This window comes from Leuciscus leuciscus, assembly GCF_965113295.1.
Source record: "Leuciscus leuciscus genome assembly, chromosome: 21".
In the NCBI taxonomy this organism is placed as follows: Eukaryota; Metazoa; Chordata; class Actinopteri; order Cypriniformes; family Leuciscidae; genus Leuciscus; species Leuciscus leuciscus.
The window spans coordinates 18361650-18505828 of record NC_138745.1 but is presented as its reverse complement, the minus strand read 5'-3'; the positions used below and the strand labels follow the sequence as shown (position 1 = coordinate 18505828).

Below are 144179 nucleotides of genomic sequence, written 5' to 3'. Positions count from 1 at the left end.
GGGTGTCCGATTATGTTATCTCCAGCCCTAATTAAACACACCTGAAGCAGCTAATCAAGGTCATTAGGATCAATGAAAACTTCCAGGCAGGTGTGGTGGAGCTAAACAATTCATGAAACATTTTCTGTGAAACTATATAGCATTCAAGTAACAAGTTTATCTTGTAGAATAAAAGAGCTTAGGTTTTTTCAATAAAAATTTCTTTAAAGGGATAGTTCACCACCTAATGAAAATTCTGTCAAAATATACTCACCCTCAAGTTGTTCCAAACCTATAGCGATCTTCGCCCGTGACGTCACGACGCGGTTACGTGCGCTCTGGTTGGCAGAAGAAAAGTAATGGCCGCTTGCTGCGCAGCGCAATCACAGAAGAAAAATGGTTGTATCGTGCTGTGTGATTGGCTATGTTAATAGGTTCGATAAGAGTAACCCCAAGAGCTTCTACCGCGTACCTAAACAGCCTGAATCAAGAAGAAAGCTTTGGATTTCTGCAATTAGGCGTCTAGAACCCAGCGGAAAACAATGGGAGCCAGCGGACCACGATCGCGTCTGCTACCTACATTTTGTCACGGGTATGTGCATTTTGCGTTAAAAATTTAAACTAATTTTGTAAATAAATGTTACTAGTAGGTTCTATCGCATTTGATGGGTTAATTAATGAATGAATAACTGTACAAAATACCTCGGAAGATGTGTCAAAGTCAAAGTCAAAGTCTTTGTTTACATAACTTTTTGTGTGCATGCTAGTGTGACTGAGCAATGGAAGTATAATAACATTGATTATACTTCCATGGTGTGAGCATGTTGTTGACAGTGCAATTGTTGTTGTTGTGTATAAACAAGTTAAGGTATTACAAAAACATTGTTGTGATATGCAGGTGTGAAAAGCAATGATCAGTCATCCCCTGATTATGTGCCATCTGTTAATATGGGATATGACACATATATTAATATATTGTAATTACCAGTTATCCTTAGTTAAAACAAATAATATTCGTAATTATGACTTACTTATAGGCATCTAAAGATTTGTACGCCTTCATCGACTCTCTGGTAAACATAGATGGCGTGTCGATGAGATACAGGTATATGTCGCCGAATGTCAAATCTGGCCATGTGTCCGGGCTTTTGCTCCAATTCTCACTCAGGTGATATGGATCAGGCAGAGAACATGAACCCTGGGCATATAAAAGCTTAACCTTATATCTCCTTTTAGCTTCTTCGGACAAAGAATTAGCATATGCTGACAAAACACAGGTAGACTGCTGCGACATGTTTTGGTTCTTTCTGCCAACCAGTTCGCGCCCACACCCATATCGTGACGTCACATTTGACTCCGGCGAACATCGCTATATTAGTTTCTTTCTTCTGTTGAACACAAAAGAAGAATGTTTTAAAGAATGTTGGTAACCAGAAAGTTGACGGTGGCCATTGATTTCCATAGTAGAAAAAAAATACTATGGCCTTGTCAGTCACTTTCTCAATAAACACAATATGTTTTTGTGATTGTGTTTCAATGGAAACAAGCTAAACCGAATGGAAATCAGTTACATTTCTCAAATTTATTACAGATTCAGGAATATTAATGATTACCTGATTAAGCAGTGATGAGGCACAGGATATCATCAAGTCCCAGGTCAGGTGATTATGCTGTCGACAACAACTGGATAATCAATATCAGCATTATCAGGAGGGTGCTTCTCTTTTTGTTTTTTTATAGTCCATCTTCATCTGCCTTCACTCCAACTAAAGGAGCAATGTGCTCTGCAAGCACTGATGGATGCAAGCATGGGCTATGTTTGCAGTTTAACATTCTTGCTCATGTTCATGTCTCCTGCACTTCAAGAAATATGTTAAATGACGTTAGAATTTATTCAGGAAATTCCTAATAAACTTTATTAAAGAAGGATGCATTTTTAAGAATGTAGAAAATAGATGCTTTATTCAAACACTTTAATAACTTTTTAATGTAATTACAGTCAGTACAGCACAAATCAAATACAAATAAGCACGCAAAACAGAGAAATAAGGTAGATGCACCATTGTTTGAAACTGTGCTAGAGAAGTCATTTAAGTGTGTCAGGTGCTTCAACAACTTCTCAACTTCTGTAAAGGATGCACCTGTGTTTTCTCTCTAATGAGGAAGCATCAATTAGACTACTGAGAAGTGCACATGCAAAACCAAAATGTCCGTTTACCAATAGGGGCCAATTTCAAACCATTTTTCAAACCAATTTTCAAAACCAATTTCAAACCAATTTTCAAACCAATTTCAACCATTTTTCAACAGACTTGCTAAAATCATGAAGGTGGATGGTGGATACTGGATAGCATCATGTCGAGAAGACACTGCTGTACAATGTGAAGCTAAAGACAGTTTTTTTACACTGCCCAAGGACAAGCATGTGAAAAGTCAGTGGTTAAAACTCATCTTTACCACGATACCACAGCAGTATAATAGTATAGTATAGTATAGTATAGTATAGTATAGTATAGTATAGTATAAACTTTAGCTGTGTTCCCTTCATTTTACTGACAACTGCTTCTCAAATCTCGGAGTTCAATGCAGGATTCGCAAAACGCTTGCTCTTGAAAGACGGGTCAGTACCCAGTTTATTTGAACAAACTTGCTCCTCAGAATCACAACCTGTAAATATGACTAATTACTGATGTATATATTTTCTACCGGTGTTCAAAATACTTAGTTTTATATTGTGTAGGTCTCTTGCTAACTGGCTAACTCACGTTACTGTCTATTACTGTCTTACTGAAATACTTCTGCTAATCAGTTGTGGGCCACTATTACTTAAAACTGTCTATTAATGCAGATTGTCTGTCGTTCTTACTACTTTGAGTAAAGATTAAGCATGGAAACGGATTTGTCCACTGTTTATGTTACATCAGTCTTTCACGCTAGAGCTTGGCTAATGTATGCACAGTTATTGATAGGTGATAGGGTGTACAATCCCTGAGCTGACATTCAGTTATGGCAATGGGCGTTTTTGTTTTCGACACGTGCGCTTTACACGGTAGACCAATCACAACAGACTGAACTGTCTGCACGCATAATAAGCAAACTACTGCTGATCCAAAACACAGCAGCTAGAGTTCTTACTAGAACCAGGAAGTATGACCTAGCCCGGTTCTGTCAACACTGCATTGGCTCACTATTAAACATTGTATACATTTTTTAATTATGCTGATTACTTGCATGCAGTAAATGGTTTAGCTCCCCAGTACTTGAGCAAGCTCTTAACACATTATAGTCCTTCACGTCTATTGCGATCTCAAAATTCGGGCCAGTTGATAATACCTAGAATATCAAAATCGACTGCTGGCGGTAGATCCTTTTCCTATTTAGCACCTAAACTCTGGAACAGTCTTTCTAACATTGTCTAAGAAGCAGACACACTCTTGTCAGTTTAAATCTAGACTAAAAACACATCTCTTTAACCTGGCATACACAAAGAAAATTATACATTCCTTTTATTCAAATTGGTCAAATGATTATTAGGCTGCATAAATTAGGTCAGCCGGAACTGGGAACACTTCCTATAACATCCAGGGCCCTATCTTGCACCCAGCGCAATTGACTTACTACACCGACGCATGTATCATTCCTATTTTGCACCCACGCAAAGCGGACTTTTCCCTCCACAGAAGCACGTCGGTTAACTAAGAAATACACTTGCGCTCCCGGGGGCGGTTCAGCGCAAAGAGGAGGCGTGTTCCGGCGCAAACGTTCCCTCATGCTATTTTGCAGGTTTAGAAAACAATTGCGCCACTAACCAGGAAAAAATTGTTTAAAGTCAGTGGCGCGTTGCGCATGTTATTCATATTATGCTATTTTAAGGGCGCATGCTTGGCCATAATCAATGTAGCGTGTGCACAACGCGCACTTTGATTCTCTCATCTGCACAGAAGCAGCAGTTTTCATTTTTGCAAATTATACATTATTACGATAGATAGATAGATAGATAGATAGATAGATAGATAGATAGATAGATAGATAGATAGATAGATGACAGATAGATAGATAGATAGATAGATAGATAGATAGATAGATAGATAGATAGATAGATAGATAGATAGATAGATAGATAGATAGATAGATAGATAGATATGTGACAGGGGTTACAAATTGGCGTATAGTCGGCAGGATTTCATTTTGTGTGTGAAGCAGAGACGTGACTGTTATTTTTGTTTGTGATACCAATTTATTTTTTTATTTTTACTTATTGTTTGGAACAGCAGCTAGCGCATTAGAATATTGTATTGTACTTTCCTCTCCTGTGTTTTTTTGTTTTGTTTTTTGTGTTTGTTTATTATTTAGATCGTCACTATGGAGGAGGAGATGCAACAATTGCGAGATATGGTAGCCCAACTCAAGGCTGATAATGAACACCTGCGACAAGAACGCTTAGTGGTTCAGGCAGGTCCGAGTGTTGCGCCCTCTGAATCTAATCAAAGGGGGGCAGGGTTGGACATGGGCTCAAGATCCTCCTCCAATGGTAATTCAGTGGTGACTGAAAGGTTGATTTATGTTCCTAGGGAGAGGAAATGTCCTGTTTTTAGGGGCCGCACCGGAATTTCTTTGGCTGATTGGCTAGAGGAAGTGAAGGCCAGCATGCGTGTTCGCCATTTATCTAATTTTGATAAAGCACATTTCCTGTATGACCATTTAGAGGGGGAAGCTAGGGAAGAAATCAAATTTAGACCTAGTGATGACCGGGAAGACCCAGATAAAGTTATTGAAATACTTACTGAGCTGTATGGCTGCCCAGATTCATATATTGTTTTGCAGGAGAATTTCTTCTCTCGACGACAGCTAGAGGGGGAGACACTCCAGGAATTTTCACATGCCCTTCTTGGCTTAATGTCAAAAGTAATTAAAAATGCTCCAAATGGTATGCCCAATTCTGAGGTCTTGTTGCGTGACCAATTCGTAGAGTATGTGCTGGATTCTGCCCTTCGCAGGGAATTAAAGCAGTTTGTACGCCAACACTCTAGGGCGACTTTACTTGATGTCAGAGGGGAAGCCATCAGATGGGAAAGGGAGGGTATGTTGAGGGGTACTGGGGTTCGTAGTTTGTCAACCTCTTCTACTTATGGGCAGCAGTATGGGGTTTATGGGGCTGCGCCAGCTTCCACAAACTCTGAATTATCGGAGCTAAAAGAGATGCTCAAAAAGCAACAAGAACAGCTTGATCAGTTAACCCGTAATATGACTTTGCTTCAAAATGCCCCAAGAAGTCTCCCTTTTTCCCCAACGCCCTTTAATAGGGGTTCAGTTATCTGTAGGAAGTGCCAACAGCCTGGGCATTTTGCCCGTGAATGTAGTTCCCAAAGTTTGTCACCGAGGGTTAATCCACCCCTTCACGTCACCCTCAGCCAGTAGTGCCAAGATCCCAGTCCACTGTTACCTTTCAGGAAAACTAGAATCTTCTGTGCTCCCGAGCCACAGTTCAGAAGGTTATGTGTTTGGCTCAGATACTGTTTTTCCCCCTGTAGAGCACATGGCCCCGTTATTATCACCATGCCCCCATGTGACGGTTAGTGTGGGTGGGGTGTTAGTTCCCTGCTTGTTAGACACCGGTTCAATGGTGTCAACGGTGACGGAAAGTTTTTATTTGCAGAACTTTGAACCGTGGGGTGCGGAAAAACTCCACTCATGTCACTGGTTGCAGCTTAAGGCGGCCAACGGTCTAGATATTCCATATATTGGCTATTTAGAGTTGGATGTGGAAGTTTTTGGCAAAGTGATTCCTAAACGTGGGGTGCTCATAGTTAAAGATTCTTCAGGTACTCCTACTAAGGTCTCCGGTATTTTGGGCATGAATGTCATTCGAGAATGTTACCACGAATTGTTTGGGCAGTATGGACCGACTCTTTTTGAAACCGCTTTAGTGCAGCATGCCCCTGACTCTTGGCAACAAGCCTTACAAAAGTGTCATCAAGCTCAAGTTCATGCCCCTTTGGACTCTTCAGCCCGCGTACGGGTTCGAGGGGGCAGGTGTATTTGTGTACCAGGTGGCACCCTGAAGTTTATTCCGGCGACTTGTTCCCAGCAGCATACTGGATCGACTGTAGTATTTGAGCCTTCTGGTGGTGGGCTAGCAGCCGGTCTTTTGACTTCCCCTGCCATTGTTAGGGTAGTTCGTGGACAGGTTTATGTTCCAGTCATTAATGTGGGAGTAGTGGATGTTAACCTTTATGCACGAACGGTTCTTGGTACTATCAGCCCTGTAACTGTGGTGAGTTTACCCCAAGGTGTAGAGGATGTTCCCTTGCGCTTGCAGGCCACCGTATCTTCCCAAATGACTGTAGGTCTTCTACAGGACAAGATAGATTCTCTTGATCTGTCTCCGATGACCCCTGAAGAACAGTGTCAAGTCAGGGCTTTATTGTCCAGGTATTCTTCTGTGTTTTCGACGCATGATAGTGATCTGGGCTGTACTACGTTGATCACACATGAGATTCCCTTGATTGATGAGGTTCCTGTTAGGCAGCGGTATAGACGCATTCCTCCATCAGAATATGAGGCTGTTAAGGCTCATATCAATCAGTTGTTGGAAACTAAGATTATAAGAGAAAGTAGCAGCCCCTATGCTTCTCCCATTGTCCTGGTGAAGAAAAAGGATGGTAGCCTGCGACTGTGTGTTGACTATCGTCAACTTAACAGCAAGACCAGAAAAGATTCGTTTCCTTTACCAAGAATTGAGGAATCCTTGGATGCTCTTGCAGGTGCCAGGTGGTTCACCACAATGGACCTTGCTAGTGGCTACAATCAGGTCCCTGTGGTTGAAAAGGACAGACCGAAGACTGCCTTCTGCACACCTTTTGGGCTATATGAGTGGAATAGGATGGCCTTCGGCCTGTGCAATGCACCTAGCACATTTCAGAGATTGATGGAGCGTATGTTTGGCTCGCAACATTTCCAATCGTTGTTGCTGTATTTGGACGATGTTATTGTCTTCTCCTCCACCGTGTCTGAACATTTGCAACGGCTGGAGGTGGTCCTGAAGCGTCTACAACAAGAGGGATTAAAGGCCAAATTGGAGAAGTGCTCGTTTCTTCAGTCTGAGGTGAACTACCTGGGCCATTTGATTACTGCCCAAGGAGTGGCTACTGATCCAAAGAAAATTGAGGCAGTTGCTAATTGGCAGCCCCCCCAGCAGGTTTCAGAACTTCGGTCATTTCTGGGCTTCGCAAGCTATTACAGGCGATTCGTGAAGTCTTTTGCCAAAATGGCTGCCCCACTTCATCGCCTGGTAGCTGCCCTGACTGGAGCTAACCGGAAGAGCCCAGCCCGTTCTTGCAAGGAGGCCTGGACAGAGGAGTGTCAGCAGAGCTTTGATACGCTGAAGCAACGGTTGGTGAGTGCTCCAGTGCTGGCTTATGCTGACTTCTCCTTGCCATTTATCTTAGAAGTGGATGCCAGTTATAGCGGATTGGGAGCCGTCCTGTCACAGGAACAGGAGGGCAGAGTTCGACCAGTAGCCTATGCTAGTCGCGGCTTAAGGCCTTCGGAGAGGAACATGTCCAATTATAGTTCCATGAAACTTGAATTTCTTGCCCTTAAATGGGCAATGAGCGAGAAGTTCCGTGAGTATTTACTTGGACACAAGTGTGTGGTATATACGGACAATAATCCCCTGAGTTACCTCAATACCGCTAAACTCGGCGCTTTAGAACAGAGATGGGCTGCCCAACTCGCCGCTTTTGACTTCAGCATCAAGTATCGCTCTGGACGGAGTAATCGTAACGCTGATGCCCTCTCGCGACAGCATCCCGCTGGACCTGTGCTTGAGGCTATGATTCCAGGAAGTTCCCTGCCAGAGCCCCTCCAACAAGTCGCTTCTATTAGACCCATGAGAGGGGTACAAGCATCCATTACCGCTTTCCCTGGCTATTCTTCTACGGATTTATACAGGCTACAGGAAGCAGATGCAGCATTGGGAGTATTCCTGAAGTTATGGAAAAGAGGGAAATACCCTTCACCTGAGGAGCGGCGAGAGCTGTGTGCAGATGCGGGTAAACTCCTGAAACAGTGGAAGCGTTTACAGGTGAAGGATGGCGTAGTGTATCGTCAGTGTTACCATTCCCAGGGCGGTGAGGCCTTCCTTCAACTGTTGCTCCCGACATCGTTAAAGACTATGGTGATGCAGCAGCTTCATGATGAGCACGGCCATCAGGGAGTGGAGCGTACAACCGAGCTGGTGCGACAAAGGTGTTTCTGGCCAGGTATGAGTGAGGATGTGAAACGTTGGTGCCAGCAATGTGAACGATGTACTGTTGCTAAGGATGTCTTCCTTCGAGTGCAGACATATATGGGTCATTTGTTGGCTTCAAGGCCTAACCAAATTCTGGCCATCGACTTCACTTTGATTGAGCCATCCCAGAATGGAATGGAGAATGTTCTCGTGCTGACAGATGTGTTTTCCAAGTACACCCAAGCTGTGCCTACCCGTGACCAGAGAGCATCTACGGTGGCAACGGTTTTGGCGAATGAATGGTTCTACAAGTTTGGAGTTCCTGGTCGCATCCACTCGGACCAGGGGAGGAATTTTGAAAGCACTCTTATCCAACAGTTGTGTGCCTTGTATGGCATTGAACGGAGTCGGACCACCCCAGCCCATCCTACTGGAAATGGCCAATGTGAGCGATTCAATCGCACGCTGCACAATCTGCTGCGTACTCTGCCTTCCTGTAAGAAGAAGAACTGGGCAGCCTGTCTCCCTCAAGTGGTTTTTTCGTATAACACTACTCCACACCAGTCTACAGGTGAATCCCCATATTTCTTAATGTTTGGGCAAGACCCACAGTTGCCTGTTGATTTCCTCTTGGGCAGAATTGATGCACCGACTCACGGCAGTGTCCACGATTGGATTAATGATCACCAAGCAAGACTTCAGGTGGCCTTTGATGGAGCTAGAAGTCGCATGAAGGCTGCAGCGGACTGTAGGAAAGAGCGACATGATCGGAGAGTACAGGATGAGCCTTTGAGTCAAGGTCAGCTGGTGTATTTGCGGGACCTTTGTGTGCGAGGCCGGGCAAAGATCCAAGATTGCTGGAGTTCTGTTCCTTATAAAGTGCTGCGAGCCCCGACACCTGGGGGGTCAGTGTATACTATTGCTCCTGTTGAGGATTTGAAGAAAGTTAGACACGTGCACCGTACTCTGCTAAGAGTCCAACCGACCGGCCAGAATGTGGCAGAACCCTTTAATTCTTTCCTTGTCGAGTCTGATCAATCATCGGAGGACTCTGGGGAGGATGATGTACTGGATACCTGGCTGGTGGTGCCGTCAGAGCAAGAAGTCCCTCCCCCGACGACGGTACCCTTCACTGTTCATTCACCCCCACGTGGTGTCCCTCTTCTGCCTCAACCTCTTGAGGGTGCCTCCACATCATCTAGTACAGTTCTTGAGCCTCCTCTGGTCCATGGTCATTTGCCTAGTGATCCCTCTCTGACCTCTGAAGATACCGCCATTATGGTAGGAGCACCATTACGTCGGACCACCGGAACAACTGCAGGCTACCATTCCAATGTCCATCATTTGCCAGAGACAATGGGGGGCGGAGGAGGTCTTGTGAATTCTCAAGTAACTGTTAGTAACAATTTTCCCACTCTTTTTAGGCCCTGGAGCTAATATCGTCGGGTCGCCGGATTTAAAACCAGGGGGTAGAATGTGACAGGTGGATAATCTGGAGTGTTTGTTTTGGTTCAGTGGAATGGGGTAACTCTAAGTGGTTGCGTATATTTTAATTGGCAAGGCACGCCCACTGGCGTTGAACTGCAGCCGGATAGTGAGAACACCGGTGCGGCACAATTATAGATGGTGCGTTAGGTTCTAGGGCATGATAAAAAGCCTGTTTAGGCGGAGCATTGTGATTCCTCTCTGTGTGGTGCCCAGTAATAGGATACCGGTGTATTTTGCTTTGCATCTTCTGGAAGGTGTGTGCGTGAAGTGGCAAGTGCAGGGAGTATAACGTTTGCTTTAACTTAATTCCCCTACGAGGTGCGGCCCAGGAGCGCTAGCTGCTGTTCTCTTTTGATACTACCATTGGTGAAATTGATTCGCTGTCCCGTTCGCCTGACTGACGCGGAGTGCTTTGGACTACGGTTCCGACCGCGCTCGTTGTGAGCTCTGCTCGCATATGAAAGGTCATGCTACTGCGCTCTGGGAGCTGTTATATCCAATTACTATGCTGGTAGCGGAGTCTATTTAGCGTCACTTGAACGATCTTAAATATTAGTTTTAATGAGGAAGTGCAATTTCATTGTGACTGTTTGTCATTTCTTTTCTTTTTGTTTTCTGGTTTGTTTGCTGTTTATAAATCTAATTGCCAGTTGGCCTCTATTTGACCACAGCAAGAACTGCGATAGTGAAGCTTAACCGAAGGGGGGGAGTGTATTTTCCTTCTTTTTGTATTTGTTTTATTTTTGGGTGTCACCGGCTTTAAATATTGTTTTCTCACAGGTTTGCTGTGTGGGTTGTCCTTTCTGTGAAAGTGAGCTAATTGTGGTCTCTTGTTTAATGTGGGTAACTACTTGGTAAACTGTGAATGAGACTTATTAGATGTTTTTAATTAAAAAAATTTCCTGTGAGCAATAAATATTGTACTTTTGTAAGTCACGTATCTGTCTTTGATGCAAACCGAACCAGCAGGGTCCTTCTCATTATGGTAATTCATTTGGTTTAAATTTCCTTTTAGTGGTATTTTTTTATTATTATTTACTTTCCTGGGTTGAGAGGTAACCTAGGTGGCGTAGTCGGAGTTAATAATTTAGCCAAAGGTTACAGATAGATAGATAGATAATTTATTATAAAAGCATACATCTAACTTACACATTTACCCAAATTATCATACGCCTGTTTAACCGAAGTTAATTTGGGTGGGTTTCTCCATCCCCAATGTCCCTGACGAGAACGTCGGTCTCCTCGGCTGTGAACCGCTCCTGGCGCGCGCCTGGCAAATCCGCCGTTATAATAGGAATCCGCTTTAGAACAAGCGCGCCTGCTCTTAAAGGGAATGTGAGATGTCGCTCTGATTGGTTTATTTCACATTACGCCCAAACCACACCTATGAATAATGAAGCTACTTCAGACCAACCCCTTTCAGATTTGCGCCGGGCGCAAGAGGCATTTATCCCGCCGGGAAAATAGCAACAGCGCCGGAGATCCGCCCACAAAGTTACTTGCGCTTTGCGCTTGACACTTGCGTTTCAGATCGTTAAAATAGGGCCCCCAGTGTACTCGTTACATCATAAGAAGAATGGCATCTACGTTAATGACAGTCTTTCTGTTTATTCTGAGGTTTGCTGTAATCAGCTGGATCTGGGCCATATCCAGATCAGATGGAGGACCTGCACCTAGACATGACCACAACGCATGATGTAGTCAGCCGGATCCGGGCCGTATCCAGATCAGATGGTGGACCTGCGCGTAGACACGACCACAACGCATGATGTAGTTTTTTGTCTTTGTCGCCTTTTTCGTCTTTGCCGCCTTTGGCTTTTGGCTTGCTTAGTTGGGGACATTTAATATTATAATAATATCACTGATCTGCCTGCATTGACACCATTGTATGAGAACTGAACTGAGCTGGACGATGACATCACGGTTTTCTCCAGAGCGACTATATAAATTAACTAAATTAGTAACTTTTTTACAACAAAAATGAACCATCACTGAACTTACTTAAGCTGGACTGTGACTCTATTTTCTTCTTGAAACAAACTTTGTTGCATTATTTTCCTGTTATCTCTTTAAAGCTGCAAAAAAATTGTATTGTAAAAAGCGAAATATAAATAAAGGTGACTTGACTTGACTTGACACGGTCCTTGATACGGTTTCAGAAAAGTGTCTGACATTAAAAACAGTTTTCCTTCTAGCCAATTCTTCTCTTAAAAGAGTAGTATATTTTACTACTGAAAAATAATGTAGATGTTTGAATTGGCTTGAATGTACACCTGGTTAATATTTAATCAAATATAATTCTGTATGATTTAATATGTTGTATTTGCACTTGAGCAAGGATGAATGGAGAGGAAGAGAAGGACATTAATGAAGGCACTGGTTTTTGGACAAAGACCTCCATTCTGCAGCACTTTCAGCTGCTTGCACTGTGAGGGCTGAAAACGAGCCAAGACACCATACACGTCTCTCACACACGCACACAATCACACCCAAAACCAAGTGTGTGAAATGTGCCTTTGTGCTGCAACAGTGACTAACAAGTCAAAAAAATGATGCAGTACAGCTAAGAATATATGTTAAAAACGGTATCATAGCTTAGTTTAGAGTGAATAAGAGAAATATCAAACACAGAACTACTGCCATGCTAAATCATCAAAGATGTCAATTGTGATTTTGTCAAAACGTGATTTCTTGTTTTTCTCCCTCAGCCATAACATTGCAACCTTCAGGCTGGCCACTGATAGCTGTCAGGATGTGTCCTTGACAGAAGCCTCCTGCTGGGTTTGGCTCGCTCCACCAGGGTCCAGCATGACTCTGGAATGGCATCCAGCCAGCAGGATACAGATGAAAGTTCAGCGCGGTCATCCATGGTGTGAGATTCCTCATGTGATGCAGTCAATGAGTGAGGCTATCGGTCACTCTCGGGACCCTCGTGACATGCTCATTGTGTCCTATTAATGATGTGTTCACAGGGACCATGTAAAACAGCTGTGATGCATCACGCATGGTGTCAGTATGTCAAGAACACACAGCTAAAGTCCTCTTGTTGTTTCCATCCACATTTGTTCACTTAAACAATGGATCCTAAAGGAAAGGGTATGAGCGTCTCAGAACAGTGAGTTCTGGGGTTAATGAAACTGAGATGACCTCTATGTTCTTTTTCTCACAGTCACATTGATTACTGAAACATATATATGGGAGGTGGTGTAATAGAAGATGTGTTTGAAGATGGCATTTCTGAAACTGATGCTGTCTGGGACAAGTAAATCATCACCTTCTAAACAGTTATGTAGCCTATGTTACATCACAGCAGTGAGTCATACTGTCTACAAACTATAATAAGGTCATTAGAAATTAACAAAATATTCCATATAATGAGAACTAATGTTTCATACTGCCTCAAAAGTTGAAAGAATCTCAGATGGTGAATGAACATTTAAAAATGTACTTTTGTCCTTTTTTGGAATTGATTTTTGTACAATTCTAATAACATATACAAGAGTTTGTGTAATTCAGAGACATTAATCAGAAAAATGGACCAACCTTTGTATTGTGCAGAAAGGGTACTTACTTAAATATTAAAAGACCATCCCTTTTTCAAAATACTGTATTTTAAAGATATTTTTATAAAATCTATAAGCTTTATAGATCATTATTGGAAAGGGTTTAATGCCCTAATTCAGGTGTGCCCAATCCTGCTCCTGCCGATGGACTGTCCTGCACATCTCCAACCCTAATCAAACACACCTGCCTTTAATTTATTTTCAAGTGATTCTAAAGACCTTAATTGGTTGCTTCAGGTGTGTTTGATTAGGGTTGGAGATGAACTGTGTGCAGGCTGGTGCAGGACAGTCGATCGGCAGGAGCAGGATTGGGCACCCCTGCCCTAATTGAACGAAGGCCTGTTCCTGGCTTAGTCTAACCCCTGTCTGTGAAACTGGGCCTTAGAGTTTACTGGTGTTATACAATTAAAGTCACAGTAACAATGGTTTATGAGGTAATTTCCAGAGTCCTCATAATTAAAATGGCTTAAAAACAGACTAAATAATGTTTCAGTAAAAACAAAAACATTTTCACAGTTTTTTTGTGATGGGTAGGTACGGGGAATAGGGTTAGTGTAAGGGGATATATAAAAAGGCTCTGGAGAGAGTCAGAAATTCAGCACAGATCATTATAAGGACACAGCTTCCCTCACTGAAGAGCCAGATGTCTGTGTCGTGCAGCACGCATAATCCAGGACTGTTCTCACCCAGGAAACAGTCTGTTCACACTGCTGTCTTCTGGGAGGCGCTACAGGTCCATTTTTGGCCTGCACCTCTAGACTTATGAACTGTTTTTATCCAAGTGCCATAAAATTACTAAACTCATAATATTCAATGAACCATATGGTAGAATTTCGTTGTACAGCTAAGTGCAATGACAATAAAGGCATTCAATTCAATTTAATACAGTTTGTACAGTATAAAACCATTACGCCTATTGAATGTCCTCATAATGATAGGTTCACTAATGTGTATGTGTGTGTGTGTGTGTGTGTGTGTGTGTGTGTGTGTGTGTGTGTGTGTGTGTGTGTGTGTGTGTGTGTGTGTGTGTGTGTGTGTGTGTGTGTGTGTGTGTGTGTGTGTGTGTGTGCGCGCGTGCGTGCATGCATACATCTCTGATGGCAAACAGCCTGGCTCTCAAAAACAGTGTCAAGGGCATGTTTCCAAATGTTTTTGAATTAACATCTGAGTTTCTTAAGAATACTTAAGGGCTGAATGTGCTTTTTGGTGTCCAAGTCAATTGTGTCCTAAGTGATTAACCACATTAAAATAGGACACTGAAGGAAAGGCAATCACCCAACATGTCTATCCTCAGTCCATATGCTGGATGTATAAATGGAAAGCTTGTACAAACTGTCTTGTTAATTAAGACATTATGATCTGGTTTCAATGTCTGTTTCATCAATAAAGAAGAGCCTTTTCAAACGTGGTAATCTTAAGACATAAACAAACCAAACAGTAAAGCTTGGTGTTATGGCTTAATGTCATGCTGTCAGGATCAGTTGTATGACACAGTGTGTCCAGTTCTAAGAGCTGAGCCATATTTGTCAATACCAACTGCAGAATCCAAGTCGTGTACTCAAATACTCATGTTACTGTACATGAATGTTCGTCTGACTGGCGGGAGACAGTGAAGGCGGATGCCTGACATGGTCACAAGTGCTGGACATATATCACATTTAGAAATCTAGTGATGGTTTAGTGTAAGTTGAAAGCCAGAGATTATTACAAAAGGAATATGCTCTTGTGTGGTCTAAGTAAAAGAAGGACCTTGTTTGTACGTCAAAATACATAATTTTAACTGTTCCATTGAGGAAATAAATGTTGCCATGTTTAAATGCAATTCTGAGATGTTTTATTTAGTTCTATTTAGTTTTATAGGCTATTTGTGTTCTCTGTGGTTCTCCAGCGATGTTTTTTTTTTTTTTTTTGTCTTCAACTGAATCATTTTAATATCCTGTTGAGATTCACTGAAACAAAATAAATCCCTTAACCAGTGTTATGCTGTGTTAGAATTATACTAAGATCCATTTTATTGCAATTGATGTAAACATGTTTCATGTTTTACAAAGACAGATCTCTTCCTCCATCTACTGGCCGAGTGTGTCAGCAACGCAGTGTTGTTATGAGCTTAGATGCAGAGCTAATTATTGATGGTCAATACGACTAGCTGTTTTATCCATCATTATTTTGAATTATAGATTGTCAAATTAAATACAGCCTATATAAAGCATATGTAAAAATTACTTAGATTCTAACTTTAATCTATATTACTTAGATTATGTCTATGTAACACTCATATTCACTGGTTATAAAAGATTGAAAAACAAAGCAGTACTGAAGCAAAATATGTGGTTTGTTCATTCTGACACCTCTCGTCAAGGTCACAATAAGAGAAAGCTGATGCACAAGAACCTTACAATGCTCAGATTACCCACTTGAGACTTGAAGCTCTTTCCATCAATTCACACATGTTTCTCGCATACCATATTTTTGGTTGTGTGGTGAAATGTTCTAAATAATTCACGACTTATGCTGATACAGTAGCATAATTACAATAGGCTACATTATTCGTTAGCCTATTTATTATATTATATTATATTATATTATATTATATTATATTATATTATATTATATTATATTGTATTATATTATATTATATTATATTATATTATATTATATTATATTATATTATATTATATTATATTATATTATCCATATTAATCACGTTTCATCTTTAGGTCATATTTAGCACGTTTGGCCACACCCCCAAAAATATGGTAGCCTATGAGAAAAAATCTTAAAATGTAACATTCAGTTGCACAGTGATATGCATGGTCTCAGATATAACAAAAAAAATTATAAACATATCCACTATAGTGGACAGTATATGTGTTCACTTTTCTGTGGGTTATACATAATCCTTATAGTTCCCTACTTTTTATTCTTCGACCACCAAATTGTGATTGTGGTGTTACATACAAATATAGATTTTCGCTGGGTGTATGTTTACTTCTAGAAAAGATTTTAATTAGAGGTGTGCAATAAATCTGACTCAGCAGCACGTCCCCAGTGTTCCGTCGAGGCAGAGGCCGTATCCAAGTCCGTAACTACAAACCTCATCATCATCATCATCATCCTCAACAACATGGCGCCAGCGTACAGCTGGACTGCACACAGACGCCACGGCACTTCTTCAACAAGTTACTTCACTCACTAAACGCAGCGTCGCGAAGATTTTTGTTGCTTTTCTTTTTACTTTTCTTATTATCCAGTTCATTTGTTCTCTTTGACAAGCAAAGATCAGCCCTTTTGGTCATCGTGGTCTCAAAAACTCACCTGCTTAGCAAAAAGAACAGACAGTAGCCTACTGGACTCACTACTGTATTTCTCAAAGTGAAAGGAAAGTGAGCACTGAGATTACGCAGACGGGGAAAGTACTTTTTTTCCAGAAAAATAAGCCATGTAACTGTGCTCGAAAGGCTTTTCTTCAGAGGACATGCATCTAAACATGAGCGAAAATAACTGTCCACTTGAAGAAAGGGATAGAGACAGACTTCCTCCTATACTAAACCATGTAAGTATTTTTCTGCTTTTCAAATAGGCTATTGCAGACTGGTTGTAATTTACAGATATAACGTTACAATATAAAAAATATATACGTTATCATGAATGCAGCATTTCTTTTTTATCTTATCTTTATCTTATAATTTGTAACAAATTTTTAATGCATCACTGCTTTTGAATTTGACCAATTTAGACTGGATCCTACGTGAAATTAGCCTGCAGCTGAGACAACACATGCACTTTTTGCAGTGTAAAAAGTCAGCAAAACTAAATATTGATGGAATATTTAGCTAAACATACTGCGTGCAGTGTATTTTATCTTAGTGTTAAAAACTAAGCACACAGAATATATCAGACATTAATGTTTCGTTTTTGCAAAACAACACTGATGCTTCTTGTTACGCAGTGAGTGACACAATCTCAATTAAGAAGTTTTTGTTTACCTCCACTATTGTTTAAATCTGTTTTAATATGTATTTTGTATTTTTTAAAACTGATACTTCTTTTTATTCAAATATTTGAATAAGAGGGAGGGGCATATTACTAGTACTATTTATTTTAATTTTTATGTTAATCTGTCAGTTTTGTGTAGTATACATATAGTTTATTGTAGTATCTGTTTTTCAGTGCCAAATGTGCACATATACAGGTGTACTGCAGCAGCGTTTATTTTCTAGAAATATCGGAATATAACGTGGATTGTTTCATCAGCAGAGCTTGGATCGTGGACCGAAGCTCCCTTTCCCATCTTACGGAAGTTTCATCTCCACCCTGAATCACAAAAGAGAGTCAGGCAGCCATAGTTTTTCTTCTCCGTTCCTGCTACCTGCAGTTAAACAAGGTCAGACTCCTTCCAGTGATGCCACTTTTGATTAATTCTTGTTAGATATCTTAATTATCAAATACATCCACAGTCTGTGCTTCAGGTCTACAAGCTGGTAACACAAGCAAAGGTTACTATGGCTTAAAAATTATATGCATGAGTGATTTAAAGGTAGTTCCCTTTGACAACATGGCAAAAAACTCATTGCATTTCAAAGCTGTCGATTCGGCTGCTCTGAATTAATAACCACTTCACTGTTTTAAGCAGATGTTTTCCTTTCTTTGTCTTGGAGATCAAAGATGTTGTCTATGTGATGCATTCATCTTCAAGTCTCTGACAAGGCACAAGTGTGTTCATGTCTAACATGTCTTTAGCACAGATGAGCTGGGAACTCGCTATGAAGACACTACATTGGCTGGAGGCTTGACGCAGTGCTAAAGCTCGTTAAATATCTCACTTTACCTTGTAAATTCACTGGCCGAACCCATGAAAACATCAGTTGTTCCTACTCTAGTCCACAAGTACAAATAGTTTTGTGAATTTTAACTGATCGATCAGCCTTATCCAGTGCATTTGTTGAGAATGAAAGGACTAGGGTGCCTTTAAATAGAATAACAATTTGTGCTGATGGTAATTGCATGTCACCAGGTAGTTATTGGGATGCTGAGAGTCATTGTTTTGATAGTTGTTTCTGATAAGATAATGACAAATAATTGTTAGCTGGAGATTGATTGCAAAAATCCCCTTAGAGGACATGATGAACGGCCCACCTTGCTGATATCGTGAGCTGCCGTGTAATTCATTTTGTGTGTGTTTGTTTTCAGTGAGAGAGCTTCCCCCAATATTTCCAGATGTGAGACATAAGCATCGTATCTCTATTGATGTTCTCCCTCCAGAGGTGAAAGCTCGTTTTGTTTCAGAACCCATTATTCCCATTCGAACCAAAACCGCCAAAGAGTTTCAGTACGTACTTCTCCTTCCCTCAGTAACCCGTAGTATTCACAGATCAGTTATAGTATGTTTAACCATGTCTTTGTCTGGCTGTAGGGATGATGTTGAAAGGGCAACTATCTCAGGGGATTGGAAGCAAGTCCATGATTTCTACTTGACCACATTCGACTCCTTTTTGGAACTCAATGGTGCCTTTAAGGTGTGTTGAAGCTCCCAAGTGTGTTGTTCTGGTTTCAAGTGTTGTTGTTTTTTTGGTCACATACTAGGTGTCTTTAACTACAATGTACTTACATAAAAAATAACTGTACAATGTAATTATTGTGTTTATGTTGCATTGCAAAACACATTTGCTGATACGGGTAAGGTTATGGACAGGTTTCATGGTATGGTTAGGTTTAAGGCTAGGCTAAGATGTAAGGAAAGGGTCACAGTAATTATAGATGTAATTACAGAAATTAATTACAGCTGTTAGTTGTAATTACATGGTATTTTTTAAACAAGTACAATTTAAAAACATATTTACACAATAAGTGCATTGTGTCAAATTATTAATTTAAATGTTTAGTACATAGTAGTTAAAGACCTTTTTAACTAGGTTGCTGTTGATTGTTTTCATATTGCTTGAAATATCTATTGAGCATAAGTTTACTTTGCCAAAGGGCCCAAATTAATCACAGCCCACTGTAAATCATCTGTTAATTTAGTATGTGTAAAATTGAACAACAATCATTTAATATATAAAACTTTTTTACAAATATTTTACTCGTTGCACAATTACTAATAGCATATAATTGACCTATCTAAATGTGTTTTTATTTAGACTTTTGAATAATGGTCATTTTATGAATGAAACATCCTTTTAAGTATTGCCAATGTTTTTAATAAGAACTCTTGGAAATCTGTGGAAAACATAACCGTGAAAGTCAGGAAAGGGGGAAAACATTTGAACATTTTGATCTCCAAATGAATCAATGAGCTCATTGAGGAAGTAAAAAAGAACATCTGCATATGGTTTCATCAGAAAATGTTATTTTTATATGAGGTGAATGTTTTACCAACCATTTTATATGGGAAGTATATATAAAATGCAAGTGGACAAAAAGTGTGCTTAATGTTTTTATGTTGTAATGTTCTCCTTAGAAAGAAGCAAATGCTCCCTTCAACACAATTGAAGACTCAGGAATAAACATCAAATTTGTCAATATTGTTTATGATGCCTTGCTCCACACGGTACGTAAAGAAACTTTCCAAAACACAAACTGACTGAACTTCTCTTATAATTGAATTACACAGTAAGCCAGTGTACAAGGCTCTTTCTGTTGTTTTAAATTTGATGTTAACTAAATTGGTTTAATCTGGCTAATTTTCAGCCTGCGGACACACAGAAATCAGTCCTGAAGGGAATTATTAATAGCTTATTAAGAGAATGGAAAGGGTGAGTAGTGCATTGTGTTCTCTCACTGAAGCACTAAAAGAGGACATGAAGTCTTTGCAGAAAATTGCGATTTAAAAAAGAATCACTGTCAGCTTTGTTTCTGTATTTTTAGGCCCCGCACAAAGGATGACCTTAGAGCGTATTTTGTTCTTGTGCAGGTAATGCCATTGTTTTTTTACACATTTGGGGTTTCTTTTTGTTCATAAAGAAATTCATGATATATATTTGTTTTGTTCTGTTCATCTCTCAAGAAAGCAATGCTTTATTTTACTATAACATCCTGGCTCGATGAGTTGATCTTCAGTTTTAGTGAAAGTACTTTGAAACTACTTTAAAGTTATCAGAATTTAAGTTAGAATAGAGTCAAGATACAGTACTGTTAAAAAAAAAAGTAGCTTCAAAACTAGCTACTAACTTAAATTAGCTAACTACTTTGAGCTAAGTACATTGAAGCTATTTATTAGGACACAATTCTAAATGTATAACAATAAGATAATATTGTTTCTTGTTATGATAAGAGCAGTATTTATTCTCTAATATTAATTGTCATATTACACTGGCAGAAAAATACAACTAATTATATTTCAGCACCAGAATTTATATACATTTTAAAACATTGATATCAGCATGTACAGTAACTAGTGTTGTCAAATGTACTGACTTGGTACTGAAGTCGGTACTTTTGACAGCACTACATGTAATTAAATAATGTGCAACAAAAAAGATCTGGGGATTGCACTTTTAAGTGATTTGTTATTTAATCTGCAAAATGTAGGCTAGTCGATTTATGTATTTATTTGGTTAATTACGTGAACCGAATAAACAAACTGATTTATCATAATAAATCATTCTCCTAACACTAACTAAAATACAAGAGAGAGAAAAGATCATTGAGGAGAGTGTATCTGAATACTGCCTCAACTTGCTTAAAAAGCTTCTTGCACAATAAAATGTGATTAACAAATATAGTGTTGAGTTTTGATGTCACGCTACCGAAAATTTTGTTATGTTAGTGTCTTTTAGTTACTTTTTAGTCTTTTAGATACCCATACACTGCTGGTCTCTTCACTCCTCTTACTAGTGACCAAACCCATGGCATTAATTCAAAATTGCCTTCATTACACAGAACCCACAGACATGTGATACTTTTCTGTAATACCTGTAATTTCCATTTGTGAACCAAAGCAGTTATCTGTGTGCGATCCTATAGATGTGCACTTATACAGCAAAATTGCTCTAATCTGTCTTTGAGTTGCCCTTTGTGTTGTCAGCCATGTTAAACACCCCAGGCTGAGTAAGAGCCGAACCGGAGTTGCAGGAAACTCTTGATCTCCTCTCTCACCACATGGCCCATTGACTCTAGACATAGCTCTGCTCTAGTGCAGACAGATCGTGAGCTAAGTGTTTACTTCACACATGACCAGCGCAGGCTGGCCTGGGACTGTCCAAATAAGGACACAGCAACTGGATTTGAGCCTGGGAAACCGTGGGCAGAGAAAGAGACGATGGCTTGGTTAGCAAGGATTCGGTTTGTTCTGGGGTTCAGCTTTTTTCTCTCCATTTGATGAGGATCAGTTGTGGGAGTTTAGACGTTTTCATAAACAGAAGCATGTACAGATGTCGTCCTTCGCATATAGCGTTATTCATCTCCAGACTGTTGATGGGCTCCCTGACCTACATTTCCATGGAGGACACGGTGAAATTGAAAAGCCGAGGCAATTATTGGGCTGATCTGTCTGCCACCAATGTCAGGCAGCCTCTGTATATTGCGTTCACTGTGCCGAAGGAAGGGATGAGATCATGCTGGAGAGGAAAAGAGCTGGTTTCCGCTGCAATGCCACTTCTTATTAAAAGCCAGACTTCTTTCTCTGCTCCTAAACGAAAAGTTATATTTCCTTTTTGAAGTTTGCTGAAATGCTTCTCTGTGTCGCAGAACCCTCAGTACACCAGCCCTGCCACATATGTCATCTATGCACACTTACTGAGGCAAATAGCGGCCCTGGCTGAAGCGGACCACCATTTCCTGATGCACTGGTTTAAAAAGTGAGTCCAACGCAGCCAGTCTGTACAAGAGAGCAATTAACAATGGAAAAGTCTAGATCTTTTTGTTTTAAATAATTTATTTCTTTTAAATACAATTTGTGCAGTTTGTACAATTTATGTGTGAAACGTCATCATACACTGAAAATAAGAGAGCAATTAACAATGGAAAAGTACAAGAGAGCAATTAACAATGGAAAAGTCTAGATCTTTTTGTTTTAAATAATTTATTTCTTTTAAATACAATTTGTGCAGTTTGTACAATTTATGTGTGAAACGTCATCATACACTGCCATTCAAAAGTTTGTGGTCAGTATGATTTGACCATACTGGAAATCAATGACAGAAATCAATGCTGGAAATCAATGAAAGACATCAATGCTTGACTTCAATTCTTTTAAATAAATGAGCTATTTGCCTTTTTTATCTTAAGTAGTTGTACATTTAATTGTGAAATATATAAAGTCAACAAATAAAGTTGAATTGTGCACTATATAACAGTCAAGGCAGCTGGTGTCAAGGCATTACACAAACTGACAGTAAAAAAAGAAGTGTATGGATTATATCTCTCTGTTTACGATGTTTCATCTTATAGGCTGCCTCAGAAGCGTTTCAAACAGCTGGTGGAGCGCTTGCAGCTCTTCATCACCACCCGCCTATTTCCTGCCAAGCCAGAAGACCTGCCATCCATGGCCAAATGCTCTTGGTGGATTCCCTCAGCCACTAAAGTCCTCTCCCTTCTTAGTGAGTACCATTGTGCTAGCCACTAGAGAGGGCTTGGCGAAAGTCAAGATGCTTTCCCGTAATAATTTACCTGTAATAATTCCGAACAATAAAAAAAATTCTAACATTGATCTTGTTTTAACAGATGCGGCAAACAGCATTTCCTGTCTTCCTATCGTCCCTTTCACTGATTTCTACAACCTAACCCTGGACCATATAGACTTTATGGAGGATTATCACACGTGGCAGGCTCACGGAAATTCAAACAGGTGCGACAGCAAAAATTTTCAAAATAAAATATTTATTGAAACCAAGTCTTATTGTTTATGAAAATTGTGCCTTTTTTTTAAAGGATGTTTTACCAAACAATGATGCAAAAGTAAGATTCATGTGTGAAACATAATTAAAATAAACTACAATTAGGTTAGGTTTTTAAAGAAATCAATTTTATTCAGTATGAATGCATTACATTTATTAAAAAAGACCGTAAAGACATTTATAATGTAATTTTTTTTAAATACATTTTATATAAATCAATCTTTCATCCTGAATTTTTCTTTAATATGGTTTCTATAGAAATATTAGTACTATTTCCAGCATTGATAAAAATGAGACGAAATGTTTCTTCAGCACCAAATTAGCATTTTAAATTGGCTTTTGAAGGATGATGTGACACTGAAGACTGTAGCAATGGCTGCTGAAAATGTAGCTTTTTCAACAGGAATAGATTACTGTCAGGATCACCAGTCACCATGCCTGTTTCCTTTACACACTACATTTCCCATAGTCCTCCCTGGTCATCACCTGCAAACCCTTCTTAATCACCACACCTCTCTGTTATCATGCTCAACAACTCTCCATAAAAGCCAGCACCACAAACACAGTGGTTGTCTGGTCTTGTCCTTGCTAACCTGGACTGTTTTTATTGCTAAACGCTACTTACTTGCATCTACTTACCTGTAGGGATGGGAAAATGAAGCCTCATGAAGCACTGAGGCTTTCCCCTGATTGTTCCGGGAATAGATAGCTTTGAGAGTGTCGAAAACAGCGCCATCTGGTGTTTAGCAAAAAATAAAGCAGCCAAAACCCTGTGAAAGAATCTTCGTCGGACGAAGCAGTCACCACGCATTTCCTAGATAGTTTCATGTTACGTGCACAAATAAAAGCCCAACAGTTCGTGTGTATGTGTGTGTGTTAAATTTCTCTCTGTGATAGATTAATTTAGCCATTAAGCTCTGGCATTTAATGCCAGTATGAATATCAATATGATGTAATAGAAGAATAATGTACACACATATGTGAATTGCATATGGCAAGTCTGAATGAAAACTTACTCGTAAAGTAAGATCTGGGGGTTCGAACATTCCGACACGCAAAATGAATCGCGCACGTGATTGGACAAAGTAAGGCTTCGTTTGTAATTGGTCACGTGATTTCTACGTTAACAACACAAGCCTCGAATCGCAGCTTCATCTGGCACTCCCATTTATGCTCGACACGAGCTCCGACACCTCGGTTCAAATGTCACATCACTACTTATCTGCATCTACTTACCTGTATCGTCTTCCTGTGATTCCATTCATCTGTGTTCCTGCTTCCCTGGATTCCTGTCTCCTCCATTATTGTCTGTTCAGCTCCTACAAAAATAAGAGACATTATGATCATCATCTTCAGCAATCATCAAGGTGTGTGTGGTGCAACTTACCTGTTTGGACTGTTTCATTCCTCATCCACTCTGGTTGTTGTGATTTGTGAGCTCCATTTCCTTTGATCTAGCCACTCTGATTCTCTCCATAATGCAAGATGGCTGCCCAATTGAATTCTATGATGAGGATTTCTTTTGGAGTGGTTTGGACAACCAGCTGTTTCTCCAAGCACCAGCATGTGCTACCCAAGGTACTCTGGCATCATGTGCTGTGGCTCATCCTTCACCGTTGGCGAGGTTGCGGAAGACGCGAGCTCTACTCAGATGCGGTCTCCCCAACCCACTCCAGCCGGAATTCCGTTACAAGCCCAGAGTTCAGTATCAAGCCTGTCCTGGCTCCTGAGTCTGCATTGGAGCTCACTCTAACCCCAAAGCTTGCATCAGAACCTGATCTAACTCCCAAGTCTGCTTCAGAGTCCGTACCCACCTGTGAGTCTACTCTAAACTCCCCTTCGGTCCTTGTTTCTGTACGAGAGTTTTCCCGAGACCAAGAAACCCGCTCCAAGGATCATAGCATTGCCAATTCCAATGGTCACAATGCTTCCAGTGAGTGATCTTCCCGAGTCTGCTCCAGTGAGTGATGTTCCCGAGTCTGCTTCAGTGAGTAATGTTCCCGAGAGAGAAGTTCCCGAGTCCGTTCCCCAGTCTGTTCCAGTGAGAGGAGTTCCCCAGTCCGTTCCAGAGACTGTTCCAGTGAGAGTTCCCGAGTCCGTTCCCGAGTCAGTTCCTGAGTCCGTTCCAGTGAGAGGACTTCCCCAGTCCGTTCCCGAAAGAGAAGTTCCCCAGTCCATTCCCGAGTCCGTTCCCGAGAGAGAAGTTCTCCAGTCCGTTCCCGAGACCATTCCATTGAGAGGATTTCCCCAGTCCGTTCCAGTGAGAGGAGTTCCCCAGTCCGTTCCCAAGGAAGAAGTTCCCGAAGCGTCCGTTTCAGTGAGAGGAGTTCCCCAGTCCATTCCCAATAGAGAAGTTCCCGAGTCCATTATCGAGTCTGTTCTAGTGTGAGAGGAGTTCCCCAGTCCGTTCCGAAAGGGAATTTTCCGAGTCCGTTCCAGTGAGAGGAGTTCCCCAGTCCGTTCCCGAGAGAGAAGTTTCCGAGTCAGTTCCAGTGAGAGTAGTTCCCCAGTCCATTCCCGAGAGAGAGGTTTCTGAGTCTGTTCTATTGAGAGAAGTTCCCCAGTCCGTTCCCGAGTCCGTTCCAGTGAGAGGAGTTCCAGTGAGAGGAGTCCCCCAGTCTGTTCCAATGAGAGAAATTCTCAAGTCCGTTCCAGTGAGTGAAATTCCCCAGTCCATTCCAGTGAATGAAATTCCAGAGCTAAGCCCAGAGAGTGCAGCACTGACCATAATGGCTCTGGTGTGGTGCAACTCACCAGTTTGGTCTGTTTCATTCCTCATTTGCTCTGGTTGTTGTGATTTGCTACATTTGCCATCTCATTTCACCCTGTTGGTTAATAAGCTGTTTCATAATTGTACTCACCGTTCTCCATGAGTCTGTATTCCATGACAATTACGTTTGAAAATATATTCAAATAGACATTTTAAGTTATTTTAAATTGTAATAATATTTTACAATATTACTGTTTTTACTTTATTTTACAAATAAATACAGCCTTAGTAAGCATAAGAGACTTCTTTCAAAAATATTAATACATTTTACCCACCCCAAATATTGAATGGTAGTGTATGCTTACATTTTTTTATAAATAACTATTTTTAATGGGATTATTAAAAGAAATTTACTTCAAAATAAATTATGTGAATCCAAAATAAATTGTGAATCTAAAGTCTTTATTTAATAAAATCATGCAATTTTGTCTCATAAGTAAATTGACCTTGTTTGTAAGGATGCTAAGATAAATTTATTGAAAAACAAAGTACAAATATATATATTTTTTATTTTGCAGTATACACTAGTGGTCAACCAGTATCACTCGATTAATCAACCTCGCCGATGTATTGCTCTATTACTAGTACACACTTTAAACTTACACTTTAAACTCCTCCCCCAGACAAAGTCATTTCTGATCTATATTTTCTCAGGTTCACCTTCTGTCAGTTCCCTTTCATCCTGTCCACAGTGGTGAAGAAGGCCATTATCCAGAGAGACTCTGAGCAGCAGATGATCAGCATGGCCAGGGTGAGAATTCACATGCCTAAAGAGCTCTCACTATAGCCTTAAGATGAAAAAGCTAGTCTCTGTTTAAGAGAACATGTCTTCTAGTCTGAGAGTATTTTCTGATAACAATCCTAGCATGGGTGGGGCAGCGTAATCGCCATTCCTATGGCTCCCTCCCAAACATATGTGTCCAGACTGTAGGATAAACAGACATGTGGCTAGAGAATAATATCATCATACACCGCAAATAGACAGGCATCATTCATATAAGAAATGTTACTCAGAAACAAGACATCTAGAGGCTTGAAATAAAACCTAGATGAAGCCATGTTCTGCAAACTTGTTTCTTTCAGGGGGATGTTTACTGATAAATGCTCTGTATGTCTAATGCAGCAAACCCTGGTGGACAAGGTCTCTCGCAGGCAAAGGGTGGATATGAGTCTGCTGTTTCTCAACATTAAAGTTAGGCGTCTGCAGCTGGTCAGTGACTCACTGGATGAGGTAATACTGCTCGGTCCAGATCTGTAAACGTAGAATTGCGTCTGTTCCTGGAGATGTTACCATGAGTTCCTTTGAACCACTGAAAAGTATTTAGCTCTATAGGGGGAAAGACTTTTGTATGGGCTGCATTACTCTGTATAAAGTAGCACAAATCTACATTTTGTTTTCCTAGGCTGAAAGGACTTTCAGCCAAAAGCATTTACATTATATTCTGGAAAGTTCTGAGTCTGGCTAAGACTTAATTTGGAAAAATGGCCCCTCCATAAATGTGTTCCCTTTTTTAATAGCTTTCGAGAAAGCGAGCAGACCTGAAGAAAAAACTGAAAGTGACGTTTGTTGGGGAAGCAGGGTTGGACATGGGTGGACTCACAAAAGAGTGGTTTCTTCTCCTGATTCGACAGATTTTTCACCCAGACTACGGTAAGATGGTAGTAGGATGGTAGTAGGACAAATAGTGCCGGTCTTGGATGATATACAGCTGGTATATGCTGCAAAAAAGCAGTCTTGTTTTCCCATAAAATAAAAACATCTAAGCTATTTCTACAAATACAGTTCCTTGACAGACAAAATGGCAAAAAATATTAAATGTTTACTCTTATCTTAACAAATATGTCTCCTCACTAACAAACTCCGGAAAGGTATATGTTGAAAAAAAATTCCCAATAGTTGAGAATTTATACCCTAAAGTGAAGTGCTTTTCTAATGGTATGGCAATTTTTATTATTTTAACTCTATTAATATTTTGAAGTCAGTTGTTACTTCATTTGCCTATTTTATATTGACAGTGTGTGTAAATAAATAACACAATCATGCTCATTCTGCTTGTTAATGTTTATTGTTCTATTCTGTGTCTATGTGTCATGTTTCAGGCATGTTCACATATGTGAAGGAGTCCCAGTGTCATTGGTTCAGCAGCTGGAAATGTGACAACTACTCTGAGTTCCGATTGGTTGGAGCCGTATCCTTTCATTTTCCTGCAGTTTATACAGTATAGGTGGTCACGTGTGGGTGTGACAAACTTAAAATAGTGCATAAATATAGAGTCAGCTCCCACTTGGCACACACTTCTGAGGTTCATTCTCGTCCTTCTGTTTTCTGGTGGGAAATGTATTTTCTGCCACCAATCTGTGCTATGATGATGTGAAAATGGAGCATATGCTATTTTTATGCCATATGATTTCTAAATGTTAATTACACAGGGTTATAATGCAATATGACACTAATGAAAGATGCACAGATATAGTTATAGTTATGAAATGGTTTTGTAAATGATGGGGTGCGGGGGCGGGCACGTGTCAGTGTAGAGACCTGGTCCACACGGTGCTCTTGGGAATGTGTAAGGAGAGACACGGTGGCAGCCAAAGCCTGCCATGTCCTGCTTTTACCCCTCTAATTGTCCCCCTGGCTCGGGCTTCTTGATACATCTGGCTGCCGGTCCAGCGCACGACCTAGCCTGCGCCTGAGTTCTCTCTCCTGCAGCACAGAACTGCTGTGTCACATCAGTGAAAAATTATGAAAGAAAGATTCTTTTGTTTTGTCCCGTTAGGAACAGCCAGAGCTCGGTTTGTGTTGTCTCATCGCTGCAGTCCTCATGGAAACTGTCCCGCCTGTCTGCTCTCTCCCCTCTCTCTCTCTCTCTCTCCTGAGCTGAGGACTTTTTTTCCATCGCCCTCACTACACATATGGAGAGCACATGGGGTTGAGTTGTCAACTACAGCTGAAAACACTTACTCACAGGGCTTTTCACTTTTTCCTCTAAATGTATTATACACCTGTTGGGTGTTCTTCCATGCATCTTACTGTGATACTTTAGGGGATGTTGTGATATTAGGAAATATGAAAGAACTTGTGCACCACTTGTGGCACCAAAGCGTTTCAACAGCTTTCTTCATCTTCAATTGGTATTCAGTTGGGACGCTCAAACAGATTACAATTCCATTTGCTGCCACTAGTTGCACAGAAATGATAAGTTGTGCCACAAATGACGTACTAAACATTATGCAATTATACTATGCTCTATGTACTGAACCATCTAGTGTATGTTTTTTTTAAGGTTATTATGTCATCCAACATCGGATAGTCAGTCTGATAGTCCCTCCCCCTCAGCTACATAAGGAAAGTGGTTACAGTTGAGTGCATGAAGAGTCCAACCACACTTTTTCCGGCGAATTAAATGCATTATCTGGGAATTTGTATTCTACTTTTTCGAAAATTTAAAAGGAAAAAAGTGTAAGGCACGGAATACGTCACCAAAGAGAAGTCTGACATGTGAGATTGAGTTATGATATATTAAACATGCATGAATTGTTCACAATAATATCAAAAATGTGCATTTAGAAAACGAATATGGTACATTTTTATTTTATTTTATGGCTGTCAAATTTAAAGGAAAATTAAGTTTTTTTTGTTTTTTTTTGTTCTTGTGTTGACATATTGAAACAGGAAGTTGGGGTGAGACATATCAAAGGGCTCAAACTTTATTTTTTATTTTTTTTTAGGCCAGTAGGCTTTAGTTTCCATTACAGCCATAAATCATAATTTGCTACTTGCTATTGCTAGTCAAATACATGTGGGTTCAGGAGAGGGGCGTTCTTATTCAAATAAGCACTAGTACTTTAGCATATAGAGCAGCTCTGGCCTTCAAGGTCCACTTTCCTGCAGACTTAAGTTACAACCCTAATCAAACACACCTAATCAATCGGCCTTTGATATCCCACAATCCTGTGCATATACACTACTGTTCAAAAGTTTGGAATGGTAAGAATTGCCTTTTGCTCAAAGTCTCTAATGCTCATCAAGGCTGCATTTATTTGATAAAAAAAACAGCAATATTGTGAAATATTATTATGTTTTAAGATAACTTTTTTTTAATACTAAAAATGTAGTTCATTCTTGTGATGGCAAAGCTGAATTTTCAGCAGTGATTACTTCAGTCTTCAGAGACATGATCCTTCAAAAATCAGTATATCAATATATGGATTAAATCAATATGCTGATTTGGTGCTGAAAAACTTTTCTCATTATTATCATCTATGTTGAAAACAATAGGCTCTATGCACAAACCCTGCTAACGTATTTCCGGTAGGATCTCAGCCAGCGTCTTTACTTCCGCATAGAGCGTTCTATAGCGAAGTGTATAGCGGCAAAACTTTAATAAAATTCATTTTCTCAGAAACGGAGACAACGATTTTAGAAACTGATTCGCTAGTCGGATTTTGCGCGATATAAGAGAATTCTCACCCTCAAAGTTGTATCATTTAAAGCCCTTCTCTTTCTTACTCTTATGTGTCACAACTAACTGCCTCACAATATTGTTAACATCATTCACGTTAACCGCTGCAAGTTCTTGTAAACAGCGAGTGTAATTTGCCATTATCTCCACCTAATGCAAAAACGGCTTCCGACGCAGCACCGGATGTAACTGGGCGGGCTGAGACAAAATGCGGAATCGATCGTGCATAGAGCCTATTGTGCTGCTTAAATTTTTGTCAAAACCATGATCTTTTTTTCATTATTCTTAATAAAATATAAAGTTTGAAAGAACAGAAATAGAAATCTTTTGTAACCTTATAAATGTATTCACTGTCACTTTTAATCAATTTAATGTAATCCTTGTGCAAAAAAGTATTAATTTCTTTAAAAAAGTATTACTGACCCCAAACTTTTGAATGGTTGTGTAGTTTGGTAGGCTAATTTAAAGATGTGCATTTTTGTATACATAAAAAAAAAAAAAAACATTTATTTAATTTCTGCTCTTAAAAAAAGCTTTGCAACCGTTAAATATTTGCTTGCAAGCTCACTTGATCTTGATTTAGATCATTAGAAATGAAAATAATGGAAAGCAAACTGTTAAAGGTGCCTTCATACTAACAGACAGCGGTGACTTTGGTTTCGGACGCAGCCATTGTGTAACAGAAGGCTATAGGTGTGTGTCAGGTCTGTGGATCTCTCCAGCTGTGTGCACTTAACTCCATCTGTCAGCTTATGGGCTTGGCTGTGTATAACAGCATCACACTGGACATCCGCTTCCCCCCCTGTGTCTACAAGAAGCTGCTGACCCCGCCCATTGTGCCGTGTGACCTCGACACCCCCGTTGGCATGGCGACCCTCACCCTGGAGGACCTCCAGCAGATTATGCCTGTATGTACACAAGCTGTGACACCCCTCATGGCATAATATTCAATCCAGTCCAATCCTGATGAACACAGAGTTTGTAAGTCACTGATGAGTGAACCACCAGCTGTCATTGTGCAGTGTAACACATTATCATTCCAATATAAAGTAATGATATTCTGCAGCCCATATAGCTTATATGTACTATTTAGGATGTGTTTCTCATTATATGGTTACATTGAGCTCACTCAGCCATGTATAAACAGTGTAGATGGCTGACAGAATAGTCACTGGAAGCAGAAAATAGCTTTTGCGTTATCATTTGCACTTCCAGGGTGTCACCCAGCCATCACAGGCTCACACACTCCTGTTGTCTAGTTTCCTGGATGTGATTAATAAGCCTCAGATGATGCATTGTTTGGTAATAGCACTCTGTTGGCTTACAGCTTTGCTGATTAAGTCATGCCTGTCTTGTGATTCTCACAACACTCTTTCAAGTATAATGTTTTTTTTTTCTTCTTCTTTTGAACTCCTTAATCCTTCACATGTTAGTTTCTCATGTTTTTTGTCTAATATAGCAAAATATAAAGTACAAAATGTTAAATTACAGTTACTTATTACTGTTAATTATGAAACAAACAAGGTAGCAAACAAAATTGTCTGAATGTAAACAAGTCTGATTTTACTTACGAAAGTTTGGGGTCAGTACGTTTTTCAGTAAGGTCAGTAATGCTGTTCTTTTAAAGAATACTGAATCCTGTAAAAAAAAATTTTTATCATGGTTTCTACAAAAATATTAAGCAGCACGGCTGTTTTTAACATTTATATTAATAAGAAATGTTTCTGCCACCACTGAAGAAAACACACATTTGTGCAATTGGACTTGACTCAAAACCCTCTAGTTAATGAGATACAAACATTGTAGCAAGCCACTTCACTGTTTGACAACTAGCCCTGCTCTCCCCTACATCATTACAGTTGTTTTTTTAAATGGTATATTATTAAACTTAGTAAGTTTTAAATACCTTTAATTAGAACCACATGGGGTAATCATGACTGAATGGTTCCAGTGTACTACAAAGCTAATTTATGTTTTCTTTGAGACATAATGATATGCCTGTTCAGATTCAGCCGTTTCCACTCCTGTGTCCAGCAGAGGGCGCCCAATATTAGCTATTTCTTCTGAAACAACACTCTTTGTCATAATACAGACTAGTATGTATACTGAAATATAATGTACAAGAGGTTGATTGTATTTTGAAAAACTAGTTAAGCTCCGCTTTCATATTGATTTCCCTTCACTCTCCTGTTACTGCAAAGTCAGATTTAATTGAGCCAGATGTTCTGTTTTAACGGTCTCTGGCTTCCTCCAAACTTACATAACTGCCTGCGGGCGTTGTTTGCTTCCTTGTTTCAAACTTTTTCCAAAGGTAATGTGGACGTGGAACCTCTAAAGCTACTTTCTTAAAATGAAAAAAAAAAGCATGATTTCCGCCATTTGCCTCAGATAGTACAAACATCTCATTTGCTATTACCGGTATTATTTTATTAGCCACACAGACTTCAAACTAAAATGAATTGCAGTCCTTTAACATAAGATTTAATGATCACACAGTCACAGATACTTCACATAATGTCACATATGTTGAGACATTATCATCTCTACTTTATTTAATTTTCAGTGCAGTTTTTTATGATTTGTATTAAAAAGTGTTACTTCCTCTGCAAAGGAGAAATACACATATACAAAGTTGCAAATTCAGAATATTTGTCTAATGTAAGTGCTTGTGTGTACATTTCAGGATCTTGCTCATGGGCTTGGGGAACTCCTTAGCTATGAAGGAAATGTTGAAGAGGACTTTTACACCACATTTCAGGTGAGTCTTTAAGTGAGTCTCTAAACTTGACCTGTACAATCAGGATGTTTGCTCTCAGACTTTTCTCTCATTCCATGGTATCTAATAGATAAGCATGTTTGTCTGATTGAACTAGATGATCAATTCTACAGATAATGGAAGCAGAGGTCATTTCTGTACATTTCCCTCTAGGTTTTTCAGGAAGAACTTGGAGTGGTCAAGTCATATAATCTGAAACCAGGAGGGGACAAGATCCCTGTTACCAACCTAAACAGAAAAGGTGAGAGAGCCTCCACTCTCTAGTTATGTGCATGACTGTGTTTTGAACTGTTTTCACTTTTCAACATGAATTGCCTTATTGTCTTATTCCCGCTACTGAAGGATTGATCTGTTTGTCCCTGCACAGAATACGTCCAGCTCTACATTGATTTCCTGCTGAATAAGTCCATCTACAGGCAGTTTGCTGCTTTCTATCATGGTTTTCACAGCGTTTGTGCCTCAAATGCCCTGATGGTAAGTTTGCTGTATAGTTTTCGTCAAAATCCTCATTGCATGGTAAATGAATAAGGAATTCTGAAGGGAATACTCTGGAAGCAAGTGAGTAGAAGCCAAGAAACAGCTTGACATTTCATTTCAACTAATCATTTTTAGCAAAGCAAGCTCTGCAATATTCTACTAGTGGCTCTCAGACAGAGAGAGTTTCAGAGGCAGGAGAGAGGGCAGGGTCTGTGGGCCGTTGTGTGTGTGTGTGTGTGTGTGTGTGTGTGTGTGTGTGTGTGTGTGTGTGTGTGTGTGTGTGTGTGTGTGTGTGTGTGTGTGTGTGTGTGTGTGTGTGTGTGTGTGTGTGTGTGTCTGTGTGTCTGTGTGAAGGCTACATCTGTGTATGGTCCATCCCTTCCCCCTCTGTTGGAAGGGTGCCCTGTAACTGGGCCTGCTTTGTTTGTTCAATCTCCATACCATATCCAGGCTCTTCTGCTACTGGCTGGGAGAGACCTCAGGATTCAAGGTCAAATAGAATGAATACATAGAGACCCCCAGAAAAATGCAAGTCTCTAGCTCTGCTTAGCATGTCAATTGGAATCTGAACAAAGGCGCAGTTTCTTGCAGAATTTTCACAGCTCATGAGTATGTCATTTAACATGCTCTCTTCCATTTGTTTAAAAACAGCCAATCCTGACTAAATTAAGGGCTAGTTTATGAGATTTTTTAAATACATTTCATATTATTGAAATAAATATTATTATTGTAATTACTAATAAGTTACTCCAAAGTAGTCTGTAAGAAAAGACCTTTAATAAAATATGAACATTATAAAAAAATATTTTCTAATAAAATATAACAATTAATATATTAATACAAATAATAAATAGTTATTATTATTATTTACTAATTATTAATGTTACATATAAATTCCTTTTGAACAAAACACAATAATAATGGAAATAAATATTGATTACAAAATGAGCTATGCTTGAAGAAGTAGATTTCTATTCAAATTGGAATATCAGTTTCAATTTATATTTTGCCTGAAAGAATATCCAGTACAATTTAAAGAGACCAAAACTGATATACATTATAGACTTCCTGAGCTCTTTAGACTCTTTAGATTCTTTTTTTATGCCAAGCTGTTGTACGGTGGGAAAATTTCGTTATTGTGATACATGGATAGCAGTGTTTTGTATCAGCAGAAGTTGAAGTTGTTTTGTTGTTGCTTGTTTTGCATGTTGGCACTATTTGACATTCCGTGCAGTTCGCTGAGTTAATAGTTCTTAATTAAAATTCTTGTGTCTTAATGCATGTTAAAGGAGTGTGATTCAAACTGTGCCCTGGAATAGTTTGCATAAGAAACCACATCTACCAATACACATTTTCTTTCTTATTGCCAAACTTTCTTTTATAAAAACAACACTTCATTGAACCTAAAACTACTGATGATGTGTTCAGTGTTCAGGATGAAGTGTATTTGTTGGATATTTTTCTCTATGCTCCAGGGCAAATAGTAAATTGCACGTATGTTTATCTTGGTGATGATCCAGCCTCGATTTAGACTTCCCAATATGGTGATACCCCAGACTGCTCTTAATCAAGAGATGCACACAGAAAAAAAGAGGGCTAGTAAATTCATCAGACCATTTTAAGGAATGTTCAGCCTGTGAATCATTTGTTTCTCTCAGGGTTCACTGAACTGCACAATCACAGGATGCTTTGCTCAGTTTTTTTTTTCTCTCTCTGTATGTTTTAGGATCAGCTGTACATGTGTCTAGTTGGTTAACAGTGTTACGGTGGTAAAATAGTGTAACAATGAGAAGAAATAAACATGATTTCAGACCTCCTCTGGCCTGATTCCACTAACCATGATCAGCTTTAGACCCTCCCTGTCTTTAGTTATTACGCAACAGTTGACTGTGTCCCTGGCTGCTTATGTAAGAGGCTCTGTAACGGTAATATCTGACTCGCTGGTCCTGGTGTGGTGTGAGGCGGGGAGGGGTGAGGTGGAGGGTTAGGGGAGGGGAAGGACGTGGCAGATTGGTTTGGGCCATTGCTACCTATTTTGTGGCTTAAAGACCTATCTTTATCTTTCGTCCTCTCTGTTTTTCACACTGTCTGTCTGTTTCTCAACACACTGCACAGCACAGTCATGTACGTGCAGGGTGTGGCATTAGGAAGGGTTTCATGTTAATACCTACCAACACAGAGTCATTTTACTTTACTTTTATTTTACTTTACTTTTTCTTTTTTCTTTTTGGTGTGTATGAAATGTGTGATGCAAACACAAATGCTAAACATTGTTTAATATGCAGATTTGACTGTTTCTTTAATTGTTTCTTTTTTTTCATCTAGGGCTGTCAATCAACCCTTTATTTTAATTGAACATTTTAAAGCCATATTTTTTATTAAATGTTAATAAATTAACATTTATTTTGTTGAACATTTTAATTTGGTTTATTTTGTCATGTCTTGCTGTTTTTCAGCATCTAGCATGACTTTTTAAGATGCTGTGCCAAATTAAAAGTGTAACTATAAAGAATGCAAATGCTAAAATGCATAAATTGTTTATTTAAATTGATAATTTATTAACCCTTTTCAATGTGGTAATTTTTTTTTACATTAGTTAATATATTAGGTATCATATGAACAGAGAACAATAACAAGTATTTATTTAAACCTGGATTGACATTAATGAATCAACTTGGCTGTATAAGTAATTTCAACTTAAATTATATTAAACTGACTTTGAAAAATGAGTTGAATGTTATATAACTTAAAATAGGGAAAACAAATATTTTGATGAGTTAAAGTAATGTATAAAATGTTGTCATGACTTACTGGTCATATCATTTTTTACAGTGTACCGTTCAAATTGTTTTTTGAAAGAGATTAATATTCAGCAAGACATTAAAATGATCGAAAGTGACAAAGACATTTACAAAAGATTTCTATTTTAAATTATTTTAAATACTGTTCTTTTGAACTTTCTATTCATCAAAGTATCCTGAAAAAAGTATCATAGTTGTGCTGCTTAATGTTTTTGTGGAAACTATTTTCAACACTGATACTAATAAGAAATGTTTCTTGAGTGCGAAATCAGCATATTAGAATGATTTCTGAAGGATTATTTACAGTAACACTAAAGATTGGAGTAATAGCTTCTGAAAATTCAGCTTTACCATCACAGGAATAAATTAAATTTTAAGATATATTAAAATAGAAAAGTTTTAAGTTTTTAATTTTAATTTGTAATAAAAAATATATATATATTACTGATGTAATATATTATACAATATATTAATATTGTGATTAAATGAATGCAGCCTCTTAAATTTTTTTTTTTTTTTTTAAACCTACAATCCCCAAACTTTTGAATGGCAGTGTACATTTATACATTGTCAGTTCATGTTTGCTATTGCTAGTGCTAAATAACTGTAATTAATGTTAATTATTGCTAATGTTCATGTATAGAACTTTACTATCAAGTGTTACCCATACTTTTTTGTTGCAATGTTTATGTGCAGGTGATTGTGTGTAATTAAATGCATAATTTTTATACGTTATTTAAATTAACAATTTTTCTCCACAAATTATAACTATAGAAGTAATATAAGGACTCATTAAATCTGTCATTCGTGTAGCTCTTGAGGCCAGAAGAGGTTGAGATCCTGGTTTGTGGAAGTCCTAATCTGGACATGGGCTCTCTGCAGCGAGTGGTGCAGTATGAGGGCTACAGCAAGACTGACCCCACCATCCGGTACATGTCTTGCATACAATTTGTTATAGTCATGCTTTCAAATGCATGTCTATTAGTAGAAAAGTGACTGTTCTCTCTGGTGTTGCAGGGCCTTCTGGGACGTGGTTCTGGCCTTTCCTTTGGAGCTGCAGAAGAAACTGCTCCACTTTACCACAGGAAGTGACCGCGTTCCTGTGGGGGGAATGGCCGACCTCAACTTCAAGATCTCCAAGATTGATGTCTCCACTGACTGGTAATCATCACAATGGCTGATTGCAGTGAAACGACTGCATGCATGTTCATTTTCTACAGTTTATTTATTCATCTTCTTCGCAGGCTTCCAGTGTCTCATACATGCTTCAACCAGATTTGTCTACCTCCATACAAGAGCAAGAAAGAATTACGGCAAAAGTTAACTATTGCCATTTCAAATGCAGAGGGCTTCGGATTGGAGTAGATTACAGTTGTAGATCTGATAATACAATTTATGACTGTATTCAGCCTGCATTCACTGAAAGATAATGGGCAATGATATTGATATTGATATTGATATTGATATTGATATTGATATATGATGATTAACAGCCAACAGGGTTGTGCATCAACTGAATTTAGATTTTTGAATGGTGGTGAAGATGTATTTGTAATTGTAGCATTGTTGGTGCATTAAAACCTTTTTTGAAAGATTTTGAAATTATAGGTTTATAGACTTCATTTCCCAGAATGCATTGCCTGAGTTAAATATCAGTCAATTCCACTTCCTGTCATGCCAATTCCAATTCCAAATCGACTACCTTCCGGCCGGAATTGTGGTCAATTCAGTTCACATTCACACTCATGAAACAATTCATTGGAGGATAACGCACAGCAGTGATAATGTAAGCTCTAGATGTAAAGTTTCAGCAATATGACATATTGTGGATTGTGTGTACAGTGTAGTATTATTTGTTGTGAACCAGGGTTCTATGATGAACCCAGTTAAGCTGTTCGTCTTTAGTCGTTATATAATTTGGACTCCTCTAATACCATTTTATGTGGTATTAGAATATGGGGATTTTATGGATAATACAGTGTATATTTGTTCAAGAAGTTCAATTGTGCTGCAATATGAAATGAAAACTAAAATGTTTTAGGATTTTCTCTTCAACATGGGCCTGGTCTAATGTCCCATGCTCTTGTTGAAAGTAGGTCAGTAAGGGGCTTGGTCTCAGCTAAAATAGCCTGGCAAACAGGCTGTCAAACTAACCCAGCATTCTTAAAGAGACAGCGCTTTGTCTCCAGGGTTACAGAAGCCCACAGTTAATAAAAGCTTATTTTATTAAAATTCCTTAACTCAAGCATTTTCTCCATTTCTAATGGGCTTTTAAATTGTAGCTGTTAATAAACTTTAAACTTTTTAAGTAAAGGTTTGTGTCTGAGCTCAAACGTGTTTTTTTTTGTTTTTGTTTTTTTCAGTGTAGTTTAGTAATTGTCGACAACACTTTCTCATCCTCTCTTGGGCATGAAAGGAAGTTAGGTAATGTGATTTGTGTGTGTGTCAGTGAATGTTTCATGTTTGTTGACTAGCCATAACATGGATGAACTTTTTTTATTTTTTTATTATTATTATTCTTTAAATAGAGTGGTTGACAGCAGTATTGGTCGCAACAACAAAAACATTATTTATTTTACAATTAATTCTCTGCTTTGTGCCATCAGTTTCATGATTCATTTAGGACACAATCAGAGGTCTAGTGATACTGCAGTATGCTAGTAGATGGCCTCTAACTAGTGGGGTGTATATCAGTCACCCTGGTTTGGCTTGCGTAATTGGATACTTTGTAAGTGGTGTATTTTTGCATATTTGTGGCTCATCATGTGATGTGATTTTCTTTGGACTTGTGAAGTGGCTTTATATGTATTTATATTGTCTGTCAGTCTGAATCACTCCAGTGTTCATGCTATGGTTTTATCGTCTCCAATGACTGAATACAAATGTATTTACCATGTATTTATTTCAACTTTGCTCATTCATTTTTAATGAATAAAGTTATACTGCAAAGATTTTGTTGTGTTCTGTGATGAAAGAGAGATCCCTTAACCTGTATTTTAGTTAGCTTGGAGTTATTGCCACCTCTTGTCTAGAATGTGAGCCTAGAGCATTTCTTAAAAGTCATAAGAAGAATCTGAAGGTCAAATGAAGAACTACAGAGAGCACAACAAAAGCCGCATACATTTCACCTTAGGCTCTTTAAAAGAACAAATTATTATTTGCTATATTTTTACTGTTATAATTTCTGCTGTTATGAGTGATGTTTTTATGCATAGTCTTTTTATTGAAAAATGTGTTTGTACAAAAGTAGAACACAGGTAATGAATGACTATCTTCACTATGCAAAATATGTTTATTTGGTGGAAATCACTACACATTAGCATTCAAAAGTTTGGTGTCAGTAAGATTTTTTAATGTTTTTGAAAGTCATTTATGCTCACCAGCGCTGCATTTATTAGATCAAAATACAGTAAAAACAGTAATATTTTTAACTCTTATTACAATTTAAAATAATATTTTTAATAACGTTAATTCTTGCGATGGCAAAGAGTTTTCTGCAGCCATTACTTCTGTCTTCAGTGTCACATGATCCTTCAGAAATCATTCTAAAATGCTGATGTGATGCTCAAGAAACAATTATTATTTTCAATGTTGAAAACAGTTGTGCTGCTTAATTATTTTGTGGAAACCAATATAATTTTTTTAGGATTCTTTGGTGGATCCTAAAACAGCATTTATTTGAAATTGAATTTAAAATCTTTAACGTTATGAACAGTGTTGTGTAAGTTACTCTTAAAAAGTAATTAATTCCTAGCTACTAATTACATCTTTGTCAGTGTAATTAGATTACTGTACTAATTACTCTATATAAAAAGAATTGCATTGCTTATTAATAAATACTTTCTAAATCCTATTTCAACCTCTGCCAGTTGAACAATACAAGGATGTAAATGAAACTGCTCTTTTAATTCTTTCAAATAAATAATATAAAATTGCATAAATTATTCTTGAACTGACCAATGTATTTAAAGGGAGAAGGTTACATTAAAAACTAATTTAGATGTTAAATCCACTATTATTTTATTTAGAATTGTTCTATACGGTATTTAAAGGGTTAGTTCACTGTCATTAATTACTCACCCTCATGTCGTCAAAAACCCATAAGACCTTCGTTCATCTTCGGAACACAAATTAAGATATTTTTGATGAAATCCGAGAGGTTTCTGAATCTGCCATAGGCAGCAAATTTCAGGGTCCAGAAAGGTAGTAAAGACTATCATTAAAATAGTCCATGGTGACTACAGTGGTTCAACCTTAATGTTATGAAGCGACGAGAATACTTTTTGTGCACATAAAAACAAACAAACCTCTCGGATTTCATCAAAATATCTTAATTTGTGTTCCGAAGATGAACGAAGGTTTTACGGGTTTGGAACAACATGAGGGTGAGTAATTAATGACAGAAATTCTTTTTTGAGTGAACTAACCCTTTAATGCAGTTACATCAGAAGTAATTGTAATCAAATTACAGAGTAATCCCTTACTTTACTTGTTCAAGGGAAAAGTAATTCAATTACAGTAATTCAATACTTAATGCATTACACCCAACACTGGTTGTAAATGCCTTTAATGTCACTTTTAATACAGTATATGCTAGCTAAAAAAAGCCTTACCTCAAATTTGAATGTAAGTAGTCAACCAGGTAGTCCCTTCCCCAAAGTCATGCTATTGTTTCACCCAATAATGCTAATTGTTAATGCAATGGTTTAGTTTACTCATCACAAGGAATGACTTTCTTGGTACCCATAGCAGTCAAAATGAGCCTCCCAGCTCACAATTTTTCAGCTTTTTGATTCTAGTTGCACTCTTCTGAATATTAGTAGATGCAGACAGGTCATTTGGGTTTTGTTTGTGTACTGTATCATAGTAGGGAAGCACACATTTTCAGATATAGATAATGTATACATATTGGTTTAAAGCTTGACCAAGCAGGCTAATATTTGAGAAGAAAATAATCTGCATAATCTGCAACTGCTGTGGTCTAATGGTGCTCCGGCCCATGCTTTGGAACACACTGCTACTCAAGACAATGACCCGTTTCTATAAAAATTCCAGCGCTAAAAGTGAGAAGTGCTAGGTTCAACCTGTTCAACCAAGGCTATTTTGACACTGAAACAAAATACTCCTGAAATCTCAGAGAGATATGATCGCAATTGTACGAAGGTCACGATTGTATCAGGTTGTCATGTTAGGAAACTAGGTAGATAATTATATAACTTGTCAACATATGAGACATTTACAAACGATTGCCAGATATCTCTTGAGGGCCTGGCTGCTATCCAGCGTGGATGAATGAGCTGAAAGTCAAGGGGGAAATGGGCCCCCATAGTCGTGCTCAGGGCCGGCGAAAGTGCTGGGCAAACTGGGCAAACTGGGCAATTGCCCAGGGTGCCAGACACTAGAGGGCACCGCACCATGACGAGCACGATCATTGAATTATTGATGGATGGCTTTGCTAAGAGCAGGGAATTTGATTTTCATACTCTGAGCAGTGGTAACGGGTAATCCCAATGGCTATGTTTACATGCACAACTTTTGTTTCAATCGGACTGAATTCATTCCGAATGATGGATCTGAATGTAGTGTTTACATGAACGCCAAACAAGTGACCGGTTTGATGTGCGTGTTTATATAGTTACAAGTTTCAAATCGGAATCGATTTTTTGACATGAGCACACTGCACAGATATACAGATTACTAGCTGTTTGTGCATGATAACCATTACATTGGTTCTTTATTTGTTTTAAACAGCAGACTTAAAATGTATCCATTTCTGGTCATAATTTGGAGACAATGAACATATGAACCATTGTGCCTGGCTGCTTATATTTATCATGCAGTAAAAATGCCCATCTCCGCACCCAAAACCAGTCGTCTGTGAATGAGAATCCGAAAGAACAAGGACTGGTGGTGGGACGTTGTCCTGCTCCACTTTACAGACGCTGAGTGAAAGGAGAATTTTATAATGACACTCATTTATATGACACTTTATTCAACAGGAAGAACAGCTCGTTCCTCACGTCATACGTCATTAATCCATTAGTAATCAGATTGACGGCTCAATCGGACTGAAAAGCCTTCATGTAAACACGTTAATCAATGAAATTTCGATCGAATTGAAAGCACATTGCCCATGTGCAATGACGTAGAAATAGTGTAATGACGTATGATGTGTCATATAATAAAATGAGTGTCCCGTCATTCTAAATTCTCCTTTCACTCAACGTCTGTGAAGTGGAGCAGGACAACGTTTGTAATAATGGTGGGTTCCTTAGGTAGGCAGCTCCCTCATGTTTTAGTGAAATTGCGGCTGCTCCCCAGATGCTGAGTCCCTAAGCAGGCCCTTCACGAGTCATTTTATGTACTAAAGTAAGCCTCCCCGATACCGGATTCCTTAAGCAGGCAGCCCCCTTAGGTCTTGAAGTGGAAGTTGGGGTCCTTAAGCAGGTGGCTCCTTCATGAGCCACTTCATATATATTTAAGTTGGAAGCTGCCTCACCTAATATGGGTCCCTTATACCTTTTGAAGCTGTGGCTGCCTTCCCCAGAGTTTGGGCCTTAAACAGGCAGCCCATCCATGAGCCACTGCAATGCTTTCAGGTTGCAGTTGCCTCCCCTAAGCAGGTGGTCCCTTGACAAAGTCATTGCAATATATTCTATGGCTCATGAGGTGTAGCTTCCTTCCCTATCTATTAAATACCTTCATGGGTATTTAATGGAGTATCCTCACCCCTAAAGGGGTTCCTTTTAAGTAGGAAACTCCTTAATACCAACAATTGGTAGCCTCCTCCCCCCCTTGTGTTGGGTTTAGTGAGTAGGAGGCTCCCTTGGGTATTGCCAAGGTGTAGGCCTCGCCAAATTTGCGTAAGCTTCAGGAAGGCCACCTTGAGGCTGGTAGAATGACTGCACCTTTAACATAATGGGTTCTAAGCAAGGTCCTTGTCACAGCTTTCGAGCACTCGCAATCTCCAAGATAAGGGGAGCTCATGTATGAGCAAGTTGCCCCCTTATGATTGTCATGGGCAGCCGCCTCCCTCAAGTTTTAAGCAGGGGGCTCCATTTTTCTAGTATGCTAAAGTTCAAGGTTGTAGCTGCCTCTCCCTATCTGAGTCTTATAAGTAGGCAGCTTCCTTGTGGACAGCTTTTTAATGTAGCCGTTTCTAGTTTCCCTTCCTCAAGGGTCAATCGTCCCTGGTCCTAGCCTGGTCTAATCTGGGGATCACAGTCTTGGATGAGCATTGGACTCCTCTCGATAAGAGGGTCTTTCTGCTGAGTCATTGGCTCCCCAGAAACCCCATATCTGGTCCTGGTGAGAAGCGGCTTTTTGCCTGAGCGTTGCTTTCCTTCTCACTGGTTGAACGGAATGTTCACGGAATGAACCTTAATTCAGGAATGCTGGCTGTGCAAGATGCTGACCTTAGGTCAGGCAGGGTGGAGCAAACCCCTGTGGCGTTTATAAGGTTCATGCCTCCCCCTATAGCGGGTTTCTAAGTAGGCTATCTTCCTTATGTATTCATGAAGCTGCGGCTGTCTCTCCACAGGCTGGGTTTTTAGAAGCAGACGGTCCCTTAATAAGTTTATAACAAGGTCGAAGCCGTCTCCCTCTGATTGCGGGTCCCTTAAGTAAACAGCTCCGTTAGGTTATGAGTGACAGGCGAGGAAACTATTGTTTTCCTGTGTGAGTATTCCCTTGAAGATAATGTCTAGCATAGAGGCTAGCATTACCAGATCTTTGAGCTCCGTCTGTCTAAATTAAGAAGGCATGGAGCTTGGGTGGTGGCCATAGGGAGTAATAGGGCTTTTCACACTTGAAATAGTTAACCCTGAGTCATTCTGAATCCCGGGTAAACTGAATCCTCAGTTATCTTGCTTCACGTTTCACACTGCTCATTATTTACCCGGGGTTAATAATTAATCCTGGGTATTCATAAACTGACGTTTCACATTGTTCATTCCCAAACCCTGGGTTAACGTACTTATTTGCATATTTGCGGGTTCAGTGTCATTGAATGGATGAATGCAGCACGTGACCTGTTTAAAAGTAAAAAGCGGTGATAACCCCACTTCTAAATTACAAGTGTGAAATGTTCCTTTACCTGGGGTTAAAAGCGGTGTTTAGAACAATGATAACCTGGGGTTAAGCGCAGTATGAAAAGCCCTGAAAAACTGTCACTGACAGTTCCATGGACCTGAGTGAGGGAATCTGACTCTAGTATCTAAGTCCATTGAGCTTTGTTTTGTGCTTGTTACAGCCATTGAGGCAGTCATTACCTTAGCATGGTGGTGTTGGCCATTTGTTCCCCTAAGTGTCCTCTAGAGGATGCAGTGCAAGTGCCCATTAGAAAGGGAACATATCAGGTTACGCATGTAATGTCTCAGGTTATGCATCTCTCTGCCATGCACTGGGCCTGCCTGTTTATGTCTCCTTCAGACAAACAAGTTGATGACGTCTAATTCAGGTCGCACCAGTAGTGACGTCACGGACTGTCATCGGCCAATGACATTGTCGCGTTTTTACACATGCTTCAGACACCGGTCACACTGAAGGCGTTCCCCAAAGTGTCCTCTAGAGGACGCAGTGTCTTGTTCCTGTCTCAGGGAACCATGGTTACATGCGTAACCTGAGACATTTTCTGTGTGCTTTGGCTGTGTGTCTTGATATTTAAAAAGGTACACTGACAGGTATCAATCAATGATAAACTTTTAAAGGTACCATGCACACAATAGTGGGATCAATTAATCTGTTCTATCTAGGTTTACTGTTTACAAAACATAGAAGAAGATATTTTGAAGAATGTTTTCAGCAGAAGAAAGAAATGTACAGGTTTGGAACAACTTGAGGGTGAGTAAACATAATTGTCATTTTTGGGTGAACTACCCCTTTAATGCATAGAGGGATCTGATGGGTCATCATTTAAAAGTTTTTTGTTTTTTCCTCATGGGATTGTCATTATATGCAGGCATGATCTTTGCTTGGTAGGAGAGTACAAAGGAACATACAGTAAAGTGATTTAGCCTTTGGTTACAGCAGACTATGGAAAACATAAATAGAAAACATGAAGGAAATCACCACTATTTCCCAGTGTTCCCAAGGCTGCAAGCTCATTACATAATGCAATAACACACTATCACACTTTGAAGTCGGAGATTAAAATAAGACATGAGAAGAAAGCATTTTTTTCACAAATAGATTTTATTACAGGAGCAATATATTGTTGGTGAATGTTCTGTATGAAGCCAATTCAATGAATGTTATGTACAATATATATATATATATTAATATATAAAATATATTGTTACACACACAAACATATATATGTTTGCCGTCTTATTTTAAGGTATGATCATCACCATTACTATCACCAATTTTAATATTCAATACAAAATACTCCTGCTAGTAGTTTATTCATGGCTTGATGCTGTTAAGTATTGCTAACATCCCTGCTTTAAATATCCAGCACTCCTGTGGTGCAATAAAAACTATGGCTGCAGTACTAGAGGGCTTGTTAGACATACCAAAATGCAGTTCTATGTGGCCTGGTTCTGTCTGTGACACACAGCCTTCCACAAAAAAAGAGTGTCCGGTTTGATTTGCAGCACTGAGAGATATAAGCCTTAAAGGGATAGTTCCTCCAGAAATCACAATTCTGTCATCATTTACTCATGTTTTTCCGTATGATAAAAGAAAATATTTTAAAGAATGTCCAAGCTGCCCTTTTCCATGCAGTGAGTAAATAGGGGGCTAAACATATCTTTGCCATTTAATAGCATGGAAAAGAGCTGGACATTCAGACAAACTCTATATTCCACTTTAAAAAAAAGAAAGTCCTACATGTTTGGAAGAAAAGGACGAAGAAAAGGAGTAAAGGATGACAGAAGTTTAATTTTAGGCTGACTATCTAACTATCACTAACTATCTCTTTAAGGTCAGAGATTATGTTCACCACATAATGTGAAAAGGGTGCCATTGCATTTTTTTATTTTTTTTTATGCAGCTTTTAAAGTAGCTGATATGGCTTTATACCAAAGCCGTCATTTATTTAGAATCGTCTTTCCTGGTTAAGCTGTTTATTGTAGTTTTAGTGTAGATCCTTGCTCAAGGGTGGCTTTAAAGGTCATTTCTCCTGCAAATATGAAGGTTATTCTGAAATATTAGCCATTCTAGCTCAATCAAAATAGTCTGCTTTAAGTCTGGTTTGGACTTCTGACCCTAAAGTCCACTACTGTAAGATATATTAGAGTTAAATATATGAACATTATCATTACATCAGATTAGAGTGCAAAATATGTTTATAACAGAAACATGACCTACAGAGGCCATGATATTCTGTGCTAAATAAGCACATGCTTCTAATCATCACATGGTTATTCTGTGAGATTGTACAACCATAAGAAGCTGTTCCTGTGTTCATGCATGATACTTTTTAGAAAATATATAAATATTTTTTTATGAAGATACTGTATCAGAGTATAGAAAATTAAAGTAGCCTTTCTTTTCAAAATGTATACAATGAGAAGAGTAGCCTACTTGGTCAGGAACAAATGCAGCCTACAAATATGGATACAAGGACATGTGAATTATTTTCCTTGGTCCTAAAGTATCCTTAAAGTATTGACCTTTACATGTATTTAAATTATAGACCTGAGATTATGTCAAACATGTTACTCTTTGGCAGACCATACAGCTCTGTCCGAGTCTAAGTTTAGAGCGAACTTATATAACCTCTCTCTGGTACATGCCAGTCCCCATGAATTCCAGTCTGAAATGGTGTGATGGCTATATATCAACACATGCAGAGTATCCTGTTGGAAACCTGTGACATGGTGGTCATTCTATTTAGGGCCAATCCCACCTTCACCTCAGTATAGATATCCATTTGATGCATTTTTGTATGTGCTTATACTGTATATGATTGATGGATACAATTGTGTGGATACCAACTGTTAAAACAGATACTTTATTAATTTCTGTATATTAAAGAATGTCCATGTCTACTAAAACGGTCTTCCATATTATTGTTAAAGAGTACACTTTAGCATACTTTTATTAATGAAAGTAAATAAATAAAAAGGTGCGAACTTGATGTAAGGATTCCGGGACTCTTAATTGCATGTTATTTGCAATAAAAATAAAAATAAATGTTTAATAGCTAAAATGTATACTAAATGCAATTAAGATCGTTTTTTTTTTAGCCACTTAATTAGGTCTTAAGTACATCTTTGTGTAATTTCATATTTATTTATTTATATAGTCTTTTAAATATGGTTAAAATTTTATTTGAGAATTTATGGTAAACTAAAACATCCTTTAATATCATTTATATTCAAACTTGTGTGTCATATATTTAAATTCATTACACATTTGTAATGATGTTGCAATGTAGTACATTTAAAATATATAAACTTTAAATGTAATATAAAATAACACACTAACTTACATGTGCTTTAGCTTGCTAGTCAACACAGCGAAATAATTGTACTTCTTTAAAGCACAACAAAAATTATAAAACACAATGATTTAAAATGTACTTTAAAGTAAAACTTTTAATTTGACAGTATTACAAAGTGTACTTTTTAAAAGTGTACTTCAGTGTGTTGCGTGGCCTTTTATTTCATTTTATCACAAGTACAGTTTTCATTAAATATACTTTTAAGACTTGAAGTATACCTCATGTGCACATTCATTACAATTAAGTGCACTTCTTTTTTTACAAGGGTAGTGTTAAATGAGCACATGCTTTGAATGCAGATGCTCATGGCATCAGACATGGTTTCACACCATAATAGATGCATTTCAAAAGAAATGTATGCTTGAATTGTGAAATGCATTCCTTCAAAGCAATGTCCTCACAAATCATCTTTGTCATTTGCCTCTGGCAAGGTGGGGATTTTGAACACATTTCCTGTGAGATCATATGAAATTCGTCCAAAAGCTTCATATTGGTAAAATCAACATAGCAAAACTGAAAGATGCAAACAGCTGAAAGGTTGTAAATGCGTAACGGTTACTGATGTCATTCTAGCTTTTTGATCGTGATTACAACATTTTCATCAGTCTATCAACAGATTAGCATCGAACTTTATGTCTAGGTTTTGAGAGGTTAGTGTCAAATTAAAGCTCATACAGAGCTCTCTTTAAGACTCTTTATTAAACACTGGACTATAGAGTCATTTAATTACTTTGCATCCTTATTTAACTTCTCGTGAATATTTATCATGGTTTGATAACTACGTTAATGCTGCAAGTAAACTATGATCTTGCTAATGCAGATGGATATTGCTACAATCTATTCTTTCAGAATGATCCACGCTGTGTGATTATTCAAATTTCTCTAGTTTTATAAAACATTATTTTATTCTTATGTACCGAGTCCTGTAAACAAATACCTTTGTCAGGAGGAATCTGTGTTGATGGTGCTGTTGTCATCCCTCATTCATCAGCTCTTTTGAGCTCAGTGCTACAGTCAGACTCAATCATGTACTGGTGTTTAATGAAGCAGCACATTCTGGCTATGCCAGTGCCGCAGGCACTGAGGTGGCACTGTCTACAAACCGAACCCTACCAAAAATAGGCTACTCTGTGGCTCCTTATAAACAATCCTGGACGTTCTGCTCAAAGCTATTCATGTCCTAGGACTTGAAATTATGAGTTTCTCTGCAACACTATAATGAATGAATCTGTGTATTTTGAGTAATCAATAGACAAAACCAAAATACAACAAATACAGCAACAGTCATTATACAAATGCATTAAGAAAGTTATAGTTTATTTAGCTGGACATTATGTATTTATTCAACTCTGTGCTAACTACATTAAACTGTATTGTATGTTTTTTTCGTTTATTTGCAGGTTATTTTTGCACTGAGACATTAACAATATTCCAATATCTGCATGCAGCAATTATGAGGCCAAGCACAAAAAAGGCATGATGAGTTATGCAAGCATGGCTGGAAGCATCAGATCAACTGCAGCAATAACAAATTAAATAATTTTTTAGATGATTTTAGTCAAAAGGGCTGAAAAATCGTAAATACAATCATTAGTAAATATGATTAAATTGCTTTTGAAATGAAAAATAATTAAGTCCTACAGAAGAAAGAAGAAAGTGAGGTGACAATGACACACGCAGTACAAAGTTTGTCAATATGCCAAAGCATTGCAGAGTAGCTTTAGCATAAAAAAATAGTAGCATTAACATAAGTGCAGCTTTGGACAGTTGATGGCTTTAAAGTGATTGCAATAGAGACACCAAAATTGCTGCGGTTAATGTTGAGACTATGGACTGCCATAGACTCAAGAGCGGAAGAAGAATAACACTAACACTAATTTACTCACCTTTGGTGCTTGGCCCCTAAATACAGGAATTAATCAACAGAAATATTACAAACCAACTGCTTATTGCTTAACAACATTTTACTGCTGAAACCGTTGCCATTTCAAGTGTTTCTGCATGATGTTGCAGTGATCAGTACAAGTACAGGTACAAGTCTCAGTTCTCAGAAAACTCAGTTTACAAGTATTATTACTTGCCAGCATATTATGATTTCTACGTGGACATGAATGCATTTAACAAGTCAGAATCTCGTAATTACGGTAATTCTGAAATGACCGCTCTTTGTGTACTGTTAAAACTGGCCAAAACAGAAACATAAACAATGTTAATTCTCTATTCATATTACCAATAATTCACAGTCCTTTTGTTGTGAACATTTTTTTATTTTTATTTTATTTTTTTTACAATTCTCATGTGGTTTTTAATGTTATGCTGCCACAAGTTTAATTATGCACACATTACCAAAGTGTTTAGCTAGCCAGGCAGAGAAGCGATGCCAGGAAAAATAAAGTTATTATGTGCTACAACAGGCCATTTATTATTTAATTAGCAAAATCCTGCAGAGCTGTTCCTAATCTTCATTCATACAGATAGCAAAAGGATACTCATGACTGCAATGTAACATTCCTCATTTGTGTGTAGAAGGTCAAGTAAGGTCAGCGCTAGTTGATGGGCTGGAATATGACTGTCCTGGGAAAAAATACCTTGACCTTTCTGGTGGGCTTGACAGCTCGGAACACAATTGTGATCAATCAAATCATCTAGATGTCAAAACATGGTATGTGTCACATATGATATGGGTATGCATGTCAACACTATCCCTGTGCTATATGCAGGAGGTATGAGAAGAGTGGTTTCTTTTCCCTTATGCCCCAGTTCACAATAAACAACCCCTTATTTTGTTTTGGTCAAGTTCTTTCTCTTATCTCGTGATATCCCCTGGCTAGGTCACAGTGCCCTTGATTTGCTGGAAGAAACAAAAGGATATTGTAGAATAAGTTGAGACAGGTTTTAGGTTTGGTCAGTTTTCAAACACAACAAAGTTTGGGGCAGGTGTGGAAAGTTTTGACCTCTGTGTGCCCTGCCATCAGGTGCTTTTCCTTGGCATGGCTTTACAGGTTGTTACTCTTTGTGTAAAATACTAGGGTGATGGAGAGAGATTTTTTTCCTTAAAGTAAGGATTTGGGAAGCCTCGGTGGAGCGTGCGACTAAGATAAGAATTCAGGAAAGACTTTTACTGCCCAACTTTTCAATTTCCGTCTCATCTTCTAAAGATTACAGTGGCTCGCCATTTTCAAGGCCTTGAAATGTTTGTGTTTGTGAAGGAATTGTGTTTTCTATTAAGGCCATGCTGTTATTGTTAAGAACTATGGTTGCTTGCTGGAAAAAAGAAAGTTTCTAGCAGGAATATAAAAAAAAACTGCCCAGAGCATTTCATTCTGTTGGATTCTCTAAGTCCAATTTCATACAGGTCTCATACAGATATTTCAAAAGCAAGTAATGCAGGATAAGTTTCTAGGATTTGTTCTTCTTGTTGCTCTGTGATTTTACCGCCATAGTTTGATTGCACAATATTTGTGGTATAAAATCAACCCTGAGGGGGTCTTGACTGCAAATACAGATAGATATCGAATTGAATTGAATCTCAATATGGGATCAAAGAGTGCATGTGGTCAAAAAGGTCAGTGTGTGCAAATCTTTATATATCAGATCATATATTAGTTTATTAGACATTTATTCTTACTTCATTTGCATTTTTCCTTGACACAAAATATATGAATATTACAGTTTATTTTTTATTGCTTTGGCGCAATTTTCACAAGCAATTGGTACATTTTCAAATATTTTAGTACTAATATCACAACAGATCATCAAAAGTGAACTTTTTTCAAACATGTCAGCATATTTTCAATTGTGTTAGTATAAAACACAAAATTACAAAGTATCCTTTTCAATACACACAATGTGTTACATCTTTATCAACTATTCATTCACAGTAATTGCCTTTCATAATGTAATCAATATAAAACTTTTTATTTGCATCTCTTATCATTAGATAGTAGTAGAAGTAGTAGATAGTAGTAGAACTGTGTGTGGGATTTTGCAATGTTCAAACATGGAGCAGGATAGACTTGTAGAGAGAGGTGGTGCTCCTCAACAAAGAGGTGGTGGTGCTCCTCGACAAAGAGGTGGTGGTGGTGGTGGTGCTCCTCAATAAAGAGGAGGTGGTGCTCCTCGACAAAGAGGTGGTGGTGGCGGTGCTCCTTAACAAAGAGGTGGTGGTGCGCCTCAACAAAGAGGTGGTGGTGGTGATGCTCCCCCACAAAGAGGTGGTGGTGCTCCTTAACAAAGAGGTGGTGGTGCGCCTCAGCAAAGAGGTGGTGGTGCTCCTCAACAAAGAGGTGGTGGTGCTCCTCGACAAAGAGGCGGTGGTGCTCCTCGACAAAGAGGAAGTAGTGCTCCTCGACAAAGAGATGGTGGTGCTCCTCGACAAAGAGGTGGTGGTGCTCCTCGACAAAGAGGTGGTGGTGCTCCTCAACAAAGAGGTGGTAGTGCTCCTCTGCAAGGACGTGGTGGTGCTCCTTGACAAAGAGATGGTGGTGATCCTCAACAAAGAGGTGGTGGTGCTCCTCGACAAAGAGGTGGTGGTGCTCCTCAACAAAGAGGTGGTATTCAGAGAAATGTAGGAAGAAGACAGGGTACTGTCATCTCAAATGAAGTCCGGGCCATCATTGTTGACCATGTGGTTAACAGAGGCCTTACCATGGAAGAGGCTGCCAGGTTAGTTCAGCCTAACTTACAAAGGTAAGGTCAGCTCTATTATCAGAACTTTTCACCAAGAAAACCAGTAAGTTTGCTACAGTAACTATTCACTATACTTTTACAATATAGTACTGTAAATGGCATTACTGTATAGAAGAACAACATATAGTCACAGTTTTATGTCATTTAAAGTAGTAAAATATTGACAGCATACTGCTTTACTCTCAGAATTAACAGGAGACAACCTGGTGGTGGTCGCCCACGTGTTCTGACTGACCAGTAGGAGTTGGCAGTGGTGGAAATGGTCAGGGCAAGGAATGACATACGGCTGACTGAAATCAGTACCTAGTACCTAGAATTTTTGTATACAGTTCTACAGTAAAGTAACATTCATTCAGCAACGAGGGTGATTTGAAACCTCTACCTTGTATTGTTTGCTACTGAATGAACTGATTGTTAAAGGCTAACTCTCGCCAAAGTGCAACTTAGGCTCTTTTTACCCGAGGCAAACTTTCGTTTAAAGCATAATTATGACCGCCGCTAGCGTAGCTAGCGAAAGCGGTCATATAGGGATTGTCAAAGTTTTTTTTTTTTTTTTTTTTTGTCATCTACTGAATTTTTCGTCAACGATACCAGGGACACCGAAACACCGGGGAACATGAAATTTGGTGGGCATGTAGCCCCACTAGACTTTTACGGAAATATTTCGTTTGGTCCCCGGGGGCCACGCTGGGGCCCCCCAAAACAAAAAAAAACAGTTTTTCCTAAATAACTACCTGAACCGTGGCACCGAGGATGAAGAAATTGTTATGGTATGTTGGTCTTAAGGGCCCACATCAACCTAGCCCATAATCACTCATTTGTGATTTGCGCCCCTGCCATAAAAAATGAAAATGCAATATTATTCTGCTTTAATTGCCCCTATCTTCAGTTGAGATGTTCAGAACTGCACCTATATTTCATGTGTATGATTAACTTGACATCCTCTGGGGGTATGTTAAGTTTCGTAGAATTTCATCCATGGGGGGGTATAAAATAAATTCATTTATGTGCACATTTAGTGACTGTACACTCATCGGCCTGTAGATGGTGGTGTTGAGCGAAGGGTTGCTGGTTTAGGATGATACTGTCACACACACACATGCAGGAATACAAACAAATGCAAGCATGCACACACACTGACATCCACACGCACAGACACACACCCATACACACACATACAAATCCACATGCACAGACACACACACGCGCACACACATGTACGCACGCATACATACACGCACAGACACACAGACACACACACACAGACAGACATGCACATACTACTACTTTTTTTAGGTATAAACACGCAATACAGCCAAATTGCTCCACGTCATTTATTTTTGTGGAAAGCCAGTGCAGGCCTGAGCGGCGGTCATATTTTGTACCGCCATGCGGTACATTTAGTTACAATGGAAACGCCTCTTTTAAGTTTGACCGAATTTTCGTTGGTTAAAATGCCTTGTGAATGGGAGTGAATGGGGCACTTTTATGATAGCATCAAAAATCACTATTTTTAAAACACTAAGGAGGCTCAATACAACATGAAACTTTGCTCAAAGTATCACCAGGGGCTCTACACATGAATTTGAGCATTGAGAACATTGTTTGTGTACACACAGAGCTTACTAAAAAGAAAGATTTTGAACAACTCACTGTAGCTGTGTCCGCCGGCATTTTGACAGTCAAAAATAGTCAATTTCCGAATGCGAATGAACTAACTCTGAATTTTAGTATTGTTTCTTATATGAGGATCCTTTTTCAAATACAAGGTCAATATTGATTTTCACTAACGAGAAAACAACAAATTATCCGTTAATTTATATTGAACTAATAAGCTTTAGGAGCTTTCCATCTTTACTCTCCTCCCTGTTACGGAGATCGACTATTTTTGACTGACAAAATGCCGGTGGACGGAAACACAGTGAGTTGTTCAAAATCTTTCTTTTTAGTAAACTCTTTGTACACAAACAATGTTCTCAAAGCTCGAGTTCATGTATAGAGCGCCTGGTGATACTTCGAGCAAAGTTTCATGTTGTGTCGAGCCTTCTTAGTGTTTTAAAAATAGCGATTTTTGATGCTATCATAAAAGTGCCCCATTCACTCCCATTCACAAGGCATTTAACCTAAAACGAAAATACGGGCAAACTTAAAAGTGGCATTTTCATTCTAATTATGCTTTTAAACGAAAGTTTGCCTCAAGTAGATTAACAAAAAGACCCTAGGTTGCATTTTGGCGAGAGTTACCCTTTAAAAGTACTAAGTTGAAAGATCTAACTGTTGTGTTTTGGTGATTAAAACAAATGTTTGCATATCACAATGATCTTGTGAATGAAAGCATGAGATCAGGTTTTTAAAGAATGACTAGTGGTGTTACAAGTCTGATCAGTTTAAAGTTACTAAGAGTTTTGAAAATGTACACCTTACATGTGAAAATACCAAAGCAATACAGTTTTTTTTTAAATGTACGAATATTTGTTTGTTTGTTTACCTGTTAAGTTAGGAACATTTTAATTTCATTTTTAATTTTATGTAGCCACAAATTTAATTATACATAACCAGGATCTGTGTTTAGATAGCAGAGAAGGCAGAGAAACAATGCAAGCAAATACTTTCTTTCTTTTTCTTTCTTTCTTTCTTTCTTTCTTTCTTTCTTTCTTTCTTTCTTTCTTTCTTTCTTTCTTTCTTTCTTTCTTTCTTTCTTTCTTTCTTTCTTTCTTTTCCAGTTGGGTGAGGAAAAATAAATGTAATTCAAGGTATATTCTCGGGAAACAACTCTTAATAGCTAATCAGACAGTAAATATTGTTTGATGGATGTTTAGTTATTTTTACTGAAAACGGTGACAAAAATACTGATTAAGAAAATCAGTATTTTTTTTGTGGTGAATATATGCTTATGTGCAGCACACAATGGTTGCTTAATCTCACGATTATGTGTGCTTGTATATATCTTTGAATTGTGCAGTGATTTGCACACATGTCTGTTACAGTGGTCAGGGTATATAGGCTTCATACTAGTGAGATAAACACTAGCTATAATAATCCCTGGATGTGTCCTACTTTAGAGGCCCTGCCCACTGTCATGTGTTATATTTAATATCTTCCTATTCAGCACAGCTGATGATCTCTAGATTACACAAGTACATCTTTTTTTTCTTTTTTTTTTTCATTAATGAAATGCAAGAAACAAAAACTTGTATATTTTAGGTAAATACAGGAAAAGTTGCCTGACAGGTCAGAGGTATGTTGATTTAATTGATTTAGACTTTTCTGAACCCTGGATCATCACTGTTTAAACAAAGACCATTGCAGGCATTTGATTTATGTACTTTACTCCACAGTAACCTTTCATGATTACAAATCATTATATGACAGCACAGTTATTCCCCATTTCTCTCAATACTGACAAGTGCTTCACTGCATGTGCTAAAATATTACATTTTGGAATTACATTTATTATAATTGTTAATCTTATTTGCATGTTTGCATTATAAACTAGTTTCAAGATATAACAATTTATTTGTTTATTAATGCATTTTCCTTTTGGCTGTTGTGCTGAATGGTGTGAGATTAACTTTGTGTACAGAAATGTCTGACTCACTGAATTCAAGCTAACATGACAGGTATGTCTGTTCATGCCTGTCATCTCTGTTAAACTCAAACGCAATAATAGTTATGGCATTTACCACTGTGATCAGCACCTCCCTTTATTCACTGTAATCATCGTTCAAGTCTGGTAAATACTTCAAAATGTATTCAGTTACATAGTTTAAATCAAGTTTTGCTTATCTGATTCATGGTTAAATATACAAATTTTTAGGTCTCCGTCTGACTAATAATAAAAATAATAGTACAATAAAAATGGTGTTAATTTTCAAACAATTACATTTATGCATGTGGCAGACACTTTTATCCAACGCAACTGCAATCAAGGTATACAACGAAACCAGTTGATAACTGGACCGTTTTTTTCTCTTCTATTGAGTTCATTTTAATCTTAACTTGTGCAAAGCTTTTTATCAGATAACTTAAAATAATATTTTTTTTTTGTATTATTATTATTTGTGTCACATCTCAGTTATTATGTTGGTTAAACACAGGGCCCTCGATTCATTGAAATTATTTTAACACTTAAGAATATCATAGAAGATACTTGACATTTAGTGCAGTTGCCACACAAGCTTATAAACACAACCAAATTTAGGACATGCATGTCACCTCCCAGCCTCTGGTTGTTTTGGTCATTATACATAGGGTCCTGCATTAATTGAAAGCTGTTTAACTTCTGTAGTATATCATGAAATATGCCTGACATTTAGTTCAGTTGCTGGCATGTGAAGCAGAAGAGGTATGAGCTTAGGAACTAAGAATAGATATGATCTACAGAGAGGAACGGTTTCCAGCTCTCCCTGTGCAAACACTTACCCAGCAAGCCAATCAGAGATACACGTATGCATGGGATTTCAAGTGCTGAGTAAAATTGGGCTCAGTGTCCTCAACTGGGCTTTTAAGCCTGAGCTTGACCATTGAAGTCATAAGGGGAGTGGAAAATTCTGGAGTTCTTCCAAAAGGTCATATGCTACTCGGTGTTGATAATATGTGCAGTGTCATACTGAAGATAAGAATGTTCAAGTTTACGGTTTAGGAAAAGCTCAAGATTCAACCAATTGCTGTACTTAAAGTGCCCTTTTTTGTGTTAAATGTACCATTTCCTCTGGATTTTAGTAGTAACTGTTATGAACCACACAATAGACCTTCACAGCTGCGCCATCTTTGACGGGAATGAAAGCGAGGCTGTGAGGGCTAGACTACAGTACATCTCTTCAATTGTGTTTTTGGATTGTTCTGCTTACAAAACACTGCAAAAATATCTTTCCAAGAAATCTCAGTAGACAAAAAACTCTAGACAACATGAGCTGTGGAAAATTATACAGCTTCTTACAGTGGATACCACTGAAAACATGGTAAGTCTATCCCTCACAGCCTCACTGTCATGGTGCTGCTCTGAATAAGGTCTGCAACAGAAGGGGCTTCAGCTTGCTCTCAAAAAAGAGCCCCTCCCTCTGCCATTATGCCACGCACACACCAGGGTCGCAAATTATTGGAGTAAAAATGTCACCAAAATTTATAAAAATGTCCCCAAAATTCAAGATATGGGACAAAATAGTTAGGCAATACCACACGAGCAAGAATGCTGTTTTCCCGAATGTCAGAATTATTTCAAATGTGATATATATTTTTTTTTACAACATTTTAATAAACAAGTTAATATTATATTTTAGACTTGGAAATGTGTCTAATTTTGCTCTATTTCCCCCAATGACAAGAATGTGTGGTATTGTGGTAAATATGTGTGTCAGGGTTCTGCCCTGACAGTCTTGTCTCTGTTCAATGTTTCTTTGTTTGTGTTGACCATTTGCTCCTCTTGTACTGCCTCCTTGTTTCCCTTTACCACACACCCTTGTTTAGTCCTTGTCTGGTCCTTGTTTCACTAATTGTGCTCACCTGATCCTCATGTGCTCTGATCCCTTTATATTGTGCTCCTTTCACTTGTCTTTGCTGGTTTGTTGTGTGTGTGAGATTTTTTTTCTTGTCTACTGATCTTTTTTTAGACAGTGTTCCCTGCCAGTTCTATAATTTTACATTTTATTCTTCTGAGTTTGCTGTAGTCTAGTTCCAGTGTTTTATTCTAGTTTTCTTAAGCCTTATTTTTGCCTTCTATTTTAATTTGTTTTTTTCTCTGTCTGTAGTTCCAGTTATTTCTTCCTAGTATTTTCATTTTTGTTTATCATTGTTTTATTATTCTATATCTGCAGTTAAATTCTATATCTACTATTAAATTAGCTTATTTTCCTTTCTCTAGTTGCTGTGCTGCTGTTGTTGTCTTGTTGTGTTCGTTTGGAGTTGGAGTTGGAAATTGGAGTGTCATTAAATACAGTGAGGTATTTTTTATTTTATTATTTTTTTGCCTCCAACTGTCTCTTTGAAATGGGCCTCAGAATTGTATAGGCCGTCTCTGGAGCCATGAAACCACTTTCCCCCTAGAAATTCTGCATTTGATCTCAGTACTTTTGCATTCTCTTACCAAAATGCTGCATTCCTCCTACATTTCGCATTTGCTCTGAAAAGCATTGAAATATAGTTTTTTTTTCTTTTTTTTCCACAAAGCTTTTGCAAGTGAATGCATAGATAGATAGATAGATAGATAGATAGATAGATAGATAGATAGATAGATAGATAGATAGATAGATAGATAGATAGATAGATAGATAGATAGATAGATAGATAGATAGATAGATAGATAGATAGATAGATAGATAGATAGATAGATAGATAGATAGATAGATGAAAATAAGTATTTGAACACCCTGCTATTTTGCAAGTTCTCCCACTTAGAAATCATGGAGGGGTCTGAAATTGTCATCGTAGGTGCATGTCCACTGTGAGAGACATAATCAAAAAAAAAAATATCCAGAAATCACAATGTATGATTTTTTTAAACTATTTATTTGTATGATACAGCTGCAAATAAATATTTGAACACCTGAGAAAATCAATGTTAATATTTGGTACAGTAGCCTTTGTTTGCAATTACGGAGGTCAAACGTTTCCTGTAGTTTTTCACCAGGTTTGCACACACTGCAGGAGGGATTTTGGCCCACTCCTCCACACAGATCTTCTCTAGATCAGTCAGGTTTCTGGGCTGTCGCTGAGAAACACTGAGTTTGAGCTCTCTCCAAAGATTCTCTGTTGGGTTTAGGTCTAGAGACTGGCTAGGCCACGCCAGAACCTTGATATGCTTCTTACAGAGCCACTCCTTGGTTATCCTGGCTGGTCATTGTCATGTTGGAAGACCCAGCCTCGACCCATCTTCAATGCTCTAACTGAGGGAAGGAGGTTGTTCCCCAAAATCTCGCAATACATGGCCCCGGTCATCCTCTCCTTAATACAGTGCAGTCGCCCTGTCCCATGTGCAGAAAAACACCCCCAAAGCATGATGCTACCACCCCCATGCTTCACAGTAGGGATGGTGTTCTTGGGATGGTACTCCTCATTCTTCTTCCTCCAAACACGGTTAGTGGAATTATGACCAAAAAGTTCTATTTTGGTCTCATCTGACCACATGATTTTCTCCCATGACTCCTCTGGATCATCCAAATGGTCATTGGCAAACTTAAGACGGGCCTTGACATGTGCTGGTTTAAGCACACTGCAAAAAATGCTTTCTTAGTTAGTATTTTTGTTTTGTTTCCAGTCCAAATATCTAAAAATTCTTAAATCAAGAAGCATTTACTAGATAAGTAAAATGACATAAGAAATTCTATTTTGTTTTAAGGTAAAAAGTAAGTACTTTAAGTAATTTTTGTTTAAAACAAGCAAAATTATCTGCCAATGGGGTAAGCAAAAAAATCTTGTTTTTTTTTTCGAATTCAGATTTTTTTTCTTGTTTTCCATTCTTATTCAGATTTTTTTGCTTACCCCATTGGCAGATAATTTTGCTTGTTTTAAGCCAAAATTACTTAAAGTACTTTCTTTTTACCTTAAAACAAAATAGAATTTCTTATGTCATTTTACTTCTCTAGTAAATGCTTCTTGATTTAAGAATTTTTAGATATTTGGACTGGAAACAAAACAAAAATACTAAGTAAGAAAAGCATTTTTTGCAGTGCAGGGGAACCTTCCGTGCCATGCATGATTTCAAACCATGACGTCTTAGTGTATTACCAACAGTAACCTTGGAAACGGTGGTCCCAGCTCTTTTCAGGTCATTGACCAGCTCCTCCCGTGTAGTTCTGGGCTGATTTCTCACCTTTCTTAGGATCATTGAGACCCCACGAGGTGAGATCTTGCATGGAGCCCCAATCCGAGGGAGATTGACAGTCATGTTTAGCTTCTTCCATTTTCTAATGATTGCTCCAACAGTGGACCTTTTTTCACCAAGCTGCTTGGCAATTTCCCCGTAGCCCTTTCCAGCCTTGTGGAGGTGTACAATTTTGTCTCTAGTGTCTTTGGACAGCTCTTTGGTCTTGGCCATGTTAGTAGTTGGATTCTTACTGATTGTATGGGGAGGACAGGTGTCTTTATGCAGCTAACGACCTCAAACAGGTGCATCTAATTTAGGATAATAAATGGAGTGGAGGTGGACATTTTAAAGGCAGACTAACAGGTCTTTGAGGGTCAGAATTCTAGCTGATAGACAGGTGTTCAAATACTTATTTGCAGCTGTATCATACAAATAAATAGTTAAAAAATCATATATTGTGATTTCTGGATTTTTTTTTTTTTAGATTATGTCTCTCACAGTGGACATGCACCTACGATGACAATTTCAGACCCCTCCATGATTTCCAAGTGGGAGAACTTGCAAAATAACAGGGTGTTCAAATACTTATTTTCCTCACTGCACGCACACGCACACGTACACACGTGTGTCCAGTCAATGGACTATGCAGGCTCGCCTCTGTTTAAAACTCATTCATTGTTAACCTACAAATGCTTTGTAATTTTATGATTCATAGTAATTTACTTTTTCTCTTATTAGCTAACTGATGAGGAAGAGGTGGTGAAGGGGATGAATGTTGGACTCTTGGTGGTCACAGAGGAGAACACTGCAAACCTCCTCCCAAAGGAAATACTTGATGTGGCTGTGGTGATAGAGGAGGAGATTGTGCTTGATGGCTTAAAGGACGTGTCAAATGCCTTTGCTGTACTAATGGGGCTTCTTTATGCTCTGGATATCACTTACCCCAAAGAGGTCAAATATACATTTGAAGTACTCCAAAATAGGGGTGTGCGATATGACGATTTTTGATCGTGGACGATTAAAATGTCTCCACGATCTGCTTTTGAAGAAATATCGTAGTATCGCGCATTCTCAGTTGCTGTTCTGGCGCCTCTGTCCCAACATACTGAACAACATTTGATCTGTATATTCAGATCAAATGTCAACGCAGCGGAACGGGACACTACAGTTCACAAAAGTTCATAATTTGCATGTGCTTTAATGCCTTGTCGGTTAAAGGTGAACTAAGTAACTTTTTTACCTTAACTGAACAGCTTCGGAGTCATTGGAATGGTTATATTACTTATTTCGGATTGAATGGTGGTCGTTTCGCACCCCCCTGGTGCCCGTGAGCGGAAAATCCGCACTTGCAACTATGAGCCGGCAGGCCGCCGGCCGCCGCGTCAGGAAGTATCGCGTGATATCAGGTCTCGCGATGTAAACAATTGCTTTACGGCCAAAAGAAATCTGCTAAAATGCTGTCATTATTGCGCTCCCTCACGCTGTTCGAACCCGAATGAAGAAGACGTTTTAAAGAATGTCCCATCTGCTTTGATGTCGTTGATCTACTAGCCTCTGGTGTCTGAGAATCGCCAACGAGTTTTTACAACAGTGTTGTCAAATATCTATTCCGAAGCTGTGGGGGGAGCTCTAGAGAGAATCCTGCGAGCAAAAAGCGAGAATACAGCGAAGAAATCCCGAAACTACTGAGCCCTGCTTTAAACATTTAATTTGCGTGCTGATGCGCTGTTCTAACATGTGCGTTTCTCAGCGCGTACATGCGAAGCTCACATGCACTAAAAGCCTGTCTACCAGCGCCTGAATACTGGTCTAAGTTATCTTTCGAGACTTATTGTGCTAATACTGTCAAATATACACACAAGGTTTACATAAACAAAGTCGGTGATGTCTAAAGTGAAAGCAAACTTGAGAAAATGTAGAGAAAATCTGCTTGTCAAATGCGTGTATAAAAGACGCGTCGAGTGCAGCTCTTAAAGAGACAGTAGTAATAGTAAACAGGCTGCCGCTTGGGATAGTTCACCCAAAAATAAAAATGATCTCATTATTTACGCACTATAATGTTGTTCCAAGCCTGTATTAATTTCCTTCTAATATTTTTCTAATATTAATATTTTGAAGAATGTGGCTATCCAAACAGTAGCTGGTCCCCATTGACTTCCATAGGAGAAAAATATACTATGGAAGTCACATTCTTCCAAATAACTTTTATTTTCAACAGAAGAAAGAAACTTATTCGAGTTTAAACAGTAAATTATGACAATTTGAATTTTTAGGAGAACTATCCCTTTATTGTTAATAAAACAACAAAATGCAAAGAGAAAATCACTCACTGCTCTTGACTGATAACTTTAATAGTAGCTTTAATAAGTTTCAATTTATAATTTATACAGTGAAGTCTATGTTTTGTTTTATTTTCATATTTGTTCATTTAATTACTTTCTTCAATGCTACTGTTAAATACACCTACTGTAGCTGAAAACAAAGCACTGCTTATTTAATTTGTATATTAAGTTGTGTATGTGTAATGTGTATCTTTGATCTTAATATTTAATAACAAAGAAAATAATGACAAATATTTTTTATCTTCGCCCTGTCTGCCATTCTTTTTTATTTTATATTTTGTTACCTAAGGCGTTGTTTTTAAAATAGGGACATTAGTTTGGCTGTAATGCTCAGTCACAAAATAGTACACTAGATGTTGCCTTGTCTACGGCAGTTCATTGGAACGAATGTCTTTAAGGCGACATCTAGTGTATATATCTATGCACCAGTCTGCGTACACGTCAGATCAGATCACTCGGACATGGCTGTGTATAAGAGGTAAAAACGATATAAATACTGTTCGTTTTCTCACACAAACCGCTCGTTTCGTGTCTTAGGCCATCAATGTGTACTTACGATGGGGAATTGTTTAATTTGGACGACGGGGAATTGTTTTAATTTGGACTCTGTGCATGCTCTTTGAGGTGGTGACCATAGACCTGCATTATATGACTGACAGACAAGAACGGTTTGACCTAAAAATATCAAAATTGAAGCTACTGCGGAAAAAAAGACACCTACATCTTGGATGCCCTTGAGGTAAGCTAAAACATACCAAAAATTAATTTCAAAGTGAACTATCCCTTTAAGTTATGACAACAAAACAACGTTAAGTTAAAAAAAAAAATCTTTGATTCAAATAACAAAATAATAGTTGAAACAACAAAATCACTTGTTGTAAAAACTCACATTTTTAGTTTCAATGAACTCAAAATTTTAAGGCAACCAGGTAACTTACTTTTTTTAGTCAAACTAACAAATCATTTTTTACGGTGTGCATTTGATACTATCGACCACAACATTCTTTTGAATAGACTCAAATTATGTTGGCATTAGTGGAATTGCATTGGCATGGTTCAAATCATACTTATCTGAACATTATCAGTTTGTAGCAGTAAACGAAGAGGTGTCATATCAATCAAGTTCAGTATGGGGTACCTCAAGGCTCAGTACTAGGGTAACGTTGCTTTTCACTCTGTACATGCTCCCCTTGGGAGATATCATTAGGAAGCATTGTATTAGCTTTCACTATTATGCTGATGATACTCAGGTCTATATTTCTTCGTGCCATAACGAAACTTACCAATTCACAAAATTGACGTGATGCATAGTAGCTGATATAAAATATAAATTTTTAATATCAAACTAATAATTTCCTACTAAATTCTGAAAAAACAGAGATTCTAACTCTCGCCTTGGGCACCAAATAACCTAGAGCCGGCCCTGACCGTAGTCAGCCGGACCCAGGCCATATCCAGATCAGATGAAGGACCTGTGCCTAGACATGACCACAACGCAGCCCTGAAGTGTCAGCAGAGACCGTGTCAACTAGACTAGACTAGATTCACATTTTTGAAGTTTACATGGAGATGATAACTGTATACTGTTACTGTATAACAGTGAAAACATGGATATGGAATATTCAGTCAAGGGTAGGGAAAAGTAGAATTGGAGTAAATTCCTATACACCAGTGGACTAGCCTATTCAGATACACATAATTAGAAACATGATCTGTTTTATATCAATATTCGAATCAATATTTTCAAACAATGTACGTTTCATAAGACTGTATGAAAAACTATGAAAAAATAAATAAAAATACTTTAATAGACTTCTCGATTATAAGGGTTAACACAACTACAAGCCAAGCTATACTTTGAATACTTAATTATAATTTTATAATCTTATATATCTCTATCAAAATATTGAGTAGCCTACAAGTACAGGCCAAATATACTTGGACTTTTCTCTCAGTATAATTCAAGTACACTTAAGTGTAATTTTAAGTATATTTCTGAGAAGTACATAAAGTATATTTTTAAGAAGTATATAAAATGTAGACTGAAAGTATACTTTCTTATTTTTAGATTAAAAGAAGTATACTAATAGAACACTTGAATATTTTTTTTTTTTTTTGTTAAGCTGGACATTGACTTTATTCTAGAGCTGCTGCACAGCCAAAACAATCTTTGTTGCATTAATTTCCTATTATCACTGTAAAGCTGCTTAATTTGAAACAATCTGTATTATAAAAAAACGCTATAGAAATTAAGGTGACAAAGTAGCCAAACAGCCACACATTATGTATTGCTATTGACCTGGATTCATTATAATTTGTATGCAATCTCCCAGTGAAGAAATATACTTGTTTACTTGAAATTATTTGTGGTAGACAAGCAGTATAATGAAAGCTGGAATTTTAATCAGCCACTTGTTTGCCAGTGTGTCATGTTTAATCAGAGAGCCACAATGCTGTCGGTTTAACAGGCATAGCCTACTTCCGAAAAATCTCTACATTAAGTTTCAAGACCTGTTACAGATAAGAGACTGTGAGAGAGGTTGACATTTAGTTGGTTGAACTCCAGGCACCTATTATTAGCACATGCTAATATACCTTAGCATTCATTATTTGAATCATTATTACATACAGTATAGACCAAATATGTGTGTTAATAAAGAGGCTTAGATAAAAAGGTGCTAATGGTGGTGTTTTACTGTTAAATCAACAGACTGATCTGTAGTCTTTTGCAAAATTGTCAGGTAAATACCCACGAGAATATATCAGGGTAGCAACATGTCAGAACGATAGGATGAGAATGACAGGACTAGTTGATGTACACTGTAAAACATTTCTAACCCTCCCAAATCAAAAATTTCAAGTGACCGATAACATAAAAAAAATTTTTATATGAAATTCTTAAAGTGAAATTCTTGTTGCAATAGTCTGTTAACATTGGCTCAATGAGAAATAATACGTCAGACTAATTGAAAAATTTTGATGTTATCGGTCACTTGAAATTTTTGACTTGGGGATGTAATTTTTTTTTTACAGTGTAATGTGGAGGGCTTGTGTTGTTGTCATTAATCAGGTCTGTACTTCGGTAATCAACCCATATAATTAGCTTAAAGTACTGTCAATCATCCGATTAATGCTTTTCATTGAAAAGTCATTGCAAACAATATGAAGGCTGCAGTGAATTATGTTGAGTTAGGACTCTATTGTGTTGAAGAAACAATTTGTGACTTTACACAATTGTGATCCCTATAGTAAAGTTAATTTAGTTAGCAGTTGCTTTTATCCAAAGCGACTTACAACAGACTTATTACGAGGATAATCTTACAGCAAACTTATTATGAGGATTATCTCCCCTTATCAGCCTGTGTAAAGTAATTGTTTTAAGGGCCCATGGCAACAACTCATAGGTCAAACCAGCAACCTTCTGGCTTTTAGCCCTGAGCTTTAACCTCTACACCGCAATACCCTATAAAAATGCTAATATTCTATACCACTTATTTGTATACAATATAAAGTAACTATTGTTCCATCTTGTGGCAGAAGTTTAATGATTCTGGATCATGAGATTCAGCAGTTCTGGTTTAATGGCTGAAGTCTGGTTTGCTGTGATGCTTCTAATGGAAGAAGCCTGTAATAGAGCACAGTGCCAGCTCTTTACTGAAAGGGCCCTTTTCCACAGAATGCCTCCCCATAGTGTTCTTTTTCTTGTACCACACGATTTAAATTACTTCATCACCTACACTGAACACAATACCATGATTGTGAAAAAATGCTTTGCTGCTCGTTTGTAATTTGGTTCAAACATGTTGTAGAATAGTAAGCCCTCTAGGGTTATTACTTCACATAATTTTGAGTTACTAACTGACGATAAAGCTCTGCAACTTCTTTTTTGATTTCAAGAATAATAATACTATTACTCAGAGTGTACATCCTGACACCACAGATATTGCCTATTGGTTTGATGAGGTGATGCATGTGAAAATTATGCAATTGCAACATATTTTGCATTATAAAAAATTGGCCATATAGTATCTGTTGTGCAATTTCAGTGAAAAGTTGAATTAATACATTAACATTGTCTTCCCTGCTGAAAAATACAGCATAAACCAGCATGAATTCCATGTTGGTCCAGGATAGAGCTGGTATGGTGTTGTTCTAGCTGGTGGACAAGCATGTTTTCAAGCAAAACTGAGCTGATGTCACTAGTTCACCAGCACTCTCGCTCCCCATGTTGGTGACCAGCAAACCAGTAGCCATTATCCCATGCTGGTCCTAGCACGCAAAACATACCTTATGCTGGTGACCAGCAATGCAGAATTTTTCAGCAGGGTTTAAGCACGTTTTTTATCAAGTTTAATGACAGCAGCACTGGAGCTGCATGGATGAACTCCACAAGTTTGTGTAAAACCTGATCATTGTGCAGGGGCATAGCACCAAATGTTGGGCCCCAGTCACAGAACCAAGGGGTAGGCCCCTCACAACACCACAATATATATATATATATATCTCTTTGTGGGCCCCCTCTTCACCTAGGGCCCCTGTTACTCAGTTCCACTAATACCCCCTGTCTGATGCCCCTGTGTACTCCAGCATGACTTTAGTCTTCTTACCTCAAACATGTCTTTATAAAAGAATCACATGATCAGTGTCAGAAATGTTCTTATTTAAATTAGTGACCAAGACATAGTGCTACAGAACCTAAAATAAATATTCTCCAAGTTTACTTCTAGGTTTAAATTAGATTTTAAATCCCAGATTTATATAGTGGTCTCAGACTTTTTAACCTTTATATATTTCCACTAGGTATATCATTTTTAATGTGCAGGGTGAGACTTAAAAAACCTAACAGTCAGTTTTTAGTCAAATTAGTAGGCAAATCATATCTGGACAAGAATGTAAATTACTGAACATCAATACCAAAACTAAACATTTGGCTAAACATCAGCATACAGGCTGCACTGAAATTTTCTCACAAAAAACATCATGTTATACAACATCTGGTAAATTATTGTGTATATCAAGAGTAAACAAATGGTTTATTTCCAGCTGAACTTCCCCTAGCTATGGGAGCAAATGTTTGTCAGCGATCTTAACAGCACTCAGTATGTTACTGGACGTGTGTTCTTCATTAATTTAAACAAATTTGTGCTAACTGGCAGCCTGCTCACTAGACACCTTTTTTCTCTCTCTCCTTTTTGAGGCAAACAGCTATTTATTCCTCACATTCAGGATTGATAGACCCTAAAATGTCAAAACATGCAGATACAAACCAAAACATAACATTTACAGTCATTAAACCAGAGGCCTGGAAGTTAATATTTGTATATTCTGAGTCGTCTTATATTTCACTCTGATATTGAAGTGATGGTATTAATCTGAAGAAGTGGAAGTAAAACATGCCATATTTACAACCAAAAAAAAAGCAGAAGTTCATTCTTCATAGAAACATTAGGTTTTATTTCTAACAGGAACACAGAGTATAGTACAACATTCTTTCAAACAAACATCTTTCTTTGCAGTAGAAAAATATGTAGGCATACACTGTGGCTTGTGTAGGCCCCTTTTTACATTCAACCTACATGATCCCTCTCCGCAATTACAGCAGCTTACGGTTCATCACAGTCCACCATCACCTTTGTTCAAGGCGTCAATCTCAACCGATTTTTCTATTTCAGTGAAAGGGAGGACATAATCATGAAAAAGGCAACAATCTCATTCAATATTATCGTTCTCCTTAGCCACTCTTCCTCACATACTACGACCTCCTTAAAGTTACATCCAAAATTCCCTCATCTTCTATCCTCCAAATAACACTGGAGAGTTTCCACACACCACGGGTCATAAATCACAATGCAGCACACACAGGCACACACAAAAACCATAGCAGCAAAAATGTTGTAGGAAAGAAGTGTAAAATACATTAAGAGTGGAGCTTTAAAAAAGCAGATCAGACGTAGGAAAAATCGAAAGTGCAACAGCAGGGATTTAGCACTTAATGGGTATCATTATCTCTCATGGACTCCCTTATAATGCATCATGCTTAGTGCATTCACTAAAAAGTGACCGATAAACTGGTACTATCAAATGAGATACAAAAACTTCAATATGAAGCAATCTCATATTGTACCAGATTATTCCACTTCCATAATTTGAGAATAACGTGTTTTATGCAGTGCTGCTCTTGAAGGGACAGTTCACCCAAAATTGAAAATTCTGTCATCATTTACTCCTAAACCTTTAAACCTTTACAACTTTTTTCCTTCAGTGGAACACTAAGGAAGATATTTTGAAGAACTGTTTTGTCCATACAATGACAAAGAGAGTCAGTGGGGTCCAAAACAATATTCTACCCCATTTACTTTCTTTATATATAATTGTATTTTATCTTCTTTTGTGCTAGAAGAGAGAAATGCATACAGGTTTGGAATGAAATGAAGTTGAGTAAATGACAGAACTTCCATCCTTTTAAGGATGACTTAAATTACATATTTATGTCCAGTTACGTTTCAGAAGCAGGATTCCCAAAATTCAGTGATTTCAGATGGGTAACAACAAAATGATTACCCTTCAAGGTAACAAAATAGTGTTTTGAAGAATCTATTTCAGAGTAAGTGCTAGTTGTTCCCATTATAGAAGGACATTTGTAAAGATATCCGAAATGATGCCATTGTATTACAGTTAATCACAGAACAACACAAAGGAAGGCATCTATGTTATGAAAATTGTTGGTTTACCTCATGTCAGATCTACAGAATAGCGTACATAGTGTGCTACAAAATTTGAAAAATAACATAAACCAACATTTTTCATTCTGAGTAACTGCCATATGGTTAACATGGTTAGTCTCAAATTTTCATAATTTCAGAGCCCAAACATCTAATTTTAAACTAAACGTGTATCTCAAAAACATACACCAACAATGAAATAATTTGGACAAACATGGCCAAAAAGAGTTTTCTTTTGAGGGTGTCATTGCTAATTTCTTTCTACTCTACTCGACTTTTCAGAAGTCAATTTTGAAACGAACCAGGCGCTCCATTTGCATTTGCCCTTGTTACAAGATTTACTTCAAATTCGTCAGAGGGTCTTGAACTGTCACCAGTAGGGGGTGGTGTTCTCAATATGACCCCAGCTCTGCCACTCGGGGAAGAATCCACTAGATGTTCTCGGGCTCCCGAACTGATCAAACTCCATCTCTGGCCGTTTGCCTTGATTCTTAAAATCTGTTGTCGTCGTTTGGGTGACATTAGCCTGGCTGGGGTCGTTCTCTGTATGTACCAGCTTGTAATTTTCCCCGTCGTTATTGTCCCAGTATGTCGTATCATGCGTTTTGTAGGATATGCAGAACTCCATCTGCTCATGTGGGGCCACAGAACTTGGAAGGTCGATGGAAAATGAGAAGGTGTCAACATCCTCGCATCCATAAACATTATTCATGTACGTACAAGGAATGTCAGCATAGCTTTTCCATGAATCAAATGTTATTCGCACATGGACGACCTTCTCAAAGCTTACATTGATCACTTTGACCGTGCCGGTGAGTGATCTCTCTTGAATTATACAGTTTTCCAAGCATACCAGGTTCTTCTTTAGACTGTTTCGGAAGTCCAAATAGTCTGCGGCAGGCTGAGGAAAGTCCAAAATGAAATTCTTCTCCTTCTCCTCAGCCTTTAGGCCCACAATGGCATCCTCCAGGTCTGATAATTCAAACTGCAGGTCTAACATGGGGTCTTCCTCGAATTCCTTAAACACATGGACTGCTGTCAGAGACATGCCTTTGGAGTCAGCAAAAACCACTTTCTTTTTAGCTTTGGTCTCGGGACTCTTCCATCCTAGGTTGGCAGTGTTCACGTCGGTCTTGGAGCTGATGCAGGATCGCAGAGGTTTGTACTGGTTGACTAAGTACCTGGACTTGCAGTCCTCATATGAACTGAGGAAACTGCGAAGAGGCGGTGAGTGTGCCAGACAGATTCTCATTGCCACATCCACAGGCATAATTGGACTTGGCATTGGCCTGGGGTTCAGTATCTGCAGAACCCTGTCATGAAGACAATGGTGAAAAACATTACAGTGACCAATTAAGCAGGAGATGTGACAGTCACATAAAGACTTGCCCAGAATTTAGAGAATGAGTAAACAAAACCACTATTGTACAGCTAGATTAAGCTATTTCTAAAAAAAAATGCCATAGCTTTTCAAATTATAACAGATTTATTTTTAATATATGAAAACATACCATATGTAGAGTTAAGAATTGGGATGAATCCAAAAGCAACAAAGTATAAAATATACAAAACTAAAATATCGATTCCAGTTTTCACTAAAAGTCAGTAGTACCTTGTTAGACTAGTGTGTATTTCAATTCTTACTAGTTACATTTTTGTCTGATTTTTACCTATAACGTATGCAATCTGGCTAGTCATTATTTCAAATAAGAAATATTACTGGTTACATGTGGGATAGACAGTGATTTTTACTTATAACGTAGGCAATCTGGCTAGTCATTACTTCCAATAAGAAATATTACTGGTTACATTTGGGATAAACAGTGTCTCATAAATAAGTACTACTATCTAACAAGTACTAGTAAAGCTATAACAGAGACTAGAAACTAGAATATGTACTAGAAAGTAGAATAAGTACCCATACTTAAACAACATACTAGTCTAGACATGAATAGAAGTGAAATCTGTATGAAACCCCATAGAATTCACTAGTAAAATTAGTTAAAAAAAAATAAAAATAGAATAGAATAGAATCGAATAGTTACCTTGTGACTATAGGGTAGTAACTATTAGTAAATGAAATATGAAGTATAATGACAAATAGATTAGTAGCAGGCTAGTAGTCACTTTTGGAACAAATAGTATACTAGTATCTGATGAATTTACAAATATCTATAGATACTAGAGGAATTGAAAAAGACAGTTAACAATTATCACCAGCTATTACAATTTTTCCAGCAATTAAAAAAATACTAGCAACATAAACATATACTAGTAAGAACAGCTTAACATTGGCAATGTCCACATAATCATTTAATTAAGTAAAAATAATATTTTAAATTGAATCTAAATTATAAAAGATATTCAGAGGTAATCTTTTCCAGCGATCAGTGAGAAGTGATAAACCCCCTTGCTGCACTATGACGCACTCTGTATTCTTACCTGGTGCAATTCATTGAAACCCGTAGTTTGTTTCCCAAACGACAGACGTTTGTTCTTCTATAGTTTGAACAAGTACAGATTTTTCCTTCGTGCTTTTAAACTTCATTTAAAAACGTGACGACCACCATAACTAAAAACCCGCTGACGAAAAGTTGCTTACTGCGGCACCGGCACGCCCCCTTCGCGGTCCAGCTGTACTGCAAAAGTCAAGCGAGCGTTCAGCTGGTACATCAAGCCTCTGAGCGCATTGGTTCACGGTAACCCATCCTGAGAGCCAATGGGAGAGTACGATAGCGAAGAGCTCCAGCAATCAGCGCTCAGGAAAAAATCAGCCATGGCGCGCGTGCAAGGCGCTGGCAGATCAGCCCAGCGGTGAGAGCTATGGGTGAGAGCTGCGATAGAGGCGGGAGTAGAGCGTCACACAAATTTAGATAGCCTGTAGATCCGATGACGCGCGGTTTGTGGATCAGAGTAATTTCCTTTGCTTTATTATTTTGCATAGATGAGTGTCACTGTAGGATTGTAAATATTATAAATATATTTTGAAGTGCTACGGTCTTCACACATTTAGATATAAGGTGGTTGTTTGTTAGTTTGTCACATTTTTGCAATTCTAATAGGATTGCTTAGCCTACTTGTGGCACAACAAGGAAACTGCTGCTTGAGTTGTGGCACAGTCGGCAATTCATATGCTCGTAACATAATGGCTCATGGAGATGCAGGCTTGAATCTGGCTTGTCAAGTTTACACTTTTATAATCTACATGCAAATAGGTTGAAACCCACTGATTTAAATTAGGTAGAAATCTTCATGAATGGAAAAATATCAGGGAAATGGGGGGAAATTCAGAATTTTACAGTTGTGTTAGAAATTTCTCTTTGTGAGGGTAATCACTTTGAAAAAAAAAATATTTTTTTTAACATTACCCCATAATCATGAATGTCTGTAAAACATGGAAAATCATTGGTCAAAATGAGTGGGAACCCTGTTCATAAAAGCGAGATCAAGGCATTGGTGTTAAAGATTATTCACAGAGCATTCATACCAATCTGTCATTCGTGGGTGTTAAACATTTATGAAGCTGTCATGCTCTATTGCTGTCACAGTGGATGGTCAATATACTGTAGGCCCATGTTGCAATGACAGCAGTCTATTGAGTAATGTGACCTACATTAGCCAGATCCATATCGAAACAGTTTACGAAGTGTATAATGCATGCAGCACGATTATCACAAGATGACTATTATTTATGATAAGAATGAACAAAAAACAGAGTACAGCATTTCATGATGTTGATAAGGTTTACTCACTAGTGTAGCAGAAAACCGTCTCTGGATGTGCATAAGAATAACTGGGTGTGCCACATTTAGTCAGATTAATGTGCACAAAAAAAACAAACACCAGACCCGGCGTATCAACTTAACAAAATAGACTGGGCTGATGTGTAAGGCTACTCAGGCTCGCCACATAACCATAATACTAGGCCCATATACAATATAACTCAGGGATCAACATTAAGCCTTTTCATGTGCTTGTCTTTCGAACAAGTAAATCGGTCATTCACTTGTCCAAGTAAAAAAATTGCTTGTCCAGAAAAAAATTGGATTTTTTTTTGTGTGTTTTAGGAAAATAATTTATTCTGAGGCAATATTCTCATCAGTGTTCAGTCAGCTTTTACATATTTAAATCTGCATATTTATGATATTTTAACCTTTATAAAGAGCATTTTCCCCTAATCGTTTTAAAATTTGTTTCATCTTTCATTTTAAATCAATAAATTAAATTGGAATAATAAGACTCTATATGGCTGTTACCAATCAAATTAATTAATTTACACTGAAAAATTACAACTGCATTAAATAATGTTATGAGATTGTTTTAAATATTTTTTGAATATACAAATATTAAATATTGGAAAGAATGAGAGCCTACTTTTAAACAGGAAACTAAACCACCAGTAGAGGGCGGCAGGTGACCGTCTTAATGAGTGAGTTATTGAGTCATTTATTCAAATGATTCGTTCAAACAGCTGAATCATTCAGGAATGAGGCAGTTGTTTAATGGGTCATTGAATCTTTGACTCAACCGATTCGTTCAAAGCGCTGAATCATTCAGTAATGCGGTTATGTGTTCCGGTGAGATCCGCTGTGGTTCTGCTGTAATCTTTGTTTGGAACTATTTTCGCTGCACAAATAGAACAAAAACAGTCAATATTGTGTCTAAAATGTACGTGACTTGATATTAATTACTTGTTTATTGAACTGTCATATTCAATAAACACATGTTCAATATGACACTGTCACATTTTCAATCGTGATGGTATTCGGCACTCGTGGTCGTGTGATGTTGCTTAACTGTATCATATCATATGTTATAAATATAAAAACATTAATTAATTAACCGCTCGGCTGTATGTTCATTAAGTTTCTTTGTGTGAACTGCGCTCAATTGTTTCCATTTCTCCTCTGCGCGAGCCTCAACAGCACAACAGTCAGCGGCTGTTTGCGGATTGGTTGGCAGTCCGAAAGTCGGCAGATATTGTTTTAACGATAATAATTAAAAAATTAAATTAAAATTTACAAATATTGTAAGTAAACAACAATAGTACAAGTTTAGAATTAGTTTTTTTATGAAGACTTTAAAAAATAATTATAATTCTGCATCCACTGTGGGTGGCACCGGTGGCTACGCCTATGACTTGGGCTATAAACACTTTTATAATATTAAAATAATATAATATTAATAATATTAAACAAGTAAAATAAAAGCTAAAATCTCTCTCTCTCTCTCTCTCTCTCTCTCTCTCTCTCTCTCTCTCTCACACACACACACACACACACACACACACACACACACACACACGTTGGGTTTCCATGTTTTATGGGGACATTCCATATACATAATATGTTTATACTATACAAACTGTATATTCTATCTGCTAACCCTTAACCTTGCCATCACAGAAAGCTTTCTGAATTTTTATATTTTCAAAAAACATCACTAAGTATGATGATTTATAAGGTATTTTCCTCATGGGGACCAAAAAATGTCCCCACAAGGACAAGGATTTCGGATATTGCAATCTTCCGGGTAAACACACTCAAATATGCACACGCACAAACACACACAGAGACACACACGCACGCGAATGAGCAAGCCTTTTTTGTCGATTATGTTATTGTTTTGTATGATTTTTTTAAAGGCAATTTATATAAGAATTATTGCTTGGTCAATATTTTATTATAGTTAATGCTTTGGATAAGTGCAGGAGCCAGAAAAAGACAACTCATAATTATAACGTTTTTCAAAATCCATTGAAATGAAAGACACATAATATAATACACATAAAAAATATATTATTAATAATATTAATAATAATAATAATAATACAACTTTTTTGAGTCCACTGCAAGTATATTCATTCAAAAAACTGATGTCTGGACAAAGTATAATATATTTTTTACCTTTTAAGAAGGTCCACTACTCCTTTTGATACGTCTGAGACAGTTTTGCCAATACTTTATCCAATACGTCTCTATCTCAAGAGTGGAAACTTAAAGCAACTATTGGTCCACTAAGCACACTTGCAAAACAGGAAGCGCACAGACAGCCTTCACAATCAATTTAGCTACAGCTGGCCATCAGCATAATGCGGAACTACACTAATCAAATCACATTCTCTTTACACTGTTAATCATGATGGTCAGTAAGAATTAATTTACCTTACATAAACAGGACTATAACTATGTTTGGGGCTTTATTTAACATTTTGAGTATTGGGTTGACTTTCAGGCTTATTGTTTTCACAGCGATTGGTGTTGGTTATAGATGATTTCCTGAAGTAGGTTGAACAATGCAGGGAGTGTGCTTGATATCAGCAGTCATGCAAACATGTATTCAGCCAAAGAGAGTCCAAAACAAGACAGAGCTTGCGAGGATTTAGTCATTTCAGTCTGTCATCTTTTTTTTTTTTTTTTTACGTAGTCACTTCCTCAGTGACCTGAGGTAGACCTGAGGTAGTTTGACCAGCTGAAGTGTGGGTAGCTTTGCACAGTGTGGCAATATTTACAGAGCTATTGCAAGAATAGCAGTATTTAGAGAAGCAACAGTGTAATCGAATCAAAATGTGTAAACAGTCCATTAGACTCATATGAGCCCAAAATATTACAAATAAATTCTAAATGGTATTTTAAGTGTTTATAAATGTTGTTTTCAAATTATCTTTTTAATTCAGTTACAACAATAGCTCTTGAATTGACAGAAGATACTTTTGTATCTTTGAAAAATTGCAACTTCAAAAGTAAACAAAATGATCCATTTTGTCTCATTATCATCTGCCTGTCTTGCTTTGAGGTTTACTTATAACTAACAAGTTCTCTAAAGCCTGTTACTACCATCTGCTGCTCGATGGCTGTATTAGCAGTCACTGAACTATATAGGTTATATCAAGACCAGAGAGAAGAGCACGCACGCACACACACAATAATGTGGACAAAGAAAGGACACCCTTTATAATTTTATGGTTTTACGTATCAGAACGTAATAAAAATCTTCTGTTCATTAGCAGGTCTTCAAATTAGATAAATACAACCTCAGATTAACAACAACAAATGACATATTACACCGTGTCATTATTTAACAAAAATAAAGCCAAAATGGAAAAGCATGGGTGACAAACTAACTACACCCTATGATTCAATAATTTGTAGAGCCACTTTTAACAGCAATACGTTGAAGGAATCCTTTTCTGTGTGACGGTAACAGGAGGACTATTGGTCCGCTCTTCTTTACAACTTTGCTTCAGTTCATTGAGTTTTGCTGCCATTTGTTTATGCACAGCTCTTTGAAAGTCCCGCTACAGCATTTTAATCGCGTTGGGGTCTGGACTTTGACTGGGCCAGTGTAACACCCACAGTGTCATTTTCCTTTTCAGCCATTCTGTTGCAGATTTGCTGGTGTGCTTTAGATAATTGTCCTATTGCATGACAATTTCAGACAGATGGCCTCACATTTGACTCTAGAATACTTTGGTATACTGAGGAGTTCATGGTCGACTCATTGACTGCAAGGTGCACAAGTCTTGTGGCTGCAAAACAAGCCAAAAATAATCAACCCTCGATTAGCGTGATAGACAGTTGATATGAGGTGTTTGTGCTGATATGCTGTGTTTAGTTTTAGCCTAACTTGACGATGTGCATTATGGCCAAACATCTCCACGTTTGTCTTGTCTGTCACACTTCCTATAACACATGATGTACTCGTTACATTATAAGAAGGATGGCATCTATGCTAAAGTTACAGTAGTCTTTGTTTATTCCGAGGTTTACTGTAGTCAGCCAGATCCAGGCCGTATCCAGATCAGATGGTGGAACTGCGCTTAGACACGACCACAGCGCATGATGTAATCAGCTGGATCCGGGCTGTATCCAGATCAGATGGTGGACCTGCGCCTAGACATGACCACAACGCATGATGTAATCAGCTGGTTCCGGGCCGTATCCAGATCAGATGGAGGACCTGCACCTAGACACGACCACAATGCATCCCTGAAGTGTCAGCAGAGGTTGTGTCAACAAGACACTCCCCTGTGAAGGCCTCATCGACACAACAGCCATTGGCACTGATCCTCAACAAACCCGTCCCCATACCGGCATGATGACTCTGATCTTCAACCAGACAGAACTGGATAAATATTCTGAATGTTCCAATCCAATTTGACTTCTGACCTATAATGCTGCCTATTATTAAGTCATTCACTGTTCGTTCGTTGGCCAGAGGACAACTGTTTTTTTCTTCTTCTCCATTCTGTCACCTGATGGAGTTTTATTTCCTTACTACTGTCGCTGTCAATGGCTGTCGTGTCGATACGTTGTCGCTTTTGGCTTGTTAGTTGGGGACACTTAATATTCAACAATATTTTTTATCTGCCTGCACTGACACCATTATGAGAACTGAACTGAGCTGTACGATCACATCACTGTTTTCTCCAGAGCGGCTACAGTATATATAAATAAACTAAACGAATAAAGTTTACAACAAAAATGTACCATCAATTAAGCTGAACTATGACGCTATTTTCTTCTAGATCTGCTGTACAGCAGAAACAAACTTTGTTGCATTATTTTCCTGTTATCACTGTAAAGCTGCTTTAAAAACAATTTGTATTAAAAGCTCTTTATAAATAAAGGTGACTTGACATTGTTCCAGAGGTCCTGAGGTTTGTTCAGATGCAACTTTGCTAGCCTACGCTGTGCTGCCATGTTCTTTTTAGAGAGTAAAAGCTTTCTCCTGGCAACCCTTCCAAAGAAGCCATACCTGTCTGTAACATAGGGATCCACTGGAGGCAAGTTTGTAAAACCCAAGAGCAGTTTATTCAAAGATCCAAAACAAAACAAAATACAAACTACAAACTACAAAACAAAGACTTTGGCATGGCATGGCACACAAGACTCACCAACAGCGGCTCCTCAAACAAACAAAATACAAAACAAAGACACATGGCAAACGTGGGCTTAAATACACAGACTAAAGACAAGACAAGGAACACATGTGAACAATGATACAATAAACCAATGACAACATGACACATCAGACAAGGGAACACATGACAAGGACATGAAACATGACTGACATGAACCAAAACGTTACACTGTCCTGTATTTATTTTATTTTTTTCTAATTGTACTGCCATGAACTGAGGCCTTTAGAGTCTGAAGTGTAGTTTTTTGGTGTTGTGCGATTTCTCTGAGCATTGTAGTTTGACCTTTGGGTAAATTTGCTGGGACGTCCACTCCTGAGAAGATTGGCAACTGTCTTTTGTTTTCCACTTGTGAATAATCTTCCTTACTGTAGAATAATGGACTTCAAATTGTAGGAAAATGGCTGTAAAACCCTTCTCAGATTGATGGCAGCCATAATTGCTTCTCTAAGATCATTGCTGATGTCTTTCCTCCTTGGAAATAATATTATTTAATAGAATTTTTTTATGTTGTTCTCTCTGATCAAAAAGTTCAAAAAAGAGATGCAGTCTTTATTTTTATTACAACAATTCACATTCAAAAATGGTACACATTCATATGTGGGCTGTATGGCCCTAAAAACATTGACATGCTCAGTGACTTTAATGTGTAATTTGCCAAATGAACTACACAGACATCAACAGTCATCAGTTTTATACAAAAACATTGACAATTACAACCAAATTATGACAGGCTGTGACCAAATACGAAATTTTATTTTACACAGGTATAAACCCTTTTGCAAATATACAGTATGCTATTTTACATCATTCCCATTTACATTTGACTAAACATACACAGTCAGCATAAGATGAAGATAAAACAATAGACTTTCACACTAGACGGTTTGCCTGGCAGAAACCAGCTTTGACACAGTGAGTAAACCTGAGTCAGTGTTGTTCTCTCATTCAAGTGGTCCTGTCCTCATTTGATGTTTATTTGTGCAGCTCACTCGACAGAAATAAGGACAACCATTATTTTTCGACAGAAAATAGGGGGGGGTGGTGGTGGCGCAATGGATAAGACACATGCCTTTGGTGTGAGAGACCCGGGTTCGAATCCACTGTGAGACACCAATGTGTCCCTGAGCAAGACACTTAACCCCTAGTTGCTCCAGAGGCGTGCGACCTCTGACATATAAAGCAATTGTAAGTCGCTTTGAATAAAAGCGTCAGCTAAATGAATAAATGTAAATGTAAATGTAAATTATTTCAGCTAATAGTTAAACATTTCTTGTCAATGCTACGGTACTTTCATGCAAAATCTTATCAACAGAAATCTTAGTAGCGCACTTTCAACCATTCAGACGGCACTTTTGTATTTTGCTTTATATTACTTATGTCAAACAGGATGAAACAGAAACTGGCAGACAGTAGACTCAGAAAGAGGCAGAGAGGTCTATGTTTTCAATACACCATATGCGAGTGTTTGAATTTAAGGAAGGAGGGAGGGAGGATCATGATCGGACCCAGCTGACAGGCACCCACTGCGGCTCCCTCTCGAGTCGTTCCAGAATATTCCTCAGCTCTACACAGGCGCTGGCAGAGTCCTCCTTTACTAGGACCCTGTCCACTAGATGGCCATATTGCTGGTCCATCTGCTCGGCTGACTGCCTCATGTCCTGCAGGTCTTCATCCTTTTCACAATGTGAGAGAGAAAGAGGTATAGAAAAAAAAATCCCTTTTAAAAGCTACTCTCAATGCTATGCTTAATTTAAGCGCTATGGGAAAACATCTTTGTTTGACTGGTTGTGAACATGTGGCAAACACACCAAGAATTTGGCTTAAATAACCTATGATGATGACGTCATCGGAATGAGCATGTCAGAAGCTGTAAATAGACGCGTGACAGGTGCGCTCATTGGTTTCCTTTGTCTTCAGAACCGCATTGTGTGCTGTGTGTGCTATTCAAAACTGTTCTCAAACTATTCCTTTTGCTAAGAATTAGTTTTGTCAGGCAGGAAAAAGACTTTTCTCACTCTCTTCCTCTTTCTCTGAAAACAAAAAGAAAAGAGAATCATGTCGCGAGAAAGGCGTGCTGCCCTGCTCACGGCCCATTTTGGATGATGATCCGCATGTATTGGGGGAAAAGCACGCTGTAGCAGCCCTCAAGGATGCAGAGTGATAGCACTGCGAGTCATTGCCCATCAAAGTGCTCTGCTCCAGACTCGCCTTAGGGACAAGCAATGATGAAATCATGGGGCTCGCGAGTTGATCTGGCTGAGGAGAGGGTGACGGGTCCTTCCCTTTCTCTCGTTCTCTCTCAGGATCGCGACATGCTCTCGTCCGTTGCTGAAGACAGCGCTTCTTGAAGAGCGGGCTGAGGACGTGGGTTCTCGTCAATAAATAATCTAGTGGCTCGGATCTCGCATCTACCGAGACAACACACAGATAACCGGTCCACTATGTAAATAATATTATGTAAATATATGTAAATAAGGGAATTGAGTAAACGGGAGATTCCCATTCTCTCTTGTTCCTATGATCGCATTCAAAGAAATTGTGTGTGTTTGCAAGCTATGATTTCATGATTCTTTGTTGAAACTGCTCTAATATGAAAATAACAATTTTCAGCCTTACATCCAGACCATTTTTACTTGCCTGGTTGATATTTGGATAACTCACTTTCAAAGAGTTCTAGGTCTTATGGCAGCTTTGTCCACTGTGATACCTTTGGGCCTTCTGCACATGAGACTGTTTCAGCTGTGGCTCAGAACCAGGGGATTTCATCCAAGGGCTAATCCCCAGAGGCAAATAAGAGTAAGGGCACACACCGAGTGCTTCGTGCCATCTAAAATCCATTTTTACGGTAAGGGTTATGCTGCGGGCTTTGTCCCCTCTCTATGTGGCTCAGACCCCGGTTCCTCACCGTGGGTCCCACTCTAGGTCCATGTTGTTGTCGCAGTATGCTAACGACAAATGCTTCTCTGACGGGCTGGGGTGCGGTCTTAGATGGCTGTCCAGCCCAAGGGGTCAAAAGAGGCTGCCATCTCGATTTGTACATCAATTGCCTTCAATTGTTGACTGTATTTCTGGGCCTGAAATACTTCCTCCGGCAGTTTAGGGGCTACCATGTCCTGATGCAGGTGGCATGTCCCGGAAGCATGAATGTGGGAGCAGATTTACTGTCCAGACAGGAGGTCATACATGGGGATTGGAAGCTCCATTCCGATGTGGTCAGTCAGATCTGGGAAAGATTTTACGAAGCAGAGGTGGTCCTCTTCACTTCAAAAGAAACAATGTCCCCTTTACTTCTCACTGACTCCTCCAGCCCCCCTGGGTCTGGATGCCATGGCCCAGTGCTAGAGCTCCCTACCTCGCTAGGCAACTGAGACCATCCGTCGGAGTAAAAGTTCCCTCATGGGATTTAGCCGTGGTCCTTGAGGGGCTAACTCTAAAGATGGTCTTCAAGCATCCAACAGCCACATAGAGGCTATGTAGCAGGATGGCTCGTGACTTGGTCGTCATATCATTACGAAAAAAATAAACTGCCAATCTTATCTGATTTTACTTTTATTTCAGCTTGACATATATACACTCACCTAAAGGATTATTAGGAACACCTGTTCAATTTCTCATTAATGCAATTATCTAATCAACCAATCACATGGCAGTTGCTTCAATGCATTTAGGGGTGTGGTCCTGGTCAAGACAATCTCCTGAACTCCAAACTGAATGTCAGAATGGGAAAGAAAGGTGAGTTAAGCAATTTTGAGCGTGGCATGGTTGTTGGTGCCAGACGGGCCGGTCTGAGTATTTCACAATCTGCTCAGTTACTGGGATTTTCACACACAACCATTTCTAGGGTTTCCAAATAATGGTGTGAAAAGGGAAAAACATCCAGTATGCGCCAGTCCTGTGGGCGAAAATGCCTTGTTGATGCTAGAGGTCAGAGGAGAATGGGCCGACTGATTCAAGCTGATAGAAGAGCAACTTTGACTGAAATAACCACTCGTTACAACCGAGGTATGCAGCAAAGCATTTGTGAAGCCACAACACGCACAACCTTGAGGCGGATGGGCTACAACAGCAGAAGACCCCACCGGGTACCACTCATCTCCACTACAAATAGGAAAAAGAGGCTACAATTTGCACGAGCTCACCAAAATTGGACAGTTGAAGACTGGAAAAATGTTGCCTGGTCTGATGAGTCTCGATTTCTGTTGAGACATTCAGATGGTAGAGTCAGAATTTGGCGTAAACAGAATGAGAACATGGATCCATCATCCTTGTTACCACTGTGCAGGCTGGTGGTGGTGGTGTAATGGTGTGGGGGATGTTTTCTTGGCACACTTTAGGCCCCTTAGTGCCAATTGGGCATCGTTTAAATGCCACGGCCTACCTGAGCATTGTTTCTGACCATGTCCATCCCTTTATGACCACCATGTACCCCATCCTCTGATGGCTACTTCCAGCAGGATAATGCACCATGTCACAAAGCTCGAATCATTTCAAATTGGTTTCTTGAACATGACAATGAGTTCACTGTACTAAAATGGCCCCCACAGTCACCAGATCTCAACCCAATAGAGCATCTTTGGGATGTGGTGGAACGGGAGCTTCGTGCCCTCGATGTGCATCCCACGAATCTCCATCAACTGCAAGATGCTATCCTATCAATATGGGCCAACATTTCTAAAGAATGCTTTCAGCACCTTGTTGAATCAATGCCACGTAGAATTAAGGCAGTTCTGAAGGCGAAAGGGGGTCAAACACAGTATTAGGGCCAATCCCAATTCTACCCCTTACCCCTTCACTTACCCCTTCCCCTCTGTTTTGCGTGTGCACGTGAAGGGGTAGGGCTGTCTCAATTCTCTTTTGGTTGGAGGGGTAGGGGTAAGGAGAAGGGCCAGATAGCCCTTGAAACGAAGATTTTTCGGGACCACACTTCAAACGAAGGGGTATGAGAAATGTACCTGCATACACCGGCTACAGAGGCAACATGACTGCCAATAATCATTTTCTTTGTCACATTCAATCTTGTGTTCATATTTACGGTCATGTTCTTCAAAGAAACAGTTGCAAAAAAATCGTTAAAGTTCGTTAACAATATGACGCGTGTAAAAAGCAAAAGTTTGAAGCGAAGTGGACGCGCGAATGAGGCGAATTCACGTCCACCGCGCCACACTAAACGCCTCATTCGCGCCGCAAGACCTCCAGACGCGTGTAAATGCGTCTTTTAACATTGAAATCACTCGCGCCAGACGCTCTATTCGCGTTTGGTGTGAACGCAGCTTTTAGGCGTCGAAGATATCGTCATCTCCGTTTTTTTCTGCAAACTTCAGAAGAAAAATACAAAAAATAGCTGTAACTCACGCAAGACTACAGCTGACGATGGCATCTTGGAAGTTTGTGATAAACATTGGCGCATCTCCTGTGACGTAGGCGCTAGCGACGATGTATAATGACATGTAACGGTGTAGTAGTGGTGTCCCATTTCTTAGGGGAATATTTTCACCCCTACGCCTTGCCACTCTGTTTCAAGGGGCAAGGGGTAAAGGTTAGGGGTAGGCGAAGGGGTATAAAATAGAATTGGGATTGGGCCTTAGTATGGTGTTCCTAATAATCCTTTAGGTGAGTGTATAAAAAAAAAGCAATACGGTCACTGGCCCTCATTTATCAATCTTGCGTAGAAACGGGCGTATATGTTGGCGTAAGATTATGCTTACACTCCTCTCACCGCCTGATTTATGAAGCTGTGCGTACCTTTGAAATCCAGGTGTACGCAATACCTGCCCTTGATAAATGCCGCGGCTGAAAAACGATCGTCATTAGAATAACACGCCCCTATATATTCAAGTCTCCGCTTCCCCCACGCCCTCATTTTACGCCATGGACACACGGAAGACGGCAAAGAAGAGAAACTTCTTTGAGAAAGAGAAAGCGAAACCAGGGAAGTGGAAAGAAACAAAATTGATTTCTAGATTTTTATTATTAATGACGCTTATTGTTATTTAGAAGAAGAATGTCGTTATTATTATTATTTGTATTAATAATAATAATAATAATAATATTTAAAAGAAGAAGAATGTAATTTTTATTATTTTGTCAGTCTGAATTTTTTTTTTGGTCATTGAAAGCCTTTCATTACTAAACCCAGTCCGTGCACACCTGCCGGGCCTAACCCTGGCCTAACCATCGTTTCAAAGAATAGTACAACGGCGAGCGCGTCGAGTATAAACGCCTCGTGCCGTTTGGGGAGTCTGCGGAGACTCGCGCTGCGGAGCCAGGCGAAAGTATAAACAAGGCATGAAACGTCAGGTAAAGCGCACAGGCTCGCAACTGAAGGAATACATATGCCTACAAATCAAATGCTTTGGTAAAGTCACACAACTTAAACATTGAAGTCCATGTTGCACAAAAATAAACACTGAAGTTTATAATTACTATGTTGTTGTTTTTTTACAGTGGGTCATAATATATCATATCTTTTAGTTTGTCAGTGCGTTTTGTGGTGTTAGGAATTGTTTTTCTGCGCATTTCCACACTAACTCAAAACGTGCGTACACCACCTCCTGAGCTGGCGTAGGATTTGAGCGTGCCGTACGGCAACGTTCATATTGATAAATCTCAAAGTCACCGTGGTTTTGGGTGTACGCTGGAAATTTGATGTACGCACTTTTGATAAATGAGGGCCACTGTGTCTAGTTCATGCTCTTCAGAATTACGTCCACTGCACTAGCCAGTGGCGTAAGTCGGAGCCGCTATTCAGTTGTTATGGGCTCTTAAATTCTTGTTGGGGGCTGTAACTGGGGGGCGGCCGCCACAAAGCAGACTATGTCACATCCATGAGTCGATATCCCAAGTTCATGTCCGAGGCCCTACTCGTGTTTGTGCGCACAAACTACACAACTTTGAGGGGTACAGTGCGGCGACGTTGGTAGTCCGTTATTATAATTATTCTAGTTCCCATAGTGCTTAAATCAAGTGCAGCATTGAGAGTAGCTTTTGAAAGGCAACGTCTCAGGTTACTTGACTGTAATCCTGTTCACTAAAAAAAGTGAGAAAAAGATGCTACATTTTATTGCCGCACTCGGGGCCTGTCCAGGATGTTCTTCAGACAAGTATACCTCTATTTATAGCCTCTGACGTGCGCATTCCGATGACGTCATCATCAGTGGCAAATTCTTGGTATGTTTGCCACACGTGTTCACAACCGGTCAAACAAAGATGTTTTCCCATAGCGCTTAAATCAAGCACAGCTTCTCATTCCTTCTTTTTCAGGGAACAGGGTTACAGTCAAGTAACCCAAAACGTTTTTGTCAACTGTGTACAATTTACAAGCACCATTTGGGTAGTATGGTGATATAAATCAGTCTCACCGTGATGTGTCCATTGTCACCCCTTCCTGGTGATGTGGGAGAGCTCTGTTGCCGACGAATCTCAGGGATGCGTGGCTTTACAAAGATCACATAGGGCTTAAACTCTGCCGTACGTAGGATTTTCAGAGCCTGAGCATTACAGTAAAAGGAAATAAAAATCATAGCATGGGTTTTCAATTATGTGCTCAGCAAAAATGATCAGCTCTGCTGATAACAGAAGTTGTAGATTCAAATCCAGATTAGGTTGAGCAGAAACCTTACCACTGTGGAAGAGATCACCATTTACGCTTACATTTATTTATTAGCAAACAGTTTTATCCAAAGTGACTTACAAATCTGAATATTATACAATAATCTACCCCTAAACCACATGACTTTTTCACATGAAACTGAGTTTTTTTTCAAAATATCAAAGCTGTTCTTTTCAATACAATACAAATGCATTATGCAATTTACGTGAGGATTTACGCATTCACATGGGTCATATACTTTTCAGGTACGGAAATCTGTATAAATACAGAACAATTACATCCCTTCTTAAAATCACTAAAAAGCTAATTTGCATGTTCATGGTTTGGCATATACTAAATGAAGCAAGGGTGTAGAGTTATATTTTAAGCCATGAAGAAATTATTTTCACAGAAAAAAAATGTTTAAATATGTAATTTTGATTAAATAGTCTATTTGTGACCCTGGACCACAAAACCAGTCTTATGGTTTTTTTTATTTTTTTATTGAGATATCTGCATCATCTGAAAGCTGAAAGCTGTTTGTTAAGATAGGACAATATTTGGCCAACATACAACTATTTGAAAATCTGGAATCTGAGGGTGCAGAAAAATCGAAATATTTTAAAAAAAATCGCCTTTAAAGTTGTCCATTTCTATTGGCGATAGTGCTGCATCCACTCACAAAAATATTTTTTTATATATATATTTAAGGTGGGAAATTTACAAAATATCTTCATGGAACATGATCTTTACTTAATATCCTAATGATTTTTGGCATAAAAGAAAAATTGATCATTTTGACCCATACAATGTTTAGTTGGATATTGCCACAAATATAACCGTTCGACTTAAGACTGGTTTTGTGATCCAGGGTCACATTTGATCAAATCTGATTTGATTAAATAGTCTAGACATCATTGTTTGGCACCAGGAAGGTGTCAGCTGCCACTGTCAGCCCAGATGAGTTTAACCAATCAAATTTAAGAAACTGTTCAGCTCGTGCAAACCGTGTGTAACTTGGTTATTTTTTAACATAACCTGCAAGGTATAAATTTGTGTGTATTTTTCTGGTCTTAGAGTTGCTGTGTCTGAAGTGACTCCCGGCCGCTAATAAACCTTATTACTGCAAAGAGTAACTTGGGAGAGGTGTCTTGATGTTGCACAGCTAAGGAAGGGAAGCACTAAAGAATCTAGTGGACACTTTGGAAGTGGTAAGATGGTGATAACCACCCCAGATGGTTAGAGCCCACCATAGGCAACTAAGCACCTTAAAGTGCCCCTATTATGGTTTTTCGAATATTCCCTTTCATTCAGTGTGTAATATAGCTGTTTGTGAATGTAAACGTTCTGTAAAGTTGTAAAGTCGAAAGTGCAAGATAAATAAAGTTATTGTCTCCCAAAAGAAAAAATCGACTCTGAACCACCTTTACGAGTTGTTTGTGTTTCGAATCCAACTGCTTTATGGTTCTACGTCACTAAAAGATACATTTGCAAAATGCCCGCCTATGTTGTACGCTGTCCACCCGCGTACAACTTGACCAGCCCTCAAATGTCATTTCACTGACAACTGCTTCTTAAATTTCAGAGTTCAACGCGGGATTCGAAAAACGTCAGTACCCAGTTTATTTGGACCAGCTTGCTCCTCAGAATCACAAACTGTAAGTATGAATATGAATTGATGTATTTTCTACCGGTGTTCAAAATAGATGTTTGGTATTTTATATTGTGTAGGTCTCCAGCTAACCGGGTAACTCACATTATCATCTGTCTTACTGAAATACTTCTGCTAATCATCTGAGGGCCACTATTACCTAAAACTGTGTCTAATAATGCAGATGGTCTGTCGTTCTTCCTACTTTGAGTAAAGATAAAGGATGGAGCAAGATTTGTTTTACAAACGTTTATGTTACATTAGTCATTCACGTTAGTGCTCGGCTAATTTAAGTTATGCGCTGTTATTGACACAGTTCCCGCATGTGCACCGCAATAAATTCACATCGGTTTGTTGATGGAAATACTCTTGTTAATGCTGAGGAATTATCTTATAAATGTACCTCAAAATGAGTAGCGTTTCACTAAGAAACGTCCTGCTCAAGTCGTCCTTGCAATGGAGGTTAAGGTTGAATAACTAGTTCTTCCAATGTTTCATCTTCGGACTCTCGAGTCTCGCGCTCGGATTGATATGGTAAAATCGACATCATCATTACTGTCTTTAGTTTACAATCGCTGAGCTGTAGGAAGCCTCAGGACGGAGCTGAAGTTATTATGGTAATAGTCGTTTTTGTTTCCAACAGGCGCTGTATGCGGTAGACCAGTCACAACAGACTGTGCCATTTGGCCAATCAGAGCAGAATAGCTCACGGAAAGGAGGGATTTAGAGAGAGTGATTCATCCATCGATTCGTTTGAGAATCATTGAACAATGTGGTGATGTGCAATGTATATTATGAGAAAATGAAACCGTTTTTTGACCTTTGATGCTGTTGTAGGAAACCTCCAAAACAAAATTAGGAGACTTTAAAATAGCATAATTGGCAAAATAGCAACATATCACAAGATATGAGAATCAGAAATACAGAGAAAAGCAAATAAACTGACAATAGTAAAAATAAGAGAACGCTACATTTACCTCAGGTTGAACATCTACCAGACACACTTTATTTCTCGCCAGGACATTTCGGATTGACTCCAGACTCGTCCCATATTGGTTATTCTTATATTCACCATGTTCAATAAACCTGGACATACACAATATGCGTTTGCATTAAAAAACACCAGTAAAATTACATTTTATAACATATTCAAAGGGATAGTTCACCCAAAAATGACATTTCTCTCATTGTTTACTCATGCTCGCCGTTCCAAACCTGTATGACTTTCTTTCTCAGAACACATAAGAAACGTTTCATGCAGTTACGATAGATGGTAGCCAAAGTATTCAAGTTTTTGGGTGAACTATGCCCTTAACAAAATGTCACACAGATGTGTTATGATATCATACCAAAAATGCATCCAACTTATTAAAACTATTTCATATAACATACTTATTGGTTTGTATGTCAGCCTCAAAGGCCTGCTTGGAGATGAAGTGGTATTCTACGCCCTCCTTTTCATGGCTCTTTCTGGGTCTTGTTGTGTCTGTTAGAAAATGATTATACAAAGTATACAATCATTTCAGTTAATGTCACATATTTGAATTTGCAATATATGACATGTAGTTATTGAGATTAGAAGCTCTTCAACTTCAGGCCATCAAACTGAAGCAAGAACAAGTTCTTCTTTGATTCAGCTTCTAATGTATCAGCCAGGACCTCCACAGTCTCTAATGTAGAACTAATCGAAAGAGTAAACTCACGTGGTACAGCGACACCGTACCGATGAGGATTCTCAGCAATCACCTTCTGCTTCAGCTCATTGATCCGAGCACCAAGAGATCCTAGAGAGAGAGAGAGAGAGAGAGAGAGAGAGAGAGAAACCCCCAAAGGAAATTACATTTTGAAGACAAGCAACGATTTGGTCATTTAGATTGCTCTGAAATTCCTCGAATCTTACCTATCAGCACCACAAGTCTTGGTTTATCTTGAGGTCTCATCTGATGTAGGGTCACCTCTTCATATATGAGGAACTCATTCTCTGCAGACTCCGCTGAATGAGACTCTTTGGTAGAACCCTGATGATCCTTGCGGCTTAGCCTGAAGCTTCTCCTTAGACCAGCTGTGAGAGCAGAGAGATTTTCCAATAGATCAAAATAGGAAAAGAACATCTAAAAACGAAGATCAGAAATAGACATGACAAAATTGGTACATTAAAGATCAGACAAAAAGACAAGGGTGAAAAGAGGTGCATCCTCCAGACTAAAAATATCACGTCTCTCACACTGCAGCTGATTTTATGTAACAGCTGCATCTCAGGGTCAAATAGCAGCACGCTGTTCATCTGCTTTGTACAATTTAATATGCCCTGAATAAGTTAAAGCAGCAATGCATCCATTTACCTTACAAGTATGAAAGAAACGTGGTACCTGAGTAAAACTCCCAGGAAAAGGCCTGGCCACAGGACGGTGCCACCGCCTTACACTTTGGAGAAACTACAACTACTGTTAGACCATCACACATTCAGTATAATTCTATAAAGATTATCATGAACTATCAGCCATGCCAAAGCCTGCGTGAGCCATTAGCCCCAAGCAATAGTTCCCTGGCTATAGCAGTGCACCTGTGCTTTATACTTAAATGAATAGTTCATCCAAAAATAAATGTTACAAATTGTTTTTTTTCCTATGGAAGCCCATTTCCATAAAAAACAAACAAAAAAAACATGATTTGGTAAATCATAAATATGAGATAAGTTGAAATTATTCTCAAAATGTTTGTCATAATTGTATTTTTATCTCATAATTATGTCTTTTTATCTCATAACTTCAACTGCCATAATTATGACTTTTTTTTCTTATGTGGCGGATAAATAAAACAGAAATGCTGAAGAACATACTGGCTGCTTTTTTCCATAAAAAGAAAAAAAAAAATGGATAGGGACTGGGGCAATCAAAATCCAAAATGACAAAAAAACACCATTGCGTGCAAATATGGTGCCTTTAGACGCAATGTGTCAGGTTTTATGTCAAAGTGACATGACAAATCATTGAAATTGTAATTGTAATATGTGAAAGTGCAATTGAGATATGAGATCTACAGCAAAGGGGTAGATTATAATAATTGCTGTATATTTATATTATATATATGTGTGTGAATCATGACTTAAATGTGTTCCTCACATATACGTACCATATGACTTCAGAATCCTTGAGGGAAAAAACAGCAAGCATATTCTTCCACATTACTTCCACAGAAGTAACAAAGGCATTCAGGCTCAACTGAACAACATGAAGATGAACTGTCCCTTTAAGTAGTAAGCGCCACAGAGTAAGCACAGAAAAAACTTCCTCTTAGCAAAAAGCACACACTAAAAACCTAAAAAAGACAAAAACTCAGAGGGAGTTGTCCAAAGCTAGCAGCGGAGCAGCGGGTTGTCAAGATGTGACCAATGGCTGGGGTCTTAGGATGTGCCAAGCACTTGATTGCTGTGGTGAAGTGCACCAAAGAGCTCACAAAGATCCCAGATGATATTTAAAGTGATTAACACCACACAACACCACACAACAAAGCATCATCCAGAGCCAAAGCCATATGGAGTGCATTTCAGTGTGTAGGGTACATCTCTCACCTACGTGCTGTCCACTGACACTGCCCTCACTGTCACAGTCCTCTGGAGGGTGGGTGGGTCAGGAGAACACAACAGATCAAAGGGTACAGGAAGGAGAGGACAATCAGTGGGGTGACGGGATATATACATTTTACAAGGACAATTTGTAGGTCAGAAACTCAAAGGTCAGAGTTATTGGAGAGGCAAAGAGAACCACAACAGCAAAATGAAGCAGCAAGCACTGAGCCCAGTGATTTCAGTATCTGTACTGGGTATTCAGATGTTGAGTCTTGTAGTTATTTTCATGGACTAGCCATGAGTATAGTTAGTAACTATAGTTAGTTATAAGTTAGTAACTAATACCCGTCATACCATTTTACAGACTTAAGAATGAATTTGAGAAGAATTTATAAATATTTTTAGGTTACATTATTTTAAAGTGTCACGGTTGCAGTGCAATTAATTACACACAAAAAAGTAATACTTTAGGCTACGTTCACACTGCAGGCTGAAACGACCCAATTCCGATTTTTTTGCCCCTATGCGACCTGTATCTGATCTTTTCATGACAGTCTGAACGACACAGATCCGATCTTTTCAAATGCGACCCAGGCCACTTGGGTATGTGGTCCCAAATCCGATACATATCCGATCTTTTGAAATGCGACTTCAGTCTGAACGGCCAGGTCGCATGTATCCGACCCGCACGTCATTGATACGCGAAAAACGTCATAATTCTGCGTTGAAGTAGTCGTCGATTTGAAACTGAAAACGGACTGCATATTCGTCGAGCTGAGGTAAATCTGCCGAACGGGTCGACCTCGACGAGCCCGTTAATAAAAAATAAATAAAAAAGCCCACGGCCATTATATATACGTTATGTTAACTTATTTGTGCTGAATCTGATATTAGATAGGTCAGCGGCTGCTGTCTGGCTGTTGTGTAACGGTCGCTGCGCGCGCTTGTGTGTGTGTGTGAGAGAATCACAGTTAAAGTTTAGCTACTTCCGCAAACAACAAGTGACGTCGTTGACCGTTGAGTACTCTTCTGCGCATGCGGGTCACTTCTGGGTCATTTCACGTTCACACAGGAGATCACGAAAGGTCGCATTTAATTGGAAATGTGAACGGCCTTGCAAAAAAATCTAATTTTTTCAAAAAATCGGAATTGAGCATTAAGCCCTGCAGTGTGAACGTAGCCATAGAGTAATTTGAACTAATTAACAACTTGTACTTACTACGGGCTAAGGTTTATGGTTAGTTGCTTTTTTAAATTTACTCTAACTACTATACTAAGTAGGCTACACATGTGTAACAAGGACACTGTAAAATAAAGTGTTACCTTTTAACATTTCATATTTAATGACATTTTGTCAAAATCACCTACCTTTTTCACAAGATTGTTCACCTCGGGTAAGCAGAATGAGGAAACAAACACAATTGCTGTAACATGAACAAGTATGAAAAGCAAATGAATATGGAATATTGCAACTAGTATTGTCAATTCTGATAGGCCTGGTCAAAAGTATAAATTCTAACCCTTCATTTAACCTATGTCGATATATATTCTTAAAATCCTACAAACGTTTTCAGTGAATTGTACAACACTTCTTGCAGATGGGGTGAGATGTGAATTGAGTACTGAATGTGATGAGATACTTTTGACTCTTATGAGTCTTATGATTTTTTGTGTGAATCAAAAACATAGAGCTCAACCAGCATAGTCCCATTCCAGAAACCAATGAACTATGCACTGTTTTTTTAAATGTACTGTTAAAAGGACTGGCCTGTATAAATTACAGCATTAGCAGATACAAAATATGTATGCAAAATGAACATTATAAAGCTTACATGGATAAAATCAAAAATGGAATCGAATTGAGAGCTGGTGAACCTGAATCGTTACAAACATTTTAAACATTTGAAAGCGTCTGAACATAAAAACATTTTTTTTTTCTTGCAAAAACACTGTATTTCCTGGGTAATTTAACAGGAAGGGATTAAAAAACTAAAGAATTAATCTGAATATACCAGCGTTCTTCTCCATTTGGCTTTGACAGGTACGCTTTCACATTTTCTCTGAGGGTTTAGTCAGCACACCTCAAAAAAGATGCAAGACTTCCATCTGGCTTCTGAATATCCGCCTCATTTTCAGAAATGTTGTTTTAAAGTTTACAAGCAATTCACATCTAGTTAATTAGTAGGTACCCTATTTCTCTAAGCTACCCAGTAGTAGTTTCTGAGAACTTACATGGTGTTGCTCTGGGTGATTTAGGGCTCTGGTGTGTTCCCATTTTCATCCTATACAACAGTCGTCTGCAAATTTAGGAAAGAGACAAGATATAATTACAATAAGAAAGTTTCTCTTAGAAGAATCATAGCGGCAGAATGTGAGAGTGTGTGTCCTCAAATATTTACTCAAAATAAATCAACTGTGGTTTTAATGAATTTCTCTGAAGCATTTTATCAAAATAAATATATAATAATAATAATACAAATAATAATAATAATTATTATTATTTTATATATATATATATATATATATATATATATATATATATATATATATATATATATATATATATATATATACACATATGAGGTACCACATTAAACTTTGCAGGAGGAGGCTAATCTGATTATAAAATTGACCAACTGTTGACATGATTTTTGTGTACCTCTCCTGGAACTGTCTTGAAGGAACAAGGCCGGCACGCAGGTTGCTGTCTCCCACTCTTTTGGCCTGCCACCATGTTGGGTCGTCCTGGCTCACCACCTGCAGGATGTCCCCACATGTGAAAGGCAGTCCTGCCTCCTGGCAGGGTGTGGCCTTGTCTTCATATGGCGTGTAATCAAACAGGGCTCTTAAATAAACCTTAAAGAGTCATAACATAACACTGCATACATTACCTGCAGCTGCTGCTATTTATTCTGTCCTATGACTTTCAAATAAAGTGATTACATTTACCTTACTCTCACTGAATCTGTCCTCCTCCTTAATGGCAGGGATAATCTTCAGAGTGATCGAGCCCTGAGACTGAGACTGCAGCCCGACAAACAATAATCAAGGACAATAAATCACGCAAGTGCCTTTTCAGATAAGGAATCTTAAGGGAATGACTCAGCTTTTGTAAAACAACAGAGGAATAGTGAACACACCAGAATCTGGCTGATCTCCTCAGGACGTTTGTGTATAATGAGATTTCCATTGACCTCTCTCAACTCATCTCCAACATGCACCAGACCTGAAGAGAATTCAGTCAAGAGTCATCATGGTGCATTTAAAATACAGTGGGATCCGAAGGTTTGATACTTAACACTTATTTCACGTTCTTTTCTCATTTAAAGTGTAACTTTAATTTAAAGTGTAACCGATTTTCAGCTGCTTTGTATTGTTACAATGTCGGTAGTATATGTAAATAAACAATGTTTACTCGTATTCCGTGTCACCTAAACCAAAATATTCTTGTTTATTTTTTTAGCAAAAGACTTTTGACAACTCCAGGGCTTTCGTTAAAACTACAGATTATACTTCCGCATTTTTATATCCCCACCCACAGACAGTCGGATGGAAAACTTCAAGCATTTTAAAATGAATTTATTAACAGGTTGGAATTTAATTCAATAGCATTTATCCTGAATTACAAATGAGAGAAATACCTGCATGCATGGAAATGTTTCTTAAGGTCCAAATAACAAGACACGCTATTAGAAGTTGAGAGAAAACTGCATGAATTTATTAAAAGTTAGACCATAAAACTCTTTAGCGTTTTGGAACTCTTTACTGCTTTGGAAGCTTTTTCTCAATTGTTGCATTTCAATAGTAAGTGTTGTGTTTTAGTTCTGTGAATAAAACCAACATCTAAATGGTGGTTCATCTAGGAACCAGTAACAAGACACACCCATTAGGGTTTTAGATGTATTTTACATAGATTTATTAGCAAATTTAAATATCAATAGCATTTTTCCTGCATCACTTATGAAAGTAAATCCAATTGAAAGTAGCTCTTTGTAGATCTAGTGGTAAGACACACCCTTTGGTTTTGTGATTGAATTGTACACACATGTAATATTATGTTTAACCCAAAATGTAAGTTATTATTAATAACGCTCCAGTTACTCATGTGACATCGGTTTGTGACAACAATTGGCCTTTCAGCTACCAGAATGGGCGGGGCCGACTGCCTATATAGGTCGCACTGAATGGCCATAGGGTGGGTCAAGTAATACAAATAACATTCTGATTAATTGCGGATGTGTCGCGGGGGGATATGATATCATTAATAAATATTAACTACATTCTCTAAAATATGAGCATGTTTAAAACGTAATCCCCACAGCTGCTAAGTATGGCAAGCCGTTTTAACTTTTATTTATTTCTGGGATATGAATCCTTGATGTCAACAATTCAATTTTCACTAGTTAAAATGATAATTCTTGACATCAGGAATAATGTTTCTACTAGTAACAATTATGGCAAGCCGTTTTAACTTTTATTTATTTCCAGGATATGAATCCTTGATATCAACAATTCAATTTTCACTAGTTAAAATGATAATTCTTGATATCAGGAATTAGATTTCTACTAGTAAAAAAAAAAAAATTTGATATCAGGAATTACATTTCAACTAGTAAAAATGTTCATTCTTGATATCAACAATTGAATTTTAACTAGTAAAAACTATAATTCTTGATATTAACAAATGAATTTCAACTAGTAAAAACTATAATTCTTGATATTAACAATTTATATCCTGGGAATGGCAATAGGCAAGCCGTTTTGACTTTTAATCATTCGCAGGATATGAATCCTTGATATCAACAACAAAATTTTCACTAGTTAAAATGATAGTTATTGATATCATGAATTAGATTTCTACTAGTAACAATGGCAATTTTTGATATCAGAAATTACATTTCCACTAGTAACAATGCTAATTCTTGATATCAGCATTTACATTGTCACTAGTTAAAATGATAATTCTTGATATCAACAATTGAATTTCTACTAGTAAAAACTATCATTGTTGATATCTGTAATTGTATTTTCACTAGTGAAATGTCACCATAGGCTGCCATTCAAAATCAATTGTTGATATCAAGAATTGATTTCTTACTTGTTGAAATTCCAGTTTCACATATCAGAAATACAATTCTTACTAGTAAAAACCTTTATTTTTGATATCAAGAATTCAGTTGTCACTAGTTGAAATGTCTATTATTGATATCAACATATGAATTGCTACTAGTAACAATGTTCATTTTTGATATCAAGAATTCCATTTTTACTAGTGACAATGTTAATTCCTGATATCATGAATGTGATTGTTACTAGTAAGAAAGCCATTTTAGATATCTGAAATTTTATTGATATCAGAAATACATTTTCAGATATCAAAAATTAAAATTTTTACTAGTAGCAATTCAATTGTTGATATCAAGAATAGACATTTCAACTAGTGACAATTGAATTCTTGATATCAGGAATTTGCATTTTTACTAGTAACAATGTAATTCTTGATATCAACAATTCAATTCTTGATATCAACAATTGATTTTGAATGGCAGCCTATGGTGACATTTCACTAGTGAAAATATAATTGTTGATATCAACAATTACATTTTTGATATCCAGAATTACATTTTTGATATCAAGAATTAAATTGTTGATATCAAGAATTAAATTGTTGATATCAAGAATTTAATTGTTGATATCAACAATTCATATCCTACATGTGTTTTAAATGTTAAAAGGGCGACAAAACTATTACAGATATCAAAAATGGATTTCTTACTAGTTAAAATTCTGAATACACATATCAGAAATACAATTCTTACTAGTAAAAACCTTTATTTTTGATATCAAGAATTAAACTGTCACTAGTTGAAATATCTATTCTTGATATCAACAATTGAATTCCTACTAGTAACAATGTTCATTTTTGATATCAATAATTCCATTTTCACTAGTGACAATGTTAATTTCTGATATCATGAATGTGATCGTTACTAGTAAAGAAAGCCATTTTAGATATCTGAAATAATATTGATATCAGAAATACATTTTCAGATATCAAAAATGAAAATTTTTACTAGTAGCAATTCAATTGTTGATATCAAGAATAGACATTTCAACTAGTGACAATTTAATTATTGATATCAGTAATTGCCATTTTTACTAGTAACAATGTAATTCTTGATATCAACAATTATATTTCTACTAGTAAGAAATCAATTCTTGATATCAACAATTGATTTTGAATGGCAGCCTATGGTGAGATTTCACTAGTGAAAATATAATTACAGATATCAGGAATTCAATTGTTGATATCAAGAATTACATTTTTGATATCAAGAATTACATTTTTGATATCAAGAATTCAATTGTTGATATCAAAAATGAAATTGTTGATATCAAGAATTACATTTTTGATATCAAAAAATGCAATTGTTGATATCAAAAATGTAATTCTTGATATCAACAATTCATATCCTGGAAATGAATAAAAGTTAAAACGGCTTGCCATATAACAATGGCAATTTTTGATATCAGGAATTACATTTCAACTAGTAAAAATTTTCATTCTTGATATCAACAATTGAATTTTAACTAGTAAAAACTATAATTCTTGATATTAACAATTGAATTTCAACTAGTAAAAACTATAATTCTTGATATTAACAATTTATATCCTGGGAATGGCAATAGGCAAGCCGTTTTGACTTTTAATCATTCGCAGGATATGAATTCTTGATATCAACAACTACATTTTCACTAGTTAAAATGATAGTTATTGACATCAGGAATTAGATTTCTACTAGTAACAATGGCAATTTTTGATATCAGGAATTACTACTAGTAATTTACTTATTCATTAGATACTAGTACCTATTAATTAGATACTAGTACTTATAGATTAGCTACTAGTACTTATTCAATAGATACTAGTACCTATTTATTAGATACTAGTATTTATTCCGAATGTTACTAGTAAGATTTTTTATTTTACTAGTCACAACTGCTTTTTTACTCGTCTTATGTTATGACTAGTCAGAACGGCCACTGGATAGTTCAATTAAAAATCTTACTAGTAAAATAAAAAATCTTACTAGTAACATTTGGAATAAATACTAGTATCTAATAAATAGTTACTAGTATCTATTGAATAAGTAAGGAATAATTGACGACAGGCCGTTGAATTATTAGAAAAATAATGCACACCCGAGGTGGTAATGCGGTCACGACGCGAAGCGGAGTGGCCGTTCCCACCCAGCAAAAACTCGTTGAAAAGACGTCGAAAAGACGACATTGCCAGTCGTCTAAACAACGTTCAAATTTGGTTGAAAAGTGAAAGGTGAAAAGCCGTCTTTTTCAGGTCGTTGAAAAGACGCCAATAAAATGACGTCCCAATCGCGTCTAAATTAGGTTGTAAAGTGAGTTGAAAAGACGTCTTTTTCAGGCCTAATTTCAACCGTGAATTCATGATTATATTTAATATTCATAATAAGAAAATTCACAAAATAAGTAGCAAACCATTTATTGACACACCAAATACATCTTTCACATAAAAAACACTTTCCTGATCACATCTCAAGCCTGCATTTGATCAAGCATACCCTAAAAAACAGTTATATTGTGAAATATTACTACATTAAAAATAACTTTTCATAAATATACATGTATAAAGTGTGTAATTTATTCCTGATGCAAAGCTGAATTTTCAGCATCATTACTTCAGTCTTCAGTGTCACATGATCCTTCAGAATCCTTCAGAATGATGATTTGATTCTCAAGAAACATTTATCATTATTATCAGTTGTACGGCTTCATATTTTTGTGGAAACTATGATACAGTTTTCAGTATTCTTTGAATAGAACTTTCAAAAGAGCAACATTTATTTGAAACATTGTTTTTTTAAACAATGTAAAAGTTTTTACTGTGACTTTTGATCAAATGAATCTATCTTTTCTGTATAAACATTTTTTCAAAACAATAAATGTTTCAAATATTGAAAATGTTTATAAAACAGAACAATGACCAATTATAACCACATTAGAAAACATTAAAGGGATAGTTCACACAAAAATGTAAATTCTGTCATTAATTACTTACCCTCATGTCGCTCCAAACCCATAAGACTTTTGTGGAGAGCACAAATGAAGATATTTTTAACAGATGTCTTGTGTGCGCAAACAATTACGTCTTTATTCACAAATGATGTATCTCAGACGCATGTTGCACCATGAGATGGCCGGCTCTCTCGCCAACACAACACTGATGAATCGTGGTGCGCCGTCAACACGTGTCAAAGATGTATATTTTGTGAATAAAGATGCAATGGGGTTTTTTTTGCACACACAAACAATTCACTTCACTTCATAAAGTTGAGGTTAAACCACTGGAGTCATATTGATTATTGTTATAATGTCTTTACTACCTTGGAAGTTGTAGTTGCATAAACTGTGAAATGGAGGGACAGAAAGCTCTCAGATTTCATTAAAAAGATCTACATTTGTGTTTCAAAGATGAACGAAAGTCTTACAGGTTTGTAACGACATGAAGGCGAGTGATGAAAATGTTTGGTAATGTTTGACGCATTAGGTAAATCAGTTCCTCAGGGGCACGAGTAGATCTCTTCCTGATCTCTGATCTTCTGCTCCTTCCACCATCCCAGTCCTGGATTATTGAGCCACGACAGAAGTTTCCACTTGGAATGCTTTAGCCTGGCTGTTTTTTCTCCAGCATCTAAAGTGAGAAAGAGAACAATAACCAAAATGTAAATGTAAAAAAACAATGGTTGTCCAAATTGTGAAGTATACACTTGAGGTTTCCCTCTACATATTTGTGCAAGATTTCAGTCATAGATAAATTGTAAATGTTTGCTTGATTAGACATTACCTGTCTAGCGACGTATGTTTATGCTGAAATATAATATTGGTTTATGTTTTAAAATCAGCTATCACATGTCATTTTGTAGCGAACTGTCTCGTGTGATAAAGTTTTATGCTTCAGAACTTCCGATAACATATGGCGCTTTTTCACTACACAGTACCAGCTCGCCTCGGCTTTGTTTGGTTTTCCACTGTGTAAAACTTGTACCTGTACCTGCTTCCAGGTACTTTTTTTCGTACCACCTCCGGCGAGGTTCTGAGCGAGCTGAGGCGATACTAAAATGTGACGTGAAAAAACACGGCAGACTGCTGATTGGTCAGAGAGAATCGTCACTATTCACTGCGTCATCATTCCACGCGCCAGACGGAGTATCCTAAATAAAAAACAGCAAAAACAAAAACAGCATACACACGATTTCCTCCATTGTCCTGTGCGTGTGGGTAGCGGGTGTGTCTCGCGTAGAAGATTAAGTCACGGCAGTTTCCTGCGGCGTCGCTATGACGACTAGGTACTATTAATTGTGGAGGTACTATCTGCAATGGAAAACGGAGCGAAAAGCGAGACGAGACAAGGCGAGTCGAGTCGAGCTGGTACTGGTAATGGAAAAGCGCCAATAGTGAGTTTTTAGGGAGCGAATGTTTCAGTGCACTGTAAGGATTTTGTGATAAAGACATCCCTTAACCACTGACTACTGAGCTAGGGCCTGAGTGATATGCACCCAGAGTTTAGCACCTTAATTAGCTTGTTCAGGTGTGCTGGACTAGGTTGGAGTAAACCTCTGCATGTAAGTGGACCTTGAGAGACAATGTTGAGATCTCCTGCAATATGTTCTGAACTTACATCACTGGTGTCCAGACCAAAGTTCTGCAGAGTTTCTGGTGATCCTGGATCAGCTGCTCAGGTCTGCTTAATTGGGTTTGGAGCTAAACTCTGTGATCAGGACTAGATGGCAAACAATACTGTAAAGGGGAGAAGACAAACAATATTATTTTGTTATAATTTGTTCTGTGTTCATCAGGGCTCCAGACTAACTTTTTTCACCTCCGTCCTGGAACCGTCCTGAAAAACGATTTGAACCGTCCTAAAGTGAATGTCAACCGTCCCAAAATAAACATGTTGTTTCTGTACTTTGTTATTATCATCTATAGTTGTTAGTTACATAATAAAAACACCATTAAATGTTTATGATATATATTATTATATTTATTTAGCTCCATTCAAAGTAGTTATCTGTAAACAGGTAAAAAACAGATTTAATAAAAAATAACAGGAGTTAAATGCTTTTTTGTATTCATGCAGAACAAATATGTGCAGTTCATGCAGATAAATTCATGCAGATAAAAATACATACAGCTCAAAACGTTTTTGAGTTGGTTGGATTAAAAAATAACAAATAAATACTGGTGACTACATATCTCAAAAATATCATCATTCTTTATTCTTTCAAGCAGACATATTTATTTGTATGAATTAAATATAATGAATCATTATTAAAGCTATTAACGAGTAGTGAATGCTTTTCTCTTTTTCTTTTGTTGCTTGATCAATATTAAGGACACAGACCGCATTAGGTTTATCACTGTCTGTCACTTTAAGACATCGGATCATGTCCAATGACGTGCGCTGATGCACATCCGATACACTCAAAACGGTTTAAAACATAACCAACATAGTTTACGTGAATACTCTCCAAAACGGACATTTCGACATAATATTGTGTGTATTTGTCCACTCAGACACGAAAGAGAGCTCAGTTCAGTACTCGCGCGCTGTATGGGTGTCTTTGTGCATGGCTGCACGCTTCGGGTCGGGTGTGTGCACACAGAAAACCGTACCGAATAGAGCTCTTTTTTTGCGTCGTCACTCTTATTCAGGTCTATATGTCTGCTCTACTCATTCTCCCAGACGTTTAAGTTTTTTAACGTTTTATGAGACATGCATGTCAGCCCGTGTGCCGCTGGGTAGATCAGCACGTTACAGTACAAATGTGCGCATCAAACGCAGGACATCAGTTCTGACTGGATCGCTTCCCAAATCGTCACTATCTAACATTTTTGTCTAGGTTTTATTCGTTGACGAAAATGTCAATAGATTTTCGTCATGGTTTTTGTCATTCAAAACTAGTTTTATTTAGTTATCGTCTCGTTTTTGTCTGTGAAAATAAGCCATGTGATAAATGTACCGCGAAACAAGTCTCCGGGTGAGTAACCGGCCAGTGATAGTAACTATAGTAACAGCATGAGAAGACACGCTCCGTTGTAGTCAGCGCTTGGTCGGTTAATTTTGGCATTTTCTAAGTAAGTTACCCTAATAGGCTAGAAATAAATGAACACGCATACAAAAATGTCTTTCGTCCTGTAGGCGTCCTGGAGAATATTTCTGTTCGTCCTAAACACATTTTCTATCGTCCCCAGGACGATAGGACGCCGTTAGTCTCGAGCCCTGGTGTTCATCTGCTTACCTGTACAAAGTATGCATCATGAATAAGAGGAATATATTGAATTTGATCTTTTAACACTGTTTTACTACATTAATACTAACTACAAACCTGATAAAAATGACTGGGCACTGGGCAGTCTTATCTTGCCCTCCAGGTGGGCGTAATGGTGTGACGTCACGTGATAACTATGAATTAACCATACAGTGCGTACTTTTAGGTTAAATAAATTAGCTTATTTCCATTCATCCATTGACCAATTGTCAGCAAAACCATTACAAAACTATCAAAATATCTCATCTACACAAGATGTGATTAAAAGCCCAAACTTACAGCTCAAGTCTATAGTTAACCTAACGTTACCTCTAGTTAGCTAGATGCTAACGGACTTTTTCAAAGACACGAAACCATTTCTATAAAGTAAATATTCAACGGAAGCGAGTGATTTACATGAAAGAAAGTCTCAGAAACATTTGTATGTACTATTTGTGTAATTATATGGACTAAACTTACCTTAAAGTAGTTCAAACAACAGTGAGAGACGGAGTTTCGCTGATTGTCAGTTGAGCTGCTATCTCGTTTCCATGGTAACGCCCTCAGCTCCAGTTCAAATGCGGCTTGAATGTTCAGCGTGCGCGCGACCATTAAAACACGTAGAAGTCACGCAGCATTTACATACATTTAGATTGATGGGGTGAAAATGTGAATTATTTGATAATCAGCAAAAATATCCTGAAACTTGATATATTATTAAATGGATAGTAGGTCTGTGGCCATCGCAAACTGTAAATGGAATGAAAATATGAAAGAACTGAAAATGTAAAACATGTTTTTGAAGTCATTTATATAGGCTATATAATAGGCTACAATGGGCAGCGCCAGATAATTTTTAACGCATGTGCTGAGGGGGTGCTAGATCATTGACAGGGAGATCTGCGCAAAACTTGGCCACTAAATATTTAATGATCACAATTAAAGTTTTAATTTTATTAAATTGAACAAGCGCAACATTCAGCATTCAATCAAATATTCTAAAAGATGTAGGCTATTATTAAAGGGATAGTTCACCCAAAAATGAAAATTCTGTCATCATTTACTCACCCTCAAGTTGTTTCAAACCTGTAAGAATTTCTTTTTTCTCCTGAACACAAAAGAAGATATTTTGAAAAATGTCTGTAACCAAACAGTTGATGGACCCCATTGACTTCCATAGTATTTTTTTTTTCCTACTATGGAAGTCAATGGGGTCCATCAACTGTTTGGTTACAGACATTTTTCAAAATATCATCTTTTGTGTTCAGCAGAAAAAAGAAATAATGTTATTTCAACATAATATCTTGTTATTTCGACATATGTGTGCGTGCAACAAGCAAGATGTGCATTTGTAAATCCAGTGCATTAGGCTGCAAAGATGAAGTTGACGATCTCCGTAGTGAACGCGCCTATAGAGAGAAATGCACATAATGGATTACATAATCAGAGAGTATAGCCTTTTTCTTTTCGTTTTGAATTATTTCGTTTAAAGACATTTCAAGCTTTGTGTATTTGATGTATTTCTCATGTCTGTGTGAGGCATACACTGAGTTTTGTTAAGTTAGGATGAGATGCGCTCCAGTTAACGTGCAATGCAAGTGACCGCGCGGGCGCCTCCATGATTATATTGTCTGTTATAGGCCTATTTGCTTCTTTGGTTGATGAAAAATTTATTAAAATTAAGATACAATTTATACAAAACGAAATTCACTTTAAAGAAAGGTTTTCAACAAAACAAAACGTAATGAAGTGGTCAAAATCATGTCTGACCCGCTCCATGTCTCATATTGCAAATCCTATCTTACTCGTGCTGTTCACTTTTCATAAATCAACATAAATGAAAAAACAAACAAAAAAACATTAAAATATTTTAACAAATATGACACTAAATGTGCTTATTTAATGGCTATAACAGTATAGTAGGCCTACAGACTCTCTATTTGTACAAATTGCATTTAATTCAGAATTTTGCACACACAATTGAAAGGCATTTGTTCAAATCAAGTTCACGGATAATTGTGCGTGCATTTATTAATCATTATGATACTAAAATAATAACAAAGTAGGCTATGCTATGTACAAAAAATCAGATGAGCCCAGAATATGAACGCAACGTTTAATTACACGTTAAGCATTTTCCTCCCATAGAAAACCATTATAAGAACGCTTAATGTGGCTTAATACAGATTAGAATGTCCCCTTCGAAATAACGAGATTTTAAATAACGACTTAATATCTCGAAATAACAAGAAGAGTTTTTATTCTTTCTTCAAAATGCGGTTCAGGGCTTCCATAGAATACAGCCTGAATATAATTGCTTCCAGAAATCATTTTTAGGGGTGCTATCGGGGTGCTTTGGTCTTTCTTGGGGGTGCTGAAGCACCTGCTAGTCCCTCCCTAGCGTCGCCCAATATACAGGTCTACCTTTAGAAATGGTAAACGTGGTGTAGAAATAAAACAGCAAAATCTACATGATATAATTATGAACATTTTCTCATATAGGCTACAAAAATGTACAGATGTAACGAGGAATTGATAAGGGGTCTACGGTGTTTAAACTAATGATGTTTTTTATGGATGCATTATAGGCATATTTAATGTAGTAATTGTTGAATTTTCAAAACAGCACAAGCGTTTTCAACGAGATATAAACTAGGGAGGCGTTTTGTTGGATTTATGCCAAATCATAGGTATTTATATGGTTTGCGAACGTATAGGTGCTTACAGATAACGTATTTCTGGGATGTGCAACACGTAACTTTGAAACTATTTCTACAATCTATTTCTTTACTTGCTAACAATAGACTTTAATTGTATTTATGCTATATTAGGGTTATATGTGGTCCAAAACAGACGACCGTCTTGGGTTAAATAAACAAAGCCAAATTTGCAGTAATTTTTTGGGCAAAAATTGGACCAAATCAGACGGACCAAACAAAGCCCAATTTTCAACGTCTATGTTTGGGCTAAATTTGGACCAAATCAGACGGACCAAACAAAGCCCAAATTTCAACGTCTATGTTTGGGCTAAATTTGGACCAAATCAGACGGACCAAACAAAGCCCAAATTTCAACGTCTATGTTTGGGCTAAATTTGGACCAAATCAGACGGACCAAACAAAGCCCAAATTTCAACGTCTATGTTTGGGCTAAATTTGGACCAAATCAGACGGACCAAACAAAGCCCAAATTTCAACGTCTATTTTTGGGCTAAATGAAGACTATGACGGGCCGACTTGATTTAGCCCAAAAAACAACGTCTTAATGACGTCTGGTGCTGGGTGGGTTACACCTCGGGTGTGCATTATTTTTCTAATAATTCAACGGCCTGAAGTCAATTATTCCGCTTATACTACAGTTACCACACTTCGAAACATTGTTCAGATTATGTATTTCAAGACGTTTGTAAAGTTTTTGTCATTAAAACGCTCTTGTATGTAGGACTAATTTCTTACGCATCTAATCCCATGCCTCCGTTGCTAATTCCAAAACGTAATTTCAGAGTTAGTAACGGAGGTTTGAGCCGCTGATAGCAGACTAATGCTGGGGACACACGACTAGCTGACACATTCTCTGACTGTTTTCATCGACTGCAGCAGATTTTAAACACCGACTTTGAACACAGACTGAACGCGCTGAACACGCGTTTGGGCATGATCAGTCATAAGTATCAAATTACATTCATAACCGGCCTTAAAGTGTGTTACCGGCTTTATGCAGTTATTAATGCAGCTATTAGAGAGAGATGTTGCAATAATGAGACAGAAAAGCATGTGCGTCATTATTTTTTATTTATTAATTCAATTCGTTTTAATTAATTCGTTCATTCTTTTTTTTCTATTATTGACAGATGACAGTAGCCAAATAAATGAAACACAAAGCCCTTTTAACAAGTAGGCCTATCAATAATTATTTATTTGTTAAATTATCTGCAATAAAAATCCGTGCTGCAGGACTATCCATTTATTTAGCCTATATTCAGTTTAATTTTCTATTGATTATATAGGACTATATACTTTATTTATTAAAATTAAACTGCATGTTTCCATTGATTGTGAAGCTAGACATTGAAAATTGTAGATCAAGCGCACGGGGCTAAATGTTTTTTCTTGTTATGAATTGTATCCTATTTTCCGTTATTACAGTTGACTACGCGAAGTGATATGGAACTGTAATGCGGTCAAGACCTGCCTGGAACTACTTTAGCTGTGCGTTTCCCTGAAAATAATGCACACCTTAGAACGTTCGTCAACCAATCAGATTCAAGCATTCAACGGCCCTGTAGTATAAGTACTAGTAGCTAATTTATATAAGTACTAGTAGGCTATCTAATTAATAGGTACTAGTATCTAATGAATAAGTACTAGTATAAGTACTAGTATCTATTGAATAAGTACTAGTATCTATTGAATAAGTACTAGTATCTATTTAATAGGTACTAGTATCTATTTAAGAGGTACTAGTATCTATTTAAGAGGTACTAGTATCTAATGACTTAGTACTAGTATTTATTGAATACATACTAGTATCTAGTAATAGGTACTAGTATCTAAAAAATAAGTACTAGTACCTAATAACTACTAGTATCTAATATATATGTACTAGTCACAATTGGAATACATACTAGTCAGAACTGAATAGTTGATATCTGAATGACAGATCCCCATAGAAGTCAATGGCAAAAATGTTTTATTTGTTACTAGTAACAAAAGAATAGTTACTAGTCACTATTGGAATAAGTACTAGTATCTATTTAATAGGTACTAGTATCTAATGAATAAGTACTAGTATCTAATAATAAGGATGTGATAAAGTCACATTAGCTGCCACCGCTGGGGAAGCAGCACTGGCACAAACACATACATGCATATATACGCACATACATACTGACCTCATTCATCAACATCTCGTTCCTCCCTGCCATAGACGCTATCATAGGAACGGGTGCACACGCGATGATGATAGCACCTGGACATTCATCCATTTCTCCACTCTCCTTTCCATATTCATTCCCCGGTCATTTCATACACTTACATTCCACTGTCTGGTTGTTTCGTTCGTGTTGTTTGTCCGTGTGGGCGTAGTCAGTCTTCCGGCGCCATCGGCCGAACTGAACGATCGAGCGGCGGCCGTTTATGACGTCATGGCAGGGTCGCGTCGGCGCATCGAAACCGGAAGCAGACGAAACCATTGTCTAGTGTGAATAGGTGTGTAGTCAAATGGTAAAATTATGTGTTGTGTATTATGTGTGAATGTATTATGTGTTTTATTTGGGTATATGTGTATTATTAATATATATAATATATTGGGAATGGATAATTAAATAGATTAAGTATTTGTGTGTGTATTAATTGTTATATGTTTCGGGAATTGGTGTGTCCCAAAAAGGGGCGGGGTTTGGCCTATTTAAGCCAAGGCCAAACCCAGAGCCATAGAGATCTACCTGTCATGGGGGCTGAGAGTAGACGGAGGAGCTGAACACGCAGCGCCGGATGAAACTCTATGAAGCCTCTGTGCGGGTAAATAGAGGTTATAGTTGTGTCAATGGTCCATTTCCTAGATAGGTGGCGGTAATGCACATATCTGTCTGCGATCCGCCGTAAAAAAAGCAAGAAGAAGAAGAAGAGCCATAGAGAGAGAGAGTTGCGACACTCTTTGATGTCGCCGCTATGGCTGTCACGTGGTTCATGTAAGCCCCAATAGTTCCAAAACGTACGCTGGCTGTCATGTTCTTCTATGGGACAGACAGCAGCGATTGCATTATTGAACGGTAAATATAAAATAAAACACACACCCAAGTACTTTTTCAGCTGTTATTGCATTATTGCATTTTGTTAATGTCAGTTTTGCATTTGGAGATAAGTTTTAGGCTATATTTTTGGAGGGAAAAGCTTAGTGTTCATGTTCGCATGGGTAGTAGCACTGGCTTTAGCGGCTCTAACTTAACTTTTCCATATCATTCATCTGATGATGGACGTCTCATGATATTTATTTTAGCACAACTGGGCTGTATTAGGCTATTGATTCCCGTGATTTTGCTTATAAATTTTGATTCAGCCATTAGCCTACCTTCCTGATCACGCAAAGAGGTTTGCCGTGGCGGTGCGTTCAGAATTCGCTTAGAAGCTAGCTCACTTCTTCTGATGAAAGTGGCCATCCTCAGGACCACAACGTGAAACATAATCATGTTAAGACTAAGAATATTATTTTAAGATTAAGGCCATACACATTATCAAAACTATAACAGATTAAAAACGAATTTAAGCATGGCTGATACAAATGAAGGTTTTCAAATAAAATATTTTTTATTAAACAATGACAGACAACAAAAATGTGTGCTTGTGTGTGTGAACAAGAAAAACAAAAACCAGGGGCAGGTGATCCATGAAACAGACAGGACTGGTGATGGCCATAACAATCCTAAAGGTCCAGCATTGTTCTCACAAGCCGCTTCACTCAAGACAATAATAACATAATGAAAAGTTAGTATATCCCAAAAAATTAAAATAAATAAAAGTTGCTATAAAGGTGGTAGCGATTCATTACCGAACTCTTAGCTGACGAAGTCGCGCTAGCTAACTAGCTAGCAGGCAGTGCTTGAAAATTGGTTGAAACAACCAACATAAAATATAAATAATTACGCTGTGCATGTACAAATGAAGACCAGTATAAGCATCGCAAAGGGCCTCTGATACAATATAGACAGTTGACAATTCAAAAGAGGTCGATATTTCAGCAACTTAACTCTGGAACAACTCGACGCGCAGCAATGTAAGTGAATGGTGTCCAACGCCCAAATGACAGTGTTTGGAACTATTCCGATCTTCAAATCCCGGAAGTAGGCGGTTAAAAGCGCCGCCATTATTTACAACGGAGGTCTATGGGAGTGTCGCAACTCTCTCTCTCTATGGCTCTGGCCAAACCTAAAGTCATCACTTGTTAACCAAGTCAGAAAGCGAGAGTGCAACTGTGGTGCCTCAAGCGAACAAAACCTTTGTGTACTGTAGATACGTTTTTGTTAAAGAGTTTTCATCTTTATCTTTTTGTTGTTGTACTTTTAGGGTTTTTCTTTCCCTTTTTGTGTGCACCTGTACATATACTTCACTGTGGACGGTCTTCTTATTGGCACTGTAAATAAATTCCACCTTGCACGAAGTGCTTCTGCGAGTGCGCCATCCTTTTACGTCCATACACGGACTCACATTTCTCCCCGAAGGCGAGCTGGTGTGCTCGTCTTCATCACAAAGTACTAGTAACTAATGAATAAGTACTAGTATCTAATAAATAAGAACTAGTATCTATTGAATAAGTACTAGTACCTAAAGAATAAGCACTAGTAGCTAATGAATAAGTACTAGTACTTAATGGAATAGATACTAGTATCTAAAAAATAAGTACTAGTAGCATGAAAATAGAGACTAGTCGGTTTAAATGATTAAATGTTAAAACGGCTTGCCATAGTGAAAATTTTATTGTGGATATCAAGAAGTAGCATTGTTACTAGTGGAAATGTAATTCCTGATATCAAAAATTGCCATTGTTACTAGTAGAAATCTAATTCCTGATATCAATAACTATCGTTTTAACTAGTGAAAATTGAATTGTTGATATCAAGAATTCATATCCTGGAAATGAATAAAAGTTAAAACGGCTTGCCATAGCTATGAGCATCCCAGTGCCTTGCTATAAGAATCTTGTGCATTCCTGCAACAAGCTGTGAGCGAACGCTCATTTAGGCCGCGATATAAAGACGAGGTGGAATCGCCTCAATCCTGGCACAGTAGATGCAATTCTGTTTTTGCACAGTGCAAAGAAAAAGTCTAAGTAAGACTAGGCCATTAACAGTTTGCATTTAGGCTGAGTTGACACCCGTTTTTGTTGTATATCGGTAGGCTTTAGAAGCAAAGATTTTGTTAAAAAAAAGTTGCAGTAGTTAATATAATATAAATATGTATTTCGAACAGATAGTGCTAATAAATTAGCCTACTGTATATCGAGCCATTAACTGGGCTGAACAGTGAACATGTTTGTGTGTGTGTGTGTGTGTGTGTGTGTGAGAGAGAGAGAAACAGTGACATTCCAGTTTAAGTTTCAAGGGAGTAAAGCCTGTGTTTATGCCATTAAGAAAATAAAATTGTCAAATAAATTTTGTTTTAAATAAATGTTAATTTAAAAGCAGCATTCCTCAGTGTATTATGTTACAATTAGAAATGCGCGCATCAGCTCTCTAGCGTTGCATAGTCTGCTGTTGAAGGTGAGCATCCATTTATCATCACGCCTAACACATAAGAATAATTGTAATTTGACCATCGGGTGCGGGTTGGGTGCGGATGTCTAAATCAGAGAAAATTATTGGTGGGAGTGGGTGGCGGGTGGATGATTTGTTTTTGGCTGCGGATTCGGGTGTTGTTGGAGCTGATCCGCGCATCTCTACTGACCGGAGTCTGAGGGTATGGCAAGTCTAGAAAAAACCTTGAGGGTGGAGCCTGGTCTAGGCCAACAGGACCTGTGCCTGAAGAGACAGTACGTCTAGGCTGTAGAACCTGATAAATGTGGACTGGACTGCGATGATCAGCCGGCTGCCGCACAGATGTCAGCCATGGATATTCCACTAGACTACGCCCAAGAGGAGGTCATCCCTCTGGTGGAGTGGGCCCTCACTCCTATGGGGCACTGCAAGATCAGGGACAGTCTTTGCTTCATAGCTGGCAGCCCCTTAGAGCGGCCTCTGAAGCACACAAAAAGCTGCTCCGATTGCCTGAATTGGCTGGAGTGCTCAATGTACAATGTACCTGAAATGCAGGGCAGCACTGCATAAGCCACATTCATGGCGCTGCATCAGAGTCAGCAAGGAGATGAATCTCCGCGCTTCAGTCGAGAAAATCTGACTAGATAGCCGTTCAGTGCGAGCTGGGAAAGGCCATTTGTCTGTGAATTTCACAGGCATGAACCAATCAGGCTTCTGTATTTGGAAAAAACTGAGTTTTCCCATAACAATCAGAGAAGATTCTCTGATGCAATGTGAAGTGAACTGTATACGAAAGGGAACACTATTATTTGTACCACTTTTTTTAAAGTTATGTTATCATGTTAGCATGTAAGAGTTGTGTGTATTTGTGTGCATGTTTCAAGTGTCTTTGTGCACTATTTGCTAGCTTTTTTCAAGAGTGAAACATTTGGATGGAATAATTGTGTGTTTATGCTCTTCGTTTTATACTTTAAAGATGGTCCTTATCCAGCAACATATCAGTTGCAAGTGCTCAAGACCTAAAACCTTAAAACCTATAATAAAAAAACCCGAACACGGCATGTTCTTGTCATTATGCTTAATCGTTAACAATCTATTGAAGATTTCCGAGGCTCAATCTCTGACAAATATCAATGCCAAGCCAAGCCAACTTTATCTCGGTTTCTTACCAGTACGCAACAGCGTTTTGCTTGGGGGGTTGGGCGGAACTAACAGAACATTATCTCTGCGGCAGTTTCTTCACTGGGAACAGAAAGTAACTCACTCGCACTAAACGTTTACTCTTTGAATTCTTGCACCCAGGAACAACACAAGTTCACTCGATTATTACAAAAAAATTGCTAAGAAGTATTTCCTACTAAAGCAAGGCTGTATTTGACTGTGGTGGTAAACATATCCTATTAGACTGGTGGGACTCGGGAGTGGCCATGGTCGGCAACATGCCCAGTGCATTATGGATATTGACCTTTTTCTACCGATTTGGCAAAAGGGAAGACAACAGCCTTTTTTCTCTATTTTCTCTAGTCAGGAAGCACCTTTTTCATTTTTTTCCCTCGCCTTTCTACTGTATAAGCAGGCAAGTTTGCCAGTGGCCAGTGGTGAAGTGCCCCTTTAATACTAAAGTTGACATAATAAATGATCTTCATAACATTATACTATACATTATTTTACATACTTTTACTTTATAAACTATATATTATCTTTATAATTCATAATAATTCAAATAAATAGTACAAAATTACAATAGGTAGCCTATATATTTTAACATTTCTTTGTTTGAAACTTTTTTTTGGTAAATCCTAAAACTGTCTATTTATTTTCAGGATTAAATAAAAATCTCAGATTAGTCTCAGATTTTTGGACCCCACTGTATAGAAAAACATATTATCTACAAATATTTCTCAATCTTGTTTTTTGTTTTTCATTGAATGTTATAAAATTGCATGCATTCTAAAAGATTTATTCAATAGGAAAACTTTGCACACATCATATTTCAGCAGAATTTCCATGGTAACCATGAAATCTGCTCTGTATATTTTCAGTATAATCTGTAATCCCAAAGCAAATCATAATCTCAAGGATTTTAGTCAATATTTTGCTTGTGATCAGAAAAAAAACGCTATGAATGCTATTAATATCAAGAAAATAATGATTCTGCTGTGATTACAGTCTCCTTGGTTGCTGACATCTAATTTTCATTTCATTCGATTTGTATTTTATTAAATCATTTTTTATTTCTAATAGCAGAGATTCTCAGTAAATTCTTTGCATAACAATTGAATAAATGGTTATTTGATTCCTTCACTTAGTTGTCTGTCACAGATTGAACAGTTTTTGACTTTGATGGTCCCTGATTGTGTCATTACAGATTATGTTACATCAAATCTGCTGAGATAGTTGTCTGGCCACAGTGTAAAAACACACAGTTGGCAAGGGTAAAAAAAAAAATATTCTGAGAAGGGCAGGGACCAGTCTGTCACTCACCACTGCGGTCGGCAGCCCCGCCCCTCATGATCCTAGCAACCACCACCGCTCCAGTTACCTCGTCCCTGCGGATGGTCGCACCCTAAGAGACACAATCGATTGCGAAAGTTATATAAGACTATATTTCGTATGCCTTGATGATGGTGGACAGAATAGCCATTTTATAGACAAAACAGCTCCACCATTGTAAAATACATTTTATGTAACCTGTTCTGATGCATAAAGTACTACTTTTTTTTTTTTCTGAAACTCACAAGAGGCTCCTTGTTCTTCACCAAACGCACAATCTTCACTGATTCTTCCTCCAGTTCATCGTCTAGATCATCTGGTAGAGGGGGGAGCACAGGCTCAAAATTCTTCTGTGCAACCGTGTCATGTACTGTTAGCACTGCCTGATGGGTCATGGAGAGAATAATCATAACAAAGGTTGACAGGATGATCCACTAGTGCTGAGGAAAAAGAATGTGTATGTGTGTAAAAGGGAGAGATAATTAATATGCAGACAGAGATGGATTGACTTAGAGTAGTAATAAAAAAAGAGAGAGAATAGAGAAAACCGATGCCTGGGGCACATGGAGGAAATTATAGAGTCCAATTAGAACGTTGTAAAATGCAAATCTGATTCTATTTTGTCATGCTGCACACAATAAAATTACAATGAATTAAGCTTAATTAGGCCAAGATTATTTTAAATACCGATTTAACAGGAATTATTGTGTCAGCCTCATATATGTAACAGAATCTGCATACCGATGTTGAGGCTTTCAAATGGATTTAAAGGAGCAACTGTTTATATACATCTGACCTTATTTCTAAAAATATCATAAATTGTATTTAGAGATGAGATGATTCACCAAAAAGACACATATACACACAGTTAGGGAAATCTCTACAGAAGGCACAAGTGACTTTCACACCTTCACATGTGGAGTGGTAAGAAGTGTTAATAGCTCTCTCTCATCGTCTTCCAGTGGCCCGTTCTGTAGCTCCTCTGCGACCTGTCAGTGCAAACCACAAGACTAGTGTAATCAAAAATGCCAAAACCTGACAACAATTCAGGGGCGGATATACCGGGCTGCCACACTAAAAAAAGCATTGCCACCCCATCTGCATCCCAGATTTATCCCAGTATAAAAATAAAAGCAACCAGTTTTTTCGGTGCCTCATTTTAGCAGCTGCGCTTTGATGACATAAAAAGATGTAGCCTACCGCAAAAAAAAAAAAGGCAAGAAAACACGTCTGCTGCACGGCTGTTCGTGCTGTGTATGCTAGTCAACTTCATAAACAGGTGATACATAGCCCAGTTCAATTGTTTTTCCATTTGTGTTTGTGAATTGGAAAATTTGAGGTATTGTTTTCCACAACACTTCTCATTTATTTTTAACTGCATTGTAACTATTTGTGGCGTGCAGATTCTCCGACTGCTATGGATATAGGCACATTTGCCTTCCGATCTGACTAAAGAAATGGAATTTATTGATTTAATTTAGGCTTTTATTCATTATATGTGAATTAAAGCCTAAATTAAATCTGTTCATGATATAAAGTGATCGTATCTCTTCAGAAATGTTGGACTAAACCTCTCAATTCATTTGGATTAGTTTTACGATCTCTTTGACCTGGTTTCACAGACAGGTCTTAGATTAAACCAGGATTAAGCCTTAGTTAAATTAAGACATTTACGTATCTTTTATAAACGTGCCTAAAAAAAAAAAAAAAAAAAAAAAAAACATAACTGGTGTGCATCATGAGACAAAACAATGGCAGTGACATATTTTAAGATAATTATGTCAGTGCAAGTTGCTTTCAGTTAAAACAGCTCAAAACATGCATTTTAGGGTGAGTTCACACTTGTAGTTCGGTTTGCCTGGTTCGTTTCTATGGTGACCGGGAGGGGACATGCTCGGTTCACTTAGTTTTGTCGTAGCCACACAACACTCGTGGGAACGTGATAATATGTTGTTGCCATGAGATATTAATTTGTGGAAAGGTCATATTAAGTCTTGGGAATGTGATAACAAATTGTTGAGGTAACGACATCATTATGTCCTGGCCACGCGATGTAAAGTCGTGGCCTCGAGATCATGTTGATCATATATTTTTCTCGTGGCCACGACTTCATATTTTGAGAGAACGACATCCATTTCTTGTGGCCACGAGTTATGTTGAGGGTACCACACCAGTCAAAACTGTAACCATATACAGTAGTCGGAGATGGAGATGACTGATGATAACATTTTACTTTGAATTAGAAATGTCATGTAATTTATTTATATATACATAGCCTATAACTATAGATATAGTGCAGTCTCTGGCATTAAAGGGATAGTTCACTTTGAAATTAAATTTTGGTATGTTTTAGCTTACCTCAAGGGCATCCAAGATGTAGGTGTCTTTTTTTCTGCAGTAGTTTCAATTTTGATATTTTTAGGTCAAACCGTTCTTGTCTGTCAGTCATATAATGCAGGTCGATGGTCACTTGTCTCAAACAGCATGCACAGAGTCCAAATTAAAACAATTCCCTGTCGTCCAAATTAAACAATTCCCCATCGTAAGTACACATTGATGGCCTAAGACACGAAATGAGCGGTTTGTGTGAGAAAACGAACAGTTTTTATATAGTTTTTACCTCTTGAACTCAGCCACGTCCAAGTGATCTGAGAGCGCGGGCAGGTATAGATATATACAATAGATGTCGCCTTGGCTACTGCGAAACATGGGTATGTAAGTGAAAGACACCTTATGCGCATTCTTAAGTTGAATGGGCTTTTTTGTCGGAAATTTGCTGGCTTGAATGAAATACTCGGGTCACAAATAAAGTCCCGTTTAAGGCAATAAACAAAAACAAATTATGAGAAACTTATATTAACACATAACAAAGTAAATTATGACCAGGGTAAAAGGAGGAGCCCGAATCGCGTGTGAAGATTCGGTTCCCACATGTTATAAAACTGGAAGCCACGAGAAACGGATGTCGTTCCCTCAAAATATTAAGTCGTGGCCACGAGAAACGGATGCTGTTTCCTCAAATATTAAGTCGTGGCCCCGAGAAACAGATGCTGTTTCCTCAACATATTAAGTCGTGGCCACGATAAACGAATGTCATTCCCTCAACATTAAGTCGTGGCAACGAGAAACGGATGTCGTTCGCTCAACATACAATCTCGTGCCTGGCCACGACTTAATATCACGTTCCCACGAGTTTATATGTTGTGGCCACGACAAAACTAAGTGAACCGAACATGTCCTCTCCCAGTCACCATACTGCTGCGAGGAGACGCGGTTCTGACGCCTGTACTGAACTCTGATGGCAACATCACGATTATGACGAGAAAAGAAGGTTGGCCTATGCATGAGCATTCCATCCTTTTTAGGTCTCGGCTTCCTGTTTTTGGTTTGTTTACGTCTTTGATCCGTGTTGCGTTCATATTTCATCCGAACCGCACCAAAGTTGGTTTGGAAGCAGACCAAGGACATTTTTACACTGGGCAGGTTTGCAGCGGTTGTTTGCAGCAAACTTCCTGCCTTGAGTTTGGTCCTAACAGACAGCTTTCACATTACCAATTATTCATGCGAACTGTGCATGGGCCTAACTAAACTGTCAGTGTGAAAATGCCCCAAAACCCATCTTTTCAGCGGTCTTTGTCCGCTTGTTTGGTGCGCACCAGAGTTTGGATGGCAGCGTTCGCACTTATTCAAAGGAATCGCACTAAAGGCAAGCTCACAGTACAGAACTATGAGACTACATGAGTTGCCATGGTGCTCACACTACACACATTTTCTTGTCAACTTCTTGTCTTAGCAGCTCATACTACACAACGACGATAGCGTGCACAAACTACAAGATCTTTAGCAAAGCTGCAACCCTAGACAAAAAAAACAAACAAAAAAAACAAATTCTCATATGAATTCATGTAAGACTTTAGAGAGCCGCTCATGGTTGCTTCTCAAGTCATAAGCCTATGTGCAGAAAAAGATGGGAAAATTGTGCAGAGCTGGCTATACCTGTCAACACTCCCGTTTTCCCCGGGACTCTCCCCGTATTTCAAACCCATCAACCGCCCCGGCTCCCCCCTCCTGTTTTGTTATTTCTCCCGTGAAACTCCCGTAATTTGTATGGCCCAAACCTCGTTATATGAATAATCACATCAATATTATTCCAAGGTTGTCCAGTTGCCAGATCTTGTATGAAACGCACCCTACTCACACAATCAACACATACAAATTTCAACCCATTTGTGAGCTCAACCTGGCAACCTACAACCCAGTTGCCCTGTTGATATCTGCGCAGGTAGTAGACGCGGGAAGTTGAATCACTGGTAGAAATGGGAAAAGAAGACTCAGTGATAAATATTTAACGCAATTAACGCTGCATCCTTTTTTTCTGTCATCCTTTGGCTGGCATTACATTATATGATGCACTTTTATTCATACAAATTTTAAACCATTCAAGCCAAGACAAATTGATCGAGTTCTGTTTTGGCTTGAAGTTGAATGAATACTAACACACGCAATTATGCTTAAATGTCCGTTTTGTCAAGTATCCTCATAAGAGCAGACTGAGCAGTCTTAAATTCTTCTTATTATTCTTCTTCTTTTTCTATGGCGGTTGGCAACCAGCTTTTTGGTGCATTACCGCTACCATCTGGACTGGAGTGTGAATCAAGAGGTCAACCTACACTTACTTAAATAATTTTTAATAACCCAGTTATCTTCAAAAAAGAAAACAAAAAAATTAAAACAAATTTCAACAGATCCTCTTTGCAGTATATCATGTAAATGTAATGTCATCTGGTTCTCACCAAGTTGTGAAATCAATCTTTGCTCAATTGTCTCTTGACTATTGCAATATTCACATATTCCATCAAAATGCTTTTTCATTATGAAAAAAGTTCTATTTAATCCTGTATGTCCTAGCCTCATTCTGGACAGCAGTCCTAAAGGGTCCCTATTATGGATTTTTGAAAATGACCTTTCATGTAGTGTGTAACATAGCTGTAAGCGAATGAAAACATGCTGCAAAGTTTTAAATCTGAAAGTGCACCGTATATAAAGTTATTGTCTTTCAAAAGTAAAGAGTCGACTCTGAGTCAATGAAATGAACTGTTTTTCAAACGAGTCATTAGCCGTTTCGTTGTGAGGTCAAGACGAAACATTAGAATATTGCCCGCCCACTTATTGCGTGCGCAGACACCAGGGAAAACTTGAACCTCAAACCGGCAGTTGATTCCTGTGGATGCTGGACAGCATCATGTCGAGAAGACGGCGCTGTGCTCTAGAATGTGAAGGTAAAGACCGTTTTTTTTTTTTTTTTTACTGCCCAAGGACGAGCATGTGAAGAATCAGTGGTTAAAGTTAATCTTTACCACGATATCACAGCAGTATAATCCTACATTTTTGCTGTGTTCCCTTTATTTCACTGACGACTGCTTCTCAAATCTCAGAGTTCAATGGAGGATTTGCAAACCAGTGGCTCTTGAAAGATGGTGATCAAAATACTTAGTTTTGAGTTTTATATTGTGTAGGTCTCCTGCTAACTGACTAACTCACGTTATCACTGTCTTTCTGAAATACTTCTGCTAATCAGTTGTGGGCCACTATTACTTAAAACTGTGTCTATTAATGCAGATTGTCTGTCGTTCTCACTACTTTGAGGAAATATTTGTTTTACCAACGTTTATGTTACATCAGATCATTCACGCTAGAGCTCAGCTTATGTATACGTGAACTGTTATTGATACAGTTTCCACGTGTTCACCGCAATATATTAGAAAAATACTCTGTAAATAAATTAGTACAAGTAAAATAATCGGTTGGTTGATGGACATTCACTTGTTAAAGGGTAACTAAACCCTAAACCAACTTTTTTTAGTTAATGATCTGTAAGAATGGGGCTTTATTAGTGCTGTTCATTGATTCGAGTAACTTTTTTGACTTTTGCATATAAAGTGTTTTAATTCTACAATATATGGTGTAAAAACGTCTGAGTGCTGCCCTCTTCAGGTTGAACGGTGGCTACTGCAGTTGAATTTTCCTATTGGATGTTTGCGGTGGCAGGTGACGTAAGCGGTGGCAGGTGACGTAAGCAGGTTCCAGCTCACCACGCCCTCCTTGGTACGAGCTCACCGACCACGCCCTCCTTGGTACGAGCTACCACGCATAGTATTGCATCAGTTAGGGTAGCTTCAAGTTAGCGTAGATGTATCTGTATTTAGTACAGTGGTCAGTGGACTGCATAGTGTAGTAGGATGCAGTTGTCTGGCTCATGCCTCCTGAAGTGACGCTAATTTGCTGCAGCTGTGAGTGGTTCTGGGCAGTTAACTTTGAGCCAATCGCGAGGGCTACACCCCGTTATAAACCGGGACTTTTCTTTTGACAAATGATGTCACCGGTACGCGACTTGTCTTGTTTACCTGCCCAGCGACCTGGGGTGCTTTTCAATATCCCTCCTCGTCTCCTCTCTCCTCCGTCCTCCATCCTATGACCCGGAAACCGATCGAGCTCAGCCATCTTGAAGGACATCTCAATAGAGCTCGGGCGTAGATGTTATGGAATGGTGCATTGTGGGTAACGGCGGCCATTTTAGAGGCACCGCAAAAGCCTGTTTATAAGATATTAGCATAGCCGGCCGGTATCCAGAAAGAGTTATGGACCGTGACACAAAAAAGTTGGCTATACCATATAAGGACAAACTTCATAATGAAGCCAAACAACGCTACTTTAAAAAAAAAGTTGATTATAGGCGGAATCGATCCCTATGAACAAAGCCTGGAGTAATATGAAAACTTACCAAGCCTCAGTTTCCCTGGTATTTTCTCCTATCCAGGGCCGGATTAACAATTTCATGTGCCCTCGGCAACAACATTCACACACACACATTCACACGCACACACACACATTTTAATTGTTTATTAATAAACAAGTGGGGGGTTTTTTTGTCAGTCGGCTGCAAAGATGAGGTTGACGACTGGCGATCTTCGCTGTAACGTTAGTGGAACGCGCCAGAGAGAAATGCACATTGCATACGGATTAACGTACATAAGCAGAGAGCTGTCTGTTTTCTTTCGTTTTGAATTGTTTGTTTAAAAGTAGACATTTCTATATAGATATATTTATTAAAATACAAATTAATGCAAAACGAAATTAACTTTAAAGAAAGGCTTTGTGCTTTCTGTTTGAAGTCTCTGCTCCGATCAATTTAAAAACTTGTCATTGGAGGCTCACTTGCATTTCACAAATGAATGAGAGCAAGATCTGCAGATCTACAAAGTAAACGCGGAGAAAACAATCGTTCGCACCGTTAACCAAGCATCAGTGGTGACACACACACTTGTCAGATTCTGTGAGCTACGAAGCTTGTCTATGCGGGTTTGTTACACTTCAGGAGTAATTTATCATACGTGCAATAATCCACTGTTTTCGTCCGGTAGTATATTGACGACCAGCGGCGACCCAAGCCATCCGACAAAAATAGGGAAAACTAATATGATTTATGAGGCGTTTGCCCTGTCGATCATGAGACCGATTACAGCAGTTCACAATACAGCAATACTGAACCATTTTCCAAAAAATAACCTAAATTAATGACCAAATGATCAACGTTACCTACTGCCTACTATACAGTACATCTACTTCCGTACCGTGATTCCCACAATGCATTGCGGCGTGACGCAACGATCCCGAGCTCTATTCTCTAATTGCACCGCGAGGAGTCGAGGATCGAGGAGTTAGGAGGCTTCCTGAGGAGTCATGAGCGAGGATACACAGGTGTATCCTATGCGGAAGAGCTTTATCGACTTAAACGTGACGCACGTCTAAATTCTCCTCCCCCTTCACATCGGTCACAATCATTTTAATTTATACTTTACCTTTGCAGTTTATATAAACCACACATCTCACATATTTCAACAGGGTATTTTGCTTTATTATTATTTATTATGAATTTCTTAAATAAACAAACTTCAACAACATAAGGGCAGATCCTTTGAGCGCAGCTGATGACGCGATGAAGTGACGCTTGAGTGATCAAGTATTCCAATGTTTAAAAAAAAGTTACATTCGATTCCTCCGTCCTCGCGTCTTTTCCTTGCAGCCTTCCCTCGCATCCTACAGTGCTATTTAACCGGGGGTGCGGCCGCCAGTTGGCTACATCGACGCTGAACATCTGCTGCTTTGCTTATGCTTTTCACGTTACGTGTTTATGGATTTTCGTCGTACCCTGCCTTTTCACACGGGACCAAGGATTATTAAACCTGTGGTTAACAGGCGGCGGGTTACATCGTTGCCTGTTTAACACTGATTATTCCTGTCATTGTTGTGAATCAGTGTTTGTGTAGAGTGTTTGATGGACTGACACCACGTTAATTGTTTTGTTTATTTCTTTTAACTCTTGTATGGAGGCCTTTTCTTGCTGCTGATATCCAAAAGGATTGGCCTAATTTTGATTTCTTTTGTTTGACCTTTTTTATGTGGTTTGTCCATGTTTAATTGTTTATTTTGATTTATTGTGTGATTGTGAGTCTGTTCATATTGCTAATCCAAGTATCACCTTGGGCTTTAGAACGGGTGGCTTATTAAACATTGTGTATTGTAATTTTTGTGTAATTTTGTTTAACTTCCATAGTCTGTCCATTGTCTATGTGCTGAGAACTGCCAGTGGGAGCAGTGCCCCTTGCGGTGGCGGGTCCCTTGGTTTGCTGTGGCTGCGTGTTCACCAAGTGTGGTAATTTCTCTTGCGGTGTGTGTGTGAAATTTGACACGTGTGATTGGGGTGTTCTTCATGGATGCTCATTGCTTGAGCCACTAGCCTCCCACTGGTAAGATTCCGCCCTATTCCCCTCCTCTCTCGGGGGTGTGTGTGCGTTGTGAGTATAGTGAGTGGAGTGAATACTGAGTGTGTGTTTTATTTGATTTGGTGTACAATGCATGTTGTTTACTGTGAAATCTCAATCATTGTTGGAGTGAAAATAAAAATTCTATTTTTGTACTGGACCACTGTCTCTGGCTATCCATCAACGAACTTGAGTGCCTGGTCGAACAAAATACTCAATTATTTGGGTGTAAGTCCCATCGTGGCGTAGTCTGCAAACTGCCTGGGCCTAAGCCCTGAAATGTGTATTCCTTCATTGCCACAATAGCTTTCCAGCAGACTTGGGAATTAGGCGCCATTGGAGCTCAAGTGTGCAACCTGAATTTTACGCGGGATTGCTTCTGCAACGCATATATCTATGTACGCAATAGAGGTGGAAATGGGCTTCTGCACACAGCTCCCGCTGAAAAGCGACGCAGTGCCAAATGCTGCCCCTCCTGCATGGACTCCACCACCGCAGCGGCGTCTTGATGTGAGTGATCATATATAATCACAATTTATGGTTAGGCTAAAGTTAATCCTCTGGGGACAACAAACGCGCTGGCGCATTTTGCTGGATTTTTTCACATGGCGGCAAAATATGAATATGCCTACAGAGAGCGCGCGTTATTGATCAACTCGATAAAACTCATCAGATGCATGTACTTTACGTCGTCTTGCGACCCTGTGAGTCACTCTCCATTTTAGAGTCTGAGAGCAGCTGTCAATTAATCCGTCACTGCAGATCTCAGATGCAGGCTCCATTACCTTGTATCTTACGTTATGGCCCCGTAGATGCAGTTTTTGTAAAAATAGGCTAACGATTGCGTCATAACCATGCAACTCTCTGTCGCACAGTAGAGAGATTACCGTATGGACAGGAGGAGAAGCTTGCGCGCAATCGGGGGGACGTGGAGGCAAAACGACAAAGTAATTAATCAGAATACTTAGCGAAAGTTGCTCCTGCTCCAAGCTCATGGACACCTCCTACTCACACTCTCCGTCTCTGCAAGTTTCGGAAGGGAATGATTCAGATTTCTCTTGGCACAGCTACTAGAAGACAGACTGGTTGCTCACGTCACATCTACGTCGTCAAGCTCAGTTTGTGTCTGCGCAGTATGCTCAGCCATCAGGAAGTGAGAGCTTCTAATTGACTTCACTTTTCTCCGTTGAAACCTATGGGGTCGCTGTGTCCAGTTTATATACTGTCCATGGTTTAGTTACCCTTTTATGCTGATGGTGAGGAATTAAGTTGCAACATACTTACATTCATAGTGTACCTCAGTAGTGTATCACTGAGTAGCATCTTGCTCGAGTCGTCCTTGCGATGGAGGTTCGGGTTGAATAACTAGTTCTTTAAATGTTTCATCATCGGACTCGCGCTCGCATTGATATGGTAAAATCGACGTCATTGTTCGTTACTGTGTTTAGTTCACAGTGTAGGAAGCCTCAGGACAAGCAGAGCTGACATTGTTATGGCAATGGGCGTTTTTGTTTTCGACGCGCTGTACACGGCAGGCCAATCACAACAGACTGAGCTGTCTGGCCAATCAGAGCAGAGTATATCGCTTGATTCATTTGACGAGTTGTTTGAGAGTCATTGAAAATGTGATGATGGGCAAATGTATATTATGAGGAAATTAAACAGTTTTTTTTTTACCTTTGATGCATGCAAACATGTTGTAGGAGACTCTACAACAACATTAGGAAACTTTAAAATAGCATAATAGGGGCCCTTTAAAACCAGCCGCTGCTGACAGAGACACTGATCTCACACGCATCTCATTCTCTCACAACTCTTTGCCTTAAGATTTCATTTAACTAATTTAAAGGACCCCTATTATGCTATTTTAAAGTTTCCTAATGTTGTTGTGGAGTCTTCTACAACATGTTATGCATGCATAAAGGAATTTGTATGGCCTTGTAAACTTGAGGCACTAAAACTTCTGATTTTTATGTCATCCATGTAGCCCATAATATTAATAAACTCTCCTTTATGTAGTAGTGATAGACCTATAATGAACTTTAGAATGTGTTGAAGTGATTAATAGACAGGGTCTTGGTACCCTGGATATTGCTATTTTGTTATTAGGGGTACAAGCAACAAAGGTGAATTGGACCCCTAATGAATTTATGATGCTAACTGCAAATTCTAAACTATCAGCCATTTAAACTGAAATATGAAGGTTGTCAATTAGAGGGAGCCACAGGATAGGGAATCTTTTAAGCCTAATGTTTTTATATCAGTTTCCATCCCTAGTTTGAATGGAAATAAATGGAATAGTTAGAAGAACCTTTTTTCGATGATCTTAGTATTACGCCTGGACTACAGGGTTTAATAAGCTCAGCTAAGCATTCTGGTGCCATTCCGTGAAGTATTTTAAAAACATACATCATAATCTTATACTGTCCTAAATTGTACTGGTAGCCATCCTAAAACGTAAAAAAAGGAGTCACGTGATCCGTTTACCCAGCATTTATTAACAACCTTGCAACAGCATAGGTTTGGCAGAATCAACATCCAGGCTTTTCCTCGTTAAAGGCCTTCGTCGACGAGATTTGACGTTTGACTGAGCGCTTCACAGCCCAGGTGCTGGTGGATTTACATCAAGGCAACCGCTCGGTTACAGACCATGCCATCGATTTGCACTGGATTTAGCCACTGATCAGGATGGACTTATCAAGCTGGCTATTTGAGTTGATGCCCGTCTATGACGGCGTGATCAGCATGTGCATCAGTATTTTGTTCCAGAGGCTAAGTGTTCCAGAATTACGGTCAGTCTAGATCCGGAACCCATGCAGATGGTTCTCAGGTTACTGACGGGTGGTGTGACTTTTGAAAAATCATCTTTAGCCACTCTCCTCCTGGTCAGACTGCAATGGGCCACCACTCCCCATACCAGGCAAGCATTGTTGGACTCTAGAGACATAGGTAATTTCACTCTCGCTCAGCAACTTAAGATTCCTGTGGTTACCCTTTCTCATCCCATATCTGTCAACTCTCTCATTGGTCAAGCTCTGCCATCCATCACTCGTTCTACAGGTCCGATGAAGCTCATCACATCTGGTAATCATGCTGAATACGGTTCCTGTTAATCAATTCTCCTCTCATTCCAGTAGTCCTAGGTGACCCCTGGCTTTCCCTCCATAACCCTCACATCAATTGGCAACATATCGCTGTTTGTTGAGTACCTGGACTTGAAGGAAGTGTTCAGTAAGTCTTGGGCTGCTTCTCTTTCTCCACATCGTCCATATGACTGTGCTATAGATTTATTTCCAGGTATGTCTCCGCCTAAAGGCAGGTTATATTCGCTTTCTGTTCCAGAATGGGAGGCCATGGAGAAATATATTTCTGATTCTCTTGCAGCCAAACTCATCCGCTCTTCTTCTTCCCCTGCAGGTGCAGGATTCTTCTTTGTGGAAAAGGATGCTTCCCTACGCCTTTGTATTGACTATCGGGGTTTGAACAGCATCACAGCAAAGAATACATATCCTTTAATGACTTCAGCCTTCGAGCGGTTGCATGGGGCTTCCGTTTTCACGAAGTTGGATCTCCACAACATATATAATTTGGTCCGCATCAGGGAGGGGAATGAGTGGAAGACCGCTTTTAATACCTGTATTTGACACCAGTATCTGGTCATGTTGTTCGGGCTGTCCAACTCCCCCGCGGTCTTCCAAGCAATCATTGGGAGAGAGACATGGTTGATCAGTTCATATATGTTTACCTGGATGACATATTGATATTTTCTGCATCTCTCCGGGAACATGTTAAGCACGTTATGTGGGTGCTTTAGAGGCTGCTTGAGAAAGGGCTTTTTGTCAAGGCGGAGAAATGTGTTTTTCATGCACAGTCAGTCCTTTTCTTGGGGTTTCGTCTTGTCTGAGGGGGTGCGCATGGATCCCGACAAGATTCAGGCTTTGGTGGATTGGCCAACCTCAGATTCCCGCAAAGACCCACAGAGGTTTCTGGTCTTTGCCAATTTCTACTGCCATTTTATTCTTAATTACAGCAAACTGGTCACCTCTCTGACTCTCTCTGCGCATTTTATTCCCATTGTTTGTCACCCGCTGAACGTAACTACGACATTGGTAACATAGTTGTTAGCATTCAAGCTGGCGTTGGAGGAGTGGCATCAGTGGTTGGAAGGCTCTGGGGTGCCTTACATCGTCTGGACTGATCATACGAACCTAGAGTACATTAGATCTGCTAAACGCTTAAACTCTAGGCAGGCTTAGTGGAAGTTTCTATTTTGTGGTCGTTTTGATTTTTCCATTTCTCTGAAGAGAAATCCTCTTGTCCGGGCTCTAAATACATCAAGCCTGATGCTTTGTCTCGCATTTTTGATAATTACGAACGTCCGTCCTCTCCTGATTCTATTGTGCCAGAGAAACTGATCTTTTCTGTGGTCACCTGCGAGATCGAGTCGAAGGTTCGCAATGCCTTACAAGGGGTAAAGCCTCTGTCTGGTTTCCCACCAGGCCGTTTGTTTGTGCCTGAGAGTTTGCAGTCTGATGTCATCTGGTGGGGTCATTGTTCCATCCAGGGGTGAATCATACGATTTTTCTGGTTAAGCAGTGGTTCTAGTGGCAATCTATGGCTCGTGACATTCGTAGTTTTGTTTTGGCCTGCTCAGTTTGTGCTAGTTGTAAGACTTCCAATCAGCCCCCGGTGGGACTCCTTCAGCCGTTGTCTGTCCCTTTGAGACCTTGGTCCCATATTGCGCTAGATTTCGTCACAGCTGTGAGTTCATCCTGTCAGGTTTTGTGTGTGTGTCCGTTACCTGCGTTGCTGGACAACTCATGATCACTGATGAGCTATCGGCGTCAGCTGTGGTTCGTCAGCTCCTCTATTTATAGTTGCTGTGTTTACTCTGTCTTTGTCGGATTATTGTGGTGCTCACATCCTGTTTTTCTTGTGCAGTTCTTTTCTCCTGTTTCCTGTGTTCCAGTTCCTGCCTGTTCTTGGAATACTTTCCTCGCCAGTTGTGGATTTATTCACTGGACTTTTTGCCTGGGTTCTATTCCATCTCATCCATTGCAGTCTCAGGTGCTGCTGAGGATTTGACATCTGCACCCATGACATCCTGACTCTCTTGTTGTTTTTGCTGTCTTAAATAAACTGTTTAACTGTTTAGTTATTCCCCCTGACAATAGATTTAGTGTAGATACAGTAATTAAATGCTTGCTTGCTTTGGTGTTGCCACCGCTCAGTCCTCATGCCACCCCCTTGCCACTCAATAAATTATTTTATTGAGTGGCATATAATGTTGTACCGCCCCTGTACAAAACATTTCTTAATCACTTGCTGAATTTGAAAACGCATACTAGCATACTATTACTATTTCTGCCATGGAAATAGTTCTGAATTAAGCAACTGTTTTTGTTTTTGTTTTATTCATATTGTGTTATCCAGTAAAAAATAAATCCTCAATTTTATAAATGTATTGCTTAAAAATGTGTTGCTGTTTTGCATAGGCTACACAACCTTTAAAAAGTTTGGGTTCAGTAAGATTGTTACCAACTAATAATAAAAAGAATAAATGTTTCATGAGCACCAAATGAGCATATATTTCTGGAGGATCACTGACACTGATGACTGGAGTAATGACTGATAAAAAATCAGCTTTGCAATCACTGGAATAAGTTACATTTTAATTTTTTTTTAAATGTTTTAAAATAGAAAACAGTAAAACATTTATATTACTGTTTTGCTGTTTTTTATTTATTTATTAATATCTTGTCAAGTCACCTTTATTTATATAGTGTTTTATATAATACAGATTGTTTCAAATCAGCTTTACAGCGAAAATGACAGGAAAATGATTCAATGATGCAAACAGAATTCCTTTCGGCTGTACAGCAGCTTTAAAAGAAAATAGTGTCATTGTTCAGCTGAAGTTCAGTGTTGATTCAGTTCCACTGTAAAGATCATCAATTATTAAATAAGTTAATTTCATCGTTTAAGCAGTTCTGCAGAAAACAGTGTCATTGTCCAGCTCAGTTCTCATCCAATAGTGTAAGTGCAGTCAAATCAATAATACTTTTGACTATTGAGTCAAGTATCTGTTTGAATGGGTGTATATTGTATATAATCTTATGAAGACATATGTATATTAGTTATAATGAGGATTTGATTGTTTGCAGTATGAGGGTAGAGATGAAACACACTTACGTCTTCGGCCAGGCAGGATGCGCTATGGAACACTGGGGTCGGACTCTGGAGCTGGAACTGCCTCAGTCGCACATGAATCTACAAGACAGGTCAGTACAGATTGATAATCATTCACAGAAACACTATTAAGATATTAGACATTTTCTCCAGCATTACGCACTTTCATAAGATAGCTGAGGCTCCTCTCACTGAAGACCTCCCTGAGGAAGACCAGGTCCTCCTTATGATTAGCTTCTGGATGCAGCTGGGAGGTGAGGAGGGCTAGCATCTCATGTAAACCTGCAGCATGCAAGAGTTTGAATAATGAATAATATAATAGTTGTTGCGTTGACCGATACATCAGGATTACTGACACCTATTAGTGTTTGTACTGTAACATCACACAAAAACTAATATTTTTAGTCACCAATACCATTGATAAAATACTCTAGCCATGTTTAAAATATTAGTCACCAATATCATTAAAAAAAAAATACTCTAGCCATGTTTCAGAATATGTTTTATAATATTAAAGTATTCAGTTGCTTCCATGTAAAATAAAACGTGAATTACATGATTTAAAAATAATAATAATTCACTATTCATTTCTTTATGTATAAATATTTTTTGTGTGTTTTTTTAATATGATGATCAAGTGAGTTTATTGAATGAGAGCATCACAGTTGCTGTATGACGTACCTGTGGTAGGTGAGAGAACAGGCATGGCTGCTCATGAGACGGACAGAGAGACACAGGAAAAGGGGTTCTCCTCTCTTAGATCATTCAAAATGCAGGCTCATCTGAAAAGCCTGTTATCCACAAAACCTTAAGAGAGAAATTTTTTTTAAAGTTAACATTTTAATTGTTCCTTTCGTGGATTTCATGGTAAATAGCTGTTATATGGCACATCAATAATTATGTGGCACATCAAATCAATGAGGCAAATCCAAAATAATGACAATTAGAGGGTAATAATATTTTATGATCACTAGATCATTTCATTTTGGCTTTAAATGCCGTTGCTGTTTGCATGGTGAGGTTTTATGAAGTATAACAAACCACCATTAGGAGAAATTTTGCTTTAAAAAAAGATGAGACAAAATAGAAAGGTTACACAAACAAGGAGAAAAAAAGAGAGGAAAGGGGGAGAATGAAAGATGTGACAATAGTCATTAGGCATGGCATTAAATTCAATTACACTTAGTCATCTCAGTTTAATCCAGATAGGATTTTGCTGTGATGAGTCAATTGAAGAAAAGCATCTCTCTTCAGAGGGGATATAGATTTTGGTGGTCTACACAGATCCCTGTAAATGAGTGAAGTAAGTAGAAATATGATCACTTCTCTTGAAAACGAGTCCCTGGGGAAATAATCCCCATGGCAACAACAATCAATACTTTATCACTGCTTTTCATCCAGAGATACATCACAGGAAACAGTGTACGCTGCACTACTTTAAAGTCTCGTTAACAGAGTCTGAAACTGATGCTTTTCGTTTTTACTGCAAGCATGGTTAAATCATTTAGCCCATTTACAAATCAAATAAAACAGCCCTAAACATTTCTGTGAATGTAGTGCTCGAAAACAGGATTTCTTGAGAATGCATGCAGATTCCATATGAGAACATTTCTCATACAATATCCTTTTATGTTCCCATGATCACATTGGAGAACCCTTTTTAAGTTAAAGGGTTAGTTCACCCAAAAATGAAAATTCTGTCAGTAATTACTCACCCTCATGTTGTTCCAACCGCGTAAGACCTTCGTTCATCTTCGGAACACAAATTAAGATATTTTTGATGAAATCTGAGTGCTGGGTCACTCTCCATAGGCTGCTAGGTGGCCCAAACTTGCTGGCCCAGAAAAGTTATTAAAGAGATCGTTAATATAGTCCAAGTGACTGCAGTGGCTCAATCTTAAGTATATCAAGCGACGAGAATACTTTTTGTGCGCAAAAACAAACAAAAATAACAACTTTATTCCACTAATCATTTCCTTCTCTCTGGGCCTCTAGTTGGTTCGCGTAGTGTTTTTGCGCTGCGCGTCACACACATGACCAGCGTCGGCCAATAGTGAGCGTACGTGGTGACGTGTAACACAGACGCGCTGCGCAAAAACACTACGAGGCCCAGAGAGAAGGAAATGAATAGTGGAATAAAGTCGTTATTTTTGTTTGTTTTTGCGCACAAAAAGTATTCTCGTCGCTTGATATACTTAAGATTGAGCCACTGTAGTCACTTGGACTATATTAACGATCTCTTTAATAACTTTTCTGGGCCAGCAAGTTTGGGCCACCTAGCAGCCTATGGAGAGTGACCCAGCACTCAGATTTCATCAAAAAGATCTTAATTTGTGTTCCGAAGATGAACGAAGGTCTTACGCGGTTGGAACAACATGAGGGTGAGTAATTACTGACAGAATTTTCATTTTTGGGTGAACTAACCCTTTAAAAGTGTGACAGTGGTGACAGGTATTAGGTATTATGGAATGGCAATGTCACTGGGCTAGTTGTATAAACACACAATTAAGATTCAAGACAGGCTTTAATAGTATTCACAGCAAATCCAAAAATAGGCACGCAAACAGAAGCATAACTGATGACACCGGACACCAAACTGAAACAGAACATATGTGACTCTGGACCACACAACCAGTCACATGGGTCAATTTTTTTAAATTGAGATTTATACATCATCTGGAAGCTGAATAAATAAGCTTTCCACTAACAGGACAATATTTGGCCGAGATACAACTATTTGTAAATCTGGAATTTGAGGGTAAAAAAAAAACAAAACAAAAAAACATTGAGAAAATCGCCTTTAAAGTTGGCCATTTATGTTCGCGATTGTGCTGCATTCACTCACAAAAATATATGTTTTATATATTTACGGCAGGAAATTTATTTAATATCTTCATGGAACATGATCTTTACTTAATATCCTAATGATTTTTGGCATAAAAGAAAAATCTATAATTTTGACCCATACAATGTATTGTTGGCTATTGCCACAAATATACCCGTGCGACTTGTGACTGGTTTTGTGATCTAGGGTCATATATATATATATATATATTAGTGGTGGGCCGTTATCGGCGTTAACGTGCTGCGTTAACGCGAGACTCTTATCGCGCGATAAAAAAAATATCGCCGTTAATCTATTCTCCAAGTTGGGTTGGGAGATGGCTCTATACTACACAAGCTATGATGACGCAATCTACCCGCGGCCGCGAGGTAAACCCGGCTGCAACGCATATTCGTCGTCATCTTAAGTAAACACGGCTGAAAGTGAAAGCTGGTGAAAAAGATCGGTGCAACATCCATTATTTGGACTTGGTTCGGGTTTAAGCCGTCAGACGAGCAGCAGCAAACTATATACAGAGTGTGTGGGGTAACAGTTCGGTAAGTTAACACACGACTAATCCGTTCGACCACCTCAAATTCAAAACGAAACATGATATCACTGAATACCAGCGCGCGCGTATTATTCCCATTCCAATATATCTTAGTGGTGTAGCACATAATCTCGATTTTAAGAATCGTTGTTGTGTTTCTTTTTAACTGAAAAGACATCAGTTAGACAATATTCTAATTTTAAATTTGGGGTTTCATAAGCTCCAAGCCATAATAAACATTAGACCTACTTAAGTCTCTGCAGCTAGTGTACTTACATTTTATTTATCTGCAAAATTATGTTGTATACTTACAGTTTTGCACAATATATGTTCTCAAAACTACATACACCCTTTAAAAAAAAATACATTTAGCAGTTGTTTAGCATGGGTCTGTGTAATCTGTTCTGAAATGGTTTTATTATAATATACTGTATATCGTTATCACAAGAGGCTGCAATGTATATCACAATATAGATTTTAGGCCATATCGCCCATCCCTAATTGATAGCCTATAGTAGTTGATAATAACATAGGCCTACCTAATGTTGCCTACGGACGGTAACAGTACAGTAGTAACCTTTTACAGTCTATGAGTAGAACAGCTTTCTCAAGCAGTTTGTGATGCATTTTGGAAACAGGAGATGAGCCCCTGGTCTAATGCGCCACCTGGCTTGAGAAACCCGTTCTCAAAGACTTACTTTTATAGTCATTATTTGGGTAGCACACATATTCTGAATGCCTTCGGCAGAATTCAAATGATCCATTTTAATCTAGATTAATCTAGATTAATTTCAAAATTAATCTAGATTAATCTAGATTAAAAAAATGAATCTATGCCCACCTCTAATATATATATATATATATATATACAGATGATAATGATGGTGATTGATGAGTGCACAGCTGAACATAATTAGTGTACGTGACAACAAATGAGGGATGAAGGCAGACTATAATAAAACATAACGAGTCCAAACGAATGTGATTGTGAGAACGCCCCCTCCTGGGTAGGCGCAACCTCACGCCATGGAGAAGAGGCGGCGAAGAGGATGAGGGGATGGTTAAGGGGCCTGGCGAAGGGATGGTGAAGAGGGCTGTCGAAGGGATGGCACAGACAGGCGGGAGGAGCCTGTGGGTATGATGGTTCTTCATCTAGGCCACAGCCAGGGAAGTGCCCCACGGTGGCGTTGATGGATTGAGAAGCCATGGAGGAACACTGATGAGGGTCGCCATGGGGGCAAAGATGGAGCCCACCGCGCAGCCGATGAGCCGAGGTGGTGGAGAGATGGCGAAGATCTTGGTGGCCATGACGGAGCTGCAGCGACGATCTCTCGAGATAGAGGAGGGGATCCAGAGGTCTGAGGGCTAGTTGGAGCAACCAAGGATGGAGGCGGTACCTAAGGTAGGGTGGAGCAAGCCACAGCCGAAGGGGTGGCGGACCAGAGAGCAGCAGAAACAGAGCGATGTCTGACCCAGGTGGAGCCAACATGCCGAGGGAAAGGGGAAGGCCGAATGGCCAATGATCTACGCTGAGGTCGAGGGCGGAAGGAGCACAGGAGCCAGGGTGACGGGTCGAGACATAGCGTTGCGCACTGAGGCTAGAGGTGGAGCCTTGGGCTCCTCATGCCCAGGAAGAGATGGCTCCCGACAGGTCCGAGGTCGTGCCACGCTACTGAGAGGAGGCAGAGGTGGTACCAAGAGACTTAAGGGAGACGGTGATAACTGGGTGGCACAGATGGCTGAAGACTGGGAAAGAGACTGAAAACCAATGCAAAAAAAATAAATAATAATAATTAATAGAGTGCTCAAAATAGTCTGGAGAGGTGGTGGAAGAGGGGGGCTGGGAGGGGTTAGCAGGTCTGAAGATTCTGATTCTGATTCAGGCGGGATCAAAGGGGACGGGGAATCCTCCTCTCCAAATGCAAAACAAGTGTCCTTTAAAGTAAACAGAAACTCACTCTCAATAGCGGACGGGGTGGGCAGGGCTCACTCCTCACCAACACTCCCTCTGTGATGGGCCCTGCTCGTACGTCACATTGGTCACCTTCGCGCTATCTGCCATGGGCTCAGGCCTTCGATCCTTATCGTCTGGGTGGTTTTGGATGGGAAGTAGGGCTGGCAGCATCCTCATCGGTGAACGCTGATCCGCAGGACGCCAGCACCCACTCCACATATGTTGCGAAGCTTCCTCAAAATACCTCCCCGGACAACCGTGCACGCGTGGCGGCGTTCAGACCGACACGCAGGAACATGCACAGGCAGTCTTCCAGGAATGTGGTTTGATGGACGAGATCCAAAAACTCTTTTTCTCAAGGGAGCGTTCTCCCTGCTCAAGGCACAAAAGTTTCACTTCTGGAAAGTCCATGGTGCAAGAAGGGGTGACAATGGAAAAAAACACTGAACACAAAAAAAGAAAAGAAAACTTTCAAACACGTCACTATTTACTTTGTTTGGTCCAGTGTTCTGTCATAAGGCTGGTTGTTTAAGCACACAACGAAGAAGATGAAGATCCAAGACAGGCTTTAATAGTATCCCCAGGTAAATCCAAACATATACAGGCACGCAAACACAACCATAACACTGACGACACCGGCGGACACTGAACTGAAACAGTACTGAACATATGCAGGTGATAATGATGGTGATTGATGAGTGCAGAGCTGAACATAGTGTCTGTGACAACAAATGAAGGACGAAGGCAGACGATGACGAAACATAACGAGTCCAAACTAACGTAATTGTGACAGGCATATTGTTGCCTGTATATTGTACAACTTAAAATCATATATTTAAACATATATTAAACCATATATATATATATATATATATATATATATATATATATATGTTAAAGGTCCCATGACATGAAATTTTCACTTTCTGAGGTTTTTTAACATTAATATGAGTTCCCCTAGCCTGTATATGGTCCCCAAGTTTCTAAAAATGTCAATCGGTGTAAATCGAGCTTTTGCTATCTTTCTCTGCCTTTGAGAAAATGGAGGCTCATACGCGCTGATCTTGAATCTCCTCCTTATGACGTCATAAGGAGGAAATGTTACCTCCCCTGTCTCTGCTTTGCCCGCCCAGAGAATATTTTCCGCCCATGAGAAAATGCGCTAGGAAGTAGGAACGCGCGCGCGCGATTTTAGTTTGTCCACAAGAGATATCATGGCTTTTGAGCGAGCGAAGCATAACAATTGCTCAATAATTGGATGTACAAATGAACACCGAAGGGTCAATACAGAGCTGGGCTCGCTGAACGTCTGAAACTAAAGTCTGGATCACTCTCTTTGGCTCAGCTACACACCTCGGACAAGTAAGTCAACTAATGATATATAAGTGTGTTGCTTTACTGTTTATGGTTACCTAGATTTTACACGTAGAATGTGGCTGTAACATTAGCTATGCAGCTATGCAGTTTATGTGTGTGAATACACACACTTTAACGCGAGTGTTGTACACGTCTTTGTTATTTGGATAACCGTTTTCCTGTTGGTTATATGGCGCGCGCGATATCCGCATTTCAAGATCGCAGAGCTTGATGTAATTGTAATAAGAAATACAGACGTTACAGATCTCTCGTGAAAAGGCAACAGTAGGTTAGCGTTAGCTACATGATAATAACTGTAAACCATCCGAATAAAGTACCGTATCCAGACATAATATTTTAAACTAACCATTCGGAAACGTCCTGCTGGAGCCGCTGAGTTGCAACTTCTTCATCCGTTGCTTCTCCATCTGGATCAGATTCTGGGTCAAACTGAAATGCTTGAAAAAGACTGCGTGTCTTCGTGCCATTGCTATATCCAACGTAAACATGCACGCCACGTTACCGTTGCGCAAGATGGTCAAGGCCACACCCACCCTCCACCTTGCGCTGCCTTTCTCCTCCTCATTAGTATTTAAAGCTATACGCTGATTTCACGCAGCCGCCATTTTGAAATCGAAAGTGAGGCTCCGGTGGGAAGAACCCCGGAAGTAAAGATATACAACAATGCCTTGGATTACCAACCTGAAGCTGCTGCCGCGATTTACACTATTGGATGTTAATATCCAATATAGGATATGTATATAGTTCATTCCTGCTTCGTTTTTTACATTCTGAATTATATATAAAAAAATTATTTTATTTATAAATGGATTTCACTGTATATAGTCTAAAGTATGAAATAAATGTTTGTACATTTTTAGAATTGACACAACATCATTAAACACAACAATACGCCATCGCATTCACGACTCTCCTGTGATTAAAGGCGACACTTCCGGTTTTCTTCCCACCGGAGCCTCGCTTTCGATTTCAAAATAACGGCTGCGTGAAATCAGCGTATAGACACCGAAACGGCCTGTCTGAAGGAAGCTCATTCTGGGACTGGCTTGTAGTGGCTATAATTCTGCACCGAGGCTGAATTTTTGGAAAGAGATTTCAGATACAGTACTAGGGACCACTAAGGCCTATATTAAAGCCTACAAAAAGTAGCATGTCATGGGACCTTTAAATAATGTCAATATACCAATAGTACTTGAAATAACAAAATCTGCTTTGTACTTTAAAATGTACTGATAACCACTATTATAATACAGGTGGTACAATAGAAAACGTGACACTAAAATAATGCAATCAACATTAACTAAATAACAGGAAATGTAACACAAAAGATCATAATATACAGTACATTACTGATAGCAAAAATCTGATTTTTTAAAATGTATTTAAATACATAAAGTAATAAATCAATAACGCTATTAAATAAATACATTTATTTAAATAAATAAAATATAAATTCCTGGAATGTAGGCCTACTGGTTTTCACCATAAATGATATGATAATTCATAGTTTACTTGCAAAAATACCATTACTTTAACAGTATTTTACAGTAAAATGACAAATAATACACTGTTAAACCATTTACCGTTTTTCACTATATCAGGGTTTCTGCAGGTCTTAATTCGTCCTTACACAAATTAAGCCCTTAAAAAGTTCTTAAATCAGAGCAGGAAGTCTTAAATTCATAAAGTGATTGCATTAAATGGCTTAAATTACAAACAGAAGCCTATGGTTTCAGAAATCACAACCTTGTTGTGCTGATGAAAGATTAGATCTGAGAGACATTCTGAATTTTGAATATTTCACACAAGGAGCTGAAACCCTACAGTGGATGAAATATTGAGGGGTGTCATGATTTAAAATTTTGGTACAGCTTGTTCCAGACCAGCTGAAACCTTACTACAGACTTTTTTTTTTAAGCCCTCTAATCCGTGCTGATTCTCTCAAAAGACTTTCTCTTTCCCATTCGCTCTGATTATGACGTGCGTGATGGAAAGATTACGCTGCTCTGTCTGTCTCTCCATCTTCCTCACATGCTGCAGCTGCATTATGGGGATTCTCACCAGACATATGGTCAGATCAGGGTCATCTCGCTAGTACTTTGCAGCCCAGCTTACCATTTGAAAATACCATCGGTGAAAGTGTCAAATGCAAAACGTCACCCCAACACCACCAAACGCAAAACCTAATTGTTATGAATGCCAAATTGCAAATTATTCTCCCCAGTGAAACCACCTTTTGTTTTGCAGTCTGAAGACCTTGGGCCTGTTCTGTCTGACCTTTTATCATCCTCTTTCTCCAGAAGAACAGGGGGTCTTTTGCCCAGTTCTCGCCCTTACAGAATGATTCATGAAAGTCTGAAAACGTGCCCTGCTGGGGGACAAGGTCAATCAGACACTCTTCGGCACCATCTGTCCCTTTCACTATCACGTACTGCTAAAGGCCATGTGTTGGCAGTTCTGGCTCTCTCTTGGTGTGTGTGTGCATTGTGCACATGAACGCTTGTATGGACACAAGCATGGGCAGCAAAGACATCAAATTAAATATCTTTGGAGAAGATTATCACAATTGACATCAGAAGGAGTCACTGAGCCCTATAGAGCCAAATTCATTCAAATTCAGCAAATGATCAGAAAACAGCCTGTCCATCAAATCAAAACATGTCACAATACTGTATATGCACCTACAAATGTGTTACAAGCAGATTAGTTGACAGGTTGCACATGATCATGCATGCCAGTGCACACACACAACTTTAACTTCTAACTGCATTAGAAGTTAGATTGGTCTTATAGAGAGCAAATTATATTTGCTATCCACTACACCTCTTATAAACCTTTTTTTGCATTTTATATTGTCACTAAGATATTATTTAGTATGTTTATTTAAACATTGTTCTGGTTAATATCCACAATATTGGTAAAACCTGATCCACACACACAGTCATGACAACAAATCACAGGTGCAAGGGAATACCTTCAAGATGGCTCAAGACAGTATAAAAGCAGAAGCTCAGGAGGAACAAATAGAAAACACACAAAATACAACATTTACATCACTATTTTTTCAATTCACTCAATTCAGTAATGCTTTCTGAATGCATTTACTGTGACAACCTAAAGAGAATCTGAGAAAAATTAAGGGACACCCCGCATCCCTCTACCTCATTCCAGCAGACGTGCATCCCAGAGTCTCTCCAAAACTGTCTGTCATGGAATGTGGCCAGTCAAAAATGCATCACTGGATGCTGAGATCCTTTTGAGTGCAGGATCCTTCCTCCCTGCTGTTCACTCTGTCTGCGGAGCGGATTATACAGCCAGCATGCAAAAGGGAGAACGCCTCCGTATCTCTTACCTTTTACTGCCCGTGCATGTGTGAGAGCGTTTCCGCTTTCATGGAAAGACCTTCGGCATCTCTGTGGCGATTCCTTCTACACTGGCTTAGTGTGTCTCGGTTCTTCGTTACCTCCCCCCTTCCTCTCTCTCTCTCTCTCTCTCTCTCTCACATACAATCTTCAACCCTCCCTCTTCAATCTCTTGCTCTATCACCATCCCCCCACTGGTCCTCTTCCTCTCTCTCCTCTAATGATGCTTGCTGTGATATGGCAGGAGCTGATCAGCAGCGCCTGATTCTGGACAATGTCGTGTACTTACAGTACAAAAACCTGGTGTTCCTAACCAGAGGTGTAAAGAGAACCTGAAAATCATACTTGAGGAAAAGTACAGATACCTTAAATGAGAAAATGACAATTACAGTATGACTTGAGAAAAAGTCTTAGAGAATCTGATTTTAACAGTAGGCTACTTAAGTATTTTACTTGTAAAAAAACAAGTGAAAAACAAGAAACAGTTGAATTTCTGAGAGCAATCAAGTTTATTTTCTAAAATCGAAATAAAATGTAACACCTCTAAATTGCAATAAATGAAGGTAGACGCAACAACCTCTTAAACGTCTCAGTTGAGCTCAAGTGCTCAAAAAGTGTATAAGTGAACCATTATCGTTCAATATAACGGATATATAAAATAAAGTTAAGTAAAATTAAATAGTCAAAGCCTACTTGCACTGGACGTGCAAGTTTCGGCCTCATCACCAGCTGCATGTCCTCATCTCATATATGAAACGCATGTGATTCAGCAACTACCTGCTAATGCACTCACATTCAAAGTAGTAAGTTCTGTCAGGTCCATTAAGCCAAGAACACACATGACAATAAAAATGATTTAGGAAAATTTTATTGAATAAATTGCAATTCAAGTTTATAAATTCTGAATTAATTTTGGCGGTATGGCTCTGTTCAGGGAGTCCTCTGACCTTTCATGAGCACCATGAAATAGCAGAGAGTCAGAGGACAGCAGCAGCATTAGGGAACTCTCACACAGTTTAGGACTGGGAGAGCTGAACTATTCCCCCTATGACCAGAGCAGCAACGATGACAGAAAAGCAAATGCCACGTTATACACGACAAGGAGGAGCTGGGGAGGTGGCGGGCTGCAGAGAGGCTAGCATCAGCAGTTAGGAGCGAACTGAATCTGTTTAAAGAGGGCGCCCTGTTTTTATCGTAGCCATTAGCAGCGAGGGGAGTTGAACAGCTGATGCGCTGATGCAAAACAGCTGATGCATCTCAGCTGAGCAGAACAGCTGATGAGACCGTGTTGTTGGCCAATAGCGTTAGCAGCGTCTTGACTACCTGGCCTGCCAGAACTGACGCTTACGCTCAATTTGTTGACAAATTTGGGTGGGTGAAGGCAAAACACACTAGATATAGAACCTTCAATGCCCTGTAGATGGCGATGTCACTTGTTTAGTTGCAGAAATGTAGAAAGAAGCAGTCAAGCAACAGAAGGTGACAGTAACTGTGTTTGATTTTAGTGCAGTTGTAGTTACTAGGAGACATTGTTTACTGTGCTCACGTGCTAGAATCGCATTAAGTCGTTTATTCATGCTGGTAAACAGTTTCGGTAGTGAGGCATGTCCAGCTGTTTTAGTCTTAGATTATTATTAGTATTTTTTTTTTTTTTTTTTTTTTGGTACAGCACTTTGGTCAACTTCGGTTGTTTTTAAATTGTGCTTTATAAATAAACATTGTTTTGTATTTCATTGTATTGTATTCCATAACATTTCAGGTGAGTATAAAATCAAGTAGTAAACCTCAGCAGCCCTCGTGTGAAGACCAAAGAGTGTAAAGACCAGCGCCTCTACCTGCGTGACTCAACGGAGCAAAGACACCGACAAGGCACTTGAGTATTATTTTCTTATTTCCTTCCTCTTCTGCACAACTTGTTCTCTTCTTTCTGTTTGTGACCTCTCTTCACTATGTGCTTCCAAATCCCTACTAATACTAACACACAATCAAATGTCACACGTAGGAGCAACCTGACAACCTGCTTACTTTTCCTGTGTCTTCTAGTACATTACTCTCTTTTCCTATTGGTCTCTGGAATTGCCAGTCTGCTGTGAACAAAGCTGATTTCATTACATCTAATTCTAGTCATTCAGGTCTCAGCCTATTGGCCCTGACTGAGACTTGGATCACACCAGAGGACACTGCTGTCAGGGAAGTGCAGGACACAGACAAGTAATGCACAATAGACTTTATTAAGAGCACGTAGTGGATAAGGCAGATGATAAACTGGAAGTAGTAGTGTAGGATTCGTGAAGTTCACTGATGGTCTTATCTGTATTGCGTGGTGGATGATGAACCGGTGAGCCAGGAACCGGACAGACGAGACGGGGAACCAGATTGACGAGACGAGACACAGGATGAGAGTAGGACCAGATGGGAACAGGAACGAGGATCGTAGATAGCTGAGCAGGTAAGTAGATCATTAGGAGTCGGGTATCTCGGTGAGGTATTGACGAGACCGGACAGTGAACTGAGGTGAGCGTGGTTCTTAAGAGTACTGGAGATGATGGTGATGAGTGAGTACAGGTGATGAGGGCAGGTGATGACAATTTGAAATCCGGGGATAGTGAGCGAGTGGGTGGAGTGAATGTGTCTGGAACTGGTGCTGACGAGGGTGTGTCCACCATACTAATACTGTGTTTGACTCCCTTTCGCCTTCAGAACTGCCTTAATTCTACGTGGCATTGATTCAACAAGGTGCTGAAAGCATTCTTTAGAAATGTTGGCCCATATTGATAGGATAGCATCTTGCAGTTGATGGAGATTTGTGGGATGCACATCCAGGGCACGAAGCTCCCGTTCCACCACATCCCAAAGATGCTCTATTGGGTTGAGATCTGGTGACTGTGGGGGCCATTTTAGTACAGTGAACTCATTGTCATGTTCAAGAAACCAATTTGAAATGATTCGAGCTTTGTGACATGGTACATTATCCTGCTGAAAGAAGCCATCAGAGGATGGGTACATGGTGGTCATAAAGGGATGGACATGGTCAGAAACAATGCTCAGGTAGGCCGTGGCATTTAAACGATGCCCAATTGGCACTAAGGGGCCTAAAGTGTGCCAATAAAAACATCCCCCACACCATTACACCACCACCACCAGCCTGCACAGTGGTAACAAGGCATGATGGATCCATGTTCTCATTCTGTTTACGCCAAATTCTGACTCTACCATCTTCCAGTCTTCAACTGTCCAATTTTGGTGAGCTCGTGCAAATTGTAGCCTCTTTTTCCTATTTGTAGTGGAGATGAGTGGTACCCGGTGGGGTCTTCTGCTGTTGTAGCCCATCCGCCTCAAGGTTGTGCATGTTGTGGCTTCACAAATGCTTTGCTGCATACCTCGGTTGTAACGAGTGGTTATTTCAGTCAAAGTTGCTCTTCTATCAGCTTGAATCAGTCGGCCCATTCTCCTCTGACCTCTAGCATCAACAAGGCATTTTCGCCCACAGGACTGCCGCATACTGGATGTTTTTCCCTTTTCACACCATTCTTTGTAAACCCTAGAAATGGTTGTGCGTGAAAATCCCAGTAACTGAGCAGATTGTGAAATACTCAGACCGGCCCGTCTGGCACCAACAACCATGCCACGCTCAAAATTGCTTAAATCACCTTTCTTTCCCATTCTGACATTCAGTTTGGAGTTCAGGAGATTTTCTTGACCAGGACCACACCCCTAAATGCATTGAAGCAACTGCCATGTGATTGGTTGATTAGATAATTGCATTAATGAGAAATTGAACAGGTGTTCCTAATAATCCTTTAGGTGAGTGTATGTCCGTCCCTCAGGACCTCCCGGCGGAGCAGGTTCGGCAAGTGTGGCTTCTGCAATGTGATCATCTAGACTCCACTGGATGGGACTGACGATTACGGCTGGAGGGAGTATAGTTTCAGGTGGCGCAGGAATGGAATCTGGTTGATATAGCCGGGATAAGGAGTCTGCTTTGATGTTTTTGGATCCAGGACGATATGAGACGGTGAAGTTGAATCGAGTGAAGAACAGAGACCAACGGGCTTGACGAGTATTGAGGCGTTTGGCATCACGAAGGTATTCCAGGTTTCAGTGATCAGTGATAACTTCAAAAGGATGAGTAGCTCCCTCCAGCCAATGTCTCCATTCCTCTAGGGCCAATTTGATGGCCAAAAGTTCACGGTTGCCGACATCGTAGTTTTGCTCCGCCGGGGACAGTTTCTTGGAGAAAAAGGTGCATGGGTGGAGTGTGGAAGGGTTCCCCTGCCGCTGGGAGAGTACAGCACCCACTCCAGTGGTGGAGGCATCGACTTCTACGAGAAATGGCAAATCTGGATTAGGATGACAGAGTGGGAGCTGAACAGAAGGCATTTTTAAGATTTTTGAAGGCATTGGTGGCTTCAGTGGTCCAGGACAGAGACTTGGCCCCTTTTCTCAACATAGACGTGATGGGTGCACTGATCTTGCTGAAGCCCCGGATGAATCTCCGATAGAAATTGGCAAACCCCAGGAAGCGTTGAAGTTCCTTGATGTTCTGGGGTTGTGGCCAGTTGGTTACCACCTCTACCTTTTTCTGATCCATGGAGATGCCTTGTGGTTGATTGATGTACCCCAGGAAATGGATAGATTCACGATGAAACTCACACTTTTCTAACTTGAGGTATAACTGGTGATCTCGAAGACGCTAAAGGACCAACTTGACATGACGAATGTGTTCAGATAGACTGGTGGAGTAGATGAGGATGTCGTCGATGTAGATGATGACGAAACGCTGGCGATTGTCACGGAAGATTTCGTTCATGAAACCCTGGAACACAGATGGAGAGTTGGAAAGCCCGAAGGGCATGACCCGGTATTCGTAGTGCCCAGCAGGAGTTATGAAAGCTGTCTTCCATTCGTCTCCCTCTCGGATTCGGATTAGATTGTAGGCGCTACGGAGATCGAGCTTGGAAAATATACGAGCATTGCAGAGTTTCTCCAGGGCAGCTGGGACCAGAGGTAGAGGATAGCGGTACTTGATAGTGGAGGCGTTGAGAGTGCAGTAGTCGATGCAGGGGCGCAAGCCTCCGTCCTTCTTGCCCACGAAGAAAAAACTGGAAGCGGCAGGGGACGTAGATGGTTGGATGTAGCCTTGCTGAAGGGCTTCTTCCACATACTCCTCCATGGCCTTTTGTTCCGGGATGGACTGCGGATAGATCTTACCGCGTGGTAGTGTGGCCCCAGGCAGTAGGTCGATCGCACAGTCCCATGGCCGGTGTGGAGGTAGTTTAATGGCCAGTTGTTTGCTGAAGACATCCTGGAACGCCCGGTAGTAGTGAGGGATTTCGGGTAAGTGATAAGTGGCTGGACTCTCAATGGTGGTTGAACCGAGGGTTCACTCGGAATTCGAAGCAGGAAATGAAGACGGTACCTTCTTGATGGCCTTCTCAACCCAGCTACAGGCATCAACTGAAGGATGACAGCAGCCCAGGTGAGAACCGAGATCGATGGAGGGATGAGCAGTATCACAGACGTCGCTCTCCAAGTCCACAACGACCCCATTCACGCCATGTACACTTCGTCAAACATCAGCATTCAGGAACTGAGTGGTAACTGGAGATGAGGGCCAATCTTCAGTTCAACTGTCAGCGGCCCATAGCAACAATGCAGTCACATCTGTGGACACCACAGTCTGGACACCTTACATAAAAGGCCTCGTCGAGGACCAAGAAGTCAGTATTTTCCTTGACACGGGCGCTGGTTTGTCACTCATCAGTGAGGCCTTACGTCAACACATCCCTGCACTTAAACATCGCCCCTTACTGAAAAGTTTCCAGGTGGCACACACACTGACAGGACAACAGCTAGACATTTTAGGCTCATTATCTGTCACATTACGTCTGGGGTC

The 144179-nt window shown here is 38.8% G+C and overlaps 3 protein-coding genes and 1 long non-coding RNA gene across 9 annotated transcripts; 2 read left to right on the top strand and 2 right to left on the bottom strand.

Annotated features, from left to right (window-relative positions):
* The first annotated feature begins 16298 nt into the window (after nucleotides 1-16298).
* On the top strand, nucleotides 16299-39337 carry hectd2 (HECT domain containing 2). 2 transcript variants are annotated; one of them, XM_082152736.1, is made up of 21 exons: nucleotides 16299-16819; nucleotides 17521-17650; nucleotides 18457-18595; nucleotides 18680-18782; nucleotides 19724-19813; nucleotides 19954-20018; nucleotides 20131-20176; nucleotides 21952-22061; nucleotides 22654-22802; nucleotides 22927-23050; nucleotides 26524-26620; nucleotides 26993-27100; nucleotides 27388-27520; nucleotides 27970-28058; nucleotides 31082-31240; nucleotides 33016-33090; nucleotides 33262-33349; nucleotides 33476-33582; nucleotides 37200-37315; nucleotides 37404-37547; nucleotides 37631-39337. In XM_082152736.1, the coding sequence occupies exons 1-21, from the start codon at nucleotides 16742-16744 to the stop codon at nucleotides 37749-37751; spliced, it is 2271 nt and encodes a 756-aa protein (XP_082008862.1). In that variant the 5' UTR covers nucleotides 16299-16741; the 3' UTR covers nucleotides 37752-39337. The 2 variants fall into 2 exon arrangements, with proteins under 2 accessions (XP_082008862.1, XP_082008863.1); XM_082152737.1 differs by having other exon boundaries at nucleotides 16304-16819; nucleotides 17524-17650.
* A 28756-nt stretch (nucleotides 39338-68093) lies between these two features.
* Nucleotides 68094-75431, bottom strand: ppp1r3cb (protein phosphatase 1, regulatory subunit 3Cb). 2 transcript variants are annotated; one of them, XM_082151421.1, is made up of 2 exons: nucleotides 75296-75431; nucleotides 68094-70702 (listed from the first exon to the last, which is right to left on the bottom strand). In XM_082151421.1, exon 2 carries the CDS (start codon nucleotides 70672-70674, stop codon nucleotides 69760-69762), a length of 915 nt encoding a protein of 304 aa, XP_082007547.1. In that variant the 5' UTR covers nucleotides 70675-70702; nucleotides 75296-75431; the 3' UTR covers nucleotides 68094-69759. The 2 variants fall into 2 exon arrangements, with proteins under 2 accessions (XP_082007547.1, XP_082007546.1); XM_082151420.1 differs by lacking the exon at nucleotides 75296-75431 and adding an exon at nucleotides 71832-72027.
* Nucleotides 75432-75445: 14 nt separating this feature from the next.
* LOC309484928 lies at nucleotides 75446-78032 on the top strand. The gene is made up of 2 exons (XR_014201007.1): nucleotides 75446-75537; nucleotides 77153-78032. It is a non-coding gene; the product is annotated as an uncharacterized lncRNA (long non-coding RNA).
* A 1527-nt stretch (nucleotides 78033-79559) lies between these two features.
* On the bottom strand, nucleotides 79560-138429 carry mpp3b (MAGUK p55 scaffold protein 3b). 4 transcript variants are annotated; one of them, XM_082152754.1, is made up of 20 exons: nucleotides 138274-138429; nucleotides 128898-129023; nucleotides 128380-128498; nucleotides 128220-128297; nucleotides 114114-114194; nucleotides 113451-113588; nucleotides 113197-113278; nucleotides 94260-94345; nucleotides 94069-94143; nucleotides 93779-93975; nucleotides 93352-93416; nucleotides 92488-92508; nucleotides 91123-91164; nucleotides 89921-89995; nucleotides 89452-89613; nucleotides 89255-89335; nucleotides 88944-89037; nucleotides 88529-88637; nucleotides 85671-85799; nucleotides 79560-79985 (listed from the first exon to the last, which is right to left on the bottom strand). In XM_082152754.1, exons 2-20 carry the CDS (start codon nucleotides 128920-128922, stop codon nucleotides 79806-79808), a joined length of 1839 nt encoding a protein of 612 aa, XP_082008880.1. In that variant the 5' UTR covers nucleotides 128923-129023; nucleotides 138274-138429; the 3' UTR covers nucleotides 79560-79805. The 4 variants fall into 4 exon arrangements, with proteins under 4 accessions (XP_082008880.1, XP_082008882.1, XP_082008881.1 ...); XM_082152756.1 differs by having other exon boundaries at nucleotides 89921-89986; XM_082152755.1 differs by lacking the exon at nucleotides 138274-138429 and adding an exon at nucleotides 138083-138248.
* Between the last annotated feature and the right edge of the window lie 5750 nt (nucleotides 138430-144179).

Bases quoted from the DNA above. Each gene is read 5' to 3' on its own strand.
- hectd2 (XM_082152736.1), top strand. From the start codon at position 16,742: ATGCATCTAAACATGAGCGAAAATAACTGTCCACTTGAAGAAAGGGAT. The intron at 22,062-22,653 runs GTGAGTCCAACG...TTCATCTTATAG, and splicing joins CTGATGCACTGGTTTAAAAA to GCTGCCTCAGAAGCGTTTCA. The intron at 31,241-33,015 runs GTATGTACACAA...TGTACATTTCAG, and splicing joins ACCTCCAGCAGATTATGCCT to GATCTTGCTCATGGGCTTGG.
- mpp3b (XM_082152754.1), bottom strand. From the start codon at position 128,922: ATGCCTGTTCTCTCACCTACCACAG. The intron at 128,499-128,897 runs GTACGTCATACA...TGCATGCTGCAG, and splicing joins TGTTCTCTCACCTACCACAG to GTTTACATGAGATGCTAGCC. The intron at 89,336-89,451 runs GTAAGATTCGAG...CTCTCTCTCTAG, and splicing joins AAGACTTGTGGTGCTGATAG to GATCTCTTGGTGCTCGGATC.